The sequence below is a fragment of the Prionailurus bengalensis genome, chromosome A2 (genome assembly GCF_016509475.1).
Source record: "Prionailurus bengalensis isolate Pbe53 chromosome A2, Fcat_Pben_1.1_paternal_pri, whole genome shotgun sequence".
NCBI classification, from domain to species: domain Eukaryota; kingdom Metazoa; phylum Chordata; class Mammalia; order Carnivora; family Felidae; genus Prionailurus; species Prionailurus bengalensis.
The window spans coordinates 150,858,672-151,002,850 of record NC_057348.1 but is presented as its reverse complement, the minus strand read 5'-3'; the positions used below and the strand labels follow the sequence as shown (position 1 = coordinate 151,002,850).

General features: G+C 41.1%; 1 protein-coding gene across 1 annotated transcript; it reads left to right on the top strand.

Annotated features, from left to right (window-relative positions):
- The first annotated feature begins 51,804 nt into the window (after positions 1 to 51,804).
- On the top strand, positions 51,805 to 111,565 carry MTPN (myotrophin). The gene is made up of 4 exons (XM_043589640.1): positions 51,805 to 52,242; positions 87,325 to 87,438; positions 88,289 to 88,372; positions 108,320 to 111,565. Exons 1-4 carry the CDS (start codon positions 52,171 to 52,173, stop codon positions 108,404 to 108,406), a joined length of 357 nt encoding a protein of 118 aa, XP_043445575.1. The 5' UTR covers positions 51,805 to 52,170; the 3' UTR covers positions 108,407 to 111,565.
- Positions 111,566 to 144,179: the final 32,614 nt, after the last annotated feature.

Genomic DNA, 144,179 nt, shown 5'->3' with positions numbered 1-144,179 from the left:
CCATGGGCAAATATTCCTAAACAGATGCAGGTAGTCCATAGAATGTCTCAAAGTCAAGTCTGCAGACCACATTTGCAACTATTAATCAAACCCAAAAAATCGCATGGAAGCCAACCAACTTCTTGTCAGACTGCCTGGGGAGAACAAACCCGGCTCCAACAGCAGACTCTCTAAAACTCCAAGCTCTTCGAGAGCGGGATACCCATGCGCGGAGCCTGAGAGTAGCTTCTCCTGACCTGGGCAGAGCTGAACCACGCCACAAGCTTCCAGGCTTCCAGAAATGGTGCGCTGACAACATAATTGGGCTCAAATAATTTGGGTCCCATCCATCTCAAAACGCCTCGCCAACTCAACCCTCCTCCTCATCGTACATCGTGGGACACGTCTCGTCTCGAGCCATAGGAGCTCAGTCTCCTGGTTTGCAGCACCCAGGCGAAGTAGTGAGGACAGAAATCAGAGAGGGCCAAGGCCACATACTGGAAAGAGCACAAGCAGGGCACAGGGTGCCATACCCGGTGGTGCTTTTCAAAGTTAGGTCTGTGGACGGCGTTCCTCAGCATCTCTGAAGGATGCCAGTTCAGAGTGAGAATTCTAGCCCATATTACAGATCTACCGCATCAGAATCTCTAAGGGCCAGCAGCCCAGGAGTCTGCTCTTTGAACAAGCACCCCCCCCCAACAAAATCCACATCAGAGGAGAAGCAGTGAGCCCTGGAGAGCCGGAGGGGAGGCTGCCCCCTTGATAGAGTGCAGTTAAGTGTCCCTGCAGCCAAACGCACCGAACAGACCCTCAAGGTCTCAGCGGCAGCCTGAGGACCTCCTTCCAGATGCAGAGCCCGCTCCGAAGGTCGTGCTGCCACGCATGTCCAGCCTCGTGCTCAGTTCTACTCTTCTGCTCAAGTCCTGGATCTCTCGCCCCGTTTGAACCACAGCGTTAGTGTTAGTGTTTCCCAGTCGAACTAACTCTGACAGGGTGTGATAATCTGGAGTCACCGATCCAGGGGGTCCCTGCGAAGTCAACTCGTCGTGCCTCGACTTGAAGGGGAGCCACGACTGCAAACACGGTACACGATTTCGTGCCAGGGACTCAAGCACGAAAGGCCACACGACCGACCACCTCTTGCACGCACCTCACCCAAGTGTCAATTTCTTCCCACGAGGAAGAGGGAAGACAGATATCGGACGTGGAGCGGGTGGTACAATCTTCTTCCACCAGGCTTTGGGTTTCCATGGAAGGTAAGGGTCACACTCGTGACCCTTCCTTACACACTCACTTATTTTGTCTCATGGTGGGTGGAATGATTTACATGGCCAGTTGAGTACCTCAGCCTCATTTTCCCGTTCCTCTGCCCGCCCACCTGCCTGCCTGCAAAGAACTCTGGTCTGAGAACCCATCTTGTCAGGGTTTCAGGGAAGTCCGTGCTTTTCTAGTCCTGCCTAAAACCAGGCGGGTGAGCCTCCCTGATTCTGGCGTAAGGAGCCAGAAAGTTCAGTATTGCCATCTGCCTAAGTCACGTTCTCCAAAGTAGCCTTTATTACTTAAAAAAAAAAAAAAAAAAAAAAAAAAGGATATTGGGAATTCTATTTGCCGTATTCTTTCTCTGTCAATTGGTTCAAAACTCCGTAAGGAAAGGAAAGTGGAATAGTATATTGGCTACCCTCCAACATTTGGCTTCCACTTTCAGTTCAGGAAAGAGTTTGCATAAATCTCTGCGGTCGGAGAAATACAGAGCTCCCCTCAGCCCGACCCCATCGATCCAGAGTGAGGGGGAGAACAGCTTCCCGGCATGGCTATGTGACATGTTTTCCGGAGTGTGTTGGGAAAACAAAAATAATCCAAAAAAATGCACCAGTGGCACGAGACTTAGGTAGGAGGGTGGGTGAGGACTGCTACTAGACTGTGGACACCATTGCTCTCTGTGATGATCCATTTCTGGCTCTGAGTGGACTAAATACAGGTGCCCTGTTTGCTACGTCTACCAAATTTGATATTTTCTCCACACCTTTACACACACCGTGTACACATCCCTTTGTAATGGACTTTCTCCTGCCCACCCCACCCCCTGAGAGTTCACTTGGAAAACTCTTGCTTATGCATAAAGACTTAGCTCAAATTTCGTTTCATCCTGATCTTTTTCAGACAGTTACGTACTTCTTTGTGTTACTCTAACATGTTGTTTGTGCCTCTATTAATCGTTATGGTTACTATTTCTATGCCCCTTCCCTCCGCTCACCCCCTACCCTGGTAGATGGACAACTCTGGAAAGCATAATCTGTCTTGTTTATAATCTTTATAATCCACACCCCCTAACCCAGTGAGTGCCTGGCATGTGGGAACATGTAATAAATATGTGGAGAGAGAGGAAGATGAATAATAAAAAAAAAAAAAAAGACAGGAGACAGAAGGACACAGACACAGAGAGTCAGGTAGAAGAGAAAAGGAGAAACATAGGAACAAAGCCCCACAAAGAGAGATGAGAAAGGGGAGTGAAACCATGACGTGGAGAAAAGGAAGAAAAGAAAGATTAAGTCATGGGGCACCTAGGTAGCTCAGTTGGTTAAGACTTTGGCTCTTGATTTTAGCTCAGATCATGATCTCACGGTTCATGAGTTCGAGCCCCATGCCGGGCTCTGTGCTAAGAGCACAAAGCCTGCTTGGGATTCTCTCTCTTCCTCTTTCTCTGCCCCTCTCTCTCTTTCAAAAATAAATAAATAAATAAATAAATAAATAAATAAATAAATAAATAAACATTTTTTTTTTAAAGAAAGATTAAGTCATACACATAATGGCATAGCCTTCCCCCTATAAAAATATTTGCTAACTTGGGGCGTCTGGGTGGCTCAGTCGGTTAAGCATACGACTTCGGCTCAGGTCATGATCTCACGGTTCGTGGGTTTGAGCCCCACGTTGGGCTCTGTGCTGACGGCTCAGAGCCTGGAGCCTGCTTCGGATTCTGTGTCTCTCCATCTCTCAGCCCCTCTCCTGCTCATGCTCTGTGTCTCTCTGTCTCTCAATAATAAATAAATGTTTAAAAAAATTTAAAAAAATATTTGCTAAGTTCTTTCTGATAGCTGGAGATAGCGCTCAATAGGGGAAACCACCCAGCACAACCAGAAACCATAGAAGTGGCGCTAAGCAGCCAAGTGGTCACTCTGAAGAACTATCTAGAACCCAGGCAGCCCTGCAAAACTGGGTGCCCATTGCTAGTCAAAGTGTAGGGAACAGAGTTTACTTGCTGAAAGTATTCATGAAGCCCCCCACACATGGAAGCTTTCCATTTCAACCGTGTCACGAATAAATGACTTTTCTGCTTGCTAATCGCAATTTCCAATCCTTCTTAACTTCTCTCGATATGTAAATAAAGAAGAAAGGAGTCCAGATGGATTTGTTTTTAATTTTGACCTCCAAACCACGTGGCCCAATTGTGGGACTTTTAGAAGATCATTTAAACCTTCACATTTGCATTATAAGGCTTTTTTTTTTTTCGTCAGGCATGCTATAAATCTGCAAGAGGAACTGTGTTTCATTCCTGTAGGTGTTAGGGATTATGCAAGCATTGCCAATAATGAAAATAAATTACTAGAAATTATGGCAAAGAACAAATAAAAGCAGCTCTTTCTATAAAAGTGCTATATCTCCATACTATAATAAAAGACGGTCTGTGTATAGAGAAGTAGCTTGTAACAGCTAGTAAGCAAATCAACATTTTTTAGATGACTATCAGCCAAAGCATCCTGTATCAAATACGAAAACTTACAAAATAAAACATAGCCATATAAATAGAAATAACTGATTAGAGATTCTCTTTTTTACTGTTTCCTCCGCTGAGCTGGATGATTCCTTCGGCCCACGATATGTACGAACCATTTCGTGTGTCTGCCTCCATGTGTCCACGTTAGGCAGTCAAGTCCCAGTGGTTGGGGACCAAAGTAATTCCTCGATTAGCAACACACATAAATAGGCTCGTATGTCTCTCTTGTGGTGGCCATGGTGGTTTTGAGGGACGCTGGTTCCAGTTTGCATGCTTTCTTTCTAACTCCATGCAACCATCCTTGACCGAGAACCTCCTCTTTGGCAAATGATGTGTTATGCCCTGAAGAAATGCTTTAAGAGGCAAATAAGGTTCAGGCATTATATTCAAGACTCTTACAGGGCAGTGGATTTGGGCAGTGCTACAAGTCTGTAGATACGGATGTTCTGTCTTCTACTCGCCTAGGTTCCCATAAAGCCCCCCAGGGGACGTAACAGGGAGGGAGCACAGAGGCCTAGTCTCCCACCTTCCATCTCCCACTTCCCCAAGAAGCCTGTCTCACCGGGTCCACATGACTCCTCCAACACGTGTTTGTCTTTGTATTAATGCCGTAAGTCTACTTGCAATGTCCTTTAAAGCAGATCGTAGGTGCCTTGAGTGCAAAAAATGGGTCTGACTTGTTTTGATGTCATCCAGAGCAGGGAGCTGGGGCCTAGATCAGCAGACTACTTTGTCTTGTCCTTCCAAAAGGCACCATGAGTTCTTTGAAGACACGAACTACGTCTGATATGTCTTGGTGATAACCTAATATCCCAGCATCGTGCAAATTCAATCATTGTACACTTTTAGGAGACGTTTGTTGAATGAACTAAGAGGAACGTGAACTGCCCAGACCAGAAGCATTTCTGTCTGCCTGCCTAATTCCTTTCTCTTCTGCCTATGGCAGGTAGTTCTGCTACTTTTTTTTAATTCTTCTATCAATAAGAATGGTTTTAACTATTTCAAAGTGCATTATAGAAAATGAAATACTTTGAAATACTCAGCACAGTTCTTGGCACCCAAGAGCGTGCTCGAGCAATGGTAGGTGTTCTCTACTATAACTCTCAAGCCTGGAGGATTGATCTAAGGGTGAAAGAAGTCCCTTAACTCTTACTTTCAAGGGTGAGAGGAATTGAACCCATGTGCTCTGATCGGAAAAGTGTCTTCTCCATCAAAAATGCTTGATGTGTCAAATTTATGGGTTGAAACTAAAGGGATTTCCCGGGTTCTATCTGAAAGCACTGGAAAGCACTGGTTTTTAGCTTGGGGTTCATGAATGGGCTTTACTCAGTCCATTAACTCATAAACGCATTCCAAAAAATGTACGCGTGTAGATTCATTTTTCCACCCAATGATTACATACCTTTGATCAGATGTCCAAAGGAATTGGTAGCTCAGAATAAAACTCAGAACTCCTGCTATTGAACAATCTTAGGATAAGTTCTGTTTTTCCCTAAAAAAATCACCAGAGAGAACTTTCTTCGATGAATTGAAGTATCCAGGAAGATTTTTTTTTTAACCTATGGTGTATCTCATATTTTATAAAACCAAAGAATTAATGATTTTTAAAACCTAGAGAACTGAAAACAAAGAGGAATCTTTTATACCCAGAGGCACAAAATATCAAATGCCCTATGAAACAAACAAATGCCAATGATTAAAACCTGACACATGCTCACTTGAACACCTGGGCTTGAAATATATTAGAAAGAAATGTCAGGGCAATTAATAAGCTTCTGTCTCCTGTCCATATTTATTGAGAGAAAAATAAACAGAGGCTTGGCAACTGCAAAAATCAGCGAGCAGAGTTTTGTTAGTTCTGCAAGAAATTCCAGGAAAACACATCTCTTTTTAAATGAAATATGCCACCAGCAGCCAAAAGATAATATGGTAAAAATTCTGTGGCAGTTCAAGAATATTGTTTCATGAGGCCAGTTCCGTAACTCTGATTTCCACCATCTCAGGTTTCAGAGCCTCCAAAACACCATCTTCTATCTGTTAGCTTTACAATTTATAAACTACTCAACTATTTCCTTAACTAAAATTTTACCACTGCTTTCCATGCCATTCCGATGGTCAGAGAATGTGTTATCTACAGAAAGGAAAAGATTGCTGATCTATTGCCTTTATACAAACTAATTTCTCCAAATGTCTTACTCACGCATAAAGCACATTGAGCCAGACACTGTGATAGGTTCTAGAGGTAGAAAAGTAAGTAAGGTAGACATTGACCTTGACATCAGGGAGCTTGCAAGAGAGAAAAAGATAAGAGGGAAAAGTCAAATAAATAAAATAGTTTAACAGTTGTATGTTATGTTTAATGCTATTATGGAAACAATCAAGACTTGCTTATTTTTTTTTATAAATTTTTTTGTTTATGTATTTATTTTTGAAGGAAGGGGTGCAGAGAGAGAGAAAGGGAGACAGAGAATCCCAAGCAGGATCCACATTGTTAACCCAGAGACAGAGCCTGACACAGGGTTTGATCTCATGAACCACGAGATCAAGACCCAAGCTGAGATCAAAAGTTAGATTCTTAACCAACTGAGCCACCCAGGCCCCCCAAAATTTTTAAGTAGGCTTCACGCACAATATGGGGCTTGAACTCATGACTCTGAGATCAAAACCTGAGCTGAGATCATGAGTCTGACGCTCAACTGACTGAGACACCCAGGTGCCCCCGAGGCCTAAGTTTAGAATAACAAAGAGGACCTTATTTTAGTCAGGGAAGATCTTTCTATAGAAATGTCACCTAAGCTGAGACCAGAAGATAAAAGAGCTGTGTCCATACACAGAGTGAGCAAAAGAGAATCTAAGGCTAAGGAAACAGCGTGTGCAAAGACTAAGTACCAGGAAAGACCATGGTGTTTTTAACAAAGGAAAAAGGATGGTGAATTCCATCCATTGAGGGAGAGAAAGCCAAGACATATGGTTAGAGAGGAAGGAACAGGAGCATGCAAATCTTGGAGGCCATGGTTAGTTCAGACTTTGTTCTAGCCACAATGGCAATGTGACACTTGCCACAGTGACAATGGCAAGTCACTGAAGGGTTGTAAGCAGGGGGTAACCTGATACAATTTCTATTTTAAGAATATCATCTTTAATGATATGTGAATAGTGAATCGGCGTGGGAACACTAGAAGGTGTTAACGTGGAATAGATGGTGAAGTTAGAGAGAAGTAAATAGACTGAGACATATTTAAAAAATAGAATTAACCGGGGCACCGGCGTGGCTCAGTTGGTTAAACATCCAACTTCAGCTCAGGTCTTGATCTCGCAGTCTGTGAGTTCGAGCCCCACATGGGGCTCTGTGCTGATGGCTCAGAGCCTGGAGCCTGCTTCGGATTCTGTGTCTCCCTCTCTCTCTGCCCTCCCCCAACTCACGTTCTCCCTCCCTCTCTCTCTTTCTCTCTCTCACTCTCAAAAATAAACATTTAAAAATTACAAAAAAAAAAAATAAATGAAATTGACAGAGTTTTCTGGTAGACCACACGTGGGGGAGAAGAAAAAGGAAGGAATCAGTATTACTTGTAGGATTCTTGTTGAAGTAACTGAGAGGGTGGCAAGGCCATTTACTGAGATGAAGAAGATTTGCTGGAGGTACCAAGCATCCATTTTCAACCTGTAAATTTTGCCATATATCTGTGTTACATTCAGGTGGAAATGTCAAGGAAGCTGCTAGATCTATAGTTCAGTCTGTAGTTCAGATGAGCAACCAGGGCCAGAGACATCAATTTGGTTTCCAACCCTGAATTAGTGTTTGAATCCCTAAAAATGGGTGAGGTCCATCTAGAAAGACAATTTGGAAAGGAAAGGCGGTCCTTAAGACACTCCCCACCCCCAAAAAACAAAAACCCAACCATTTAGAGGACTAGTTGAGGAGGGAAGCCAGCAAGGAAGTCCACGAAAAGGTAACGAGTAGAGTAGGAGGAGTAGAGTAGGGTTCAAGAAAGGGTAATGAGTAGAATAGGATGAGAGCTGGGAAGTGAGAAGCACTAAGAGAAGGAAATGCCCTTCCTTCCAGCTCTAAATATCATGCTCTTAGAAGCCTTGGAGTCCATTGGCCTGTGAAGTCCATTGGCCTCAGGCACATCTATTTGTCATTGCCCCCAGTGTTGATTTGACTTAAAGCATATCTTAAGGTAATGCTTTCCAACCTTTAACATGAAGACCTGTGGGAAATGATAACGTGTCTCATTCCATAGGGGGCAAAATGGAGGGTCTCTGGAGCCCTGCGGAGGCTGCTCATGGCCTGGGGTGACCAGCTACGGAATCCCAAACCACAGCAACGTGATGCTGTTGGCTTAGTCTGTGATTAGACCCATGGATCGGTTAGAACTCTCTCGGTTAAAGATGTAGAAAACAACCTGAGCTAACTTAAGCAAAAATGTGGAGAATTTAATGACTCAGGGGTAACTCAAGGGACCCAGGATGGGAATTTGCCAGGCCTGGGGAAGGGCTGGAATGGAGAAACGGAAAGCATCTGTCATTGCTGTTTCTCTCAGTAGCCTGCTTTGTTAACTTTTTTGGCAGAGTATCCCTCTCTGCTACTCTGTGTTTGTGGCATGCAGTCATCCCTCCCAAGTTCAGAGATTCCTTCTCTACGTCTTAATTTCAGATTCCTGGGGAAGGGACTCTGGCCCAGCATGAACCGGGGGTGCATGCCAGTTCTGATCAGCTGAAGCTGGAGGAGGGTGTTACGGTGTGTAATATGGCTGCAGGGGAGCACTGTGAGCTGAGCACACAATTCCAAAAAGCTATCGCTTTGTCTAACATGCAACTTTCACTTGTCTTGATTGTCATATTATAGTCCCTTGATTCTAAGACACCATCCATTGTAAAAAGCATCAATTTACTGACAACTTCTCCAGAAAAAGCAAAGACCATATTAAACACACATACATTGAAGAGCCTACGGAAGCTTGTGTTTGTTCATTCCAACACATCCCACTTTCTCCTATCGTTACGACCATCAAAACTTGACTCTAAGTTTCTTTTACAAAGTATAAAAAGAAGTCTGAGCCACTTTCAGACCATAAAGTTATTCTAATTTTCATTACCCACGTCCATTGTCTTGACAGATAGCAATTTTTGGATTAGTAATATAACTGAAAAGCATATCAAAGAATCTGGAATTTTGTCTCCATTTCTGCTTTGATTATGCTTACAGGATTTTTAATTGAATTACATATCTCTGGAATTCAACATGCTTTTCTTGAAAGTCAGCTAGAGGCTTTTATCTGATGTTCTGAGCTTGAGTGATAGACCTTCACAAAATTAGTTAGACGCACCTTTCTCCTAGCTTTGAAAATTCGATAACGTATTCTGAAAAACTTGGCCTTCTCTGATGTCTTTAATTGCATCACATAGCGTGTGATAGGCGGTCTTTGCTGCATACACAGTAACTTTTTGTTTGGTGCTGTACAATGATGTAGGCTTGTTTTAAGATATTTTTGTCGATTTTTACAATTCCACTCCTAAATTTAATTTAAACGCTATACACATGTAGTGCCACCCACAGAACTAACTCATCTGAGGTGAACGCCTACCTTCTTGGCCCACCAAAGCGGGCACATGAACACGGGGAAGCAATGGTAACTTGGGGGTCTCTGGCTACCGCCTAGAGAGTCTCTTTGGAAAGATTTTAAGACACATCCTGATTTGAGAAATGCCAAAATATGGAAAATGTGTATCTTGCAATCAAGCAAATATATAGTTTTCTTTCACTGAGACTGGATACGTGACAGGCCTTTTTAAACTAAGTGATTCAGGCACCTGGGTGGCTTAGCCGTTTAAGCGTCAGACTCTTGATTTCAGCTCAGGTCACGATCTCGCCATTCGCGAGCTCGAGCCCCTCGTCGGGCTCTGCGCTGATAGTGTGGAGCTTGCTTGGGATCCTCTGTCTTCCTCTCTGCCCCTCCCCCCCCCAAAATAAGTAAACATTTAAAAAGAAATAAATAAAGTAATTCACATGGTTTAACTCACTTAATCCACATGACAATCTAGCAAGCTGTAGCTCTTAGGCCCATTTTATAAATGAGGAAACTGAGGTTGTCAGAATAGGTAATTTCCCCAAGACCACCCAGCCAGTAAATAACTGAGCCAGGATTGGAGGCCAGCCTGACTCCAAATCCCATGTTTAGTGAGTGTATCAAAAGGCTTCCTCATTAATTGTGTGGTAGTCAGCAAGAGTTATTAAGATAAGATTAATTGACAAGATTAATTATAAGATTAATTAATAGCATGAATTTATCCATCTTGCTATTATTCAATTAACTGAGCTGTTTTTCCAAGAAATGTGGACAAGACTACTAAGTAGCTGTTATATGTTTCAATATCATTTCTGGTATAAGTTGGATGAATCACTATTCACATATCCTTGATTTGCTCATCATTAAATTCATCGAACTATTTTAAGTAATAATAATCATAGTGAGTGGGAAACAACCTCCAGCTAGGGTTCTCTGAGATGCTCAGCTCCTTCCCCCACCTGCCCTAGGCCAGGTGTCCACAGCTGAGAATTGTTGAGCAGCTAGCTGCCTGAGCCTTGCCATAACTCGCAGAGGCAAGGAGACAGGGCAAATGAACATAGAAAGTGCCCTGTTCTGGCAGGTTCCTGATCCTCTCACATTAGAATTCTGCCTCTGGGAATGGTACCAAGGGGTGGTGTGCGGGACAGCAAGGTGTCACCTCAAAAGTCTTAAAGGACATCCAGTCGGCCAACAGACACATGAAAGGCTGCTCACTATCACTCATCATCAAGAAAATGCAAATCAAAACCACAGTGAGATATCACCTCACACCTCTGAGGATGGCTAAAATCAAGGACAAAAAAATAACAGGTGTTGGTGAGGATGTGGAGAAAAAGGAACCCTCCTGTGCTGTTGGTGGGAATGTAAGTTGGTGCAGCCATCGTGGAAAACAGTATGGAGTTTCCTCAAAAAATGAAAAATAGAAGTATCATCTTAACCCATAATTCCTCTACTGGGGGTTTATCCAGGAGAAATAAAAACACTAACTTGAAAAGATATATGCACTCCTATGTTCACTGCAGCACTGTTTACAACAGTCAAGACATAGAAGCAACCCAAGAGTCCATCAAGAGACAAATGGATGAGGAAAAAAAAAATACATATATATATATATATATATATATATATATATATATATGTTACATATTTAATGGAATATTACATGCCATAAAAAGGGATGAGATCATGCCATTGGAGACAACATGAATGGACTTAGAGGATATTATGCTAAGTGAAATATGCAGACTAAGAAAGACAAATACCACATAATTCCATTTATAAATGGAATCTGAAAAAAATGAGTAAACAAACAGAAGAATCAGAACTATAAATACAGAGAACAAACCGATGGTTGCCAGAGGGAAGGAGGTGAGGGGTGGGCAAAATGGGAGAAGGGAGGAGGGAGATACAAGCTTCCAGATATGGAATGAATGAGAGCCATGGGAATAAAAGGCACAGCATAAGGAATACAGTCAATGATACTGTGCTAGGGATGTAATGGGACAGATGGTAGCTATACTCGAGGTGAACACAGCATGATGTTTACACTTGTCAAATCACTAAGTTGTATACCTGAAACCGAAGTAACATTGTGTGGCAACTATACCCACACTATGTATATAAAATAAAATGGACATGGGGCGGTGGGGGGGAAACGTATTAAAGAATAATCCCAGGCAGTGTAGAGTTTCTTAGGAACCCTGGTACCATCTGAGAGCATATTTCCTTTGCTTGTTAGGAAACAGTGATGCTGTTTCAACCTAACCTGCCAGGTTTTGGTGAAGAGGGTTTTCTTCTAGCCACAGCCAGTAGCAAACTTCTTGCCTATCGAGTACAAGTAAATAAGTAAAGCTCACAGCGAATATTATAATAAATCACATATTATAATTACAATGCATATTAGAGATTATAATATTATACTATAATTACGGCATAAGGAACATTGAATCTGAGCATAGTAACTCATTCATGGCACTGGTGCCTCATGGGACTTCCTTCCCTAATGCTGGGAAACCCACCCTGAAAAGCTTCATCAACTTTCCAAGGACTGTGGTTGGGGTTTACTTGATAGATTGTTCAATGAACTGCAGACAACACCCATTTCTATTGTTAGAGAACTAAACAGAGGACACAAAAATCTTTATGTGCGGGTTTCAAACGTGTTTTTGCCTTGTTTCTCATTTCCTTCTATTATTTTCAGGCTCACAGGTTGCTCGAATTTGCCATCTTTATGATTTCCTCCCCCTGCACCTTATTACCAGTTGTCTATTAGTCATGCTCATCTAAGTGGCTTTTCAGTTAAAACCAAACCTTCCAGTTTATTTATCCTTTCTTTCATTCATTCACTTTCATTCATTTGTGCTGCAAATAATGAGTCCCTACTATGTTTGAAGTCCTATATGTATACCCATATGACTAACTCACTGGGAACATTGAAATCAGTTCAAACAGACACGAGCTATATTTAATAACCGATAGAAAATTCAGTTTTACTCTTCCCTAGAATCTTGTTGGTTTCTGAGTTCCCTGTGGGGCATCTTTAGATTAAAAGCTAGATCTGCCCCTTCCTATATCATCATCTCTGCTATTGAAGGGGAAGCTCAACAGGCAGAGGCTTGTGGATTTGGGCATTTGGCAAATCTGGTCCAAATTCTGTATCACTTACCAGGTATGAAACCAGAAACAAGTTTGATAAGTTCCCTCAAGTCTTGATTTCCTCATTTACTAAATGGGACAGTCACATCTAACTTCAGGGTAGTTCAAAATCTCAAACACATTATTGTAAGTAAAGTAATGCAGGGCGCCTGGGTGTCTCAGTCGGTTGAGCACCCAACTTCAGCTCAGGTCATGATCTCACAGTTCGTGGGTTCGGGCTCCGTGTTGAGCTCTATGCTGACAGCTCAGAGCTTGGAGCCTGCTTCGGATTCTGTGCCTCCTTTTCTCTCTCTCTCTCTCTCTCTCTCTCTCTCTCTCTCTCTCTCTCAAAAAGAAATATCAAAAAACAAAAAATTTTAAAAAAATAATTAAAGTGATGCAAAGAAGTAGTCAATAAATGTTACTTCTCCAATGCCACACCCCTTTCTTACTTATGTCTTCTTTACATTCTGTTACAGATTCAGTCTTTATCCAGTTAGCAACTCTTATGTGCCCTGCACGATGCTATTTTTCTTCTAAACTGAGCTCGAGAAGTTCTAAACAGGAAGAGCTTACAGTCGATCTGGATGGAATGGAGACTTGCCGCAGGCTATATTTGCAGAGCAAGCTAGCTTTGTACTAAGAATTTATGTGCAGGGGCAGGGAGCGGGGTTAGTGGGAGTGCTGATGGAAGTTATGCCTCTGCCTACCTGTACCGGCCAACTGCCCCAGAGAGAAGACTGCTTCCCTTGAGGCCTCAGTGATCTGGGCTACCGCAAACCTTCTCCATGCACTGCTGTGTCCTAGGTGCCCTCACTTACAAAGCAGGTGCAAAGAAAGTGCCCCTGCTTCCCGTGTCCTTGATCAGGGCCCCCAACTCTCTTTCCAAACTGGCTCTCAGGCAGGCAACTAATTTCTCTGCTGAGTAAGCTTTTCTGCCCTGACTCTGGATGAGAGACCTCTTCAGCCAGCTTCCTTCTAGCTTAGTCACTGGATTATTTTCCTTCTGCTCATGCTTCCATTGCTTATTTATTATTTATTTCCAGTTCTTCATTCAGTATTGGTGACCAAACCTCTTTCTTCCTTATTTCTTTTGTGTTGAATTTTCTAATTTGGAAGGAAAATATTTTTAGGGGCATATAATGCCTGTTTAGTATTTTTTTAGGCTACATTGCACACACGTCATCTCATTTACCTCTTACAACAACCCTGAGATGTAGGCATTATGACTCCTATTTTGAAGATTAAGAAATCCAGTCTTAGAAAGACTGATATGTGGGAAGGGTCTTCAACTCTATATGCTCTTCCCATTACCCCAATTCGAAGTATTACAAATACTTTGCAAACAAATTCACAAATAGACTATAAAAACAGCGTCTGCAATTGTCGACCGACGTGCATATGAAATTGCCTTTGTTTTTCATTAGCTAGGTCTTCAGTCCTAAACACCTGGGTGTCTTCTGGTCTAAGTTTTGAAAGACAATATTTCAACTAATTCATCCATTTCAACGGACTATTTAATAGTATATTTTCTAAGGCATCAGTAAGCAAGAGGACTACTGATAATAGAGTACAATTATTACCATATACATCAATTCTTTGTGTCTGCATTGTATTTATTTACTGACAAAGCCTTTTTCCCCCAGTGTCAGCACTATGTCATTAATATAGCTTTAAAAGAGAATTGTATTCTCTTCTGACCCATAGATCACTAACAAAATTATTAGCAAAGATCCAATTCTCAATGACAAGCACAAAATAGTCCTAGATTTTAGCATATATCAAGCTGGCATAGTTCAACAACTATTCTCTGACATTGATGTATTTCATCAGGACAGTCCGTGTCATTAGAAGACTTTGCAAGTTTCCCCAGTATCATATTATCAGGTTGTATTTTTCTTTTGGCTCTTCCAATTTTGCCTTCACATCATAAAATCAATAATGACCAGTTTTAAAATGTTTTTTATTAATGTCTTTTATTTATTTTTTTTTAGAGAGAGAGCGTGCAAGCAGGGGAGGAGACACAGGATCTGAAGCAGGCTCCAGGCACTGAGCTGTCAGCACAGAGCCCGACACGGGGCTCGAACTCAAGAACCATGAGATCATGACCTGAGCTGAAGTCAGACACTTAAACAGCTGAGCCACCGAAGCACCCCAGTAGTGACCAGTGTTAAAGCACACTTATAAAGGCATGTGTAACTTTGAAATTGACACCTCACTATCAAGGTGGGAAAGTCTTAGCAAACTTGGCCAAGAAAAATCCCCTAATTTTATCAGTCAGGTTTTCTGGGGCAACCAGCCTACTTCTTTACTCTCTTCCACACTAATGTATATCCAACAATATAGCTTATCCTAAACATCACAACATAAAGGTTTGTGTCAGTTGGCTTGGGCTGCTGTAACAAAACACCGTAGATTGGACGGCTGAAACAACACACATGGGGAAGTCCATGATCAAGTGCCAGCGTGGTCAGGTTCTGCTGAGGGCTCTCTTGCTGGTTTACAGACGGCCACCTTCTTGTTGTATCCTGATGTGGCAGAGAGAGAGGGCGCAAGACCTCTGGTCTCAGGGCGCCTGGATGGCTCATTTTGTTGAGCATCCGACTTCGGCTCAGGTCATGATCTCACAGTTCGTGAGTTCAAGCCCCATGTTGAGCTCACTGCTGTCAGCACAGAGCCTGCTTCTGATCCTCTGTCCCCCTCTCTCTCTGCCCTTCCCTGCTTGCACTCTCTCTAAAAAAAAAAAAAAAAAAAAAAATCTCTGGTCTCTTTATATGGGCACTAATTTTGTCATGAGGACCCCACCTTCATGAACTCATCTAAGCCTAATTATTTCCCAAAGGCCCACCTCCAAATACCATGCATGAAGTTGGGGATTAGGGCTTCAGTATACGAATTTTGGGAGGGGTACATAAACATACAGTTTATAACAGTGCCCTCATCATTTATGATATAATCTGTCTAAAAAGTTTTAAATTGCTGGTATTATCACTGGCTCGTGTACAACCCTAACCAGGCCTGAGTAGAGGAAGGGAATAAGGATAATAAAAGAGAATACACAAGTATGAGTCCAGGGACCTGGGATCCCATACAAACTCTGCCACTAATTCTTTGATCTTAAACCACGTCTTGTCCTGGGGCTGTACCTTGCTTAGCAGAAAAATGAGTGAGGCACAATGGTCTCCCAAGTATCACCAGCTTTAATAAATAAGTAAAGATTCTGTGACTGTATGAATAACATATGCCCTGGGATCCGTGAGAAAACCCAACATAAGCGTCGTTGAGAAAAACTTCACAAAGAATGAATGTGAACAAAGCAGATGACTGAAATCGTCACTTTACTACCTCACGTCTTCATTTCTAGAGGGAATGAACCTACGCGAGATCAACAAAGCTTTCCTATTTAGAACAGATAAAGGCTTTATAAAATCTGAATGGTAATCTGCAATATAAACTGCTTGCCATTTGCTAGGCGATTCTACATGCCAACCATTTTAGATACTTAACTCATACAATCCTTAAACCGCCCTGCAAAGCAGACAGCATCCTTTCCATCTTCCATGCACTCCAATACACCAGACCTCTAACAGCCCTTCAGAATCCCCATGCTCACTCCTACATCACCTGGCTCAACACTCATCTGACTTCTCATCATTTGGGTCTCATCTCAAATGTTGCATATTTTTTAAAAGTTTTTCCCTCGTTGCTCTGGATAACATACCAACTCTGTTCTTACCCCAGTCACTTTCCATCCCATTGTCCTGTATTCTCCATGCTACTTATCACTGTGTGATATACCTTATGTGTATTTTCTCCCTCTCCATTCCCCACCTTAACTACAAGGTGAGCTTTATGAAGGCAGGTAATTAGCTTACTCAAAGCTAGATGCCGAGCAATTGGAACAGTGCCAGCTTAGTTAATATCTGGTGAAGAAGAGACTGTCACCCCCACCTCACAAATATATACGGTTGAGGCTCAAACAAGGTTGATGGCTTTCCCAAGGCCACATGCTGAACTGATAGAGCTAAGATTCAAACCCAAGTTAGTCTAGCTCCAACATCCATGTTCTTTCCAGTATCTCAAAAATTCACAGGCATCAAATACTCTCCATAAGAGTTGTTTTCATTTTGTGTTTTTGTTTGTACAACAATCTAAGACAGAAAAGTGAACATAGTCAACATGATATGGAATGTCACCTTATCACCTCATAAATGAACACTGCTCCACAATTTTAAGTCCTGCCTTTGCATTTGGATTCGCCACTAAGTTAACACTGTCTAAGCAAGTACTAACCAAAGCCTAAGTGATATCATGATATAATATAGGAAATAAAAGATTAATAGTACTTCAAATAGATCAGGAAATAAGAGCTTTACGATATTTCAACAGAACAAAATAGTGGGAGAATATACTCATCATCTTCCTTACAGCGATTGAAACATATCAAATTCAAATGAACATGTATCAGCGTCTAGAATAATGACACAAGTAGCATTGTCTGAAGATGGTCCTAAGATCTCACTCTGGATCACCTGTATTATAAAGCAGTTGGCCCTACACCAGACCCAGTTTGGTGGCTACCCTCCCCTAACAAGAAAGTCTGCACCAAAACACGACTCCACATGGGTCCCCAATGTCCCCAAGTAACTGCATTTCCCAGATGACTCTTCTTTTTTTATTAATTTAAAAAAAATCTAATGTTTATTTATTTTTGAGACAGAGAAAGAGCACAAGCAGCAAGGGGCAGAGAGAAAGAGACACACAGAATTGGAAGCAGGTTCCAGGTTCTGAGCTGTCAGCACAGAGTCTGACATGGGGCTCCAACTCATGAATGGTGAGATCATGACCTGAGCCCAAGTTGGACGCTTACCCAACTGAGCCACCCAGGCGCCCCTCCCAGACAACCCTTTTAAACAATGGATTCCAAATCCAGATATCCCAAGAGTTTGAGCAGTCTATTTGTCTCACTTTTAACATGGCAACTTTGTTGGGTTTATATTATAAAAAGGTAAATAAATAGGGGGCAAAGAATCTTCACTCAAACACCTATAGCATGTCTGGCAAAGTTCACTAACTCTAACCCATTTCCTTCCAGAGGCAACCAAATGTCTTTCTTCTTAGTGACACTTACCCTGTAAAAGTAAAGCCTATTTTCTATTCATTCTGGCTGGCATTGTGAAATTATTTTTGAGCCCTACTACAAGACAGATAGTGATCATGAAAGGAGCCATCTTGAATAGCGCAAAGAGATTCACCCTGCACAAGTACCATATTCACACAATGAAAGTACCATATTCACACAATTAACATTGTTTTTAACAAACCAGTATTAAATAAATGTTGTAGATTGGATTCTACTGGTTTTATGGGTTGCATGTAATTAGTTTGTAAATTTGATTTGGATGGTAGCTATATGAGAGCTATAAGCACAAAGCGTTTGTATCTGGTTCCGTATTTATTCATACTTAACCAATATTTTAACAAAGTAATTTAAATCAATACTTCTGCTTGGAAGACACTGTTATGTTTGTGAATTCTGGGCTCTGCTCAAGCCCAGGTGAGTAACTCCAAGACTTTAGTAAGCACATTTTTGTTTTCCCACAGGAAGAACTACCTAAGAGGGGACATCTGGTTAAAAATAACTTTCCACTGTACCACTGTGGCTATTACCTACGTAGCATTCTGAACATTTGGGTACAAGGAAGCCTGAGTGAGAAGGATGTTACTCACCCCTAAGTATTAGAAAATATACTTTGGGCTGACTTCCCCTCCAGTCACAAGTTATACTGAGTCGAACATGCTCATTTTGTTCTCCTAGAGACTGATGGGAGAATCCCTTGATAGAGAACTTTTTTTTGCCCTATACTACTCAGGCAATTTCTGACCTTACAAAAATTAAAGACTCAGCTGGAGTTTGAGAAGGGAACAGATATATTAAGATACTCTAGCCTTACTGGAAGACTGAAAATATTCCCTTGAGTTTCCATGTGTAATCAAGCAGTACCAGTCTTTTTTTTTTTTAGTTCAAAATTCTTTATTTTTTAAATTCAGATTCAAGTTCGTTAACATATAGTATAGTATTGGTTTCAGGAGTAGAATTTAGTGATTCATCACTTACACATAACACCCAGTGCTCATCCCAACAAGTGCCCCCCTTAATGTCCATTACCCACGTAGCCCATCCCCTACCCATCTCCCCTCCAGAAACCCTCAGTTTGTTATCTATATTTAAGTGTCTCTCATGGTTTGGCTCCCTCTCTGTTTTCATCTTGTTTTATTTTTCCTTCCCTTTCCCTATGTTTATCTGCATTTCTTAAATTCCACATATGAGTAAAATCATATGGTATTTGTCTTTCTCTGACTGACTTATTTTGCTTAGCATAATACACTCTAGTTCCATCCGTATCATTGCGAATGGCAGGATTCCATTCTATTTGATATCCCATTGTATATATATGCACCACATCTGTTTTATACATTCATCAGTCAATGGACATTTGGGCTCTTTCCATAATTTGACTATCGTTGATAGTGCTGCTATAAATTTTGGAGTGCGTTTGCCCCTTCAAACCAGTATTTTTGTACCTTTGGGGGAATACCTTGTAATGCAATTGTTGGGTCTTAGGGTAGTTTTATTTTTAATTTCTTGAGGAACCTCCGTACTGTGTTCCAGAGTGGTTGCACCAGTTTGCATTCCCACCAGCAGTGCAAAAGGGTTCCCCTTTTCCACATCCTTGCCAACATCTATGGTTTCCTGAGTTGTTAGTTTTAATCATTCTGACAGATGTGAGGTGGTATCTCATTGGGGTTTTGATATGTATTTCCCCGATGATGAGTGATCTTTTCATGTGTCCATTAGCCATCTGTATGTCTTCTTTGGAAAAGTGTCTATTCATGTCCTCCAAGCAGTCCCGATCTTACTCTGTGATACTAACATTGAGGTTGCCTTAAGAAACTTACAATAGTGAGAGTTATATCAGACACCAGAACAAAACCAAGTAGTATGAAGGTGAAGAATAAAGTCTCTGGACACCCTAGAGTTTGTTTAGCAAATCTACAACCCCGGGGCGCCTAGGTGGCTCAGTCGGTTGAGTGCCAAACTTCACTCAGGTCGTGATCTCACGGTTCATGGATTCAAGCCCCGCATTGGGCTCTGTGCTGACAGCTCAGAGCCTGAAGCCTGCTTTGGATTCTGTGTCTCCCTGTCTCTGCCCCTCCCCAGCTCATGCTTTCTCTCTCTCTCTCTCTCTCTCAAAAATAAATAAACTTAAAAAAATTAAAAAGTAAAAAAAAAAAAAATCTACAACCCTAAGTCCCATTTTCACCTCTCCCCCTGCCTTTAAAGAGCTCTTGACAAAGATATGGAAATTGAATCATACTGGAAATTAAGCTATAATGACTGCATCTCTAGTCAAGTTAAAGTGGATTCTTCTCTCGTTTGTTTTTCCATAAACCGTTTGAGCTTTTGAGTTTTCCAACAAGCATAATTTACAAATTCATTTGCTATTGGGGTTCTCATTATAACCTTGATTGTAATCTTTAATGAACTGGCTTATAGCAATATTCTGAACATATCAAATCTCACTATTGATTCTATCCTAGCATACTGTGGTCACTCTGTCACCTACCTCTATATTCATTCTCCAGAGAATTAACTTATGAACTGAAAGTTTTAGGAGAGGACATTTAACCCCACTACTGGTTGTAAGTTGAAACAAATGCATTAATTGGTTTTACATAGAGATGTAGCATCCAGCTGTAACATTAACGTGTAACATTATCAAAATGTGTAAGATGTCAAATGCTATTTTAATATCCTGATTATAACTACTTAATTAAATGATCCAGATAGCATCAAATACATTAATATTGACACATATTTTAAATCAAGCATGTGTTTTGCACTCTTTTAGGAAAGGGTTTGCATAAGTGATTTCCTGTTTTGTATCGAATCGAATAACTGGATGGGTAGAAAGCTCGTAGGAACTGTTGAGACACATGAGGTAAGAGCTAAAAAATAGAACTATACTTTTTAGTGGTGATTTAAAAAAATATTCCCGGGGCGCCTGGGTGGCGCAGTCGGATAAGCGTCCGACTTCAGCCAGGTCACGATCTCGCGGTCCATGAGTTCGAGCCCCGCGTCAGGCTCTGGGCTGATGGCTCAGAGCCTGGAGCCTGTTTCCGATTCTGTGTCTCCCTCTCTCTCTGCCCCTCCCCCGTTCATGCTCTGTCTCTCTCTGTCCCAAAAATAAATAAACGTTGAAAAAAAAATTAAAAAAAAATATTCCCACAAGGTATTTGAAGGGAATCATTTGAAGCAGCACAGCAGTTTAGTTGTTCCAGAAATGATGCTGCATTAAAGAGAAAAAAACAAGATGATACCAAAGAAATGGAACTTAAAAGGAAACTTGGAATTAAATTTGAAAACGTGATATCATGTCACGGTTCATGGGAAGTCTTAAGACTTCTGCTCAAGTCCTAGTCATGACTGAAACTGAGGTACCAGCCTTCTGATGACCACACTCTTCTCCCCCACAGCAACCCATCACAAGCGTCCCTCCTTGCCCACACTCTTCATTTGTGGGGCCCATGGGAGAAAACTCTGCCTTCACCCCTTCTCTAAGAGAGCGACAGGTCCAGGAACACCCAGGTGCGTTTGTGAAGATTTTATTTCTAAGTGCCCAATGAGCTGCATGAAAGAAATTACGATGTAACATGTTACAGTTAGGGAAGAGAAAAAGACAAAGGCTTTTTGTGCCAGACAGAAAAAAAACAACTCACCCAGAGATTCATTTTAAATATTGCCTAGAGGGGATAAACACACACACACACACACACACACACACACACACGGATATGAATGTATATGGATATATATAATTGGTGTATCGATATAGATGAATATACCATACATCCATGTGTGTGTACATGAAGAAAGAGAATGCATGCTTTCTTCCAAAAGATTCTGTTCAATTCTAGTTCGATCTTTCCATGCATAGCTATTTATATATTTATTGCATATTTTATTTATTTATTCATTTATTTGAGATAGAGAGAGATAGAGCACGCAGGTGGGGGGAGAGGGGCAGGGGGAGAGAGAGAGAATCCCAAGCAGACTACATGCTCAGCACAAAGCCCCACATGGGGCTCAATCCCATGACCCTGGGATCATGACCTGAGCCAAAATCAAGAGGCAGATGCTCAACTGACTGAGCCACCCAGGGGCCCCTGTTACATATTTTAAAAGAACATCTATATAGATAGGGATAGAGCTATAAATGTGTTATAGCAACTGAAATATTCAGCAACTGAAATATTCATTAGCAACTGAAATATTTTTTAAACATCAAGGAATAAATTTAACTAGAAATGAGCAGAACCTTCCTGAAGAATATGTTGTATCTCTACTAAGGTCCAGAAAAGAGAACTAATAAATCACATACCCTCTTCTTGGATCAAAACCATAAACTTGCAAAGATGCCAATTCCATTTATTTTAACCTATAAATTTAGTAAGATCCAAATACAAATACTGGAAAGGTTTTTAACCTTGTGAAATTAGAGGTTTTTTTTCCTTTTGTACAATTTTATTGGCTAATTATTTCAAATTATTTCATTGTCTCATTTTTTATTTTTTTCATTTTATTTCATTGTCTTGTTTTTTATTTTTACTTGAAATACTTGTCACCATTAGGAGTTAGGCCAGCACTGGATGATATAACACACACACACACACCGGAATGTTTTAGTTACCTGACATAAACTCAACACTTCTCTATTTTCATTGTACTGAACTTCTTAAAAGGAGCCAATAGAGCTTCTCTCTCTTTCCACTCTTTTCTTGTGGCTTCTAATGCTGCCATCCGCTCCTGCCTTTCCTTCACTACTGTCCTTTTCTGTCTATGCCACTTTACTCTGACATCGAAATATTGCAGATGCCTCAGAGCCTCTCTATCTAAACACCTGCCCATGTGATCTCATTGGGCCCATCTATAGAATCCTAAACTAAAAGAGCCAACCTCAGCGTTCTCCCAAGCTCCTTCTTCATGTCCAACTACCTCATTGACACCTCCATTTGCATGTGAAACAGGCATCATACAATTTACCATGCCCAAATAGAACTCTTACTCTCTCTGCCCCCAAAAGTATTACTCAGCTCACATTCCCTGTCTTGGTAAATACCACAACCAAACAGTTGCCTAAGTCAAAAGCTGAATTATTCTTGGTCCTTTCTTCTTAATTTTTTTTAATGTTTATTTATTTTTTGAGAGAGAAAGTGACAGAGCATGAGTGGGTGAGGGCAGGGAGAAAAGGAGAAGCAGGCCCCAGGCTCTGAGCTGTCAGCAGAGAGCCCGACGCAGGGCTCAAACTCACGAACCGCGAGATCATGACCTGAGCCGAAGTCGGGTGCTTAACCGACTTAGCCATCCAGGTGCCCCAATTCTTAGTCCTTTCTTTTCCCTCATCCCCCATATCCATTGTATTGTCCAGCCCAAAATATCTGAAATCCATTCCTTTCTCTCTCTACTATCACCATCCCGATGATACAAGCCACCATCATTTCCAACCTGGACCATCATGCTGGCCTCCTAGCAGGTCTCCCTGTTTCCACCCTGGGGGTAACCCCCACAGCCCATTCTTCATGCACCAGCCACAATGATTATTTTATAGCACAGGTCACATCTGGTCACTCCTCCGCTTAGAGTCCTTTAAAGCCTTCCCTTTGAAAATGGCAAAAGTCTAAATTCTTCTGCTCACCACAGCCAACAAATCTCTCCTGGTAGGACTCCTACTTACTTCTCCAATCTCAACACACCACATTCTCCTTTCCACTACAGGCTCCAACACTCTGCCCTGAGATCTTTACACTTGTTACACTCTTTGTCTTGCTTACCCTCCTTTTCCCGCTCTGTTTCCCATTCTCACACAGAAAATAATTGCCATAAAGAGCCAAACGACAAAAATTTAAAAACAGAGGTCTCATTACCATAGTTGAAGACTATCAAAAGGTCTTTTAACATATTTTCCTGCAATGCTTTTTTAATATATAAGATCCTTATCTTGCTGCGAAAGACTGAAAATAATAAATAATTATGCACTTTTAATTTCTACAGAAATCCCAAAGGACTAAGTGTGCGTTGTTTGGGGGGTGGGGGTGGGGATAACGAGTTAGAGTAACCAAGATAATTTTAAAACTAGAGCAGGTGAAAGACATCAGCTTTATCAGATGCTAAGACGTATTTTGGACCTCCAATAATTTAAAACATTAAATAAGGGGTATAACTTTAGAAAAGTAAGGGACAAACATTTGCAAATGATAGGACCGTATACCGAGAGAGCCCCCAAAGAATAAGCCAGACACGTTTTTTAAAATGAGAATTTGGTTGGAACACTGACACTACTCAACCCCAAGCCTTACTACAAAGCTACAATAATCAGGACAGTGCGGTATGGATGAAAGAACAGATAAATAGATCAACACGATAGAACAGAAAGCCCAGAAATAGACCCATATGTATACAGTGAACTGATCTTTGACACAGGAGCAAAGGTAATACAATGGAGAAAAGATTGTCTTCTCCACAAATAGTGCTGTAAAACTGGACATCCACATGCAAAAACAGGATCTAAACACAGACTTACACTCTTCACCAACATTCATGTAAAGCAGATCATAGACCTTAAGGAAAAGACACGGAAGAACCTTAAATGCATCCTTAGGTGAAAGACGCCAATCTGAAAGGAATATATACTGGATGATGCCAATTATGTGACATCCTGGAAAAGGCAGAACTATGGAGAGAACAAAAATTCACTGGTTGAGGGTGTTGGGGAGATGGGGAAATGAACAGGTGAAGCACAGAGGAATTTCAAGGTGGTGAAACTACGATGGTCCCTTGACTTAAAATTTCTCAATTTTATGATGGTGCTAAAGCAATATGCATTCAGTAGAAACCAAACTCGAAATTTGGAATTTGGATCTCATCTCAGGCGAGCAGCATCTCAGGATGCTGGTCAGCAGCAGGGAGTGGCCGCCATGTGAACACGAGGGTCAACGACGATACACTCACAACCATTCTGTTTTTCACTTTCAGTTCAGTGCTCAACAAATTACATGAGATATTCAACATTTTACTATCAAGTAGGCTTTATGTTAGATGATTTTGCCCAACTGGAGGCTAATGTAAGTGTTCTGAGCACATTTAAAGTAGGCCAGGATGAACTATGATGTTCGGTAGGTTAGGTCTATTAAGTGCATTTTCGACTTACAATATTTTCAACTTTCAATGGGTTATTAGGGCATCACCCTATCATTAATCAAGGAAGACCTGTGTTTACATTTGTCAAAACTCATAAAATGTACAACACCAAGAGGGAGCTCTAAAGTAAACCATGGACTTCGGGTGCCAATGATGTGTCAATGTACATTTATCAGTTTTAACAAATGTGCCACTCTAGTGGGAATGTTGACAATGGGGAAGACCATGCATGTATAGGAGCAGAATGGGTATGTGGGTTTATGGGAAATCTGTACTTGCTTCAATTTTCTTATGAACCTAACACTGCTCTAAAAAAATAAAGTCTATTGGGGCACCTGGGTTGCTCAATTGGTTGAGCTTTCAACACCTGATTTCAGCTCAGGCCATGATTCTACGGTCATGGGATTAAGCCCCATGTCAGGCTCTGGGCTGGGTGTGCAGCCTATTTAAGAGTCTCTCTCTCTCTCTCTCTCTCTTGCTCTGCCCCTCTCCCCTGCTTGGGTGCTTTCTCATTCTAAAAGTAAAAAAAAAAATTTTTTTTTAATTTAAATAGAGTCTATTTTTTTAAAAACGAGAGTTTAGTAAAATTACAAAAAATACAGAAACCAATGAAACATAGAGGAAACTATATTTTTAAAACTAATTCTAAGTAGTAACATATAAGAATTACATGTGTAACATATAGAAATATAACATTAAATGAATAAAGAGACCTGCTTTGACTGGTGGTAGGAAGACAACACTACAGAAATATAAATTCTTCCTAATTATCCTCTAAATTCTAAGTAATCTCATTCAAAATTATTTTAAGGCTAATCTGGAAGAATAAACATGTGAAGAAAACCCAGGAAAATTCTTAAAAAGGAATGTAAGGAAAAAGGCCCTAAATTACCACATGGTAAAATGCATCACAAAACGACAGGTCAATTGAGGGAAAACAAAGTTTAAAACATACAAAGGCCTTCATTGTGTGATAAAGGCATTTCAAATCCCTTGGTAAAAGAAGAATCAGAGTGTTGAGTCAACTGACTAGTCATTCAAAAATAAATAGAAACATACAGTCAAATATAAATAAAGCTGGGGAAATGTGATTAAGATTGATGGGTTGTATTAATGTCAATATCCTAGCTGTGATATTATACTGTTGGCTTTTGCAATGTTACCTTTGGGGGAAACTGGGTAAAGTATGCCAGGAATCTTATTACAACTGTATGTGAATCTACAATTATTTCAATAAAAACTTCAATGAGAGAGATCAAAGATTCTGTAACTACAGCAAAATATTTTCAGATGGCTGTTGTATCTAAATATACATATTTTTTATTAAATGTAATTTCCGTATCAATAATTTTTTCTCAATTCTACTGTTTATATTGTTTTTTTCAATGTAAAGAAATAATGTTTTGTAGTTTTTTTTTAATTTGAGAGAGAGATAGCAGGGAGAGGGGCAGAGGAAGAGAGGGAGAAAATCTTAAGTAGGCTTCTTGCTCAGCACGGAGTCCCACAAGGGGCTCCATCCCAAGGCCCTGGGATCATGACCTTAGCCGAAATCAAGAGTCCGATGCTCAATCGACTGAGCCACCTAGGCAGCCCAAAGAAATTAAATTCTAAAGGAGTTCTTTATTTTATCTGTTACCATGTATTATTCTTAGCTAATACTATATTTAAACAATTCTTGCCCTTTGCACCAAATCTAAACTCCCTTCCAGCACATATATTCCACACTTCCCCACCCCATGAAGTGTACAAAATAAGTTTGTTGAAATGAGCTTTCATTTAGTGAAACAAGCAGATAAAAGAAAAACGAAATGTTGAATAAAAGAGTAATTCTGCTCTACAAACCAATATTTCTGCTAAATTCTGCGCATGTGCAGTTGTGCTTAGAGGATTCCTTTCAAGGACTGTCATCCAACAGAAGAGAGTTAACCATGGAGCAGTGGGAGTCTTGCCTCCCTTGTCTTACTCCTTTCTTTACTCCCTGCCCTTCATGTTTCCTCTCCTTCTGCCTTTTTTTTTTTGTTGTTAAGACTTCATTTTTAAGTAATTTCCATACCCAAGATGGGCCTCAAAATTACAACCCCTAGCTCAAGAGTTGCACAGTCCACGGATGAGCCATCCAGGGGTGCCTCCTGTTCTTGAGGACAGGAAGCATCAGGACTTATTTTTTAATGCTCCTTGGGTGATTCCCATATGCAGCCCACTTTGAAAACCCCTGGCGTAGACACTTGGTGGTTGCAAAGGCCTCCTCCTGTGGGCTTTTGATGAGAGAGGTGTTCCTAATGAGTGAAGGAACCAGGAGCCCTCCTGGTTGGTGGCCCTACTTCCAGATACTTTTCAACCCTGTGACTATTTCCTCCGTTCCCTGCCGAAGAACACCCGCCACCCACGCTCCAAATGCTTCCGTCTCCTCACTCAGATGGCAGTCTCCAAGCTGCCGGGGCCCAGTACCCCATCTCACCGTGTTCTCACCTCCTGATGGAAGCTGCTGCCTGAGTCTCTTCCACCCCGTCTCCCTCCCAGAGTGTGGTGGCAGTGTTTTGCCTTCTGAGAAAGTCATTCCCGCTTGCGAGGCCCAGGGAACCCAGAGCCGAGCAGCAGAAGAAACACTCAGATGTCGATTACAGACCCCTGGGTGGAAGCGAGCACGTGGAATGAAACACAGGCAGAAGACAGGTGTACGAGCGACTCTAAGAACTGAGAGGTTAGTTCCAGACGGAGTGTGGGTGCAAGCACGTGTGTGTGTTAAACTGTGTAAAAAGTGTTAGCGTAACAAGTGTTAGCGGCTTTCATTTTGAATAACTAATGAAAAGAAAACCTGTAACATTTTTGTCTTGATTTTGTAGAAAGGAATACCTAGTAATTGTCACGAATTGTTTATCATTTATGTAATTATCAGGCAGCATGCAGATTGGATGTGTACATATCATTTTGTGCTACATGAATATACGTATGTATATATTAGACAAACGTGTGAATTTCACCTTACAATGATGCTTACTGCTGCTTGTACTACTCATATCACAGGTTATAGGTTTGTAAGATCATCTCAGAAATTTTGGCACATGAGGTTGTTTTGAAGTCCATTGTTTGATCTGTAACATATCCAATCACTGCAAACAGAGTCCTATTCTACCCAGTGCTTCTTCACAGAGGTTTTTACAATATTCTGCCCAACAAGGTGCCATCATTTTTCTATGACCTGTTCTAAAAACAGTCACGATTAATTTTCAGTACACAGTGCATAACTACAGAGCGTATACAATATTCATTCTTCCAGCAGGGGGCTCTCTCACCATTAGAAGCATAGATGGGAAAAGAAAAAATGATCCACCCCGTTGTTCATTCAATTCATTTACTCACTCAGCAGAATATCACTGAGTTCCTGCGATCTGCCAAATTCTGTTACTTTCCAAGGACACAGTAGGGAGTACTTCATTCTCATGGAACTTAGAATCTAGTGTCTAATTTTTAGCTACCTCTAGTGGACACAATCATTGCTTCCCAAGTAAAAGCTGTTATTACTGGGACATTTATTTGGGGAGGAGGTGATCCTGCTGCTGAGAAAGTAAGTACTTTGGAAAAGAGTGTGAGTACACATTATTACTCAAACTGAGTCTCTTCCACCCCGTCCTCCTCCCAGAGTGTGTTGGCAGTGTTTTGCTTTCTGAGAAAGTCACTCCCACGTCCGAGGCCCTTTGATTGGCTCTCCTCCGTGCTCTGAGATGTATTCCCTCCTTCAACTAGGAGAGAAATGACCTCTGTTCCTACCATACCCTCTCCTGAGATCCAGCCACTGCTGTATTCTGAGAAAAAAAAAAAAAAAAAGACTAATCTAGTGGGAGAAACTTTCTATGCCAACAACGTCAAATTTCTGATCTTAGTATCCATTATTCTAAGAGCAATGAGGGAATTAGAAACGATATTCAGGGTGCAGACATCATAAACACCATCTAGAGCAATGGTAGTCAAATCATTTTGTACAAAGACCGATTCAGAAAAACTTAAGATTTTTCAGATTACATTTTTGTCTTCCTTCCAAATGAAAATTATATCATTGCATCATTCTTACAACTTGAATTACCCACTTGAATGAATCTTTTCAATGTGAAAGAGAAGATTGGAACAGCTTTATGGACCACTAAGATGGTAACCTCTGAACATCTCCAAGAAGTAGAACATGGTGGCAGCTTCTAATCTTTCTTCTTAACAATTTAGGCTGGATGCATCCCAAGGACCAAGGAGTGTACATTTTTGATCTAGTGCCCAACCATCTTCTTTTGCTGATTAGGGATCTAGAGCCCAGAGAGGAGGCAGGACTTATACATGCCACACAGTGAGTTCTCAGGGCACCTTTTTTCCGAATTCATTTTTACAGATTGTGAAATCATAGCATCTTAAAGTTAAACATTAAAAAAAAAGATTCGTTTTATTTATTTTTGAAAGAAAGTGAGCACAAGCAGGGGAGGGGGGGGGGGGGGGGGCGGGGGAGACAGAGGATCCAAGCAGGCTCCACACTGTCAGCAGAGCCCCAGGTGGGGCTCGAACTCAGAAACTGTGAGATCATGACCTGCGCCGAAGTCAGACGCCTCACCGATTCAGCCACCCAGGCGCCCCAAAGTTAAAATGAATCTTAGGAAGTCAATCAATCCAACCTTCTGCCCCAAGAGAAAGCCACTTTGATAGCACCCCTAAAACAACATCATCTAAGCAGTGACAGATTGCTAATAGTGTTCTACCTCTCCAAGGGGCTCATTCCATTCTGAATTTTCTCATCATATAAAAATCATACATGGGGCCCAAAGATAACTTCTTGTCATCATTTCTAGCTTTGTTGTCTGCTTCTGTGCAAAGAATTGTACCACAGTTGCTCAAGGACAATGATCATAACTCTAGTTCCCTTCTCTGAGCAAAACATACTCTATGCTTCAGCCATTTTCCATATGCTGTAGTTTCTCCTGACCCTCACTCAAATCCCAACTAGCCCCTAAAATGTGATGCCAGACGTGAAACTTTTTCAGATGAATCTGACAAGCCATGAGAACAGTGGGATGAACAAAGATACAAAGTGTGTCCGTTTCCCAGAAAACATATTTTATCTATGCAGAGAATAAAGAGTACTACTTATGACTATTCCTTTTCTTTTTTTTTTTTTAATTTTTTTTAACATTTATTTATTTTTGAGACAGAGAGAGACAGAGCATGAACGGGGGAGGGTCAGAGAGAGAGGGAGACACAGAATCTGAAACAGGCTCCAGGCTCTGAGCTGTCAGCACAGAGCCCGACGCGGGGCTCGAACTCATGGACCGCGAGATCATGACCTGAGCCGAAGTCGGCTGCTTAACCGACTGAGCCACCCAGGTGCCCCTATTCCTTTTCTAGAAGAAAAACTGCCTTGTGTGCCATTTCAACCCATGGAAGGCTTTTCCAGTTTAGCCAGTTCTCCAGGGTAAGAAAAATGAGTTTATTTAGAGGGAAAAAAAATCAAAACGTTTCATGCAGATGATACAAATAAAAGTTCAATGAGGAAATTCCAAATACCACTCCCTCCATCCAAAAGTCCCAGGGCCTGAGCTCCAAGTTAACTGGGTGTAAATGGATAGTGAATGCCTAAAGGTTCAGTCCTCTCTTAAAGGTACCACATTTTCATGAAGCACATACTCTCCAGGATCTAGAGGTATAACTATAAGAGGTTTTGGGGTTCAAACAATAAGCATATCAAAAACCCACCAGGTAATCAACAATGCAAATCTCTTCTATTAGTAAATAATATATGGATGTGTTGATGCAAATCAGTGAGTACAAAATACTGCTTGCAACAATTTCCAGACTCATTTTCCAACATTTCCTAAAACCAGTTTCCACTATTTAACCATGGTGGAAACCAATCTACTGCCCTCAATCTTTCTGAAACTCTTTATGGTATTTTCAGCAACTCAGCAGTCACTCAAAAACGGTCCCAGACGATGCCAAAGAGTCAATATTGGCAAATGCCCAGAATTTCATACTAGCCTCCAACAACTTACATGAATTGTCTTCTGTATCTTTTCATCCCCAAACCAACCACCTGCTCACCTTGTGGTCAGTGTCGCAGGGGAAAATTTCAGAGGCTTACAGTGACCATATTCATTGGGTTAAAAATAAGATGACTTATGGGAACAATGGAACAAAATATTTTAATTAGTATCTTCAGAAAATTTAGAAGTCACGGTACTAATACCTCTCCCCATGTGGACTTGGGCCATGTTCAGTTTTACCGAGATCATGTCCTCATGTGTAAGCCATGAGAATATTTTACATACGCTCCATTCACTCTCGTTGGAGAAATTTTAGTCCCCAAATGCACGACATGAAGATAATAGCTAATGACGTACTTACTCCAATTTGTTGGTTATCTAACAGAAATTATTTTACCTTCATAAAAAAACTTTTCATGCACGTATCTGCTTCTTCCACGTTCTGCAGATAGGGAAGCTGGGCTTTAGAAGAGTGAACTCACTCGTCTAAGGTGGCGTAGGTGGGGAGGTGAGAAAACTGAGCCTGGATCCCAGTCTGCCTCCAGAGTTTACGCAAAGTAGCACCATTCAAGAGAAGGCTTCTCACTGAGGAAGGGAGGATCTGGATCACGGCTGAGGATCTTCGACCTGGAAACAGTAAGAAGTACCTGGGCTGGGAAGGACTCATTTCACTTCTGACAATTATCTTAAACATCAAACCAAATAGCTATACCTACTTCCTAAACACTTATTTTTGAAAACCCTAAAACCACCTTCAACCCCATTTTGAGCCCCAAGTCTATCAGTTCTTTCTTTCCCCCCATTAGGAGGACAGCTTCGTGTAATGAAAAATCGCAGAGCTGGAAGTCAGGAAACTGGGTTCTAATTCCAACCTCACCATCCTCAATCGTGGGTAAGCCATTCCCTGGAATCTATTCTCTCAACCCTAAAATGAAAATAGCAATGTTCCCAACTTCCTAGAACTGCTTCTGAGTATTAAATAAGAATATTGTACGTAAAAAAAAAAATGTTTCTCAAAATCCTGTACAAGCATTATAATTACTATTATGCTTTGCACTTGTTGATAACGATTTCTACTCTCTTCGTAGATGTAGCCATCTGGGATATTTTCCTATTTCCCCTTTGATTATAGTTAAATGAGAGCGAGCTGTCAACAGAGTGAAGGAATTTTCAAACGTTAATTTTCATAGGCCGTCAAACATACAATGATAATGCTTAAACTCGAATTTCCTTAACACTTCATCTTACTTGTTCTAACAAGTACACAGAACAATGAATGTAGCTAACAGCGATTCCCCATTACCTCCCTACCATAAAGCACTCAACTTTTATAATTTATGTGGAGCAAGTAATAAGCACAGAGATGGGCAATTGCTTTTTAAGAAGTATTTGTTTTCAGCTTACATTTCAGAGTAAAGTGGAGGACTAAATTATTTTCTTTTGAATGGCCTTTTGTCAGGTAGAACTCTCAGTATCACTAATAGATTATGAACCGGCAGCATAGTCATGGGAAAGGGAAAATGAATTTTTAAAAGCATTAGACCCTAAACGCTTATCAGGATTCATAAACCATAGTGAAGACCACAACAGTCTATTATGGAAGTAATATTATCAATCATGTTTTATAATATTTCTGTAGATAGTTAGACACTGTTATCATAACAATTTTCAGTGTAGATTTTTTTCATCCAAGACACTCTTTCTCATAATCAAGGAATAAAATGCGTGCGTGTCCATCTTGATGCTAACTTATAATTGAATTTCTTTCATCCTGTATCTGCTTATCTTTATGTCTGAAAAAAAATGTTTAGGAAATGCTGTTCAATTTGTACCTTCAGGGGCCTCCCCAGACCTATTGTCTGACCCACGGGTTAGTATGTGACACAAGCATTTCCTCTGCCTTTACCCTCGTCCTGAACTATATTCTGAGAATTTCCTGGCTCGAAGCCTATGATCCTCCTGCCAGATTTTATCTTCTTCTGGCTGCATCCAGCTGTTTGCTTTGGACATCCAGTCATCTGCAGGCCAAACTGCTCCCTTCGTGGGAGCGATGAAAGGTCAGCAGACAGGATATCGGCAATCCTCATCCTCAAAAGAAAAATCTGGCTTTGGAAACAATCCTGGAATACTCCCTGACCCAAAGCAGAGATGCCAGGTGGTCCTCTGAACAATTATCTGTGCTCAAGTGCATTCGTTTAGAGATCATATAACAAAGCGGAAAAAGGATCGTCGCTAGAACAACGTTGCTTCCCCAGCTCTACCACTTATTAGCTGTGTGACCTTGGATGAGTTCCTTAACCCTTCCGTGTCTCAGCGTCTCCATCTAGAAAATGTGGAAAATAATTGTACCTACCTCAGAGTTACTGCAAGAAGTGATTGAGTTAATAAGTGTACGATACTTAAACGTGCCTGGTGCGGGGCACATGCCTGATGTGTTTCCTATTAGCGTTACCACCGCCTTCTGGTTTTATTCATTCATTAAATACTTATTGGTCTCTGCAGGTGCTGTGACATCAGGCATCGTAATACAAGCCTGAGCAAAGCAAACAACAAACAGCCCGCGTGGCATCTATAGCAACAGACATAAATCAAATAATCTCGTACGTATGTAATAGTAAACATGATATAAATACACGAGACATGACTGCACCCCTGGAAATCATGGGCCCCTCTACCAGGTTTCTTAACGTCTGCAGGTCCTCTACTTTTTCCAGGTGACAGGTAGGCGCCTGCTTGCTGTGAGCCAGTACTGACCTGCTTGTCTGGTTCCTTCGAGCCCTGCTTCTGGGAGGAGGCCCGGTTCCCACCCTTGCACTTCTTGGTTTTTTTTGCATGGCTCTGTTCGACAGTACCGTCCACATCTCAGTAGCTCAGGGCTGCCCCCTTGAAACTCAGCCCAGGCCCGGATTCTATTTAAATCAGCAGCCTCCCGGAGTCTGCCACTTGGATGGCAGGTGAGTCATATTGTTTGGCGTATTTGTGCCAGCTTCCCCTGATTGTTCGCATTCCTGCTACCTTCGACGCACGCTTTACAGCACCCGGATCCGGGGCGCCTGCGTGGCTCAGCGCGTTAAGCCTCTGACTTTGGCTCAGGTCATGATCTCAACGGCTGGTGAGCTCGAGCCCAGCATGGGGTGAGCCCTGAGCCCTGCTTCAGATGAACATAAGTCCTACTTCAAGTGAGCCCCTTTTGTGTCTCTCTCTCTCTGCCCCTCGAGGGAATCTCTGGCTTGTGCCCTTTCTCTCTCTCTCTCTCAAAAAAAAAGACAAAAAATACGATACTTGAATCTGGTATCAAATGCTGCCTTTATACTTGTTACTCTGTGAATTCTACTAAATTTGTCAACCTTTCTTGGCCTTTGTAGTCTCAGTGGGAAACTAAGAGTAGAAGTATCCACACCGTAGACTTGAGTGGCTTAAATAAGATAAGACGTCTTACACAACCTTTAGGTTTAACACTCAGCAAATAAATTCATCCATACAACAGACACTTATGCCCAGACGCTGAGGATATTTATTCAACAAGGACTCATCCCCAAGCACTGAGGATACACGAGGGAAAAAAAGACCTAAGTGAGTTTCTTCATTTGTGAAGTTTATATTCTACCGGGAGAGGCAGCTAAAAAGTGAAATAATGTAAATTTTAAGTTCTGTCCAACCTGCCCTTGAGGAGACAGGATAATTCAAGTGGGTGAATACCAGGAGGCGGAGATCATGGGGGGCCATTTTGGCCAAATGTTATTATTACTACTACCAAATTTTGTGTTGAAAACAGATTTTCTGCTGTTATTGCTATTAATGTGGTTCTTACAAGTTAATAGGGTTCTTACAAGTTAGTGACTGGATGGCTGATGGTTCTTAGTTGCAGGCAGCGAAAACCACCTCCAGCTGACTTAAGCAGGAAGCGGGGATTATGAAACATTCAGGAGTGGCTCCCAGAATCATTGGAAGAACTAAAGAATTGGCATGGGACTGAGCAGCCGGCAACACTAGCCAGAATCGTGAGGCAAAACCTATCTGGTAAGACCCCTGCCCCCTCTGTCTCCACTACTCTGAACCTCAGATGTGATGGCCTGCATCACCAACACTCCCGGTCCCAGATGCTGCATAGGCCCAGCTGTCCTAAGAAACCGAGTCTCCCTCAGTTCCTACCCCCATAGCACTCGGGTCTCAGAGCCCCCACATCACCTGTTCTGGGCTCTCAGCGGGCACCACGTGACTGATGGAGGCTAAGTCTGAGACATAGGTCAAATGAGTAAGGATTTGGCATTTGCTTCCTCTATGGTTGCAAATAGGCCTGCTTCTTTCCAAGATTCATTAGAAGGAGAGTTCCCCAAACAGAAGATGAGCATTCCATTGCTGGACAGCCAAAATAACTTCTAAAAGCAAGGTCCACTAAAGTGGTCATTAATGATTTCTCTACGGTGAGCATGATTTTTTAATCCATGCATTAAAAATTCAGTGAGTTCCTGCAGGGAAGTTCTCTCAAGAATTTCTATCCCTCATTATATTCCTTTCTAAGTTGAAATGATATTCTTGGAGCTAAAATATTGGTCAAAACACTACATCTTTGACTGATTTACTTGTATTATTATTTTTTCACCAATGGATTTTTCCAGAAAATCATTAATTGTACATTATAGTCTCCACCAAGACTTGTGGAAGCACTCGGAAGCCGTGATATCACAAGCCTCTTGCCCTAGAAAAAGTAAGATGTCTCTATTCATGACCACCTTGGAAGAAGTTCAACTTCTCATTGTTTGTTGTATTTTAACTGCATTTTTCTAGAAGACAGTCATGAGAGTTTCTCTCATCAGAAATGTCAGATTAGGTGATTCTGAGCCCTTGCGATTCAGCACCAGTGAACTTGATATGTGGTAGAGGCTCCCCCACATGCCAGAGAGGGAGCCTCTGACACCAAGGTCAAGGCCAGATGGTCCTCCAAAAAAGATTGTACCATGTCACATGCCTAGAAACAGCTTAAAGCTGCTGCAAAAGAAAGAGACTCAGGAAATTTCTGCTTTGGGTAATGTTCTACTTCCATTATCTCAAGAATCTAGAATTTTTCTCTAGTCTTTTACCTTAAGGCCATAATTTCCCCCTTTTTTATTTTTCCCTGATAGTACACATCTGCAGAAGTTTGCCCAGGAAGCATACATCTGGCAAGTTGGTAATATTGCTTTAAAAATACTTCACAATAGTGTGAGGGGAAAAAAAAAAATGGAGATGCAATCCACGTGCAGGTTGGTTAATTTGAAGTTTAAATCTTGGTTCCCTAATTCAGCTTGATTCATTTTAAATAATGTGTCTCAACCAGGGGTGACTTGGCCCCCTAGGGAACGTTTGGAAATGTCTAGAGACATTTTGGTAGTCACAGCTGGGGATGGGGAGGGGTGATACGACTGACGTCCATTGGGTAGCAACCAAGGATGTTGCTAAATACCCTACAATGCACAAGGCAGCTTCCTACAACAAAAAATTCTCCCACCCAAGATGTCAATCATGCTGAGGTTGAGAAATCCTTATGCGAACACAGTGACTTTCATAGGTGTTTCCAGTTTTCCTTCCTTACACCATAGTTCTGACCCTTCCTGGCATAGAGATACCTCTTCCAGTTCTCAGGTCTTTAAAGAGGCAAGATCCTTCCTGAGTGGTCGCTCCAGATCTCATCCTCAAGCCTGAACTGTGGAAGCTCTACCTTGATTGATCTCCCATTCTGAAAATTCTTTGAGCAAATTTACCTTGGTGAAAACTCCTTGGTTTTCTGAAACACTTCTACTCAATTACGTGTATTTGAACCTGGGACTTGAACAAACTCAACTCCTGCTCTTATCACATTGTGCACGTCCAACCTTAGTTTTTCTAAACATTATCGGTCTAAAGCCCTGACGGGCATCCACCCTCTCCTCCTACAGTCTATGTGGCCTTGGAAAGTCACGTAAGCTCTCGCCACTGTATTTTCACGTCTGCAAAATAATATAATACAACTAACTTCACAGGATATTTTGGTCAGATGACATAATATAAAAGCCTTTAATAATCAATAAGACAGGAGAAAGTTTGCTTTTACCATTATTATTCTTTTTCTCTCCACCTCCTTTCCATACCATGCTCGCCTACGGTTAATAATGTATAGAGCTCTCTGAGAAGGATGTCACATAGTGTACCAGTCAGGCATTTACTTTTAGCAACAAAACCAGTATACCTATAACATGCACTTTTATTACATTTGCTCCTACCCATAAAGACAGTAAACTACATAGTCACATGCTCTGGAGAATAGAGAACGCATTGTACTGCCATTAGACCCTTCCCCAATTTAGCAGAAAAAAACTATTCCAGACAGGTCACGATTTTTACTGCATGGTGCCTGGGAATAGAAAATAAAATGAAATATCATAAAATATCATATTTTTTCATAAGAACAATCATGATTTGTGGTTGGAAAAAATGGCATCAAAAAATCAAAGAAAGAACAAACAATAAGTAAACTTCTATAATCTCTGAAAAAGAAATACTCCACGCCATAGAAAACAAACAAATGTGTTGCACACATTGACACGCAATATTTTTGTTAGTTTTAACATTTATAGGACTTTTTATTGATGACTTGGGTAGTTTGTTTTATAAAAACACAACTCATGGAAGTTTGAATTGTTGTCTTCTCTATCTCTTAGTAAATTTCTCTGAACTTAGCAGAAAAAAATCAGCCCTTTTCCATCTACCTTGGAGAGTTTTGACCCATTGAGATCATTATTCAGAGTCACTGCAAGATCTGAGCGTTTGAATCTTCCCCAAAGAACTTTAGTTCCCAATTACCTCTATCCTCCAGCATCGGAAGGGAACACAAACCACATAAGGAAACCTGTAACGAACTAAGTGACGAAAAGGATGAGTATAGTGCATTGGCTGTGAGCACTGGAAGATATTAATGAGGTGCCTATTGATGAAACACAGAGCTTTTTGAGGGTTGGACCATGGAGACATAGTCATCTCTCCTCCTCTTGCCACTCCCCTGGTTTTCTGCCCAGAGCCAGTAGCATGAATTACAACTTCAGAGATTGTGCAATGAGTGAGTCTATTCACAACAAAGTGAATTACAGGTGTTAATTACCCGGTTATACACACTAGTATCTATTTGTCTATATCCCCTAGTAACCTTTCAGTTCTATAAAACACGATTCCTTCAACCCACATGTATTCTTTAGTAAGTATATACAAAGGAAAACATTTCAGAATTATGATACTCAGGAATGTTATAAATGCAGACATTTTGATGTGTGTGTCTTGAATCAAAAGTCAATTTCCCTCCAGCTACAAGCATGTTTCTGGGAGTTATTTCTGATGCATATGATCAGACTTTATACAGTCTCCACAACGTTATCTTAATCAGCACTGGCAATTTACCGATGCCTGCTCTTGTAGGCAGATTGTTGTTTAAGGATCCAGTGAGATGTCAATTCTTCCTTCAAGAAGTCTTCAGTTGCATCACAGACTCAAGTCAATGTGGCAGACTTTGCAAGCTCTATCTCTGCCTCCTAATCCATCCAGTCTAGTGAAGTTCCCTAAGGGTCCATTTCAGCAATTGCTGTCACTTGTGGCAGTGTGACATTTGCCTTTCCTATTAGGTTCAGGATCGCAAAGTTAAGACTTCAGAGACTATTCCTGTCAACCCAGGGATGGACCAAGAATCCATGTATTGCCAAAGGTGAGTAGTGGTGCCCGGCCCAGGAATCCGCATAGGTATGGAGTAACAAAATGAAAAACAGCATACTTTTCAATCGATTGTGTTTTGTCCCAACAATACATGTATTTCCATAACCAAGAAAATAACAAAAGTTGTCCTGTAATCATTGAATATAAAAAATGACACATAATTCAGAACCCAGAAATGCAAAAGTCTTAGAAGAGTAAGTGTTTACAAATAACAGTCTACACAGTAAGTCTAAGCTCCCTTATCTCAACTAAATGTCTCTTTTTGGTCAAGTTGACTCACCGTCTTCCTAAAATGGCACATCTCCTCTCAGCTAAGCCAGTCAGAGTCTGAGTCTGCTGTTGCCACCATGATCCTGTCCTTGGAAGGGACTTTCTGAACGATCAGAGCTATAATTTCTGGGCCCCTGATGTTCATCACCATCCACATTGAGGCCACTTAAGCCTCAGCTCTAAAAATGGGTCTAGATCCTTTGAAGCAGAAGGACCTAGGCAGCTCTAGCATCACACTCAATCACTCTGGTTGTGTGTCCATCCCAAATACAGCGGCCTCCCAGATTCATGGCCACACACACAACATGGCCGGGATGCTGGTCCTCTGACCCAGCTCTGGTCTTGGACTATTGCTCACTGACTCATCTGCACTTGCTGCCTGGAACTCAGTGCTGATACCATCCAGCTTAATCAGGACACGTTGAAGCACAGGGTTCCTTGAATCTTCATCTTGAAAGTGTTTAACCTGTAAGGGTCCTAGCTGTTCATGACACTGAATTTGCATGAGGCACATGACCTAAAGGAGAGCTTGAGAGAAGCAAGAGAAGCGGGAAACTGAATTTTATGCTCAGGTGGACACTCTGTGTGAGGCTAAAGTCATTTTAGTACTGTGTTGTTCTTCAGTACTGCATTTTCACATTTGAAAAGTATCGGGAAGAAAGCAAGAAATCAACCATACTCCCACAACTCGGAGAATGACACGATTAATATTTGATTCCTTCTAGTATATTTTTCGAAGTGTGGGTATATACATAGACATATACATATAAATGTATGCACATACACACATAATTAAGGCTTCTGCACCCAATTCCACCATTTGTGTGTCACATGGAGTTTGGGGTGGAGGGGTGCTCTCTGTACCAACGAGAAATGTTTGGACACCAGCTAGATGTCCTACAATTCAACTCAATTCGGACACTGTCTACCCAGAAATGGCATCAGATTCCACACGTTAAGGGTTTAGTCCTACAAAACTGTCCCCCCAACACACACGTACAACTTCAGACTCCAGTGCAAGCCCAGGGGGTCACTTGTGCATCTGACTGGCTATAAATTGGAGGGTCCCACGACCCCCTCCTTTGGTTCAATTAATTTGCTAGAATGGCTCAGAGAACTCAGAGAAACGTTCTACTCTAGATTACTAGTTTGTTATAAAATAATAAGACTCCGGAACAGCCAGATGGTAGAGCTGCAGGAAACAGAATGGGGAAAAGACATAGAGCTTCCATGCCCTCTCCAGGTGTACAACCCTCCCAGCACCTCTGGGAGGTTCTCGTCCTCATACTCACCAGCCCAGAAGTTCACCAATCAAGTTCTTTTGGGCTTTTCTGGAGGCTCATTACACAAGCATGGTTGACTAAATCATTAACCATTGGCCATTGATTCAACCTTCAACCCCTCTTGTCTCCCCAGAGGTCAGAGGGTGGTTGGTTCTCTCAGCCACAAGTCCCATCCCTCAGTGGGGTCCCCAAATCACCTCGTTAATGTAACAAAGGACACCTTTATAGCTCTCATCCCTTGGGAAATTCCAAGGGTTTTAGGAACTCTGTGCCAGAAACAGACAAAAACCAAATACATACTTCTTATAAGTCACAATATCCCAATAATACTCTCACAGATCCATTTTTACTGTCTCAAATTAAAGGTGCATACTATAGGGGCACCTGGGTGGCTCAAAGTCAGTTAAGTGTCCCACTTTGGCTTAGGTCATGATTTACAGTACGTGGGTTTGAACCTTGCATCGGGCTCTGTGCTGACAGCTCAGAGCCTGGAGCCTGCTTCCGATTCTGTGTCTCCCTCTCTTTCTGCCCCTCCCCCCCTCCACTCATTCCCTCTCTGTCTCTCTCTGTCTCTCTCTCTCTCTCTCTCTCAAAAATAAATGAACATTTAAAACAATTGCATACTATAGTTCACTATTTCTGCAGAATACTATTGGTGGTAATCTACAGGAAGTTAAGAGGTGTGGTTTAAGAGAGAGATCATGGACTGCAAGAAAGGGTATTTTCACATTTTACTCCACATACCATGATGCTTTCTTAAAAATTTAAAAATAAACACGCATTCGTGTATTGCTTTTGTAATATGAAATAAAAGGACATGGTCCCAGTTAAAATTGTCATGGCCCTCTTCAAGATTATGATTTTGTGTGTGTATGTTGAAGCGGGTCTCAAATTCTTTTAAAAAACTATTCAGACCCTGTTTGCATGCGTTGTCTTGGCTCACCACCAAGAAAAAGTGAGATGGGTATCTATTCAGGCATGAATCTTGGTTATTAGTTAAGGTTCTGAATTATACTAAGACAATTAACCCATTCGATAATTCAACAAATATTTTGAGCACCTGCTAAGAGCCAGTGTAGTGATAAATATTCAGTATATAACTTAGAGAGAGATAGACAAGGTTCTTGTCCTCATTAAGCCTATCTTCTAATGCAACAGGCAAACAATAAATTGATGTTCTATTCAGAATATGCTAGATTATTCTGTAATGATATACAATCCCGCAAATCTTAGTGGCTCAAAACAAAAGGTTTATTTCTCATATGCCACATGTCTATCACAGCTTGGCAGGGGAATTTGCTTCTAACAGACACTAAAAACTCAAAACCCAGGTGGAGGGTTGCCTGTTGGAAAAAAAATACATGGGAGGAGATCAAAATGACATTTAAATGCTTAAAAGTTCTGACCTAGAAGTGATTTCATATCATTCATGTTCATAACTCATTTGCTAGAACTAGTCACATGGGCCCATCTAACTGCTAGGGGGACAGAAAGTGCTCCAGTGTGGGAAGCATGCGCAGATGAGACTAGTGACAGCGGCCTGCCCTTCTGATCATTCTTCCCATGTGCAAAATATATGCATACCCTGTGCAGGGAAATAACCCCAAAAGGTTTATCACAGTGTCAAGCTCAAAGTCCAAGATCTCACAGTACTTGGGCCTAGACGTATCTTCTCTTGATCTGGAGACATATCCACTAAATAAAATGTCTGCACCATTATTCCCACCTCCCCACGCCTCCCACCCCACCCCATCCTATTCGGAATAGGATAACCATCATAAATACTCCATCTGAAAGCAAGAAGATGATTATAGCCATCGTTAGTCCATGGCAGTTGTGGAATTCTGCCAGGCAGACATTGAGGTCCTAGACACTAGGGTGAGGAATGTTCCTTGGTGAAGCACCAATTCTGATCCATGGTAGTCTTTCGTCTCCCATTGCCTTGTCTCCTGTGGTCGTTAGTTCCACCTTCCACCTTCCAGAAGCCTTCTTTTCCATTACCCTCCATGTCCTTAGATTAAGTAGGCATTGGATGGGGCGCCTGGGTGGCTCAGTCAATTAAGCGTCTGTCTTTGGCTCAGGTCATGATCTCACAGTTCGCGAATTCGAGCCCCGCATTGGGCTCTCTGCTGACGGGTCAGAGCCTGGAGCCTGCTTCCGATTCTGTGTCTCCCTCTTTCTCTACCCCGACCCATTTGTGCTCTCTTTCTCAAAAATAAAGTTAAAAAAATTTTTTAAAAGATTAAGTGAGCATTGGAGAATATGTCCTTCTTGGTTTTTTTTAAATTTTTTTTTTCCAACGTTTATTTATTTTTGGGACAGAGAGAGACAGAGCATGAACGGGGGAGGGGCAGAGAGAGAGGGAGACACAGAATCGGAAACTGGCTCCAGGCTCTCAGCCATCAGCCCACAGCCCGACGCGGGGCTCGAACTCCCGGACCGCGAGATCGTGACCTGGCTGAAGTCGGACGCTTAACCGACTGCGCCACCCAGGCGCCCCTGTCCTTCTTGGTTTTTGAACAGCTTTCTCAGACTACTTCCAGGCCACAGAAAGTTGAGGTCCAAAGGTCATTTAAGTCTCATTTACAGTTTCCTTTAGCACTCGCTGCTCGATATTTCAGCACCACCCTAAAAATTGTGGTCAATTCCTCCTACATTTGATTCAAGTCCCTTCCGTGTGCTATCATCACAGCCACTGTGCTTTCTGAGACACAAATTTTTCTCTTGTTTAATTTTTCTATTTATTTGGGTAGCTTGAGCCCATCAGGCTTTGTCAGTGAGAAGCCCTGTGCCGTTTTATTCAAATGAAAGGCTTTACTGGGTACCACTTTAATCTACTCAGAGGCTTTCGTCATGAGTGTGACTGTCATGTCCTTGATTTGATCCTTGCCACAAGGCTGAGGTCTAATCGGCCTTTTTGCTCATCTCAGTTTTAGATGAGAACCATTTGTATCTTCCAAATGCAAGCTTCCAGATCTCTGGACGCTATGATCTCTTTCAGTTGTAATTGAAAGCTGGACAATTACTTCCGTTTCATGTCTTCCTGTAGTATCTTATGTATTCAGGAGTACCAACACCCAAATGGACCTATCAGACACATGCAGAATATCCCATCTGGCAGCTGTAGGATATGCATTCTCATAAAGTGCACATGAAACATTTTTTAGGATAGATCTTACATTAGGCAACGAAACAAGTTTCAACAAATTCAAGAAGATATGAATTATATGAGATATCTTTTCCAACCATAGAATGCTTTTTTTATTCATTTCTGAGAGACAGAGAGAGACCGAGCGTGAGTGGGGGAGGAGCAGAGAGAGGGAGGGAGACACAGAATCTGAAGCAGGCTCCAGGCTCTGAGCTGTCAGCACAGCGCCCGATGCAGAGCTCGAACCCACGGACCGTGAGATCATGGCCTGCACCGAAGCTGGACGCTTAACTGAATGAGCCACCCAGGCCCCTAAACAACACATTCTTGAACAACTGATGGATGAAAGGAGAAATCAAAAGGGAAATTAAAAATAATCTGAGACAGGGGCGCCTGGGTGTCTCAGTTGGTTAAAACTCCTACTTCAGCTCGGGTCATGATCTCACAGTCCGTGAGTTTGAGCCCTGCATCGGGCTCTGTGCTGACAGCTCAGAGCCTGGAGCCTGCTTCAAATTCTGTGTCTTCTTCTATCTCTGCCCCTCCCCTGCTTACTCTCTCTCTCTCAAAAATAATGAATAAACATTAAAAAAAATCTGAGACAGATGAAAAGGGGAACACAACATACCAAAACTTATGAGATGCCACAAAATCAGTTCTAACAGGAACGTTTATAGCTATAAATACATAAATTAAGAAAAAAGAAAGATATGGGGCACCTGGGTGGCTCAGTCAGTTAAGCGTCCCTCTTCAGCTCAGGTCATGATCTCGTGGTTCTTGAGTTCAAGCTCCACATCCGGCTCTGTGCTGACAGCTCAGAGCCTGGAGCCTGCTTCTGATTCTGTGTCTCCCTCTCTCTCTGCCCCTCCCCACTTGTGCTCTGTCTCTCTTTCTCTCTCAAAAATAAATAAACATTAAAAAATTAAAAAAGAAAAAAGAAAGATCTCAAATAAGCCGGACATTATACCTCAAGGAACTAGAAAAGAAGAACAAACTAAGCCCAACATTAGAAGGAAGGAAATAAAGACTAGAGCATAAATAAATTGAAAACAATAGAAAAGATTAACAAAATAAGAGCTAACTCTTTGAAAAGATAAACAATTTGTGGGTCATAAATACATACAAAGGGTCATAAGAGACTATTATGCACAATTACATGCATAGGTTGTTCTAGGACAACTTACAAGAGTGGATAAATTCCTAGAAATATACAACCTACCAATACTGAATCATGAAGAAATAGAATATCTAAACAGACCAATAATAGGTAGGAAAGTAAGAGATTGAAGTAAGAGATTTGATAACTTATCAAAAACCTCCCAACAAAGTTTAGGACCAGACGATTTCAGTGGTAAATTCTACCAAACACTCAAAAGATTAATTACAATCCTTCCCAAGCTCTTAAAAAACAAAGAAATGAAGAGGAGGGAATATTCGCAAACTCATTTTACAAGGCCAGAATTACCTGGATACGAAAGCCAAATGAGCACACTAGTAGAAAAGGCAGCTACAGGCCAATATCCCTGATAAATATAGATGCAAAATTTCTCAACAAAGGACTAGCAAACTGATTCAGCAGAACGTCAAAAGGCTCATACACCATGATCAAGTGGTATTTATCTCTGGGTTACAAGGATGGTTCAACATACACAAATCAGTAAATGGGAAACATCACATTAGGAGAATGAAAGATAAAGATGCTGATCATCTCAATCGATGCAGGTGAAACACAAAATTCAACATCTTTTCATAATAAAACTCTCAACAATTGGGTATTACAAGAATGTGCCTCAGCATAATAAAAGTATATATGACAAGCCCACAGCTAACATCACAGTCAAAGGTGAAAGATTGAAAACTTTTCCTTTAAGATCAGGAACCAAAACAAGGATGCCCACTTTCACCAGCCAGAAAACTCAGGCAAGAAAAAGAAATAAATACAAGACATCCAAATTGGAAAGGAAGAATTGCAAGTGTCTCTGGGTGCATATGGCATGATCTTACATATAGAAAACCCTAAAGACTCTACCAAAAATGGTTAAAGCTAATGAATTCAGTAAAGTTGCAGGGTGCAAAAATCAACATATAAAAATCAGTTGCATTTCTACACATTTAACAATGAACTGTCTGAATAAGAAATAAAACAATCCTCCCAATAACATCAAAAATTATATAATACTTAGGAATAAATTTAACCAAGGAGGTGAAAGATCTGTATACTGAAAACTAGATGACATTGGTAAAAGAAATTGAAGAAGATACAAACAAATGCAATGATGCCCATGTTCATGGATTGGAAGAATACTGTCAAAATGTCTATACTACTCAAAGCAACCTTTACATTTAATGCAACTTCTATAAAAATTCCAATGGCATTTTTTACAGAAATAGAAAAAAAATCCTAAGATTAGTATGGAATCACAAAAGACCTCAAATAGCCAAAGCAATCCTGAGAAAGAAGAACAAAGCTGAAGGCATCACACTTCATGATTTCAACAATATTACACAGCTATAGTAATCAAGACTGTATCATACTGGCATAAAAACAGACACATAGAACAGAATAGAGAGCCCAGAAATCAACCCACACATGTACAGTCACCTAACATTTTAAAAGGGATCCAAGAAGACGAACTGGGGAAAAGATAGTCTCTTCAATTAGTGGTGTTGGGAAAACTGGACAACCACATGCAAAAGGGTGAAATTAGACCACTATCTTACACCACTTAAAAATTAACTTGGAATGGGGTGCCTGGGTGGCTCAGTCGGTCGAGCATCTGACTTCAGCTCAGGTCAGGATCTCATAGTTTGTGAGTTCAAGCCCCGCATCAGGCTCTGTGCTGACAGCTCAGAGCCTGGAGCCTCTTCCAGATTCTGTGTCTCCCTCTCTCTGCCCCTTCCCCGCTCATGCTCTGTCTCTCTCTGTCTCTCAAAAATGAATGAACGTTACAAAAAAAAATTAACTTGGAATGGATAAAAGACTTAAATGTAAGACTTGAAACCATAAAACTCCTAAAAGAAAACATAGAAAAAATGCTTCTTGACATTTGTCTTGGCAATGATTTTTTGGATATGATACCCAAAACACGGGGAGCAAAAGTAAAAATAAACAAGTGGGATTACATCAAACTAAAAAGCTTCTGCACAGAGAAAGAAACAATCAACAAAATTAAAAGACAATCTACAGAATTAGAGAAAATATTTGCACATAATAGGGGTTGATATCCAAAACATATATGGAACTCATACAACTTATAGCAAAATAACAAATACCCAACTTAAAAATGGGCAAAAGACTTGAATAGGCATTTTTCTAAAAAAATATATACAAATGGTCAACAGTTACGTGAAAAGGTGCTCAACATCATTAACCATCAGAGAAACGCAAGTCAAAACCACAGTGAGCTCACACCTCACACCTGTTAGAATGGCCATTTTGAAAAAGACAAGAGAGATAATAAATGATGGCAAGGATGTGGAGAAAAGGGAGTCCTTGTATACTGTTGCTGGGAATGTAAATTGGTGCAGCCACTTGGAAAACAGCATGGGGGTTCTTCCAAAAATTACAGATAGAAGTACCATATGATTCAGCAATTCCACTTCTGGGTGTATAGCCAAAGGAGACAAAATCACTATCCTAAACTGACATCTGCAGCCCCATCTTACTGCAGCATTAACTAGAATAGTCAAGAGATGGAAACAACCTAAGCGTCCATTGACAGATGAACGGATAAAGAAAATGTGGTATATGCACCCAACAGAATATTATTCAGCCATGAAAAAGGAAATCCTGCCATTTGAGACAACATGGATGAATTTGAAACATATTATGCTAACTGAAATAAGTCAGACAGAGGAAGACAAAAACTGTGAGGTCTTCATCTTACTTATATGTGGATCTAAAACACCCAACAGGAAACAAACAAGCAAACGAACACACAGAAGATTGGTGGTTGCCAGAGGCTAGGGGTGGGGCAAATGGGTGAAAGTGGCCAAAGGGTACAAAAATTCTAGGTATAAGGTCAATAAGTTGTGAGGATCTGATGTACAGAATGCTGACTGCAGCTAACAATACTGCATTGCATCTCTGAAGGATACTAAGGGAGTAAAGCTTAAAAGTTCTCATGGGGCGCCTGGGTGGCGCAGTCGGTTAAGCGTCCGACTTCAGCCACGTCACGATCTCGCGGCCCGTGAGTTCGAGCCCCGCGTCAGGCTCTGGGCTGATGGCTCCGAGCCTGGAGCCTGTTTCCGATTCTGTGTCTCCCTCTCTCTCTGCCCCTCCCCCGTTCATGCTCTGTCTCTCTCTGTCCCAAAAATAAATAAATGTTGAAAAAAAAAATTAAAAAAAAAGTTCTCACCACACACACACACACAGTAACTTTGAGGTGATGAACGTATTTACCATCCTTACTGAGGTAATCATTTTGCAATATGTGCATATATCAAGTCATCACACTGTATACCTTAAATTTACACAAAGTTATATGTCAGTTATATCTCAGTGAAGCGGAGAAAAAAATTAAAACATGCCCCCTCCCCCGCCATACGCACACAAAAAATAGTTACCAACACATGCCACCAGCTTTCCATTTTCCAGTCTCTTCCACTAGAGCTCCAAATGTACAGGGTACATTAGCTGCCTTTCAGGCTTTACTTTGCTACCGCGGGAGATTGTTTTGCCAAAGGTTTCACTCCTGTAGGTATGATTCATCATCCTTATGGCTTCTAATATCACTTCCTTTGTTGTGTACTACCTAGCCCTTAAGTCAATGCCATCTTATTGAGGTGTTTTGTTCTAGTAACAGCTCTCTTCTGACAATAATTTCTGTATCAGTCAAGATTGGCCCAGTGTTGGCTGCAGTCATAAACACCCAAATCTCAGCAGCTGAAACGTTTAATTATTATTTTACTACGTATCCATCGTGGGATGGTAGGGGAACTCTCCTCAATATAGTCACTCAGGGACGCGGGCTGACTATAGCCACTGCCTTCAATGTTCCTGGCAAGCATGGAAATGGCTATTACTTCTGCTCATAAATAATAGGCCAAAATTAGTTACATGGCATTACTCAACCACAAGGAAGCCAGGGAGATCAATTCTCTCTTGTGCTCAGAATGGTAGACAGAAGGAAATATTTGTTGAGTCCCATGAATACCTACCAAAATAGGTAAATAACAACAACGAAATAATGCAAAATCCGTGAAAAGCGGGGCAAAGGGGGGGAAAAAACTGGACTATCTGGCTATATTTGCATTGAGACTTCAAAGTTCAGAAGGAGTAAGCAAGAAGGAAAGAATATTCCAGACAGGAAACAAGGACAACGGCCCTCGAGTGGAATGAGCTTGGTTTTTCCTACAACTGATTAGAAGACAAGATTTTTGAGGAACTGAAGAAGCAATACGGGAGGGAGGGGAGTGTCATAAGACGCGAGAGACATCAGAGTCGGATCACAGAGGACCCACCATAGCAAATCAGTAGAATTTTATCCTAAATGCAATAGGAAGCCATTGAAGGGCCTTAGGGCAAAACGTGTCTGTTGGATTTCTGTTTGAAAAAGGTAGCTCTGGCTAGGTGAGGGATTCCTGGGAGAAGGGTAGGAGTAAAAATGGGGAGACCAGCTAGGAGGCTACTGTGGCAGTGCAGACAGAGATGACGGGGCTGGGAAGGGTTGTGGCGGGTCATCAGTAGTGAAGATGGGAAGTGGTGAACAATTTAAGATACATTGGGAAGGACTTACCAATGGATTGAATAAGAGAGAAAGATTGGGAATGATAGGGGTTATTTATGACTTCCAGTGTCAAAGATGATCAAAGCTGCACAGTTAACATGATAAGTGGTAAGGACAGATTTTTTTTTTATCAGTAATAACTTGTTAAAATCAAAGACAGAGACCAGCCTTGAAAATTCCCTGAGCAGACAGTACCAGTTTAGTGATATGAACAAAGATTAATTTAACGTATTTTGTAAGCCTAACTTGACCTCTGAAAATCACAAGCAAAGCTTAAACTGTCTCCCAAGGTTGATATGAGGTAACCCACTAACTGGTATCTTATCATTTAAGCAAATTCTAATACTATAACCAGTCACTGTGAGGAATAAACAATATGCTTTGCCACCATATAAGCTGCTTTATACAATATACCCCTGAGCCTCGTTTCATGTTTTAGTTTGAGGGCTCCTGGCTTGCAAACTATCTTTTTAGCATGTGCACAATAAACTTTTACTAATTACTACTCCTAGTGATTCATTGGTTTTACTCCTTTTATATCTGAACTTTTGGCAAACTAGTGCCGTAGGGAAAAGAATCCAACTTGAAATGAACTCAACTTTGACCTGTACAGAGATGATTGGGTGTTTTAAAGGAAGAATGGGGGAGTAAAGGGGAGCCAAGTAGGGGCTCAATAGAGTTAATACAAGTAGGCCAGCTATGTATGCCAGTTGGCAATCACTGAGGTTAGGATTCTACCTTCCAACAGAGATGGGGAGACAGAAGCCCTAACCCCAGGTGTTGGCTGGAATGAACAGTAAAAAAAAAAAAAAAAAAGTGGCAGCCTTGAGTTTTCTCAGGCAGGCATTTTAAGGGGGACTGGGGTCATCTTAGGATGTGGCCTTGAGCTGTTAGGAATTACGTTAGTGTTTGTTCAACTTTTTAGAGATCAAGGTTGAGGCATGGTTGAGAATAGGGCTCAGAGTAGCCTGGCTACAGTTGGGCCAAGGAGAGAATCTTTGTCACCATGCGTTCTAGTGACATATGGTTGCTGGTGTCTTTCACAGAGAAGGGGGAGTCTATGGGGACAACTAGGTTTAGATTCCAGAGGAGATCAAATCCTATGTTGGACATGTTAAGTTTGACACATTTGAATGGCTAAGAAGTTAAATATAAGAATGGATCATAGTAGAAATCTGAGCTAGAGATATAAATCAAGAGCTGTCAGCAAGATGTAACTCAAAGATCACACAGGTGGGAGTGGGAGATCAAGAAGACATAGGGACTCCAAGATTTGCCTTACAAATCACTCCTTGAGAGTTATTTGATACAGAAATTTATCACCATTAGGTAGATGGATCTGTGTTTCTAATTGTCAGAAAGTGAAATTAACAGAACATCAATCAGGGTAGCTGTTAAATATTTGGAGATTTTTATTTTGATTTGAAACCTCTATTTGCTATTTTTTTTTAATGCTTGTTTATTTTTGAGAGAGAGAGAGCACAAGCAAGGGAGGGGTAGAGAGAGGGGGAACCAGAGAATCCCAAGCAGGCTCCACACTGTCAGCAGAAAGCCCGATGCAGGGCTCGATCCCACAGACTGTGAGATCATGACTGGAGCTGAAATCAAGAGTCGGGCACTCAACTGCCTGAGCCACCCAGGTGCCTCTCTATTTGCTATTTCTAAATCCTAGCCAAAAAATTACATTTATTGAACACTATTGTTCACATTTAACAAATGTGGAAAACCGAACAGAGAAGGGTCAAATAATTTTTGTCTTACAAAATTAGTAAGGGTTGGATCCTGTATTCAAAACTAAGCAATCTATTTCCAGAGGCTATAATCTGAGTATTACTATATGGTAAACATAGTAAAGTAGTTTGCCTTCTTTATATAGTGGGTTGTAAATAATAGACTTGATATATATATACATTTATAACTATTTATATATATACATTTATATATAACTATACATATATATAGTTACACATATATATGTATAGTTATATATATAAATGTATATATAAATGTGTATACATATATATGTATACACACATATATGTATGTATATATGTATACACATATATAGTTATATATAAATGTGTATATATATATATGTGTATACATATATATGTATATACATATGTATTATATACCTTATATATTTATGTGTATACATATGTATATATATTTATATATATAAATATATAAGGTATATAATATATATATACGTATACACATATATATAAATATATATATTTATATATATATAAATAGTTCCAGTAAGTTTTTATTGAATCTTTGTTCTTGTGTGCATGTTTGGGTCATCAGTGTTGGGGCACAATTCACTTGGATTCTGTGCCCCAAGGTATTACACCCAAACTCTAGGAAGAGTAGAACCGGCTTCACTAGAATAGTCCTGAAGCTTCAATCCACTGAAAACAAACAGAAAATTTAAAAACACAAATTATACGGGACAGTTGGGTGTGCTCTGGCCCATGGCACCAAACTGAATTCTTAGTCCTGGAAATAAACTTACTGCATCTTTTTTTTATTATATCCTCCGTGCCTAGCAGAACCTGGCATGGAGGAGGAGCCCAAGGGATGCTTGATAGTGGAGAAAGAAAGGGAAGGAACAAGAAAGGGAGGAAAGGAAAAAGAGAGGAAGGGTGGCAGGAAGGCAGGGGGAAGGAGGGGGGGTGAAAAGGGAAGGAATTCAAATCAAACATTCCTACTACACACTTTTAGAAGGTGAGCAAGATGCCCTCCAAGGTTGTGTTTTAAAGAAAAAGCTCTTCCCACGTGTAGTGTGCAGAAACGTCCTGGTTCCACCTGAAATACCCCAACCGCCCCTCCACTCGCTGCCCTCCCCACCTGCGGCCTCGCTACGCTGGCCTTTCAGTCCCGCCCACTCCCGACCCCGTCAACCAGCCTGCCTAGCCACTGCGCCTGCGCCCATGGAGCGCTCCGCTGCGCGCCGTCGGGGCGGGGTCGAGAGCGGGGCGTTCCGCCGAGGGGAAGAGGAAGAGGAAGTTGGGGGAGGATCCTAGCTGGGAGTGAACCGGAAGTGTAAGCGCTCTTGCTTCTCTTCGGCCAGGCGGAACCTGCTCTGCTGGGCCCGGTGGCCGCAAAAGAACTTTCTATCTCCCGCCCCAACGGTCGCCGCGGCCAACTGCCTCGCCCGCCTGGCAGCCTTTCCCGCCTTCTCTTCCCTTCGGCTCCGCGCGGCCCTGTCTCCCTCTCGCCCCGCGGTATCCGCTTGCTGCTACCACCGCCTCCTCGTCTTCTGCCCGGCCGAGCGGCCCGCCCCGCTGCAGTGATGTGCGACAAGGAGTTCATGTGGGCCCTGAAAAACGGAGACTTGGATGAGGTGAAAGACTATGTGGCCAAGGTAAGCGGCGACGAGTGGAGTACGCGAGAGCACGGAGGTGGGATGCCGATGGATGGGGCTGAGGAAGCTGACGCGAGCTGGGTTGGCGGGGGTGGGGGCGGCGGGGGGTGGGGGGGAGGAGAACCAGCCGGGATGGAGGTGGCACCGAGGAGAGAAGGGAGTCCGGGAGCGTCTATATTGAGGGAAGGGGTCCTGATGACGCGGTCGCGTTCCGTGCCAGGTAACTGCTCGGTGGTTCAGTCAGGCTCTTGTCTGCCTGCCTCCCTGGGGGGAGGGGAGGAGTGGTCACCCTCTGTTAGGGTCCCTTCTGAGCCCTGGTCACTTGAGTCTGGCCCTCTTCTATGCCTGAGTTACTTAAACCTTGCTTTGAATGGGGTAATTCTCCATCTTGGACCTGCCGGTTGCTGAATGAATCAGAGGAACGTCTTCTTGAACTTTGAGCCGGTTAAGAATTTAAAGTAGTCATTGACCGTGAAAAAAGAGTGCCGAAAATAGCAATGGTTACAATTCTGAAACTTGGTATCACTTCACTGTGAAGCCTTCGCTTTGGGTGTGGCCTTTTTCGTCTCCCACACTACAACACATACATCCTGGCTTCAAGTGGTAACGTTGTCCATTAGCGCCGGGGGGTTTTTAAGATACAGAATAGTTTTCCAGCATGCACGTTGACTTCAGTTACTCCATGTTGATCCTTGATCCCATCTGAAGTGAAATGCCTAAACGTGTAATAAATAGTGTGCCGTTCATTCACAGTTATATTTGGGGGTAGGATCATGATGAGGAAAGCTCATCTCAAACCTACACTCAGAATGCAAAATTGAATCTGCATGGTGGTGGAGTGGTAACATTCCAGGCCGACCTGCCTCTGGACCCCAGAACTGTGCCTTTTGTAATTAGGAGAGTACTTACGTGTTTTTTGTTTTGTTTAATTCGGTGGTAATGTTAAAAAAAAAAAAAATCCCCAAAGTGTAACCTTAAGACATAACCTTGGAGGACATCTTCTAAAAAGTGTAACTTTAGGACATAGCCGTGGGGGGCATCTGACTCACCTTCTAAGAGTGTGAGAACTGGTTCTGGATTTTAGTTCTTCAAAGGATATGCCCACCGATGTGCTGCTTTGCCTCCAGAGATCTGTTAGGAAGCAACTAAGCAGAAGCAGAGTTTCTTAAAACTTGCAGGATTGTGCAAGGCAAGCTGCTGCTGGTCTTTACTCTGTTTAATAAATACCATTACAATTTAGACTTTCTGCTTGCAGATCATGTGTTTAGCTATTTGCAGTGGATTTGTAGGACACCTTCTCACCGCCCTCTCAGCTAGTGGTAGTCTGAAACCTAACTTACGGGACGTTTCAATACAAAGTTTAAAGGAAGAAATTACTGGGGCGCCTGGGTGGCTCAGTCGGTTAAGCGGCCGACTTCGGCTCAGGTCCTGATCTCGCGGTCCGTGGGTTCGAGCCCCGTGTCAGGCTCTGTGTTGACAGCTCAGAGCCTGGAGCCTGTTGCAGATTCTGTGTCTCCCTCTCTCTCTGACCCTCCCCCGTCCATGCTCTGTCTCAAAAATAAATAAACAAAAAAAAAATTTAAAGGAAGAAATTACTGAGACACTTCATTGCCTGGTACATTTTTCAGTGATGGGACGCCACAGTACTCGGGAAGTTGAGTGGGCTCTTGTTTTTCTGTTATGGAAGAAGCTAGGTTATTTGGTTAACTTGAAATATACAAAGTTGGTAAGTAGTAAGGGAGCTTACACCTACAGAACCAACACCATTTATGTGGTGTTTTCCTGATACATTATTTTATATCATTCTTGTGAAATACTTTTATTAGTCCTGTTTTACAGAAACGCAGAGTACTTAAGACAAAAGTCCAAAGTTGCAGAGATAACAAATGAAGCCAGAACTGGACTGCTGGCTCCAAAACTTAGGCTCTTTAACTGCTGCATGCAGCCTCCCTGTATAAAATGTAATTGTGAAAACATATAATGCCAAGATTTCTAGTGGGGCATTCCCAAGGTCGGCCTCAGGCAGATGAGTTACACCCACAGTTCTCAGTTACGCAAAAACACTCACGTTAAAATAATGATGGATTGATTTTTGTTGGTTTGTTTTGGAATCAGGTCATTGTGTTGAGTTTACTTTTGTTTTTTCCCTGTTACTACCAGGCTGTCTATTCTCATCAAAAGAGATGTGCATGAGGGGCGCCTGGGTGGCTCAGTTGGTTAAGCATCGACTCTTGGTATCTGCTCAGGTCCTGATCTCACAGGTTGTGGGATCGAGCCCTGCAGCAGGCTCTGCACTGAAGCATGGAGCCTACTTGGGATCCTCTCTCTCTCTCTCTCTCTCTCTCTCTCTCTCTGCCTTTGCCTTGCTTGTGTGCTCTCTAAATAAATAAATAAATAAACAAACATTAAAAAAAAAAGATGTGCACGAGAGGAAAACTAGACATTCAAAGAAAAGGAAGTATTAACTGGTTTATCCGAAAAGGTTTGACCGTCGTGTAGTCCTACGAACAGTGAGCTTTTTCCTTAGTTTTATTGAGTAATCTGAGTCTCTTAGAATACCGTTTGTTTTGTTAATGAAAAATAACAAAAACCGAAACCGCCCAAAACCGGCACTCCAGTTTTTACTGACTGAGTTCCCTTCAGGTGTCTCTTCACACTCTCAGGTGCTTATAACATAGTTTCTTCTGTTCTGCAGCCGTCTTCCCTGCTTACTCATTGACTCATCTTTTTCATCCGCCAGTTTATGGTACTCTACTCATTATGACACTCTGAACTTACGTAATGTGCATTTATCTAAGTAACTGCAAAGAAAGTACATAAAGCACTGTTTGGAGTCCTCTAGTTTTCCTTGTAAGCAGTAAGAACCTTTAAAATATTCTTCTCTACTCCTGTGAAGATGTCTTGCATAGTTAGTATACACGAATGGACCTGTAGGTGAAGCATTTTAGTATTCTCCCTCTTTAAAACTAGTATTTAAAAAAATCAGTAATTTTACTTTTCTACCTGCTTCTGACTTATATACAGAAATCTAAATATGGAGAGCCATAAATTACTGGTTTGGGGTGACTTCATGAACTCTGAAAACTAAGTTCAGAGTCCCCAGACCATTGAAAATTCTCTCTCTCTAAATGGAAAAAGCAGCATATAGAGAAGATTTTAGGTTAATCCGTATTAAATGTTCATCTGTAACATTAAAACAATGTCTGAGACTGTTTGGCTTCTTGACTGACCTAAAGACCATACTTGGTTCATTCGTTTTTCATGGGCACCTTTCAGGTCCCACGCACTTTGCTAGGCCAGGACTGATAGTGAAGAAATTGGACACAGTGCTCAGGAAACTTAAGCATCTGTATTCAGCAGACTTGTGTGGGAAAACTGTCCTACTTTTAAAGAAGTTTGAAAACTGTAAGTAACATCTCACATAAACTTTGGTTTGTCCATTTGGAAAACGAGAAAGCCGGAAAGTAAGATAATCATGAGCAGCAGTAGTAGATACTCGTAGCCCCATTTTCAATCTGTGTACATCTTCTGGGTGACATTACCCTTGCCTTGTCTGCCATTTTTCCCTGTGTGTTAATTTCTTCCATTGGACTTCATTCTGCTCTCACCTGAGCTCCAGACTTTCTAATGGATAGTTCTGTTCAGATATATTCGATTGACCCCACATTGCCCTCTCCAAAACTGTTTTCATTTTTGTTGTCTCCATTTCGACTAATGACATCACGACCCAGCCGTTTCCCCAAATGAGAAATTGGGGGATCTTCCCAAATTTCTGCGTGTTATCAAGACTACCTTCTTAGTCTCTCGTCCATTCTTTACTCTCCATTCTTATCACGACCTTAGATTAATTGCTGTGTCTTTCCCATCTGGACTGTATTTTCCTTGACTATAGTGTTCCTCTCTTTCCTCGTCAACTTGCACAACTTAGGGGAGGGGATCTCTCTGTCACGTGAATTCTGGGCATGTTGTCTTTTTCGGCCAACCTCCTTCACTGCTCTTAAAATACTTTTATGATTCCCCATTATTAGTTTTTTAAAAAGCCATCTCTTCCGTAAGTACACTCTGATCTGGCCGGGGCCTGCCTTTCTGCAAGCACTGTCTACAGGTCCTCTGCCCCAGACCCTGCCAGCTGTTTCTTACTTGTACATCTTTCTATGCACTCTTTTCTTCCTCCCTGAGCAGGTCTGCTCACCTCAATCCCTAACGCCCAACCTCGTGAGCTCCTCTTAGTGCACATATCACTTCTTCCAGAAAAACATTTGATTTCAAATGGTACACTGCTTCTTTTACTGTTTCACTTACCACATTGCTGTGACTTTGTTTACATGTCTGTCTTTAATTAGGCTCTGAGCCTCCGGAGCTTAGATATTATATTCTTTTTCATCTTTGTATCTCCAGTACAGTGCCAGGGAATTTCACACATTAAAAACATATGTTCTGAGAAATTCTTTGTCTTAGCTACAGTTTCAACATACTTCATTAGCAATATAATTGCTATTGATTACCATTGACAGAGTGATTTATATTGCCAGGTACGAGACGATACTCTGCAAGATCTTTACCAAAATTTTCATTTGCTTTTTACCAAAGCATTTCAATATAGCTAATAGTATCCCCATTTTAAGGATGAGGAAATTGAAACCTCAGAGAAGTTAAGCAACTTTAACAAGGCCACAAAGTAGCACAACTGGGATTTAAACCTAGAGCTGTCTGACTCTACAGCCCATATTTTTTTCTCACTGTATCAGTCTTCCCTGACATGGTTATCTGGTGTCTTAGCTAAGAGTAGCTTAGCATCAGCACCTTAAGAGAGAGAAAGGGGCTTATAAGAAGTAGGCACAAGTTATCTCTGATTATGAATAATGACATAGAAAAATGGCTACACTTAGCAGTTTGGAAATAGCATAGAAACAGTATCTCTTATAAACTTTAAATCTCACTGGGGGCTATCTTTGCTCAGTGTACATCTATAAAGAGATGGATAGTTTGATAACTTATGGAAACTTGTATTTATAGTCACACAGTTTTGGGGGCTTTTTTTAAGATTTTTTTTTTTAAAGTTTCTTCTACACCCAGTGTGTTACTTGAACCCACCACTTTGATACCAAGAGGTGGATGCTCCACCGACTGAGCCAACCGGGTGCCCCACATAGTCACACAGTCTTAACAATTTATATGTGTAATTATGATCCTGCGCGGTACAGAAAAACTTAAATTGTGTCTGTTTGCTTTAAGAAACAAAAGTTAAGTATTGAGATTTCTTTTCAGTGGTTTAAATTAAACAGACTGCAGGGGCGTCTGGGTGGTTCAGTTGATTAAATGTCCGACTCTTGATTCCTGCTCAGGTCATGATCTCATAGTTCATGAGTTCAAGACCCGCATCGAGGTCTGTGCTGACAGTGAAATGCTTGCTTGGGATTCTGTCTCTCCCTCTGTCTGTGCCCCTCCCCTGCTCGCTTTCTCTCTCTCTCTCTCTCTCTCTCTCTCTCTCTCTCTCTCCCTCCTTCGCTCTTTCAAAATAAATAAACTTTAAAATATATATAAATTAAACACATTGTAATTTTTTCAAAAAGTATGTTCTTAAAATTTTGTATGTTTGAGCACTGTGATGCCAAGTGTAAGTATAATTTCACTTACACATCATATAATTTCATTTACTTATCACATCAACCCATGAGCATAGTTAATGTTGCTAACCCCCATTTTAGAGACTAAGAGACTGAAGCAAAGATTAAATAGCTTGCCCAAGGTCATAAAGCTCTTGATTAGTGAAGCTGAGATTTGAACTCTGACTTCATAGTTCCTTGCTATGATACTTCAGCATGCCATTGGCCTCCATTTCTCAGTAATGCTAGGTAACTCAGGAGATGCTGTATTATTGAATATACAAGTGTTAAAAATAATCACAGCAGGATGGTAATTATCCATTGAGACTACTTAGGGGTGACTTTTTTGGTAGATTTTGAGGATCCAGCTGTCCTAGATAGAGGTGAATGCTTATGAGATGTATTGATAAATTGTCCCTTATAATCTCCAGCAGGTCCCATACATGTAGTCTCTTGTTTACATGTGCTTCTTTTTCACTTGCTGTGAAATACTATACATCAGGTCTGTAACTTCCCTTTCTCTGTGGTTTCCCTTCTTTCTCCAGCCCCCATTCTAATTACATCTACCTTTGACACCCTGGTAGGTTTTAAAAGCAACAATTGTGCACTCTTTGAAAGGGTAGGATCTCTTGAACCTGAGAAAAGTATCAACTCTAATCTTGAGAAATTGCCAAGACTTATTGGGATCACTTTTCACTTTCCTAATAAAATTGGCAATTTAAAAACAGTCCTAATTCAGTCTGTCTTGCATTTATTCATTTTAGGTGGTTTCCCTTTTCTCCATTCCTTTTTTAAATTGCCAGTTTCTTATATCGAAAAGATTTGTTGCTGTGTTATGTATGCCCTTTCTGCATCAGGGCTGGTGACTCCGTCAGAAAGCAAATGTATCAGCTTGTATAAATATAGGTGCCCCCAGAAGGTATAGAACGTTTAGTGTAGATACTTTTTTTTTCTATTAGTCTGGTGTTTGTTTTGTTTTGTTTTAATGCAAAGGAAGACCTTTCTTATATTGGGAGGCTCGTGTTCACTCAGATGTCCATAGGCTATATATAGTGTTTTGCTCTAAAATTTTAGACAGGATCCTTACACTAGTGCAGACAATTAAAAGCGCAATAAGCTAAAGCCAATTTAATTATAAAAACAACATAAGCTTATTATTTAAAAGACAACTCTGTGTTGAATAAAATAAATTGAGACGAAGTCTCTCATTGCTCACTCCTCCTCCCCAGGTGGTTTCTTTAAAGTATGGCTTGTCAGGTGCCTGGGTGGCTCAGTCCATTAACTGTCTGACTCTTGATTTCAGCTCAGGTCATGATCTCATGGCTTGAGAGTTGGAGCTTCATATGGAGCTCAGCATTGACAGGTTGGAGCCTGCTTGGGATTCTCTCTCTCTGCCCCTCCCCTACTCGCTCTCTCTCTCTCTCTCTCTCAAAAAATAGACTTGAAAAAGAAAATAAAATATAGGTTGTAGTAGGTATTTTCAAGACAGAAAAGCATAAAAAAGACAAAAATTGACCTATAATTCTACTATCTAGATAATTGCTGTTAACTTTAAAAAGTGAAATTAATTCAGGAACAGATTAAAAAATGCATCAGCTATGGCTCCCTTTCCAGGTCTCTTTGAACAAAGTGAACCATTCTTAACAGTTTCACCTAATTGCCGAAAAGCACTGGAAATTTACTTATCTATTTCCCCACTTAAAAAACGATTCTGTATATACATACCTTCTGCACTTTGCTTTTTTTAATTCCTTTATAATTCATCTTAGGTTCCACATTGAAATCTATTCATCCTCTCTTTTTTTTCTTTTTTCCGGTGGGACACAGCGTTCTGTTTTCTGTTTCATCGGATGTACCATAGTTTATTTGACTAGTGTTCAATGCAGACATTTTTTCCGGCCTATTTTTGTGATTAAACAGTGCTGTCATGATTACCTATGTATAAACCTTGGCAGCTTTTGAGGCTATATCTGTATTACCCTCCTGAGAAAGTCTTATCAACCTAGCCACAAATCAGTAAGCACATAAGACTAATTATTCTCTCACAACATCAGCAGCACTGGCCATCATGACACTTTGTAGTTTTTGCTGTTTGAATAGGTGAGAAATGATACGTTGCTTCAAATTGCATTTCTTTAATAAGAAAATCCAACATCAGATCTTTAGCATTTGTGTTCTTTTCCCCCAATTTCTTGTTTATTTCTTTTGTTCAGTTTTCTGTTAGGTAGTTGGTCTTTTTTTTATTGATTTGTATGAGCCCTTTATAAATTAAGGAATTTAGTTTTTTATCATATGTTTTGCAGATATTTTTTCCAGTATGTCTTTTGACTTCATCCATTTTGTTTTTCTATAACAGTCTTTACTTTTCATGTGGTAAATCTCACTTTTTCCCCTTGTGTGACTTGGATATTTTCTATTACAGAGATCTCTTTCTTTATAAGATTATAAATTTAGTCTTCTAGAACGTTTTTCTTTTTTCTTTTTTTTTTTTTTTTTGGCATTTTAGGCAGTTGATACTTCTGTTATTTATTTTCAAGTAAGCCACAAAACAGGAATGTAGTTTGTGTGTTTTTCTGACAGTTTGTTTCCGTACCATTTATTATGTAATTTTTTAATTTGTTCCTGAATTAATAATCTGAACTACTGTCTTCATCATAAACAGAATTTCAGTATGTGTTTGGATTTCTTGCTCTATTTCGCTCCATACTAAATTGTTTTAGTTACTGTAGCTTCATTATTTAGTATGGAGTAGAGCCATTTTCCTCTTATATCCTTTTTAGAATTTTTGTAGAAAGGTTCCTTTAAGATTTTTTTCCCTTTTCTTTTGTCTCAGGGAAAATGGGAGCATTTTTTGAATGACTTCAAACTTAACCCTTATGTCTCCATAAGCATTAGACATTTTTTTTCCTAGAATGCTGGTATCATGTAATCTAAAGACCATAATGCTTTAGATTTTAATTCATTATGAACTGTCTTAAGATCAGAGGATATAGTGCAGCATGGGAGTATTCTATATCAAAGTATTTGTAACAGTGAAATTGTGTTTAGGCAATCAAATCACAGCTGAATTGATAATTAAGAGTTAATAGGTACTATAACAAAGACTACCTTACGGTAAGAAATACGACTGAAATTAATTTTTTTGCAACTGTATCTTTATTAATAGTTCCGATAAGCTTGGGCGGTTGGTTTTTCTTATTCTTTTTTCTTCTCTTTTCTTTCTTTTCTCTTTTCTTTTTTCTTTTTTTAGTCCACAAAACATTACAAAGATGGAGAGGGGCTGTGATTACTGAAAGCAATGAGAGAAGAAACAAAACCATGAGCTGACCCGAGAAAATGAAGGGCCAAGAGTCATATTACCTTAAAGTTCTAGGGGCCCATACAATAATGAATATGTATGAATGTAACTGTGAGCTTCATGAATAGTTTAAATTCGGTCCACTTTTCTCTTATTTAAAAAATCGGACACATGTATATTTTGGAAAGGTTTCTATTTGACTATATAAAATAAAGAACGTTTTGATACTTAGGTCTAAATTCTTGACCTTCTGAAAAATTTAGGCATCCAAATAAGGGGGTTTTAGAAGCTAAAACACTCTCCTTAGGGAATTTGGAATTTCATTGTTGATTTAGCTATCATGTTAATGGCTTTGGAATTAAACCCTCTAGCTGTGGTTCTCTTAACTAACTGGATCACTTTGAGTGAATGAGTTAACTGCTCAGAACCAGAGTTTCCTCACTTGGGAAAAAATGAGGATGTTTATAAGACCCTCTTGATATATTTAAACTGTGTACCTTTTTCCCTGGCATGTGGTGAAGTGTTAGCCAATAAACGTTAAGCCGTTGTTACTCATGATAGTGACCATAAATATGGTTAGAAGCAAAGCTACTTAAATATCCGTCTAGTCCACCTCCCTTATTTTGTAGAGGAGGAAAAATCAGATGTTAAAGGGCTTGACCCAGATCATACTGCTAACAGGTATTAGGATTTTAATGCAGTTTTCTGGAACCAGAACAGATTTTTTTCACTTATATTATGGTATTTTATAATAAAGTACTTTATACTTTATTACATCTGATGGAATATTTTTTGCCTACCCTATCTGCTTAGTAAATTTCTGCTTATTTTTAAGTTCTTGTTCCGCATAGCATTCACTGTGCAGTTAATTCCTCATTTATGCCAATGTGGTATCAAATATAGATATAGAATCTAATATAGAATATAGATATCTAATATAGAACTTTTTCGCTGTGTTTATTGTAGTGCAGTGTTTCTTACACCGGAGAGCTATGGGTTCCTGATTTGACTGACAAGTCCCTAGACTTGAATTTGAAAAACAGTGGTTGAGAAACTCAGATCTTGTTCTGTAGAACTGTTGCTCGTGTCTTTAAGTTTTGAATGTTCAAAAAGAGTTTTTGTCTTACTGGTTTAAAAAAAAAAAAGGTGCATGTGTAGGAGTGAATCGCTTGTTACCATTTAGATATTGAATAGTGCCTCTCAAACTTGAGAACTCAGAGATTACCTCCCTGCAAAATATGGTGTAGATCTTTTTTTATAATTTTTTTTAACGTTTATTCATTTTTTGAGAGACAGAGAGAGAGACAGCATGAGCGGGGAAGGGGCAGACAGAGAGGGAGACACAGAATCCAAAGCAGGCTCCAGGCTCCAAGCTGTCAGCACAGACCCCAACGTGGGGCTCGAACTCACGAACTGTGAGATCATGACCTGAGCCGAAGTCGGACACTCAACCGACTGAGCCACCCAGGCGCCCCAGTGTATTGTGTAGATCTTGGTTTAAGGTGCAGTGTTTGTAGTGGGGCTTTTGTCTTTTTAGGGGTGGAGGTTCCCAGAATTTGAAGGCCCTTCCTTCTTACATAGTAGGAGTCTTGGTGAAATGCAAGGCTTGGCTCCTGCCACAGTAAAAGCCAAAAAGGACAAATAACTTGCTTCTTCCTGCCTGCACTTAAGAAATGGGCCCATAATCCATAACCCTAATTGGATGCTTTTACCTGGAGCTGATACAAAGACTCGGGCACTGTAATGGATGCAGTGGCAGCAGTAAAACCTGCAGTTTCAAAAAGAGAAGTAGTGTTGTGTCCATTGTGGCCTCTCTTCTGTGCCCAGATGATTCTCTGAACATTTTGGTTTTATTTCTTGTTTCTAAGCCTCTTTCATTGCTGTACGTTTACTCAGCTTGGTTCTTCAACCTTCACAATAATTCTGAGAGATACTTTTATTATTTGTTTAATGCATTCCATTTCTGTTCATCATTATGAATTGCTTTCCACTGCTTGTAATTAAGAGCCCCGTAGGAATTTTTACCTGCCTGTTCTCCATTATTATGCCGTGAACTTTTTGAAGATAAAAAATCATCTTGTGTTTCCAGTATTTATCTCATTGTCTCTTTTCTGCCGTATAGTTAAGTTTGGGTTGAATTGGTATTCTAGGAACTAACCCTTACTTTGTTGTTTCCAAAGTTGTTTTACCATGTTCTTCTTTGTGACAGTTGTTTTTTCGTATAAATGATGTTCCTTCATTTCCTCTCTTGAAAATGGCTGTTTTCAAAGTCTTTGTTTTAAACTCAATAAGTTCCGCCCAACTTTTTCACACTATTACAATAGTTGTGGAATACAATGATAGTGACGATAGTTGCCTAGATAGAACACCACCTTCTGCTTGTAACCTCTCATGGCCATCACTTTAGAATTTCAGTGATGAATTTTTAAAACCATACAGTCTGAGTAAAAGTGAAGGTAGTTTTATGCTTGTTTTCTTGTGAAGAATAAGCAGCATCATTGCTTTTTCACTGGTAATAATGAACAAATATTAAAATCTATACTTAATGCCACATTGCTTAAAACAGTATGAAAGCACGTGGACCATCAAACCAATAAAATTGAAAGCCTTCCAGCTGCAGACCAATTCCTTGGAAAACACCTTTATTATTTACTTTAAAGCTCTCTTCAGGAGAGTAATTATACTTTCACTTTGCATTCCAGCACACCTGGGTTTGAGTGCCAACCCTACCACGTACTAACTTTGACCAAGTTGATTAATTCCATGAGCCTCAGCTTTCTCATCTGCAGGTAGGGATTGTAGTAATAGCCAATTCAGATGTTTTATCTCATTTTTAAAAGAGATACTGAATGTAAGATTCAGCATAGCATTACCTAACAGATTATAACTGCATAGCGTATGCCTGCTATTTGAGTTGCTTTTATGTAGATCCATTCCTAAAAGGAGTCTTAGGCCAAGGCTGTCTTAGGTTTTGTGAGCTCTACAGTCTCTATCATCAGTATTTATCTCTGCAGTTATGCAAAAGCAGCCATGGATGATATATAAGCAGATAAGCATGTCCCTGTTCCAGTTACACTTTATTTACAAAACCAGGCAGCAGGCCGGATTTGACCCATGGGTCAGAGTTTGCTCATCCCTGTATAACACTGAAGTTACAAAAACTGGCTTGTCTAATAAACTAAATTTTATTTCTTTCTCCTCAAGATTTTGAGATCTAAAGTAATTAACATGTGTGATCAAACATAACACTTATTTTGGGGCTCAACATTTCCGAAAATATGATTCAGAAATCTTTCTGCTGTAAAGATATTGAAGGAAGAACAAGACTTGGAAAAGCCACATGTAGATAAGGGGATGAGAAAGAAAGTTCAATGAAATTCTTTAAAAGAAAAAGCAGAGTCTTAATAGTAAATTTGAAGCTTAGGCAAGAGGCCTAGAATTATTCTGAAAAATAAGAATCATTGCTTGTATACATGCAGATAAGAACTGATTTAAATCATTAAACTGAAAGGGAATTCTACAATCTATAATCTTTTCGGTTATCAAAGGTCATTCTTCACCAGAGTGTTCCAGAATTATTCTCTCTCCAGTCCTAATGCCAGTCCCACAACCTCACTTGATTTTCAAACTCTGGAAGAGAAAGAGAAGGCTAGTTAGTACAGTTTTCACTGGTTCATACATAATTCATTCAGCAGATACCATTAAGCACTTATAGTGCTTAGTAAGCATAGAACTTAACAACAGTGAATATTTCTGAGGATCCATTTTCTTCAGTAGGTTCATTTAAAAGGCTGTACAGGATAAACAACAAATAAGGTACTTGTATAGAATCTGAATAAATTATTTTCCTATTTAAAACATGGCATACAAATAAAACTTAGAAAGCAACTATACAAATGTGTTTAAATTCTACAACTATATAAAAATAGTAGACTGCTTTAAGAGCCAAGAAGTAGCCATATTTGATTGCAGTAGAGAGGAGAATCAGTGCTATAGAACATCAAATTCAAAACGGACGATAATGGGGCACCCGGGTGGTTCAGTCGGTTAAGCATCCAACTTCAGCTCAGGTCATGATCTTGTTGTTTGTGAATTTAAGCCCCACGTCAGGCTCTGTGCTGACAGTTCAGAGCCTGGAGCCTGCTTCGGATTCTGTGTCTCCCTCTTTCTGCCTCTTCCCCGCTCACACTCTCTCTCTCTCTCTCTCTCTCTCTCTCTCTCTCTCTCTCTCTCTCTGTCTGTTTCTCTCTCTCAAAAATAAACATTAAAAAATTTTTTTTTGAAATGGAAGAATGGGAACAGAATGCCTTCTCTTTGAGTACTTACCCTGTGCAAGGTATGGTCCTGTATAATAAATTAATATAGATACGCATATAATTTAATCTCACATCTACCCAGGTAGGCTTAATCTCCATTTTATAGTTAGAGAAATGAAAATTAAGCAACTTGCCTGAAATCCTACAGCTCGTAAGTAGAAGGACAGGATTTGATCTGACCCATCCAGGAGAGTACTCTTTTCCCATCATTTGCATTGAAATTTTTCAGAGCTACAAATGAAATAGATAGGGGGAAAATTGAAGATTATTACAGTATGTAAAGCATTGAGATGGAACCAGCAAAAGATAGGGAAGAACATACAAGTTTGAACCGATAAATAGAAATACAAGTTTTCACAACTGAAAACACCCAAAATTGGACATACAGGGTCCCCATCTTTTATTCAAAATCAGTAAACACAAATGAGGAGCAAGACACATCTTAGATAAAATGATTATGAAGTTTTTTTTGTTTTTGTTTTTTTAGGTCTGTATGCTCATGGGAAAAATTACAACATTAATTTTAAGGGGTTACGTCATCTTTCCTTTATTTTTTTTTAAGTTTGTTTTTTTTTTTTGTTTTTTTTTTTTAACGTTCATTCATCTTTTGAGAGACAGAGACACAGAGCATGAGGAGGGGAGCGACGGAGAGGGAGACAGAATCCAAAGAAGGCTCCGGGCCCTGAACTGTCAGCACAGAGCCCAACGCAGGGCTCGAACTCACAAACCATGAGATCATGACCTGAGCCGAAGTCAAATGCTTAACCCACTGACCCACCCAGGTGCCCCCCTTTATGTTATTTTTGATGGTACTGGAAAACAGTGAAACAAGCGTTTGTGTCAGGAATAAAACCTATAACATGAATTCAAGTTGTCACTCCTGTACGATGGTGACAGAAAAACAAATCTTAAGAAAATATGTACACCCTCCCCTTCCCACTCAATAGATTTCTGTAGAGATTGCGTTTAAAATTGTAGGAATTGAATTACTCTTCCCCTTCTTTCTCCCTTGCTCCCTCCTTTCCTTCCCTTCTCCCACTCCTTTCCTATCATGGGTTTATTTACAGATACAGACTTTAGGAATGTAAATCATTGGATCCTGACAGAAGATATTTCCCTGGCTACCTAAGATTTTAGGAATAAATTCCAGCTGTGGAGCCATGAATTAGTTTCTTTGAAAATGAGGCTAATTTTTGATCATATTAATTTTTCCAAATTGAGATACTATAATAATGTTTTGAGTGGATTTTTAAAATTTTGGTAGTCTTTCTAAATATAAATACATGCATTTTGTAAAAATTTCAATTTTATACCACCAGTAAAAATTTTAATACTTCACTGTTTCCATAGGAAAATTTCTAAGTGTGACTAATGGCTTTAAAACCTGCCAAAGAAGAGGGGTAATTGGGTGGCTCAGTCGGTTAAGTGTCCGACTTCGGCTCAGGTCATGATCTCATGGTTCGTGAGTTCGAGCTCCACTTCGGGCTCTGTGCTGACACCTCTGCCTGGAGCCTACTTCAGAGTCTCTGTCTCCCACTTTCTCTGCCCCTCTCCCGCTCACTCACTCTCAAAAATAAATAAATGTTAAAAACAAAAAATAAAAGAAAAAAACCTCCAAAGAAGAAAAATAAAGTGAGCTTTTATTAAGTAAATCAACTATATAAAACTAAGTGACTGAAATAGTCATCTTGGAAAAAAAAAAAACCAAACTTACATTAAAAGTTCTATGTAGGGGCACCTGGGTGGCTCAGTTGGTTGAGCATCCAACTCAGACTCAGATCATGATCCCAGGGTTGTGGGATCAAGGCCTACATCAGGCTCCACAATGAGCATAGATTGTGCTTAAGCCTGCTGAAGATTCTCTCTGCTTCCCCCCACCCCCCAACCCCTGTCCCCTGTTCACGCTCTTTCTCGCTCTTTAAAAAAAATAACAAAGTTCTTGTAATATATAGATAAGGGAACATACCATAAAATTTGGGGCCTTACCTTTCATGGACCTTCATTTAAAAACATTTTTTGTTAGTAAAGAGGGTAAATGCTTAACACGTTTATTAGTTAAAAATACAAAAATAAAAAGTTATGCATTACATTCGCATTTAAATTTTTCTCTGGTTCATATTTTATTTGATTTTCATTAGTTCTGTGTGATACTGGCAAGTAACTTAATGAACGTGAATGTATAATTTGAACATATAATTCCAGAACCTTGAATAGTCCTAAATTAAGAATCCCAGAGACAGAAAAACATAGCTATTTACATGAACTATGTTAAAAACACAGGACTTTGGGTCACCTGGGTAGCTCAGTCAGTTAAGCGTCCGACTCCTGATTTTGGCTCAGGTCATGATCTCACCATTCATGGGATCAAGCCCCGCATGACAGTGAGAATCCTGCTTGGGATTCTCTCTTCCCGTCTCTCTGCCCCTCCCCCAAATGCACTCTCTCTCAGAATAAATAAACTTACTTAAACAAAAAAAACCAAAAACAAAATAAAAACGCAGGGCTTTGTTTTATTTTGTAGTTCTCATCCTTAAACAAATTATATGTGTTTTGTTTGTTTTTTTACCATGAGCAGGTTCTTTGTTAAAAAAAATTTGTGCCAAATTATCAGGCATTATGACCATTGAAGTTTCTTAACATTACCACTATTTGTAGTGATTTTGTCAGTGAAAATAACCCTCAGTAGGTAACATGTCTGGGGTGACTGATCCTGGTAGCTTTTAGGTGACCACTTTGGTCAGGATCATCTGAGTAATGGTTTTAACTAACTAGTAATAAGAAGCTATTCAAAACAAATTTAAAATGTTTTCAGTGGATGCATTATTACATATTTACTAAATAGGTAGGTGCCCATTAAATAAATGATTATTATGGGTATTATTACTGTTCATTACTTTGAAATGAGTTCGTATTTATAATATTGAAAGTTTGATGCCTTTGGTGTGGCAGATCTCTTCTGTTAACTTTAAAGAAAATATGTAGAAGTAAGAGCAAGTTGATTATATATTTCTCAGACCTACTTTTCTGTTGTGCCATCTACTTATATAATCACCTTTTTTTATTTGCTTTGCCTCTCAGTGGTAAATTATACATGTGAAGCCATTGCTATGTTGTAATTTATAACTCTGGTTCTTTTTATCCATTAATGTCACCAGTGCAGTAATACATGATTTTTATGTTATGTTGTTATGTTATGTTATGTTATGTTATGTTATGTTATTGGCAAAGTTATATCCTAAGGCAAGGACTTTTAACCTCAAAGAGCAGGGGAGAGAGGACAGAGGGATAATTGTGGGAGGAGGGGCCATAGCATTCATCCAATTTCTTAAAGGCTCTGTCATTACAAAAATACTAAATACCATAGTCTTAAGGAAACTCTGAACTCCAAGTGAGGAAACATAATAAATACTTAGCTGTAACTGGATTACTGGGAACATTGACTCAACATTATGGAATTTGTTAAATTTAGTAGTTTTATGCATTCTTCTATCAGTTAGGTGTCCAGTATTAACTTACATGCTGTGCTACAAAACGGTCACACATATGCTAATTTAGTCTAGTCTCTGGTAAGTAGTTTTTGAGGACACTGGTTTCTTGTGACAGAACAGTATGTGCTTATGCCTTAGAACTCAGTTGCAGCAACATGTAGGTATCTTGGAGATCAAAGGAAGCAAATTACTTGCTTCTTTTCCCCTGAAAAAAGTCCTAAAAAAAGTTCTCTGCAGGAGTCAGATGACCGTTCCATTTGGAAATATTATGAAGAATGTTATCTCAATCTGAATATTTATTATTCAAATGAACCTAACGTGTAGTAGAGGCCTGAAAGAAGGTCTGGATCTAGTAAATATCTCCACCAAACCATACTTCTGAAAAGCATATAAAAGGTTTGCTATTACAGACAAGACATCTGAAACTTTTCAACAGTATATACATATTTGTAAATGTGTTTTTATTGCATATTAAAACCACTTAGGAGACTAGATAAGGCAAACTTTTAAAAAATCTGGAAGAATCTAGTGAGAGCAAGATTGAGACATGCACAAAAATAGAAATACTAAGTAAACTACACCAAGTAAATTGTAGTCCTCTGTTTGGACCGTGGATGTTAGAGTTGAGCACTTCCTATCACAAAGCCCGTTGAAATTTTTTTATTCACCATTGTACCTAACCTGTTATCCCTTATTTGTCTTAAACTTCCAAAAGCTATACTTAAAGTGAAGTAGTATTAGCAGTCCACCAGAAGAAATTTACTCTCTGGACCACGTAAGTGATTAGAATAACAATATCCCTAGAATATAGATAAAGCACTAATACTTGCCCTGTGTTACAAGTAAACATAATGAGCGGTGCCTGGGTGGCTCAGTTGGTTAAGCGTCCGACTCTTGATTTTGGCTCAGGTCATGATCTCATGGTTCGTGAATTCAAGCCCTGCATCGGGCTCTGCGCTGACAGTGTGTAGCCTGTTTGAGATTCTCTCTCCCACTCTCTTCCCCTCCCCCATGCGCGTATCCACGTGCTCTCTTCTCTCTCTCAATAAATATTTTTTTTTTTAATTTTTTTTTCAACGTTTATTTATTTTTGGGACAGAGAGAGACAGAGCATGAACGGGGGAGGGGCAGAGAGAGAGGGAGACACAGAATCGGAAACAGGCTCCAGGCTCTGAGCCATCAGCCCAGAGCCCGATGCGGGGCTCGAACTCCCGGACCGCGAGATCGTGACCTGGCTGAAGTCGGACGCTTAACCGACTGCGCCACCCAGGCGCCCCTCTCAATAAATATTTTAAAAAAACAACAAATAAACATAATGATACTCTAATGGCCACCATGTAATATTAGGTTATTTGCTGAGTACTTTGTCTACATTTTCTTTTAATTCTCATAAACGTTTGATTTTAAAAAGATACCATGAAACATGGTTTTTATGGGTAATACCGGTAAATGAAGATTGAAGAAATTTAAGTAATGTGCCCAGGGTAACCAGGCTAGTAAATGTCAGACCAAGATTTGTCTCTAGATCTGTTGGATTCCATAAACCACTCATTCCATTATATGATGAGTATTTTTGAAAGACTGAGGGAATAGAGAAATGGAGTTTCGGTTTTTGTGTGACTTAGTACAAACCTGTCGTCAAGAGAAAGTTTTAGAACCACGGTGACCGCACAGCTCATGCTATGTGAATGACAGCCATTACTTGACCTCATGAACTTGTCTTTTTTGTTCACTTTTGTACGTTTCTACCATGTAGAATGATGTCTAGCTCTTAGTGGGAACTCATAAATATTTGTTGAATAAATGACCAAATAAATGGCTAGTGAATGAAAAATATCTTTAATGCTTGAAGGTTTTAGAAAAGATCTAGAGCTGTGCATATGATGCTAAGAGTTTATATAGAAAGAGCTTGTGGCTATTCTCTATCCAGAAGATGAAATCAAGGATCAGATTAAGGAGTGTCAGCTTGAGCTGAAAGTCACTGGCAAGATTTGGAATCTAAATGGCAGGAAAAGAAGTGTCCACATTCTGAACAGGAAGGAAAGTGTTAACAGAGACAGTGAACCAGTTGACCTTCATCTTGGCATTAGCAAACTGGCAGAAAAGGGGTCTGGATCGGGTGGAGGTGGGGGAAGCTGGGACACTGTCTTGGGATTTAACTCTTGTCACCCAGTACATTAGGGATGTTCTGTGTTCATAAATGCTTTTAACTGCTTCTCAGGTGTAATACAAAAAATCAAGAGATCAAATAAAAGAGATGCCAGTCCACTTTGATTTAATCATGTAAATAATCATTTCAAGCTTCATAATTAAAAAATAGTTTGTCATTATAAGACCTCTTTACCTTTGACATAGAACATTGCTCACTGTTTCTTTTATAATTTGTTATTCAGGAGGAACCCGTCAAATTATTAGAGTACCTCCAAAACCAGGTATTAGTTGGCCAGTTTGCTTAAAATGAAAGATGAATTCAGCACCTGCTTGGACTCCTAGACTTTGACTCAAAATATTAAGACTTATTTTTTAAAATAAGCTTGGAGATTTCTGCAGTTAGTCCTGAAAGTGTTGTACATTGTTCTTAATTTTTGTTCATTCCACATGCTTTTTATAAGGATATATTTTGAGTAGGTTTGTGAATAATTATTCTAAAGGAAATAATGGAGTGTGTGTGTATGTACATATAAATACTGGATTTTTTCCTTAAAATTGTGAAATGAACTCTTATTATTGATTTTTACAAAACTAGAAAAATAGACCTTTGAATTTGAATTCAGATGTTGTGCGATTAATTTTCTTTGGAAACAAGATGGATTGGATGAGGTTTCTGTACATTTTTTTAAATGGATTTTTAAATTTGTAAAAATTGTCATTACCTTGTAGCCAATATGGAAAGTTATCAGAATTAGTACTTAGAATTTTTGTTGTTGCAAGATCGTGGTAAAATTATAAATGTTTTCAAAGTCCAGTGTGAAGCAAAATACTGACTTTTTAAAAATTTATTTGAGAGAGAGAGAGAGAGAGAACCAGTGGGGGAGGGACAGAGAGCGAGGGAGACAGAGAATCCCAAGCAGGCTCTGTGCTGTCAGCATGCAACCGGACGCGCAGGGCGTCATCTCAGGAACCCATGAGATCATGACCTGAGCCAAAATCAAGAGTTGGGTATTTTTTTTTAATTTTTTTTTTAATGTTTATTGATTTTTGAGACAGAGAGAGACAGAGCATGAACGGGGGAGGGTTAGAGAGAGCGGGAGACACAGAATCCGAAGCAGGCTCCAGGCTCTGAGCTGTCAGCACAGAGCCCAATGCGGGGCTCAAACTCACGGACCGTGAGATCATGACCTGAGCCGAAGTCGGACGCTTAACCGACTGAGCCACCCAGGCGCTAGAGTTGGGTATTTAACTGACAGAGCCACCCAGGCACCTCAATAACTGACATATTTTTAAAAGCCATGTACAGTATACATGTAATGTATAGTTACATTAATTTAACTAGCATTTCACAAAAGCTGTGGTTTTCCACGGTTTTGGGTCTATCCATAAGTAATATTCTTACCTTTAATATAATAATTTAATATTTTTACCTTTATTTTCAAGATAGTAATTCCAGTATTAAGCTCTTCTTTGCTTCATTGGTAATTTAGAACATTTACTGTTGGTTTGGTTGTATGTTATTTTTGTTTGTTCCTTTGGTTTTTTTGGTCCTGGTTTGTGTTTGTACTAAAGCTTTTAGTATTAATTTTTAGTTTTTATTGCATTGGGATTAGAGAACCATAGGTTCTCTATGGTTTAAACTTTGGAATGTATTGAGGTTTTCTTTGGTCTGTTATAATCAAGTTTTGTTAATCAGTGGAAGTTAACGGTGTAGTTTCCATAGAGCACAAAGTTCAATATATATTAATTCCATCATAGTGATTATTAATCACGCCTGCCATATCCTCACCCACCAAAGACTGAGCTTATTGTGATAGTCCCTCGCTACCATGCTAGTTTTGTCACTTGTTTTCTTGGTATTCTTCAGGTAGATTCACGACTAACAAACATTTTTAAAATGTTGAATGGACATCTTTTTTGCATATACTTTCCTTTGTCTTGAATTTAACTTTGTTGTATATTAATTTTTTTTACATTTTAAAATTTATTTTTGAGAGAGAGAGAGACAGAGCACAAGTGGGGGAGAGGCAGAGAGAGAGAGAGGGAGACACAGAATCGGAAACAGGCTCCAGGCTCCGAGCTGCCAGCACAGAGCCAGACGCGGGGCTCAAACCCACAAACCGTGAGATCATGACCCGAGCTGAAGTCGGACGCTTAACTGACTGAGCCACCACAGGCGCCCGTATTAATATTAATTTTTTAGAGTATGTGCCTGATATATTTTTGCCCATTCGTTTATGTTTTTCACACTTTCTCATATTTTGTTTGTAGGTGTGCTCAGGTAGCAGCTTCTATTTGGATTTTTGTTTGCCTTTCTTTTTGTTAATGTTACTTAACAAAATCCAAGATTCATTCTTTACCATTAAAGATAACCTGACCTAGTTGCCTTTTTTGTGGAGCAAAACCCTGCAAGTTATTAATTTGGTTATTCAGACCTTGGGTATTTGGCAGATATTTTCTTTTTTTTTAATTTTTTTTCGATGTTTTATTTATTTTTGAGTCTGAAGGAGACAGAGCGTGAGCAGGGGAGGGGCAGAGAGAGCGAGACACAGAATCCGAAGCAGGCTCCGGGCTCTGAGCTGTCAGCACAGAGCCTGACACAAGACTCGAACTCACGAACCGCGAGACCATGACCTGAGCCGAAGTCAGATGCTTAACCAACTGAGCCACCCAGGTGTCCGGGCAAATATTTTCTTGAAAATGAAGTTAGTGAGCCTGTCAATTCAAGGAAAACAGCTAGTAGTTTTTATAGCCAGTGGTAAAATTCAAGCTTTAAAAGAAAATTCAAATTTTGGAACATTTATATCTGCCAGCTAGAGCCTGACAGCTTTCCAGTACTTAGTTTACTGATGAGATTGGAAGCGTCATCAATGAATATGATTGTTTTGATATTGAAGAAAGAAATGTGTCAACATTTGGAAGATCTACATCACTCAGTAAACCAATATTTTCTAAATGACCAATGCATGACATTACAAAATCATGCATATATAAAAGATCCATTCAAATTGTAAATTGATGGTTTTAATGTAAGAGTATGAAATTCATTGATACAGTGTCAGATTTCCACAATGTAAATAATTAACAAACTACCACTTGTTGAGTTTTGGTGTAGTGTTAGAGAAAAGCCATAATTAACTGAAAAGGTTGTTAAAAGCATGTTAAATTTTTTACTTGTTCAACTACATATCTGTGAGAGGCCAAATTTTCATCATATATTTTGGCCAAAACAATATGTCAAAACAAATTGAATGTGGAAGCAGATATGAGAAGGCAGCTGCCCTCTATTAAAACAAACATTAAAAAGATTCCCCGCCCCCGCCCCAAAAAAGTAATACAGTAATACACCCTTCACTTTTTGGGGGGAGAAGGAGAGGAGGAATATAGTTATTTTTTATTTTTAAAAATCTCATTTACGTTAACGTGCAATGTGCTGCTTTTTGTTATTTCTAAATGAATGAGTAAATATTTTAAGTTTTTTACTTTAATTTCTAACTTGATAAATAACCATAGATATAACCATTATAAACAAAAACCCTTTGGGATGCTGAGAGTGAAGTGCCCGAGACTTCACTGCACTAGACATCTTAAGGTGCCGCTTACCTCCTCCTTCTCCCCTCCTGGGAACCGCAGTGGTGTGTTTTCTGATTTGCTGGTACCCAAGGCTGCCTTTGCCTTCACATGAGTGTTGATTTGCTTGGTGTGGAATGCATGAGTCATAATTTATTCTCTCTCAACTGCAGATCAGAGATTCTCAACCTTCTGCCTACCTTCAACATGTCTAAAGGACACCTCATACATCCCCCATTAGTGTTGCTGTCAGTAACTCTCCTCAGAGGGTTATACCTGATCCCCAAGTCCTCTCTGGATATCATTACTATACATAGCTTCTTTCTCTTGTCCTCTGGAATCCAGTGTTGTAGAGAGAGACCAGACTAATTTAATTTTCTTTAGAGTTAATGTATTTTTTATTTTATTTTTTTTGTTTGTTTCTGTCCTTGTAAAACAGAAATTGCAAAACTGTATTACTGGGCAGGGGGAGTGGAGTGGCGGGGGTGTTCTATTGAATTTTGTCCATAATACAGTGAGCTTTTACGATCTGCAGATCTGCGGGCTCAGGTTTTTTGTTTGTTTGTTTGAGCCCAAAAAAGTTTACTTTTATAACTGTTTCCCTTCGTTCTGACTTTGTATCATTTATAGATTTTTACTTTACTGTCTTTATATCATTTTAAGCATTTTCATTTATCACCTCAGTATTCTGGGAGAATTTCTTAAGCTTATTGTCAATTCTTTAATTACGTTTTCTTAATTTAGAGTTGGTAGGGCTGCCCAGCTCTCCTGATGTAAGTGCAGATTTTAATCTTTCAATTGCAGTTTTAATTCTCCTGCCAGATTTCACTTTCTCAGCCAGCTTCCTGTTTCCATCATCCTGGATCTCATTTTGTTCACTTTGCATGTTTGCTTGTTTTCTTCTTAAGATACTTTTTTCATAGAAACAATGTCTTTTGGATTCCATCTTGATCACTCTGAGTGCTTTCTAAAATTAAGTTTCTTGAGTCTTCAGTATGATTTTTCCTTTGCTGTAGTTTTCTTGTAGTTTTCATACACACACGCCCCATAATGTTTTTCTTCTGTTACTTATCCTTGAAAGGGGAAGAAAGCTGTCCAGACTGAGGGTGTGCAGACACACAGGACGTGAGGATTGCTCCTGACCACACATATCACCTGTCTTACACTAGAAGAATTCTAGTTTCTGGTGGCTCTCTTGGCCTGATGTGATATCTTTTATATTCTCTGTTGCCTCGTTCTAAAACACTACTTAAAAAATTCTAACTTGAGGCAGGAATGTGCCTTCGGTCTCTCTGTGACTCTGTCTCCACATAAAGTGGTTGATCCTTCGTGGGTAGAGAAATAGTGGATCACTTTTGTTTTCCTCCAACGGAAGTGGATTCTGCCACTAAGAGGAGACAGTGGGGGAGAAGAAACTTTTAATAAACCTTTTCCCAGAGGGAATAAATGATTGAACAAGAGAGTGACTTTTTTTTCTCTCTTGTAAAAGAAATCGAGAAGCAGGCAGTCCACGCCTGGTGCATTGGCTTCATGGTCATGAGGCACTCAGGCTCCTTTTCGCGTGAGGTACTTGAGCTCCTCCGTTCTTAGTCACTTCTGTCTTCAGGATCACCTCATGGTCAGAATCACTGCTGGAATTTCAGCCACCATTCTCTCATTCAAACAGGAATAAGAGAAGTAGATCTTCCAGTAAGTCTTTGAGGCACCATTCAACTTGTGTTCTCACCTATCGGCTCCTCCTAGGTACTGAGTTGCTGGGAAATGTGTGGTAGCTGAGCACATTGCCAACTTAATAAAGTCAGGATTTCTTGATAAAGAGGAAGGATAGAATGGTGATGGAAGAGGTAATCTCTGCCGCAGTGGCACTATAGTAGGGCAACATGTAAGTCAATCACAAGGGCATGCTTCAGTAACACTGTGTAGTTCATGTAGTTGGCCAATACAGTTGGTTTTCTGAGCTTTTTTGAGTTGTCTGTCTCTGTTTTCACAAAAGTTGAGGCAGGCACATCAGGAGTGTGTCCCTGAGAATCTATTACTTGTACTGGAGGTCAGTCTGCTTTCCTTTTCAAGTTTGTGGACACAACTTGGATGAAGTGAGAACTTCCAGACATTTAGGATTAGCATTGGGGTTTAATGTGTTCCTGTTGGTTTTAATTTTTTACTATTTTCATTACATTGTGGTAACCATGAGTTACCAGAGTGGGGTAACCATGCCAAGGAAAGAAAATATGAAATATTCTGGTTTAATTTAATGTGAGCAGGTCTGATTTTCTTGGAATTTCACCATTTTATGTTCTCCAACTTCAGCATAGTATAATTCTGTACTACAACACATTCTGGTATTTTGACCCAGTCATATTTTAGTTTCTGTCGTAAAGCCAGCCATAGGCAGTGACTGTTCTTGTTTTTCTAAAGCACATAATCAACCTGTAAGTTACCCTTCCCCCTTTTCACCAAGGCACAGTGGTAAGGCTTTCCTCCACCACCACCCCCACCCTGCATTTTGTGACCCAATTTCAGAGATGTTAAAATACAGGAAAATGTGTGCTTTTGAATTGATGGAATGTGATATTGTTATGTTCTATAAAATAAGAACTTCAGTGGTATAGGGTATTTGGTATTAATCTACATGTCCAGAATTAGGAAAATATTTAGGTAAACTGGGGCACATCTGCTTGACAGAATATTATGTAGCTTTCAAGAAAGATAGCAAGGTATCTCATATGATGTATAATAAGTAGTGTGATTATAACTTTTTTAAGTAACTACTTTCACAGGAAAAAATGTAAACCAAAGTACAGCAAGGTAGTAATAATGGTTGTATTTTAGATGGCAAGACTCACTAGGAGAAAGATCTTTTATTTTTCCAAATTTTATTTAATGACCGTATTACTTTTTAAGTGTATTTGTGGTGGTCATGGGGTTGTTTGTAACACTTACGAAGGGATCAATTAGAAATAAATCCTGCTATGCTAACTTCCCTTTTTTTTTTTTTTTTTGGTAGTTCCTAGACCATTAGATAAAGGAAATCTCAAACATTTCATTGAAATTTTTATGTTTTAATGTTATGCTTGGATGAATGATGGTAAAGGATGGTTGGATAAGAGTGTAGTGAATGAGATTCAAGACTGAATGGCGGTGGTATCTAAATGAGCTCTTTCTTTATGTAGCGAACTGAAGGAAGTTTCCTGAATACTGGTGGGGCTCATTCCTCAGTCTTTTCTCTTTTTCTAATAAATGTCTTAGGTCACATGATGAAGATATGTGAGGTACAGCTAGATGGAGGGTGGGGATCAGAACTAACAAATTCCTTTTAATAAGAATCTAGAAAGAACTTGGCAGCCTAGAAAAATAAGATGACCATTATAAGATGAAATTTAAGAGCAATTAATATAATGTCCCTACTTGTATACTCAGAAATACCAGTAACTGAAGGTCAGGATAACAACAAATCATATAAAAGATTTCACTTTAGTTATAATGTGATACGGCTGCTAAACATAATTGGTATATTATACCTGTTCCATGTGTCCCCAAGGAATAGAATTAGAACTGGTAAACAGTGGATTTTCCAGCATTTTAAAGGAATGAGCTGATCAGTAAGATCTTGAATTGCCTTTCATTAGAGAGGTTTAGTTTTAGGTTGGGCATACACAGGCAAGGATTCAAACACAGAGTGAGTGGTTGGGTTGGATGACCTTCAGAGTCCTTTCCAACACTGAGACTCTGACTTTCAGACACACTAATAATGTTTTTAAAATACCTCTATGGGGAGTGATAGTTGTTATGGTAAGCAACAGGTTCCATAGTGTGACAAAGATGGTGTAAATGACTGCCCCAATTCATTAAAATGGGCTGTAAGGCACAAGTTGCCCATAGACATTACATAGGCAGTATATATAAATAAGGCATGGCCCTTTTTTTAATGGAGTTTTCATTGAAGTATGTAAGTAATAAATACATGATTGAAGAAAGGTAAATGTAGTGTAGTAAGAGACATCAACAAGAACTTTGAGGATTAAAAGGAGGGAATTATATATCAAGAGTATCAAGGAGAGAAAAAAGAGTATCAGGTAAAAGTGTGACAAGAGAAAAATAGGTCTTGGAGAGTAAGTGGAATTTTAGCAGATCAAGACACGAACGGAAGTGGGGTAACCATGCCAAAGAAAGACAACAACATGAAGTTTCCCGGAAGTGGGAAAGCACTGATGTGTTGGGAGCATTGTATATATGAGATGAAACAACCAGAATGGCAAGTTGGTGTTGAATGGAAGATGACTTGAGTGTCACGCTGAGGATTTTCTGTTCAACAAAAGGGAGTAGTTGAAATTTTTTGAGTAAAGGAGTAGCACGATCAGTCTTACTTTTTAGGAACATTGATTAACTTGATTCACGTTTGTTGAATTGTTGAATGTGGAGAAATTGGGTAGAAAGCTATTCAAATGAGAACTGTTGAGGCCTCTATTAATATTAATAAAAGCATTTGGCATTATTGAGTGCTCACTATGTGCCAGGAACTTTACATTATTTCAGCAAAGACTCACAAATGTCATGGGATCCATACTTTTCCAAAGTATCACCTCCTAGCTTTCTGGGAGGAAATTCCTATGGGAAATCCATACACCATAATAATTAATCTCTCCAGGCATATTCTCTTGTATACACATGTGCTGCATTTACCCACACTCTCCAAGTTATGTCTTAATATGGCATTTTATAACCTGCTATCATAATAATTTAGTAATCACAACAAATAATTATTGAGGTTGAGAAGTACCACATTTGGCATTGTGGTAAAAATACGTGTAAGATGTAGTCTCTGACTCCTAAGGTAGGCATAGACCCACAGTTCCACTTTTTTGTACCATTAGCATGCCCAGCTAGGACCATGGCTTCTTAGTAAATACTAGCTGATTTATTGATATTAAAGATAGAACTAGACCGTTACACCAATCATTTTCTAGACAGATAAGAACATATCAGAATAACAGAGGCTCTTAGTTATTGAGAACAGTGATACTTGAGAAATGAAGTATGGTTATCTTTCACAAATGCCAGTAATGTCATTTAATTTTTAAGAAGTTGGAAAACCTGTCCAGTGTCCAGCCCTAAAGTGTCATGCTTTAGTGTTGAAATAAGTGATATTAATAGTAATTAAGTTCTTCCCTTAATATAGACTCACCAGTGTATTGACATAAATGAGTCATGCATTATCACTTTTTTTTTTTAATTCTAAGAATAATTTTGATTAAGGAGCAAGATAGAGTCAGAGAAGGTAGTCTGCAGTTTGTTAGAATATAGGGTAATCTTAAAACTATTCTTGGGTTCCATTTGATTTAGAATTTCACAGAGACTTTTTCCTCCACCATAATCTAACCCCCCCCCCCCCCCCCATATTTGAGAGGCACCAGGAATCAACCTATCCTAAAGCATTTCATAGTCACTAACGTGGTTCTGGATAGAATGTATTAATTTAAACTCTCACCAGAAAATATTGTGAAGTAGAGGGCGCCTGAGTGGCCCAGTTGGATAAGTGTCCAACTTCGGCTCAGGTCATGATCTCACGGTTCATGAGTTCAAGTTCCACGTCGGGCTCTGTGCTGACAGCTCAGAGACTGGAGCCTGCTTTGGATTCTGTGTCTCCTCCTCCCTGGCCCTCCCCCATTCATGGTCTGTCTTTCTGTCTGTCTCTGTCTCTGTTTCTCAAAAATTAACATTTAAAACATTTTTTAAAAAAATATTGTGAAATAGTATTATATCTGTAGTATATATTACTTACATATATCACATATGTATATGTGATTCCACATATGTGGAATATGCCATATATAGAGAAAATAAGAATAGCTTCATAACAACTTAAGAGAAAAATAATGGCAAAATATAATTTTAATAAAAATCTTTGTTGTGTATTTAACGGTTAACAGGCTTCGCTGTTGCAGTAAAGAAAAGAGTAAAACAAAACTGGATAAATTACTCTTGCTAAAAGGGAAAGGTGAAGCTAGGCAAGCCTTGATGTGATGATAAATTAGGTTTGTCAGTCTGCGTTACCTCAACTGTGTATGGTAAACAAAAGCTTTGTGCAGAGTTATTTGTGACCTGCATGGTTCTTTACACACATACCATGATGAGAATTTTATTTCTGCCAGACTCTGTGACACAATATTATTGCATGGTAATGTCTTTAAAAACATAGGTACGCTTTGTTGCCAAGGAAGTGTTTTGTTATTCCAAAAAACTTTATAGTCAGGGTATTCTGATGTAGATACTGTTACAAGACTGTATAAGGATGACTGAACTTCTCAGCTATTTAAATTATATATGATGAAAATCTGAACTCCTAATCAAGATTCCCCAAATTTGTTTTAAACACCTGGTAGACATGGGTGAGTCAGGAAACAGAAGCAGTAGTCAGGTAGGAAGAAAACTACCAAGAGTGTGGTGTCACTGAAGCCAAAAGAGAGTCTGTTTAAAAAAGGAAGGAAGAAGTGATCGACTTAGTCACTTTTGGGAGGTCAATTAAGGTGAGTACTGAGGTAACCTCTGCATTTTGCAACAAGGAAGTCATTGACCTCAGCAAAAGTGGTTATGGTGTAGTGTTGAGGGTGGAAGTCAGATTAGAACGGAAAGTGAGAAATCGGAGGTAACAAATACAGACGATGCTTTTGGAAAATTTAGCCACGAAAGGGGGAGGAACAACAATAACTAAAAGGTCTAGGCATGGGTCTAAGGAGAGGTTGATGTGTTGCACTTTGCTTTTTTAGTCAGAGAGTGTGTGTGGCAGGTACTGATGAAAAAGAGCCAGTACAGGAGTAGAGGTTGAAAACACAAAAGGTAGCAAACAAAGGAGTAAGTTTTCTCAAAAACCAAGAAAGGATGATACCCAAAACATAGGTGAGAGATTGGCTTTAGATAGGAGGAGAGGATTTGTCAGCTGTAGGAAGGTGAGGTGGAGAAAAGTTCCTGAGAGAGTGCCTGTCTGAAGGCAGTCTTCCGTGTAAAAAGTATATGATGAGCTTATCTGCTGAGAATGAAAGGGAAGGAGGAGATAGAGAAGTCTAAGGTCTTTAAAAAGTGAAAGAAACTTAAAATAGTCTCTGTGGAAAGTGTAAAAGCAAGGGAAAAAGGAAAACATGGTAAGATTGCCTTGTAATGCTAAGGGACCCCTTGAGATTGTACATCTTTCTCTAACCCCAGAATCTGGGAGACAAAATTAGTGCTAGATTTTTCTCCTTAGCTGGTAATGTTTCATTAAGTTGGACTCAAGATTACAGAATAGGTGTCCAACTTCCCTCTGGTGATGTCACTAATGTCTACTGTGTGGGCAGAGGGTAGGGAGAAAGGAGCTAGATACAGCACTGTCATCCTTCCCTATTTTACAGCGACTGCTGCGGTTACCACGTATCAAGACTGCTGAAAACCTAGTGAAATTGTCATTCAGATCCCCTACATCAGTAAACACGCCATTCATCTCAAGTTACTGCTGCTGCTACCGGATAACTAATGTATTGTCCGTGTCTGCTCGAAACGGAAGGTGTTGTATATGGCTTACTTCCAAATCTAGTACTTGAGCAACCTCACCATTTCTCCAAACAAAAGCTTTATTATATCAATGTTCACTATATGTTAGAAACTATACTAGGCATTGGAGATAAAAGTAAATAAGGGAGACGTGGTATCTGACCTGTGTTCATAGAGGATACAGATACAGACAGTTTGAGTAGAATGTGGTAAGTGTTACAACACGGGGAGATGCAAGGTGGCTTGGGCACACCTGTGAGCTCACATTACTCCAAGTTGAGAAGGTTAGAGATACTTTCCACAAGGTTTATTAAAAACCGGCTTCTGAAGGACTAGTAAGAGTTAACAAAGGACAGGGGTGGGGCGGTGAAGTCAATTCTTCACTGTGAGAATTGAAGTTGAAAAGGTAGTCACCAGATAGATCACTCTAGATCTTCTGAACTGTGTTGTTCAGAGCAGTGAATAGTCATCAGAGGACTTTTTAAAAGGTAATGCTGTGATCACATTTTGTGTTTAGCAGGTTCCCTGTCGTTGCCTGTAGTAGCAGTTTCCCTGTAGTTGTAGTAAAGTATCGAGTAGGCAAAATAATGCTAGAAGTACTGATAAGGAGATTTTTCCCAGAAGTTCAGACAATTGTTTTGTTCTCTGAAGCTAGTAGGAACCACGTTGATCTTCTCTCATACCACTTTAAAACTTCTTGTTCCATATAGTTAGTTGAGGTATAGGACATAGAAGGCAAGAGCTTTCCTTTCATCACTACCAGGGAAGGAACTTGACCTCAAATAGCTTTTGCTCTTTAAGTCTCCCATGAAGATTGTTAGTCTCCCTGCCCCCATTCTACCTCAGCTGTTGCTTTGTTAGCATCCCATTTTGTAACAATGAGCCACAGAAATTTGATTTCAGGAAAATCTGTCATTGAGGTATAATTAAACAACAGACAGATGTTAAAGTGTACAATTTGATCAGTTTTGACGTGTGTATATTTCTCTGAAATCATCACCTCAATCAAGATAATGAACACATCCATCACTCTTACTGTCTGCCCCTTCGTAGTCCCTCCCTCCTGTTGTCCTTCCCTCCCCTTCCCCCAGGCAACCACTGATCCACTTTCTTTCACTATACATTAGTGATAAAAGTTTGCATGTTTTATAATTTTATGCCAATACTGTATTTTCTTGATTAGTTTTTAATAATTCTTGGAATCAGGCAATACTACTAGCCCTCCAACTTTTTCTTTTTCAAAGTGATTTTGGCTAGTCTAGATTCTTTGCATTTCCAGAGGAAATTTAGGGTCATTTTGTCAGTTTCTTTTTTTTTTTTTTAATTTTTTTTTCAGCGTTTATTTTTTATTTTTGGGACAGAGAGAGACAGAGCATGAACGGGCGAGGGGCAGAGAGAGAGGGAGACACAGAAACGGAAACAGGCTCCAGGCTCTGAGCCATCAGCCCAGAGCCCGACGCGGGGCTCGAACTCCCGGACCGCGAGATCGTGACCTGGCTGAAGTCGGACGCTTAACCGACTGCGCCACCCAGGCGCCCCTTGTCAGTTTCTTTAAAAAGCCTGCTACGGTTTTGACTGGTATTGCATTGAATCTACACATCAATTTGGGGAGAATCAACATCTTTACAGTATTAGGTCTTCTAACCCACAGACATGGTATCTCTCTCCATTTCTTTAGGTCCTCTCTAATTTCAACAAATTTGGTAGTTTTCCTTGTATAAGTGTTCCACATTTTTGTTAATTTATCACTGAGTGTTTCATCTTTGGATGTTATTGTAAATAATATTGATTTTAGGTTTGATTTGCAATTATTCATCAATAGTATATAAAAATGCAGTTGATTTGGTATGTTGGTTGTTTTGTCCTGCAGCATTCCTAAAGTTACTTATTTAGTAGCCTTTTGGTAGATTCCATAGAATTTTCTACATAGATGATTGTGTCACCTGCAAATAAAGATAGTTTTACTTCTTTTTTCTAAAATGGATGCTTCTTATTTTTTGGAAGAATTGATATTACTCTCTTTTCTTAAATGTTTGGTAGAATTTACCAGTGTAGCCCTCTAGGGCCTGGGAGTTTCTTTGTGGGAAGATAATCAGTAAAGTCTGATAGTAGCACTTTGTGTCTTCACTGTTTATTTTTCCGATCACTCTGGCTAGAGATTTATCAATTGTACTGATCTCAGAGAATTAGCTTCTGATTTTTATTCTTTTTCTGTTTTCCATCTCATTGGTTCCTGCTCTTTTTTCTTGCCTCTGGCTTACTTTGAATTTAATCTGCTTTTCTAAAAATAAACTTTACTTTTTGGAGCATTTTTAGGTTCACAGCAAAATTGAGTAAAAGGTACAGAGATTTCCATATACCTTTTGTTTTCGCCTTAGTTTTTTTTTTTTTCCTTTTTCAAGTTTTTATTTAAATTCCAGTTAACATCCGTGTAATTAGTTTCAGGTGTAGAATTTAGTGATTCATCGCTTCCATACAACACCTGGTGCTCATCCCAGTGCCCCCTCCTTAATCCCCACCAGCTGTTTCCCCATCCCCCACCCCGTCCTCTCTGGTAAACATCAGTTTGTTCTCTGGTTATTAAGTAAAGGGTCTGTTTCTTGGTTTGCCCCTCTCTCTGTCTCTCTCTCTCTCTCTCTCCCTCCCTCCCCCCCCCCCTCCCCCTCCCTCCCTCCCTCTCTCTCTCTTCTACCTATGTTCATTTGTTTTGTTTTTGAAGTTCCGCGTATGAGTGAAATCATCTGGTATTTGTCTTTCTTTGACTTATTTCACTTAGCATAATACTCTCTAGTTTCTTAAAGTGAAAGTCCAAAACTCATTATTTTGAGGCCTTTCTCCTTTTCCAATACAGGTCTTCCAGTACCATAAATTCCTCTATAAGTACAGCTTTTGCTAAGGCCCCACAGAAACGGACCCTTTCTTTCCTGTCAGTCATGCAGAGCCTTTCTGGTGTCGTCATTTTTTGTCTGTCAAAATAAGAACTGTAAAGGCAGTGTCTGCAGCCATAAAGGAGAAAGTTTAAACTCACAAGTCCATTTCATACGCATTTTCCAGGCTCATACCAAGTGGGGAAGGAAGAGGTCACTTATTTGGATTTGGGAAAATATCTTTGACAAAGCCCTCTTATCGATGGCTTACTACAAGTAATACTTTGCTTTTCTCACTGAAAAGACCTATCCAGTTAATGCTCTGTAGTTAATAATGGAGGGGACCTATTACCAACGTAAGGGGAACTAGTTTCATCGAGAATTGTTTAAGCAGTGTCTCTTTTTGCCTCAAAGGCTCCCATTTGTGCAGCTGTGAATAAAGGCTAAGGTGGTACGCCAGATTGCCCAGACTATTTAAATTTGTTTCTGAAGAAAAAGTATATTACATTCAATCATACCTTTAAATTTCAGCTGTTCTGCAGAAACCTGCCTTAACTCAATTTTGGAATAGTCTTTTAGGGCCAGTATAAACCAACATCAGGGATCCACAGAAATAATAGTTAACCGTCATTAGACATTTTGCCATGTGTCAGGACCTACGTTAAATATGCGTGGGTTGTCTTAATGATGGTGTAAAACCTTATGAGGTCTAAGCATTTTTATTCCCATTTTACAGATGAGGAAACAGATTTGGAAAGTAACCTGTCTAAGTCCCACAGCTCAGTAGTAGAGTCGGAGCTGCAGCCCAGCCTCTACTGGCATTAGGCAAGTTGTACACCTGTCTCCTATATCTGTGTTTGAAAAGGCAGCTTGTAGTGGCCATGAAATGATAGGGTTCTGAACTGCTTGAGTCAGAATATGACTTGATGAGTTAACCAAACCAAGGTAAGTGAATAATATAGCAGTTGAGGATATAAATTCCTTCAGACATTTTGCTTCTCTAAAATCTGAACTTTCCTTAAGAAAGAAGGGGAAAATATGGGGCGCCTGGGTGGCTCAGTCGGTTAAGCATCCAACTTGGGCTCAGGTCATGATCTCACGGTTTGTGGGTTCAAGCCCCGCGTCGGGCTCTGTGCCGACAGCTCGGAGCCTGGAGCCTGCTTCGGATTCTGTGTCTCCCTCTCTGCCCCTCCCCCACTCTCACTTTGTCTCACTCTCTCAAAAATAAATAAATGTAAAAATTTTTTTAAAAAGGAAAGAAGGGGAAAATGCTGCATTGGGGGCAACATGGTGGTATAGAAAGAGAATGAGTTTAGATCTCACTTGTTACTAAGCCCCATTAAAAAGTTAGTTAACCTCTTTTCGCTTCAGACTTTTCATTTATCAAGTGGAGATTTTCTCCTTTTAGGATAAAGATTAGAGATTATGTGTATAGCACAGTGCCAAACCTGTATCAGCTGATCAGTAAAGAGCCTGGTTGCCTTTGTTATTGTTAGAATCTGTTAATTCTCAGTGAATGAAAACTTTTCTTTTTTTGAGGCCTTAGTAAGTTCATTTTCTGACACAAGCCGCTCCCCATCCATCACCAAGATTCAATCCTGTTCTTCTGATAAGTGTTTGTATCAAACACTGAGTTCCTTTCCTTTATAGCAATTCTGTTTTGACATTCTGTTTAGTCCTGTGATGAGCCAGTTAAGGTCTGCCTCGCCACACTAGATAGTGAGCTCTGTGCAATCAGAAGCTCTGATCTTGTTCACCTTTGTCTTCTGTGCACAGTGCTTGCCGTGTAGCAGGCCTTTAGTCAATGTTAAACGAGGGAAATGATTCTTGGTAGCAGTACTGACTACCTTGTGATGATGATGTCTGCTTCCATCAAAGGAGTGATGCTTTCCTTAAAGTAGAAGACAGGTCCTGTGATCTGGGTAAAATCTCAGTATTTGAACTTACCAGTCTTTTCTGGCCACATCTTAACATTATGCTGATTGAACCCCTTGGAAGTAGAGCGCGGTAACATATTTCATTACATTTAGCATCATTGTCTGTTTCCAGTTTGACTGATCACGATTGAATTACTGCCGTACTGCGTATGTGCTGTTGCACAGAATTTAATTTCAACTTCTTGGTTACTTATTTCACTTTGCAGGAAATGTGATTGTTTCATGGAACTCTTAGGCTTTTAAGAAAGTGAAAATACTGGGGGTATCATGTCCCATCTTCCATCTACCATCCATCTAAATACCATTTTCATTTGGCTTCTCTTATAAGGGAGAAGATGTCAACCGGACACTAGAAGGTGGAAGGAAGCCTCTTCATTATGCAGCAGATTGTGGGCAGCTTGAAATCCTGGAATTTCTGCTGCTGAAAGGAGCAGATATTAATGTATGTAAAGAACGTGGTCATTCTAGAAAAAAAATCCTGTTGTATGCCTTGGGTAATTGTTTTCTAGTCTCGTAAAATAGAAATATAGTCTGAAATTATACCAAATTTCCTGTAACCTAGAAATAGATAGTTGGCATTTTTTTTTAAATAAGCAGAACAAACAGACTTTCTTAAATGGATAAAACCATGAGTTAGGATGCTTCATTTTTAAGTTCTACAGCAACTTGAGAGTTAACACTGTCACTGTCTATAGGTGGCAAATGGCTGTCATGCAATGGAGGATAGGACTATGTAGTCCTAGAATAAATCCAGACTGGAGTTTTGGACAAAGGTCAGTAGGCAAATGGTCAGACAGGAGCGGTCACCTCCTGGCTCTTGCCTTTTACAGCTTTTCAGGGTTTTGGAAAAATGTTTAGCCATGACAGCAAGTGAGATGAACTTTACACATTTCAGGGGACACTATGTCACCCGGCCCCATTGTGGCAGCCTTGTCCCTCTCATTGGGTATTTTCTACCCCCTCTCTTCCCTTCCTGGGCCTCATTCGCATTCCTACAACGTCGTGAGGACTTGGGGCTCAGAGAGGCCAAACAATTGGCACAGTGTAAGTGGCAGAGCCAAGGTTTGAGCTGAAGTCAAAGCCCTGTGCCCTCTACTTCACTATGCTGATACTCAAGGAGACGCTGCTTATGGGCTTGGGCCCCGGCAGCTCTCTAAGAGGCTGAAAACTTGTAGCCTTGAAGGGATTTTGTGTAACAAGGCAAAGAGGTAAACGTTGATAGTTCTCTGATCAAATCTAGAAGGAAGGAAGAAATGAAAACTAAAGTCATTTTTTAATCTCTTATTTCATAGGCTCCGGATAAACATCATATTACCCCTCTTCTGTCTGCTGTCTATGAAGGTCATGTTTCCTGTGTGAAATTGCTTCTGTCAAAGGTGAGATCAATTGCTAATTGTCTTACAAGTTTTTATTTAAAATTCCAGTGAACATCCAGTGAACATCAGTTTCAACACTACTTCATATATCACCTAGTGCTCATCACAACAAGCGCACTCCTTAATCCCCATCACTTATTTCACCTTTCACCCTTCCCACCTCCCTTCTGGTAACCATCAGTTTATTCTCTGCAGTTAAGAGTCTGTGTCTTAGTTTGTATTTTTCTTTCCTCTCTTGGTCATTTCTTCTTTAAATTCTACATATGAGTGAAATCATATGGTATTTGTCTTTCTCTGACTCATTTTGCTCAGCATAATACTCTAACTCCATCCATGTTGTTGCAAATGGCAAGATTTCATTCTTTTTTATCGCTGAGTAATATTCCATTGTATGCACCCCGTCTTTATCAATCAGTAGCCACTTAAGCTGTTTCCATAATTTGGCTGTTGTAGATAATGCTACTGTAAACATCGGGGTGCATGTATCCCTTTGAATTAGTGCATTTGTATTCTTTGGGTAAAAACCTACAGTTGCTGGATCATAGGGTAGTTTCATTTTTAACTTTTTGAGGAACTTCCATACTGTTTTCCAGAGTGGCTGCCCCAGTTTGCATTCCCACCAACGGTGCAAAGGGGCTCCCCTTTCTCCACATCTTCACCAACACCTGTTTGTTTCTTGTGTTGTTGATTTTAGCCATTCTGACAGGTGTGAGGTGATATATCATTGTAGTTTTGATTTGCATTTCCCTGATGATCAGTGATGTTGGCCATCTGGATATCATCTTTGGAAGAATGTTCTTGTCTTCTGCCCATTTTTAATCAGATGATTCGTTTTTTGGTTTTTAAGCTTTGGAAGTTCTTTATATATTTTGGATACTAACCCTTTATCAGATAAGTCATTTGCAAACATCCTCCCATTCTGTAGGTTGCTTTTTAGTTTTGTCGATGGTTTCCTTCACTGTGAAGAAGGTTTTTATTTTGACGAAGTCCCAGTAGTTTATTTTTACTTTTGCCTAAGGAGACATCTGGGGAAAGAAGTTGCTATAGCCGATATCAGAGAAATTACTTACCATGTTCTCTCTTAGGATTTTTATAGTTTCAGGTCTCAAATTTAGGTCTTTCATCCATTTTGAATTTATTTTTGTGTTATGGTATAAGAAAGTGGTCAGTTCCATTCTTTTGCACTTTGCTGTCCAGTTTTCCCACCGTCATTTGTTGAAGACATATTTCTTTTTCCCGTTGGATATTCTTTCCAGCTTTGTCAAAGCTTAATTGACCATATAGTTGTAGGTTCATTTTTGGGTTTTCTGTTCTATTCCACTGATCTATGTGTCTGTTTTTGTGCCAGTACCATACTATTTTAGTTACTACAGCTTTGTACTATAATTTGAAACCCAGAATTGTGATGCCTGCAGCTTTGTTTTTTCTTTTCAAGGGTGCTTTGGCTATTCGGGGTCTTTTGTGGCTCACAAACTGTTACCAGTTCATGATGGATAAGAAGGTTGGGCTAGAATAAATCAATCCAGCCTCCTTCATCAAGAGTATCTTGCGATGAAAAAACAAGTTAGCCGAACTAAGCACTGTACTTAGTGATGTAGAAAATATTCTGGACTCCTAACCATTTGCAGACTGGTACCAGGTTTAGAGACCACACTTTAAGTAGCCCTTGTATGAAATTTGTAAGCTCCGTTTTCTGTCGTACATACTGAGTGAGGTTGTTATTAGAGGCGGTTTGCTGTAAATAGGAGCCCTCCAAGTCGTCTGGTGTCTTGATGTGCTTGAGGTCCTGGTAAATTTGGAGTTTTCTGGTGTTCACTCTTAGAGGGCGTTCAAAATCCAGCTTCAACAAACCAGTCAGTTGCAGCATTTCTAGCCATGTTACATGGAACCTGCAGGTGTTGGAAGACAAGAAATCTTTGTAAAATAAGGCACCAGGATTAATCCTAAGCTTATCGTTTCATTGGCATAGACTGGAAAATGCTCTTTATAGCATTCCACTTGGGATTTTAAAATAAGTCCTGTTGAAGGAAGAAAGATAGAAAAATGAGTAAATGTATATAAAGCATTTTGCCACAGTGCCTAACACATAAGTGTTCAGTAAATAGTAGCTTTTATTTTAACTAAGACTGAGGAGGATTTTTAGCTTCATAGAGATAGCTTCAGTAAGATTTAGAAAAAATTGGGAAAGAAGGTTAGCATGTTTGTCTCTTAACACTTTATTGATAATTTTTTTAATTTACCCATAGCTGCATGTTATACACAATTACTAAATTTCTTTAGGTGTGTGGTTGTTACTGGTTTGGTGTTGGGTTTTTATTTTGGGAGAAGAGATATATATTAATAGTAATTTTTAGATACTACACATTCTATTGATAGGAATAATGTGGTTCTCCCAAAGCCAAAACAAATGGAAATATTCTTGGTTACTGTAGAGGATCTAGAATCTGTTGTAGGATGTGCTCCCCAAAATTTCCAGTCACTATGTCTCCTCACTGTCCATCCCTCCCCCACACCCATGACAAGATTTTTTTTAAGTACCTTTGAAAACTACTGGATAATTTCATCCCTCGGAGAATATTTTTGCTTACCGTATTCAAAACTGGTTTCACAGGCTGCAACTATTGATTTACAGTTTGTTAAAGATTTGTGTAATTCCAATATTTTATTAGTTAGAACTCTTTATATTGCAAGTAACTAAACCCAGCTCAGATCGGCTGAAACAGTAGAGATCTTGTTGACTCACATCACTCTACCGTTGAGGCGCATAGCCTCACCCTGGGCTTGACCCACGTTCCCAGGATCTGATTTCTCTTTGCCTCTCAGCTCTGTTCCTCAGCATAGACTTAATTTAACGCCCTTGGCCTCGATATATCTGCTAAGCGTATAGTAAGAGAAACCGTAATATTACTATCTTGTGTATTTGAAAATTGCTAAGAGTAAATCTTACAAGTTCTCATCACAAGAAAAGACTAACTCATGTGATATTAACGAAACTTATTGTGATAATCAGTTTGTAATCTATGCATGTATCAAATCATTGTTATAACATTTGTATTAGTTTAAGGGATACATATGTCACTTGTGCCCAAAAACTTAATTCGTAAGTCACAGTAAAAGATAAAACACACTTTCTTCCTCCCCCTTTCACTCTCCCTGATATTTTTCTACCCAGCTAAGGTTTTGTTCTCTGAAAATAAAAACCTCCATGGGATCCTTTTTAGCTTAGGCTGTATCTAATGTTTATTAAATGAGAGGCTCCTAATAAGCATGCTCTTTCTTCTTAGCCGTGTCTCAAACTCTGTATTTCTTTCTGGTAAGTTTCTCTTTCCTCACAGGACAAACAAAAAAACCCAGTTATGGTCATGCCAGAGAAGTCCTGAAACCCTTGTTCTGTATTCCTTATTCCCAAAGCATGGTGCTCCAGGTCCCTGAGACATGACTGTAAGATTCCATTGTTAAAGAATCTTCTGGCTTGATGTGTATATACATTAGGCCCTAACATGGTTTCTTAGAAGGGTCTCTGTAATTATGTACTCTTCTGCTAAATTATTGGTTGTAAGTTGAGTTGTTTGACTTTTAACTAGCTTATTTATTTTTACTTGTAACTGTAATACTGTTATTTTATTTGTGTGTGAGTCTTGATTTTTGGAGCTAAGTGACATTCAGAGGTGGCTCTGTTGATGGCAGATCGATTGTACCCATGCAGAGCTATTATTTTAGATGAAAGGGTTTTTTTTACCTTTATGAAAGCAGCATAGGAAAATTTAGTTCTGCTTTTTCAAAATTACTTTTTTTATTATTGCATAACCTTCTTTAATGGATACCCTATAGTTTTGTTAGCCCGATTTTTTTTTTTGGAAATTGATTGTGCTTTCAGAAATCCTTAGTTGCTAAAATAAGGCTATTTCAGTGCATTTTTTTTTGTTACGATCATTGCTTGTATTATGAAATCTGGTTCTGCCTTTTATCAAAAGTTAGAATCCTTATGGATTATTACGAATTTGTGTTAAAAGTACTTAGTTTGAGAAGTTTATCAAATTGACGTTTTTAATGTATTATCCAGCTGGTATATCATTAGTATAGGAAAAAAAAACAAAATAAAGTTAAAAACTCAGTGTGATCACAACTAATAGGGAAAAAAGAGAAAACCACTAAAACAAAAGAAAGGAGGGTTGCTAGAATGATATCAAATCAGTAAGTGATAGTATATCACATAGTTGGGACAAGTTTTCGTGTTTGGTTCTCCTTTAGTGCAGTGGAAGATGAAGTCTATGACACAAGTGGGAATTTAAAACATTTAATCCTTGATTGTCCATATAGTAAAAGAAAAAACTTTTACAGGGATAGTTATGAAAACTGTAACACGTATATTTCTGTACGTAAAAGTTATTTGGCCTGATTTTTGAGCTAGAAATTTAAAAAAAAAGAAGAAGATCAATACATGTGGGACTTCCACTTCGAGATGGAGGCCTGAGCACATGCCATGGTATGAGGTTCATTAGAGAAGACATCGTAATGAATCCTTCAGACACAGAAAGCAGAGGGGATGGCACTGAGGAAAATAACATGCCCCGACACGAGCAAGAGAGTGTCATTGCAAAAGTAGGAACTGATCCAGGGTGGCTCCAAGCCTTGAAGTGGTTAGTACCCTGAGCAAGAAACAAGTGAAGACTGGATACACCATAAACCCAAAGAGAAAAACCGAGAGGCAAGAAGGATCGTAAGAAATTAGTATATGAAAAAATCTAAGTGAATATTAAAATAAAAAACAAACGCTAAAGTTAAAAAAAATAAGCTAGGAAAACAAAATGAGGTAGGGGCGCCTGGGTGGCTCAGTCAGTCAAGCATCCCACTTCGGCTCAGGTCATGATCTCATGGTTCATAGGTTTGAGCTCCGCGTCGGCCTCTGTGCTGACAGCTCAGCCTGGAGCCTGCTTTGGATTCTGTGTCTCCGTCTCTCTTTGCCCTTCCCCTACTCTCTTTCTCTCTCTCTCTCTCTCAAAAATAAATAAATATTTTTAAAATTTTTTTTAAAAAGCTAAAACTACATAATTGCTGAATGGTAAGATGGTGATCAAAGTTCCTGGTACTTCCACAACATCCAGAGCACATGAAAAATACTATGCAAAACTGGTGAGGAGAGACAAGGGAAAAGAGACAGAACAGGTCAAAATGCAGGCTCGAGAAGCCTCCTGAGTAGCAGTAGCAGAGGAGGAAGAAGCCCAAGCAAGAGTGTGAAACACACATCCAGGATTGAGAAGTGGCAACCAACGAGCACAGCAGCAGTGAAAAGGCCAGACCTGATAAGACTTCTACCTGTTTTTATCAAAGCAAAACAGACTGTTTAAGTATATATCATTTTGAATTGTAATGATCTCAGTTGAATAAAGGTTTTTGGGTTTTGCCTTTAAAATCTTAAAAAGTGATACAAAAATATCCTGTGGTCCAGAGGTTGGCAGACTTTTTCTTAAAAAGTCATGTATGACTTTGAAGACCATGTGTTTTCTGGCCTAACTCTGCCACTCTAAAACTGCCATAGACAAACTAGAACAAATACTGAAATTTGTGTGGAATCACAGGAGACCCTGAATAGCCAAAGCTGGAGGCATCACAGTCTCTAATTTCAAGATACCTGCTACAAAGCTTTAATAAAACAGTATGGTGTTGGCACAAAAATACACACATTCTGTCCAGTGGACTAGAATAGAGCCCAGAAACAAACCCATGCTTAATATGGTTAACCTTTGACATTGGCCTTAGCAACATTTTCTAAGGCAAGGAAAAGAAAAGAAAAATAGACTACTGGGACTATACCAAAATAAGAAGCCTTTGCACAGTGAAAGACACTATTAACAAAATGAAAAGGCAACCTACTAAATGAGAGATTTACAAATGATACATTCAATAAGGGGTTAATATCCCAAATATATAAACCTACAGCTCAACACCAAAAAAACAAACAACAAAAAAAAAACCACTACACAAATAGTTTTCCAAAGAGCACATGTAAATGGCCAATAGACACATGAAAAGATGCTCAACATCATGAATCATTAGAGAAATATAAATCAAACCCACAGTGAAATAATACCTTAACACCAGCCAGAATGGCTAGTGTCAAAAAGACAAGGAATAACAAACGTCAAGGATGGGGGGAAAAGGTAGCCATCGTGCATTGTTGGTGGGAATGTAGATTGGTATAGCCATTGTGGAAAACAGTATAGAAGTTTCTTTAAAATTTTTTAAGTAGAACTACCATACAATACAGTAATTCCACTACTGGGTATTTATCCAAAGAAAACCAAAATACTAATACAAAAAGGTTTATGCACTCCTGTGTTTATTGCAGCAATTTGGAGTCCCTAGATTAATGGATAGAGGAGATACACACACACACACACACACACACACACACACAGTGGAATATTACTCAGCCATGAAAAAGTATGCAGTCTTGCCATTTGTTACAGCATGGATGGCTCTAGAAGGTATTATGCTAAGTGAAGTCAGTCAGAGAAAGACAAATACCATACGATTTCACTTATAAGTGAACTTTTTTGCTAAAAAGCAAAACAAAAAAGCAGAAACAGAGTCATAATCACAGAGAACAAACTGGTAGTTGCCAGAGAGGAGAGAAAGAGGAGGATGGGCAAGGTGGGCAAAAGGGAGTGGGAGGTATAGGCTTCCAGTTGTGTAATGTGTAAGTCACAGGGATGAAAGGTGCTGCACAGGAATATAGTCAGCAGCGTTGTCATAGGGTTTTATGGTGACAGATGGTAGCTGCACTTGTGCTGAGATTCCATAATGTATAGAGTTGTCCAATCACTGTTGTATACGTGAAACTAATATAACATTGTATGTCGACTGTAATTCTAAAAAGCTGTCCTAGACAGTACAGAAATGAACAAGCATGGCTGCATTCCAGTAAAACTTTACTTACAAAAACCAGCATCTGGGTCACAGTTTGCTGACCGCTGTTCTAGCTCATGAATAGTTTGGAATTTATAGTGCACGTCATGTTAAGGTTCTAGCCCTCAGTGGGAACATGACCCTTCCTAAGTGATGCAAGTTAAGAATGTAGCTGTCATTCTGGATGCTTTTTTCCAACTCTGCTAGTGCTCATTTGTTGAAAAGTTTTATCATCAACTAGTGTAACCAAACAAGAGCTTACAGGACAATGATCTGGAATTTTCACTGTTTATTCCTGATTAAAATCTCATATGCCTGAGAAATAGCATCATTTCATGAACACATTAGTTAAAAGGTTAAGCATGAAATGATACTCGTGAATTAAAATATTAGCCAGTAGACTTTCGTAAGTCCAAAGTTAATTTCTTTTTCACAGCTGTATTTTGATATACATAAAATTGGTATCTTCTAGTTTGGTTAAAGATACAATTCTCTGAGAGAAATGTTTGCCTGCAGCAAACTCTCCGTTAGACATTTCCCATAATATTGTTATGGTACATAGTATCTGACATCTATCAACATTTCTACATTAATACTTACTAAAATTCCTTATAATTTATGTAATGCCTTATAATTTATATGTTCATAATTGGATTTTAAGAAGTATCCTTGTTTCCTAATCCTAGAGAAAACCATTTCGAAATAAACCAATGTGGGAGAAAGGGAAATATTTAAATGTTTGCTTGTATACCTCATTTAAAGGTGTTAAGTTTGGGGCGCCTGGATGGCTCAGTTGGTTAAGCATCCAACTTTGGCTCGGGTCATGATCTCACGGTTCATGAGTTCAAGCCCCGCATCAGGCTCTGTGCAGACAGCTCAGAGCCTGGAGCCTGCTTCGGATTCTGTGTGTGTGTGTGTCTCTCTCTCTGCTCTCGCTCTCTCTCTCTCTCTTTCTCCCTCTCTCAAAAATAAACATTCAAGAAAGAAAAACATGTTAAGTTTGCTACAATGTAGAATGTAGACAGATAAGCTATGTCATTTACTCTGGTGTGTTCATATAGTCCTCATGTAAGTATATGCTATTACTAAAAATGACCAACTTCCTGTAAGAACAAGAATTCTTTTAAAGAGAAAAAGTTGTACCCTAGCAATGTGAGAATGAAAATCTTGTGAATTGAAAACTTAGCGAAAGTTTTATTTATTTAAAAAAAAATTTTTTTTAAGGTTTATTTATTTTTGAGACAGAGAGAGACAGAGCATGAACGGGGGAGGGTCAGAGAGAGAGGGAGACACAGAATCCGAAACAGGCTCCAGGCTCCGAGCCATCAGCCCAGAGCCCAACGCGGGGCTCGAACTCACGGACCGCAAGATCGTGACCTGAGCCGAAGTCGGCCGCTTAACCGACTGAGCCACCCAGGCGCCCCTAGCGAAAGTTTTAAAACAGTAATTACTGTTTTATTCCTAGATTACAAACCTACAGCATACTTAAATTATTATTATAAACTGTCATTTGTTATTAGTGATATTTAGCACATTAAGCTATAACTGAGAGGAGGAAATCCAAAGAAAATTTGGTTTTGTTTTCCATTATTTCTCTGCTTCACATTGTGTCAAAGAAGTTACCTCCTTAGCAAGTCTACTGTAACCATACAACAAAATAGGTAACCACTAATTGTGTGACACCAATTTTAGTGACTCATAGCTGTGTAAAGACCACTCTCGAAGTTACTTGCTTCTGTTTGAGTAGGATAAATGAGTGAGGTACAGACACAAAGGTTTGCTCAGCTACCTTTCCTTTTATTAAAAGGAAGTCAAACTACTAATGTTTTACATAAAGTATGTCTTAGAGTAAAAAATACGAAAATTTAGAACATTGATGTCTTTACTGAACATATTTGTGTTCTATTTACCAAGCAGCCAGTTAATGATAAAAACTGAATACCCCCCTCAAATGCCAGCATTGTCAAATCCTCCAAGTGTCTGTGGTACTGATTTTTGCCGCTTGAACTGAGAATTAAATGTGTAAGATACAAAGATTGGGAAGTCACCCTTCTCAGCATAAACAAATACGTACTTGCAGTTAGAACCCTTTTTTGCTCTGATTACTCACTGCCCCATCCCCAGAAAAACCTAGACAGCTTTACATATGCTCAAGCTAGGATTTTATGATTGCTCGGAACCCCCAAGTTCTGTTCCATCTAACTTAGGCAGGTTTGGTTTTGAAAGCATTTCAGGACCAGTGACCCTCACTGAACTCAGCGATGCCTTTCTGAATTACTTTAAAAAGAAACTGCATTGTCAGAATTGATCCAGCTCTGAATTTCACCACTTAAATCACGGAGAGACCAGTTGTTACACTGTTGCCCAAATCCCCTACACAAATGTACCCGTTGTAAGCTTGTTATTTTAAACCATTTAGATCTTTCAGCCTGGCGTCATTAGGAGGTAGTTCTGGTCAGTGACCTACTTACCGGGTGCCTTGGTGCCACACACACCACCCCCAAGTTGAGTTCTCAGTTCTGCCTCATAATCACTTTGTGGTTTTGAGCAAGTTCCTTCACATGTAATCCTAAGCTTGCTCTTCTGCAGCACAGAGCCAGTAGAGTAGTCCCCCGCCCGCCTCATCCAGAGTTTTGCTTTTCATGGTTTTAGTCACCCTCGTCCAGCCACAGTCCGGATTCAGGTGATCCTCCTTCTGACTGTCCTCAGAAGGTCGTTCGTAGCCGAACGCCGTGCGGCCGTGCCCGCGTCGTTCACCCCGTTCATTACATCTCCCGAGGCATCTGATCATCTCCCGTCACCACACTTAAAGGGACCACCTGCACCTCTTCCTTTCCCTTGAACACTTAGAGGCCAGTATAGGCTGACTGATTGGCCCACTTCAATACTGTTGTGTTTCAGGGGGCAGGGAGGCCGGAGGATCGGGAGAGAGGGTAACAGCCAGTCGGTGAACAGTCAGAATACACGTAAGGTCATCTGTCCATAAGTTTGCCATCTCACAGGGTCATAGTGCATGGTGTGCCAAAACAGTTACAGTGGGAACGAAGATCACTGATGCCAGATCCCCAAAACAGAAGAAATGAAAAAGTTTCACATACTGTAAGAATTACCAAAATGTGACACAGAGACAGGAAATGAGCAAACGCTGTTAGAAGAGTGGCACTCATAGACTTGCTTGACCCATGGTTCCCACGAGCCTTTACTTTGTTAAAAAACAAGAACCCTGTATCTGCAAAGCACACTGAAGCAGAACACATTAAATTGAGGTGTGCCTGTGTTTACCATGCGGACTTATGTTTGCATACACGATCCTTTCCTTTGTCCTCTCCAGATTATGAACATATGCAGAGAACCAGCCTCTTGTTCTCTTTAACGCCCCAGGATAGGAGTTGACAGTTTCTGCAAAGGACCAAAAATAAATACTTGAGGCTTTGCAGACCATACGGTGTCTGTTACAGCTACCCAGCTCTGCGGTTGTAGCACAAAAGCAGCCATAAGCAACATGTTAAAAAATAATAATAATAAGCATGACTGCGTTCTAGTAAAACTGCATCAAAATGATGTCCGGTAATTCACGGAAACTTTATGAATGTTTGTTGAATAGACTTAGGAATTGGTTATCTCTGCAAATGTTCTTTAGCTTGAAAGGGTTCAACAGATGACACACTGTATCTATAGTGGTACAGGGTTCTTCATTTCCCTGTAGCAGGAGACACAGAAATGTTGAGAATACCTCAAGTTAATAAATTGCAGAATCTGGGTCTCATCCTAACCTTTTTAGGAGAAAAGCCATAGGTCATTTTTTTTTTTTTTTAGTTTATTTTGAGAGAGAGAGTGAGGGAATGGCAGAGAGGGAGAGAGAGTCCCAAACAGGGCTCAAACCCACAAACCGTGAGATCATGACCTGAGCCGAAATCAAGAGCCAAACACTCAACCAGGTGAGCCACGCAGGCACCCCAGCCCTCGGTCATTTTTAACTAAAGCTGGCACGGAACACGAGATGTGGAGTCAGAAAGCTCTAGTTACCATAACTTGCTGACTGACTGTGGGGAAGTTTCTTAACCTCTCTGATCTTAAATTAAATCTCTATTAAAAAGATAACAGTGCCTACTTTACAGGGCTGCTGTGAGGATAAAATGAGATGATATATATGTAGTATTAGGTTAAAAACTCAAAACTGCTACAAAATTTAAGAAACCTAACATTCACTGTGTTGAGTATTGTATTAGGTTTTTGGGGTGCCCAGAAATATTCTTTACTGTGGTACCTGTATCAATATGTAAATTAAATGCACGGTTAAATCCTGTACCAGTAAATAACATTATACGACATGTGTAAATGTAAGGCATTTGAATAATTTTTTAAATGTTACTGTTTTTAGTAGATTCCAGAATTGAATTGTGTAAGTTCTCTAGTAATGGTAATATTTAAATATGTATTCAAACAGTTGAAAGTTCCCAGGTTCTGAGCATCTTATCATACTACAATGTAACTATGAACAGACGCCCCAAATCATGAGATAATTCTTGAGAAGCAGTATCTCAAGACAGTTCTAAAATGTGTATGAATTGACCGATTCAAAATAAGGAATTTACAGTATTCTAACACAGTGACTAGCTTTGGTGCATATATACACAAGATGGTAGAAAAGGTAGTTTTTCCTTTGAATGTGGTGAATATATGTGATCACTGAGGGTGACTGATGTTACTAATACTCGTTTGCACTGTGACCCACATGTAAATTTTTGTTAAGCATCTGCTGTATCCCAGGCGTCATCCTACGTGGTAAGGGTACAGAGATGAATATGACAAGACCCCCGCCCTCATAGAGCCCCACCTAATTTGGGGGGGGGGGGGACAGGTCTGTTAACCTAATTAACAGACTGTGGTAAGAGCCTTAAAAGAAATGGAGTCCAGCTATAACCAAAACTACCACGGTGATTTCAACAAGAAAATGACTCATAACAAGATGTCTGAAGGGATGCAGTCCGAGGCTGGGCATCAACGTCCCACACTCCCTTCTCCTCCATCTTCCCTGTCTTAGGGTCACAAGAGGACTGCTGAACCTCTAGGCATTGCGTCTGTGTTTTGGATGGGAGCAGGAGAAGAGAGCTAAGGACTCTGCTTTTCAGGAAAGCCCTCCATAGGGGAGACCGAATTGGTGTCAGATGGCCCTGTGTAGCTCTGAGGGAGTCTGGGGATTCAGGATTCAGTTTCTCTCCCACCTCTGTAGCAGAGGAAAGCCAGGAAGAAGGGGGTGCACTGGACACCAGCTGAGCCGAGCCCCAGTATCTACTTTGAAGTAGAATCAGCAAGTGTCAGAGGTATACAGGGGAGGGGAGAGCCAACTGCCTGGGAAATTCGGGTCTTCACAGAGAATGGAACAGTTGAGTAAGTTCAACTCGGGTGGTGAAAGGGGGAGGACAAAGCCCTTTTTTGTTCCTTTTTGAATTTTGAGAGTCCTTATGAGACCTGTAATATCAGGTAAAAGGAAACATGCTATATTCATTCAGGCATTCATTTTGTGTTTGCTTCTAATGAACTTTCTGTCCAGAAGTGAGTTGACTGTCCATACCACGGTTGCTGAATTTTTATGTTTTTAGCTAGCTACCTTGTAGACTATTCTATTCAAGGACAGAGATAGCAGAACTTTTTTTTTTTTTTTTTTTAACAATCCCTGTATTCTACAATTTACTATCAAGTAATACTTGATTATCTAAGCCTGTGACTTTTCAAGATCCAGAAGTTATTTGTAATGTCTTAAAGCTTTTACTCCCTAGAATGGTAAACGGCCTGCCTGTGTACTTGGGCCACTTGGCCATAACAACCATTTCCTTCTTCAGGAAACATTAGTCACCTGAATCCTGCTCTAAATATAGGCAGATGAGCCTAGTCCTGATTCTCTAATCAGATGTCAGAACTGAAGGGTCTCCGATGTTGAAATTACCTGAAGATAATTAAACATTTTATATATTATGCCTAATGAGCAACCTGTTCCCAGTGGCAGTACTTTGTTGATCTGCTTATAGTAATTTGTAACGAATAATTTTGTTTCTTCCAGTCCCTTAGTGTGTATGTATATTCCCTATCTTTATCAATTAATTTAATAAACGTTTATTGACTGCCTGTTAACTGATCCTCTGTAAGGCCTTGGGAATCCCAAGACTTACAAGCTTGGTTCCTGCTTCAACGTATTTAGTCTAGTAGGGGGAGAGAAAGACCTAAAACAAGCGCATTGAAGTGTTGTGATCGCTGTGGCAGGAATTTATATGTGACATAGTAGGGATCTGAAGGCAGAAGAGGTCAAGTGTGGTCCTAGGGGTCAAGGGGATAGTGTGTTTTGAGTAAGAATGCCATTACAACTTCAAGCACCATGATTCATAAAGCACCTGTCATGTAATTTATAAAAAGCATTTGACACTTGAGCTGAATCTTAGACACTTTTGTCCGGGAATCTAATAGAGAAGTGGGGTACCATTCTAAAGAGAAGCAACAATGTGAGAAAAGTCACAGGGACACAGAGAGACCCTGCAACGTTAGGGTAAGGTAAAAAAAAAAAAAAAAAGCAAGCTCACAGCTACAGCATTCACTATAAAGGATTTAACAAGAAATAGGACTAGAGAGGTCAGTAGTGAGCAGATTATGCCTTGTGTCATACTATTTATTTTCATTCTCTTCTTTGAGGATGCCATTAAGACTTTTTTGGTAGGTGAGTAGTCATGTGATCAGACTTGGATTTTAACGAACATCACCCAAACAGATGTATGGAGTCTGAATTAAAATGGTGTAAGAAGTGAAAAAAGATAGGAAATTATTGAATGTCGTGGCTGCAAGGACATATGAGAAATGTTAAGAATAGTCTCCTCTAAAGACTTGGTCAATTTATGGAAAGAGCCTAAATGTCCATCAACTGATGAATGGATAAAGAAATTGTGGTTTATATACACAATGGAGTACTACGTGGCAATGAGAAAGAATGAAATATGGCCCTTTGTAGCAATGTGGGTGGAACTGGAGAGTGTGATGCTAAGTGAAATAAGCCATACAGAGCAAGACAGATACCATATGTTTTCACTCTTATGTGGATCCTGAGAAACTTAACAGAAACCCATGGGGGAGGGGAAGGGAAAAAAAAAAAAAAAAAAAGAGGTTAGAGTGGGAGAGAGCCAAAGCATAAGAGACTCTTAAAAACTGAGAACAGGGGCGCCTGCGTGGTTCAGTCGGTTGGGCGGCCGACTTCGGCTCAGGTCATGATCTCGTGGTCCGTGAGTTCGAGCCCCACGTCGGGCTCTCTGCTGACAGCTCAGAGCCTGGAGCCTGTTTCAGATTCTGTGTCTCCCTCTCTCTGACCCTCCCCCGTTCATGCTCTGTCTCTCTGTCTCAAAAATAAATAAGCGTTAAAAAAAAAAAATGTAAAAACTGAGAACAAACTGAGGGTTGATGGGGGGTGAGGGAGGGGAGGGTGGGTGATGGGTATTGAGGAGGGCACCTTTTGGGATGAGCACTGGGTGTTGTATGGAAACCAATTTGACGATAAGTTTCATATATTGAAAAAAAAAAAAAAAAGATTTGGTGATTGATGACATGCGAAGCAGCAAGAACTACATGGAGTCCGCACATTTTCCAGAAGATGATGGTGGTCTTTATCATTATAAAAAATACTGAAAAAGGGACAAGTCTGTAGGAAAAGATTAATTATGGTGGAGACAAATGTAGAGGTGAGCTTCAAGCAGATGATGAGGACAATAACATGGGAAAAGGGACCTACGTCCTTAAATGATCTTACAGAATAGAATGATCCTACCAACTTTGATACTCTTAGCACTAGACTGTCTGAGAGAATAAAATTAATTTACATTGTTAAAACTTACATAAAACCCAAAGTGATCTACTCAGCGCAACCCCAAAATCCAGTGGTACTTTCACAGATACAGAACAGACAATCCCAGACTTTATATGTGGAACGACAGAAGACTCCCAATAGCCAAAGCACTCCTGAGAAAGAAGAATAAAGCTGGAGGCCTCACACTTCGTGATCAAAACATTATAAAGCTTATAGAATTTAAAACAGTAATGTGTTAGCATAAAAATAGATTCACAGATCAGTGCAACAGAATGGAGCGCCCAGAAATAAACCCGTATCTATATGGTCAATAATTTACAACACAGGAGCCGAGAATATACAGTGTGGAAATGGCAGTCTCTTCAATAAATGGTGCTAGGAAAACCAAACAGCCACATGAAGAAGAATGAAACTGGACAACCATCTTACACCTTGCACAAAAACCAACTAAAAATGGATTGAGACCTGAAATCATAAAACATCTAGAAGAGAACACAGGGGTCAATAATCTCCTTGACATTTGCATTGGCAGTGATTTTTTGAATTTGACACCACAAGCAGAGACGACAAAGCAAAAATAAATGCATGGGATTGCAGCAAACAAAAAGGCATCCATACAGCAAAGGAAATGAAGATGGAAAGAGAAAATATTTGCTGATCATGTATATAAGGGGTTAATATCCAAAACATTATACAGAATTCCCATAACTCAATAGAAGAAAAAAAATCTGAATAAAATACAGATAGAGGACCTGAACATTTTCCCAAAGATGCCACACATGCCAGCAGGTACATGTAAAGTTGCTTCACTAGTCATCAGGGGAACGCAAATCAAAGCCGCAATGAGATACCACCTCTCACCTGTTAGAATGGCTGTCATCAAAAAGATAAAACAGCAAGCGTTAGCAAGGATATGAAGAAAAGGGAGCCCTTGCATACTGTTTGTAAGAACGTAAATCGGTGTAACCACTATGGAAAAGAGTATGGGAGTTCCTCAAAAAAATTGAAAATAGGACTACCGCATGATCCAGCAATTCTGCTGCTGGGTATGTATCTGAAGGCAGTGAAATCACCATCTTGAAAAGATGCCCACAACCCCTGTGTTCAGTGCAGCATTGTTGACAGTAGCCAAGACATGGAAACAACCTGAGTGTCCATCGAGAAATAAATGGATAAAGAAAATGTGATCTGTAATGCACGCACACAGGAATATTATTATTCAGCCATTAAAGGAAAGTCTGCCATTTGCAGCAACATAAATGGACCTTCAGGGCATTATGCTAAGTGAAATAAGTCAGACCATAGTGTAGAGAGAGAACCAATACTATATAATGTCACGTGTATGTGGAATCTTTAAAGAAACAAAATACTGTGCTCATAGGTGCATAGAACAGACCGGTGGTTGCCAGAAGTGGGAGGTTTGGGGCAGTGGGCGAAATGGGTGAAGGTTGTCATAAGATACAAACTGAACGGTTGAAAGATAAAGAGTCCTGGGGATGTAATATACATCACGGTGACTATAAAGGCTAAAAAAGAAACTTTTTACAGAACAGAATATAAAAGCTCGTCTTGACAAAATAAAAAAGCTGGCAAGTTAAGAGATAGAAGGAGTGATAGGAAGGCAGAGAATCTTACAGAGGGATGAGATACTGTCAGAACTGATGGAACAAGAAACTGATGGAACAAGAAATAAAGGCTTAAATAAGTGTCATTGGTCACACCTGGGTGACTCAACTAGTTAGACTCTTGACTTTGGCTCAGGTCATGATCTCAGTTTTGAGATCAAGCCCCGTGTGGGGCTCCATGCTGAGCGTGGAGCCTGCTTGAAAGTCTCTCCCTCTGCCCCTCCTCCCCCAACCCCCACACGCACACATGTGCACACTCTCAAAAAAATGAGTTATAAAAAGTTAAAAATGTCATTTAAATTTATGAAGAAAGAGAAATTGGTGTTTTAAATACAAGAAATTGGGAGAGTCTGGAGAAGAAGGTGGTGGTGAGCTAAAGCCTCACCCATGTAGCAGGAAGTAAGAAGGTAGTATCTAAAGTTAATAATGCAAATAGTACCCTGAGTATATTGAGAGCTACGAAAATCATCACTAGAATTAAAAACAAATGATTAAAAACAGTTTCTTCAAATCAAATACACCAATTTATGTCAGTTTTTTAGTAACTGCATTAAGTACTAAAAAAAAAATTTTAGGGGCGCCTGGGTGGCTCAGTCGGTTAAGCTTCCGACTTCGGCTCAGGTCATGATCTCGCGGTCCGCGAGTTTGAGCCCCGCGTCGGGCTCTGGGCTGATGGCTCAGAGCCTGGAGCCTGCTTCCGATTCTGTGTTTCCCTCTCTCTCTGCCCCTCCCCCGTTCATGCTGTGTCTCTGTCTCAAAAATAAATAAACGTTAAAAAAAAAAAATTTAGTTTTCGTATCCACGTTGACAAAACTGGTTCATCTTTTTCAGAACTGGTTTGGCTTCGTTAAATTTATTCCTAAGTATTTTTTTTCTTTTTGATGCTATTATAAATGGAACTGTTTTCTCGATTTCATTTTTGAAATTTGAATAGTCAACCTTTTGTCTTATGAAATGCCCATCTTTGTAATAATACTGGTTAATTTTAAAGTTTTTGTTGTCTGACATGTAGTCACTCTAGTTCTTCTAGGGTTCCTCATTTATGTTTAAAAGACATACGTTTTCAGCATATGCTTATTTTTAGAACAAAATGTAGACAAACAGTAAAATGTTAACAAAAGTGTCTTACAGACTTACGAGTTTTTTGGGTTTTTGTATATTCTGAGTTCTGTGATGAGTCAAAATTAGGGGGGAAAGTGACTTCGGTGAATCAGCTAGATTTTTTTGTTGTTGCAAATGGCAGAAATTAACAGGTAGATATCAGGCATTTTTTAAGACTAGTCCAGAACCAACAGGAAAGCTGGAGGACCAGGCTCACCGGGGCGGGAAGATGGCAGCTGCAGGACTCCAGATGGCAGGAAGTCCTCAGTGGTCTCTTTCGGGTTATGCCACCCAAGAAGTGAGCTCTTTTTATTCTCTCTTTTGATCTCCAGTCAAGATTCAGAATTCAGAAGTGAGAGTCCTGCGTGTGTCAGGTAAATCTTTGACACTCCACGGTGAGGAAAGTACATGGCACCTTGAGTTACATAGTCCCAGGACTCCACACAGTGGGGACAAAGGATTCCCCAAAATGAAACCCGGATGCTGTTTTCAGAAGAAGGGAAATGAACTCTGGCCGCTAAAACGCAACAGATGTTCACTATAATATTTAACTTTTTGTTAGTGCCCGATTATAGTTTATAATGCTAATCATGAAAGCAGCTGGGAAGGGAGACGGTTTGAACAGAGCGGTCCCAATTACTGCCGCACAACCTGTGGAGGACTTACCCCATCGAAGTTCTCACCCACACGTTTCTCTCCCAGTTGACTAGGAGTTCGGCTGTGTTCCACCAAGCGGTAAAGTTCAATTACAAAATGAGGAAACAAACTGTTACAATCGTATTGGGGAGGATTTTACAACAATTTAACTAACACTTCCTAGAATGCTGTCTCCTTCTTGGCTTACCTAATCAACTTGTGCTGATTCATCGAGACTCAGCTCAAGCATTACCTCCTCCAAGAAACCTTTTTCCCTTACATCCTCCTAGCACATCCCATTGTGGTTAACAGATCAGTCTTATTCTTGTCCCCTCTGTCACAGTGGTTCATGTGTCTGTCTCCCACTAGTCAGACTGCCAGACTATCTTGGTTTTCTTTGATTCTCCTGCTCCTTACAAAGTGTCTACACATTCCCTAAATATTTGTTGAATGAGTGAGTGGCTGTCCGAGCAAAGGGGGAAGGCATCTTGTATAGAACCCAAGATGTATAACGACATGATGAGGGGGCCCTACGACTAGAGCAGTGAGACATAAATGGGAGAAGAGACCCCTGGGCTTGACTAGAGTTGGTCTCTAAGTGACCTTTTCTACCAAGTTTAGAGAATTCTGTAGGTCTTACAGAGGAACAGTGGACATTTGGCAGGAGGAGAATGGTGAGACGCTAGAGGCTGGTTGATGACTAAACACTGGTTGGGGCTGTAACTAGCGAGGAGAACCCCTGGATGGTGGAATATTGGGGTCTCGGGGAGTTTAAAAAGTTCCGACTGGGCTTGGGAGCAAATTCACCCCCCAGGTGATTGGCACTTTTGTAGGTATTGGGAACCCATCGGTAACGAATACAGATGGATTCACCCTCCCACAGAGCTTCATTCTAGTAAAGCAGCTAAAACAACAGACACAAAGGTGTGTGTGTGTGTGTGTGTGTGTGTGTGTGTGTGTGTAGTCTCAAAACTGAAATGCCATGTTGCAAGTGAAATATTCCAGAGCCACACTCTCCAGGTAAAGCTTTGGAGCAGGCTGGAGAGGATTTCCCTAGGGTACAGAAGGGAACCTCCTTCCGTAGCCCACATAGCAGTCATTTACTGCTCAGTTTTTGTAAACATAATGACCAATATTACACAGTGTTCTTTAGGATTGTGTCTAAAATAAATGGTTTGTAAGCTCTGAATTTTAGAAATGTGCCATATTCATGCACTCTCCACAAGTGTTACAAAGAAAAACAATTTTGTCACAGTAATACTTTCTTCTTTAGTGAAAGTGATTCCCCCATTTTTGTTTTTGTTTGAGAGAGAGAGAGAGAGAGAATAAGCAAGGGGGTACGGGGAGGGGGCAGGGCAGAGGATCCAAAGCAAGGTCTGCACTACCTTCAGAGAGCCCAACTTGGGGCTCGAACTCAGAAACCATGAGATCATGACTTAAGCCGAAGTCAGCTGCTTCACCGACTGGGCCACCCAGCTCCCCTCCCCACTGTTGTATATTATAGACAGAGATGATCTTTTAAAGCTTAACGGGTGCATGGTAGTATAAAATGAAAGGCAGTCATTGCCTGTTCTTGGCAAGGTGTGTTTGTAACTTACAGTTCGTAGTGCCCAAAAAATAATTTGGTATTTTTATCACTTAATCTTACAACCTAGCCAAGTACTTGTGGCGGGGGGGGGGGGGGGGGGGGGGGGGGGGGTTCTTCAGTAGAAGGCACTCCATTAGTTTGGGGATTATTAATTCTGGACATAAACATTAGCATGTGCAGGTAACGGAGTTCTCTTCTGTCATGGTGGACTCATTTAGTATTAACGCTCTTCCCTCTCTTTTCAGGGTGCTGATAAGTCTGTGAAAGGTCCAGATGGACTAACTGCCTTTGAAGCCACTGACAACCAGGCAATCAAAGCTCTTCTTCAGTGATGGACGGATGGGCTGACAGCTCTGGAAGAAGGGCTCTCCTGTGGCCTCACACTGCTGCCTGTCTGTCTGTCACTCTCTATCTGCCAGCTTCTTCAGCTAAATACTTTACGAGGGGTGAGGGGAGAGAGAAATTCATAACAAATCAGACTACCAGAAAAAAACATGTTTTGGAAGAGAGGAGAAAACCGTGATCAGGCTTTTACTCGGATTCCTGATCAAGTCCGTCTCTTTTCCATTTCCAACAAAATATACCGCTCATTCCCAAGGGAGAGCCAAGACAAAATACGCCAGTAACATTTGACCTTTTCAGCTCCCTAGCTAGTTTATTCATTAGGTTGTGTCGAGGGTCTGACTATCCCAAGGCCAGCTCTCCGTGTGTGCAGCCCTAACTGTGCGAGCAGCGGCGGCTGCTGTGACGTAACTCTGGGTGCTGAGATCAGCAATCGGCTCTAGCCTTCTGCCTTAAGACGCACTCTCCTGGGGGCCTCCTGGCGGAGTTCAGAGCGCTGCCCGTGGTCGGCGACCAAATCTTCCCTCGGCGACTTTCAGCTTTACGTGGGAGCTCAGTTAAGGTGAGGGGGCACACTCCTAAATTGCTGGATGACTCAACTTTGGATTTCCTCTCCCCTTTCACATGGGTGTCATGTGTCTTTAGATAAAACTGACTAGTTTTATTTATAAAATCTTAAATTTTGGAAGCCTAAAGGAGAAATCATTCCAGTGTGCATATTTTTTTTTTCTCCTCTAGATTCAGACGTTTTTAGAGCATTCAAACACTTTCAAACTCCTGCTGGTAGTAAAAGGGGATTTAAACATAGAGTCATAGCCATAGCCTGTGAGTGTCATGCAGAGAACAGTTGTCTTAGTACCTACGGATTTTCTTCATTTGCTCTTTGAATGGATTGGCCTCGGTTATGTTTGGAGAATCAAGGAACATTCTTTGGAAATCCTCTCTCAGACCCACCTTGGATGCTGATTGCTCCCTGCACCAAAGCTGTCACTGGGGTGAGATTTACAATCTGGACAAGTTGAGCCCCGTCCCTTCAAAAATACGCTTGTTACCAGGTTTCCCCAAGTTGTCGATAGGCTTCTGCTGAACATCTGCCAACCCACCTACATGATCTATTTTTGTTTTCTAAACCATTCATCACATTAAGTGTGACATCTGCAAAATGTATTCCATGTTCTTAAAATGCAGTGCCCTAAAATGGGTGTTAAGACCTGCAGGAAGTATTCAGACACATGTTCCAAGGTTTATTCCATGAGCAGTTCAAGTAATTAAAACATATACCCTTAAATTTGCTATCCTGCATTTAAAGTATTGATTCCTTTGACTTGCCATCCATAAAAGCTTGCTAAAAATGTTAGGGTTTTTTCCTTAGCCAAATCATGCAATAATTGAATGTACCTCAAATTTTTAAAGGGGGGGTTGGGTTAGGGACTTCTATTCAGATTGTGGATAACAAAGAATTCATGATGATTTTTTAAGGTAATGTAGCATTCTAAAACAGGGTTAAACTACTATCAAGAATAGCCAGCTAATAACAAATCTTACTGATCGATTGCTGATTGGTTTGTTAGGGTGTGGATTTATGGGTGTGTGTGTGGGGGGGGTGTGTGGGTGTGTGTGCGTGCACTCTCATGCATGCACGTGCATGCGTGCGTGTGTATTTTTCCCCCGTGGGCTTTTTTTTAATCCTGTGGCTTTTACGCTTACAACTAACCTAACCCTGTAATTTTCCTGCATCCAAGAAAACAGTCACAAACAAAATGGTGGTTTAAATACTTTGATATATTTGGCTAATTCTCCACTCTTAACGCAGCCTATTCGCGTTGGAGTCAAAGTCAGTAAACAGTACTTTATAACATCACTGAGCAGAAACAGACCTATCCTCATTGAAGATGGAGGGCACTTTATCAGTTGGTAGCAACAAGGTGTTTTGGTATCTTTGTTTTCACCTCTTGGCAGAATGCTATGGAAAGGCTTGGATTTTACCCTCTAGAATTTTCACCTTTCCTTTCAAACCTGTGGTAGTTGGCTGTTGCAGAGAGTGCACTGTCCTATCGTTCCTAAACCTGGTCTGCTCTCTCCCTTCATCAGGTGTGGAGGCCATGTGCTTCTTTGTACAGTTGAGCCTGCGTTTCTTGTAGTGCAGTAGAGGCTACCCCGCCTTCCCTCTTTCTCAGCCATTTCAGAAGCCCCATGGTTTTGGAGCAATTGCTTGAGAAATAACATAAACATAGAATAGACTGGCCAAGATGGTTGACCATTTTTTTTAACTAGTTTATTTATAATGTATTTCTGAACCACTTGGCAGAGAAATTCACAACACTTAATGTTCATTTTTTGAGTAAAGGAAGCTAAAATCATGTCTGCTTTTTGGTACTACATGCATTAGTAGAAGGTTAAGTTTTGTTCTCCACTGAATATTTAACATCTCAAGAAAAACCTTGCATGTTCTGTAGTTTTGTATGGAGTCATTTTGTATGCACTAGATCAAGTAAAAACAGGTGGTGTGCCTGTTCACGGTAGTGTACTAACAAATTCGCCCTCGCAGCTTCGGACCTGCATCCGCAGACCCAGAGTTGGTGCACAGCACCCGAGAATCCCCAAGTAGCTCTTCTATGCGTCGCTCACCTTCCACAGCCAGTGGGGCACAGAGGAGAGGTAGTTGGGTACAGTGGGTGCGAGCTGCAGGCAAGTAAGGCCCTTTCCTCGTTGATTTCTTTCCCCTCAATAATGGATCCTCAAATCTCTATGTACTGACTTTTTTTTTTTTTTCCTAACACTTCAACTGAGCTGCTCTTTACTTCATGCAATATTGTGTACTCGATTGTGTATAGAAGAAGCTGGGGAGAGTGCCCTCCTACATAAGCAATTGCAGTGTTTTGCATGCAAAATTTTAAGAATTTAAATCGTCCTGATTCTATTTTGTAAATGGAGAAACAATCATATCTTTCTAAGCAGTAATGGAGGAAGACTAGTGCTTTGTGCATTTTGATATATTTGAGTTCGTTTTTTCCCCCCACAATGTAATACTTTTGACACAGTTGGGTTTCTCATATTATCCTAGTCCATGTACATCCGAATGCTAAATAATACTGTGTTTAAGTTTTGTGTTGCAAGAACAAATGGAATAAACTTGAATTGTGCTACAAGGAACGCGTCAGCAGCATTTTTACCCCCCCCCCCCCCCCCCCCCCTCAGTTACCAGGGCCTTTCTTTGCCAGGCTCTGTACAGGTCCTGTGACTGACTCTAACTCTTGAGTCATCTCAATTTCCCCCTGCCTCCCACCTCTAGAAAAAACTAAGTGGAAAGAAACTAAGACATAGGAAAGATTTAATTGAAGTAGAGTTACTACTCATGTGGACGTTTTGTTTTTCTGTCTTCTGATACAGACCGTCTCACTTACAAATGTTCGGTAATCCTCCCGGCTTTCTAAAAGCAAGGTACAGCCAGTATCCTCTAGAGCACCAGGATCTGACCAGGTGCGAAGGAAAACCGGGTCATGGGAAATCACGCCCATCTTTTGTATGCTCCTTAAGTCACTGCATATCCTGGTGGCTCACATTTGCCAAACTTCCTTGACCGTGAGCACTTCCTTAGAGTACTTCTCAGAACAATGTTCTGATTTAGTGTTAAATCACTTTGAACCTCAAAAAACCCATCAAGATTATCTCTAGTTGGGTTCTGTAGTAATCTTGTCAACAACCTAAGACTACTGCGTATTTTACTTTTGAAATGGTCTGAGTAGGAATACACGAGGTTGCTAAGTGAAGCAAAAGCTATCTTTCGGAAGGTTTAGGTTGCTGACTGAGGTTTCCGTGGGGGGTAGCAGGTAGCTGTAGGTGGGAGCGTTCACAGATTTTTTTTTTTTAACGTTCATTTATTTTTGAGGCAGAGAGAGAGCATGAACGGGGTGGGGGGGGGGGTCAGAGAGAGAGGGAGACACAGAATCTGAAACAGGCTCCAGGCTCCAAGCTGTCAGCACAAAGCCCGACGCAGGGCTCAAACTCACGGACCGCGAGATCGTGACCTGAGCCGAAGTCGGCCGCTTAACCGACTGAGCCACCCAGGCACCCCCACAGATATTTTTAATCCATGAAACTTCCGTTTTAAGAATTGGGGTTCATCTAAGTGTTTGAATCTAGTATAGATTTTTAGTCAATGGGAGACACTTAGAGTTACTATGAAAATCTTTTGTGATTAGAGATCAGCTATCGCAGGACTCCAGCACGGAGTCAGATGGGTTACAAGGGTTTTTGTTGTTTTTACTTCTACAAGACCAGTGATTCTCAAAATGTCCCTGGCCTGGCAACATCACCTCAACCTGATTCAAATGCCCAGCCCAGGCCTACCAAATGCCAGTCTGGGCCAAGCCCATCCGTCCATGTTGTAACAAATCCTCCAGGTGATTCTGATGCACACTGGAGTGTGAGGACCACGGTGAAAGACCACAGACAAATTGTCTAAAAGCCTATAAATGGGAGGTCATCAGAGTGGCTTCCTAGGGACGAAGCAAATGGAAACCTTCAACACGTGAGACATAGGAAATTCGTGGGTGGCCACAGTTCTGCTAAGATGAGCTTCAAAGCTACACTCTGGGCAGAAGTAGTGAGGGTAGGTTGTAACAAGGGCTGCTACAATGACAACACTGAGGAGAATGACCATTAGGGATTTTTTTCCCCACCGGATGTCCTGTCAGTTGCTGTGGATAGGATTTCCCCAGGGTTGGAGTCCCATGACGGACTTGCTTGAATTCTGCCCACGTTCCTCCCTCAACTGCACAGAGGGTTGAGGAGGCATGCAAGGCATTTGGGAACATGGGTCTGGAGTCTCCCTATCTTGGGCTTGCCACACTGCCGCTACCTGGGGATGCCCCACTTAGGGGTGTCCCTGCTGGTTTCCGCCCGTCAGCCCTACAGCAGGAGAGCGCCACACCGGGAGGCCAAGTCCCGCTTTCTCAACCCCTGTGCCCTGTGCCGGCATCGGCGCTGTGAACACGGACTCTCCTCTGCCGTGGGTGCTCGCTGGCTCCGGAACAGCCCCCCCTAACCATCGTCTGTTCACCGTTAACAATCTTTCCCAGACGCTAGCCAGATCATCACGCATCGGCCAGAGGGTATTTTCCTTCAAGGCTCTTATTTCATTGAAACAGAATTACCGATTGAGAATAAAAGCGATCAGCAGCTTTCACAGCACCTGCCACCTGGTAGACATCGAGTGTTATTTGTTCTGGAACTACTAACGTCAAGCCATTACACAAATATGAAATAAGCTCTGTTTCAGTCACTCCTGACTGAAGGATGGCTGTTAGGACCCTGGGGCTACACTTAAGCGTCCTTGTACCTAACTACTGGCCAAGTAGCCTTATAAGTGCTACTGGTAACCTCAAACCCAAATCAATGAAATTAAGACAAATCTTACAGTGACCATGATTCATCGAGGAAATGCTGACCGTGGGATCAAATGCAGGTCACTGAGCCATTGTGGCCTATACTAAAGCACAGCTATAAATAGAGAAGCGAAACAAAGGATGGTCTGGCCACCCTAGCAACTTCTGTGCTTTCAGTAGCTGCAGCAGAAGATAGTCTTATCTACACGGTTTGGATAGAATGATGGGTCACACGTCTGGCAACATTCACGGCCACAGCATCTTATTACACAAAGGAAAATCATGCATAGACAACTCCTGATCGCTGGGTGGTTTTGACGATACTACTAGATAAACATTAAAACAACAAGAACAAGAAGATTTTAGTTATTTTTGAGAGAGAGCGAGCACGCAAGCAGGGGCAGGCAGAGAGAGCAAGGGAGACAATCCAAAGCAGGTTCCAGGCTCAGCTGTCAGCACAGAGCCCGATGTGGGACTCGAACCCACCAACCATGAGATCATGCCCTGAGCCAAAGTCAGATGCTCCACTAAAGGAGCCACCCAGGGGCCCCTAAAACCTTTGTAAGAACCATCATTTTTCTGAGGTTTTACTACTAAGTCAGAAAATGTATTAGGATCTGTGTGTCGCTGCCTGAACTCTAACTTGTTCCAAGCGTTCACGCACATCTGCTGCAGCTGCCCAGTCTGGCCATGTTGCCAATGCTTAGGATTTACTCATCTGGTCTGCTTTTCAATAGGCTGGAATGGGGGGGGGGGGGGGGGCGCCTGGGTGGCCGACTTGGGCTCAGATCATGACCTCACGGTTCGTGGGTACAAGACCTGCATTGGGCTCTGTGCTAACAACTCAGAGCCTGGAGCCTGTTTTGGATTCTAGGCCTCCCTCTCTCTTTGTCCCTCCACTGTTCTCTCTCTCTCTCTCCCCGAGTAAATAAACATGAAAAAAAATTTTAATATAACATTCAAAATAAATAGGCTTGAAAGTACTCAGATCTATGCTGATTTCACAACTAAATTCTTTAACATTTATTGTATGCAAGTTAGGAGCTAGGCATTGTGCCAAGGGCTTTTTTTTTTTTTTCTTTTACACCCCATTACCTTACTCAGTACTCACAGTAATTTTAAAATGGAAGACTAAGAAACCAACACTCCATTGTCCCTTACCCCAGCCACTGGCAACTGCCATTCTGGTCTCTGCTTCTAAGTCTTTTTTTTTTTTTTTTTTTAAAGTTTGTTTATTGGAGAGAGAGACAGAACTGGAGAGGGAGGGACGACGGAGAGGGAGAGAGAATGAGGGAGGGAGGGAGAGAGAAAGAGAAAGAGAGAGAGAGAGAGAGAGAGAGAGAGAGAGAGAATCCCTAGTAAGCTCCATGCTGTCAGCGTAGAGTCTCATGAGGGGCTCAAACTCAAACCACGAGATCATGAGCTGAGGTCAAGAGTCACCCTCTTAACCAAGTCACCCAGGCACCCCCTACGAGTCCATGGTAAGTTAGACCATGCAGTATTTGTCCTTCTTTGTCTGGCTTAGTTCACTTAGAATGCTCTCAAGGTCTGTTTGGACACCCTGTTTGAAGGCTGAGTAATGGGACGTTGTCCATCTTTACCATGTTTTCCGTATCCATTTGCCTGTTGACATTTAGGATGTTGGCCAAGCTTGGCTACTGTGAATAATACTGCAGTGAACACGGGAATGCAGATGAGAGCTCTTTAAGAGCTAGATTTCAACCCCTTTAGATATACACCCAGAAATAAGATTGCTGGCATCCCCTGTACACTATGAAGGCACTTACACAAATTGTGTCTTTCCACCAAGGCAGCTTTATTCAGTCATGAAGTAAGGTTAACACAATTATAAAGCCGACTCAAGATTCCCGACTCAGTGACCTACAACTTGGCTTCGTACACATCGCACCAACTACAACGTGAAGTCACACAACAAAGAAGATACGGTGAGGCATAAGAAGTTAACAAAGCAAACTCAAGGTCAGTCTATGAGTGTTCCCTGAGGTAAGGACCCTGTCTGCTTCCCGGTCAGCTCTCGGCACTCACTGCTTATTCAGTTCAAGCAGTGGAGACTCTTTATGTTCACAGACCAGTTGGGCAGAGCCTTAAGCAGCGGCTGCCTCTTTAGGGCCATCAGATGTGGAAGTACACATCAAGAGTCTGACAGTCCGACAACAGGTGATGCTGAAACCATCCCTTCTTAAAGGGGATTAATCAGCCTTGGGCCTTTGCAAACTTCTTCTGGTCCTCATGATTACCAGCCCTCAGTTCTTCCAGGCTCTCCTGGCTTTGATGGTTACCAGTTCTGGGTGCCTTTAGCCTGTGCAGGTTTTGGTGATAACAGATTTTAGCTGCTATGCCCTTGGCTGCTTAGGTCCCTGCTTGACATGAGTGACTCCATCTTGCTCTCCACAGCTGAATTAAGTGTTAATTCTAGTTTTAGTATTTTGAGAAACCTCCACATTGTTTTCCATAGTGGCTGTACTAATTTACTTTCCCACCACCAAGAACATCGTTTTCCCCACTTTCCCCAAGACTTGTCCATTGTTATTTTTTTCTATAGATATAATAACCAACCGTAAAGGAGGCAATAACTTACTGTTGTTCTGATTTGCCTTCTCCTGAGGATTAGTGACATGAAGCACCTTTTCACATACCTGTTGGCCATTTGTAGGTCTTCTTTAGAAGGAATTGTCTTTTGGCCAGAAAAGGTCTTATTTTTTAAATTCAATTGCTTGGTTTTATTGCTGTTGAGATATAGGAGTTCTTTATATATGTTGGCTACTAACTCCTTATCAGATAAATGATCTGCAAATATTTTCACCCACTCCATAGGTTGCCTTTTTGCTTTGACGAAGACTCCCTTTGCTGTGCAGCAGCTTTTTAGTTTGATGTGATCCCATTTTATTTTTGCTTTATGTTGCCTGTGCTTTTGGTGCCAAAAGAAATAATTGTCTGGCCCAGTGTCAGAACCTTTATCCTGCTTCCTTCTAAGAGTCTTTTGTTTCAGGCTTTACATTTAAGTCTTCAATCCACTGTGAGCTGGTTTTTGTTCACAAGGGTCTAATTTCATTATCTTTCATGTGGATATCCAATTTTCCCCAGCATCCTTTAACAAAGAGACTTTTCCCCCATTGACTGTTTTTGGCTCCCCTGGTCAAATATTAGTTGACTCTATACGCGAGGGTTTATTGCTGGCTCTGTATTCTGTTCCATTGATCTCTACGTTGTTATGCCAATACCACATTGCCGATTGCTATAGCTTTGCAATATTTCTTAAAATCAGGGAGTGGAATAGCGCTTGCTTTGTTCTTCTTACTCAGAATTGTTTTGGCTGTCCAGGGTCTTTGGTTGCTCCAAATCAATTTTAGGAGTCTTTTTACATTTCTGTAAAAAGATCATTGTGATTTTGTTAAGGATTGCTTTGAATCCATGTGTTGCTTTGGGAAGATTGGTCCCCGTTTTAACACTATTAATTCCTCCAGTCAATCAACAGGAGGTGTCCTGCGTTTGTTATTTCTTCTACCAATTTTTTATAGTTTTTAGCACACAAGTCTGTCACCTCCATGGTTAAGTATTTTATCCCCTTTGATACTATTGTAAATGGATTTAATTTTCTTTTTGGATAGTTGTTCTATACAGAAATAGAACTGATTTTTATATCCAGGGACTTACTGAGTTTTGGTTCTAAGAGCTTAAAGGTAAAATTACAAGTCCTTGTTATACCACAACACTATGAGCCTGGAAACTTTCATATACCTATGCTTATCAAAAAACTACCACTTAAAGGAGTTAGTTTCAGGATATTTCGTTGTTTGTTTCACCATTTTAACTGAAAATTTACTATGATCTGAGCACCATTCTAAGTATTTATGTGAACAGACATGTTTAATGTTCATAATAACCCTATGAAGTAGGACTATCATCATCCCTATTTTCAGAGGAAAAAACCAAAGCTCAGAGAAGTTAAGTAACTTGCCTGTGGTCACACAGCCAGTGAATGGTAGAGCCCGGGCTTGAACTCAGGCAGTCTGCCTAAACTTTGTACTCCCTATACCTTATTATTTTGCCTCTCCAACTTTCACGGAACCAACTCATGACATTTCAATTCTGTGAACAGTTTTTACCAAGTTCTCAAAAAGATACTTAAAAACACAACGGGTTTTGAATTTTAAACAGTCACGTGGGAAATATTAGGTAACATGCATTGAACAATCATTTCTCATGATGAAATCAAGTTCTACAAGGATGACAATTTTCAAGTCTGAGAGGCAGCAATACTTGAGTGTAATGTACATTTTCTTGGCAATCTACAAGATTAGGATATGAATAATCAGCCATCTACAGTCCACAGGCCAAACCTAGCACACCTCCTGTTTTTATAAATAAAGTTTTGTTGGAACACAGCCGTACCCTATTCAAGTACACATATATACAGCTGCTTCCACACTTCAACAGCAGAGGGACTAGTTGCACACAGCCTATGGCTTACAAAGCCTCAAGTATTTTCTGTCCGGTCCTGCCCTGAAAAGGTTTGCCAACTCCAGGTGATAGAAGTTTAGGTGAAATAGGTTGAGAAATACCCTCCGGGTTTGGACAGGACCTAGTTATAGAGTGATCAGCAAAGTCATGAGAGAATGTAATAGGTCAGTAGGAGCCACTGAAAAGTCAAGCCCATGAAGAACGCATCTCTTTATAGCTGTGATACATGGTTCCAGTAACCATCCCCAGTGAATCATGCCTCTCAGGACGTATGCCCTCTTGTAACCCCTCACGCTGATGCTTGAGCTTGGCCATGCTACTTGCTCAGGCCAAATGGGGTGAATGTGAAACCTGAAGATGCTTCAACAGGTACTTCCTAGTTGGGGGTTGCCCCCTTGGATCTCAGCATGAGGAAGAAGTCCCGAGTTACCCTTTAGGAGAGGCCACACAGAGAACTGAGCTGTCCCAGCCTACAGCCCCAGCTAATCACCATTCATGTGACTGAGGCCATCTTGGGCCGTTCACTTCCAGGCATGTGAGTGACCTCAGGTGAGACCAGCCCAAAGACCTCCAGCTAAACGCAGTCCGAGCTGCACAAGTGCCAACAAATTGTGGTGGTTTTAAGCCACCAGGTTCCGGGGTGTTTTGTTTATGCAGAATAGATACCTGATGCAACACCCTAGCTGAAGCGCATAGGGTCTGTGGCATCACCTAGGGACGAGACAAAGTGTCTGAATAGCAAGTGGAAAATTATGCACATGCGCGCACACACAGCAAACACTAAATACCATTAGGGACCCAGGATCTCCTTTTCTTTCCAACTCTTGAAAGGAAGAACAGATTAAGAGAAAAAAATCTTTGCCTTTCTGTTTAGCAAAGTTGAGGCATTCTTAATAATAAACTCCTGCGCCTACAGAATCCTTATCCCTCTCTTTCCAGACAGAACAGGGGTCTCTGAAGTCCCTGCCGGTTTTTCTTTTTGCCTCCTGGACAAAGAGGCTAGTGGGGATTTACTGGCATGAGTCAGATACCTGTGCCAAGTTAGTAGCTTTAAGGCAAAAAAAGAAAGCAGCGGTTTAAGTAGTGTGGGCGGGAGGGCACGGGGTGGGCAGGTTGGAAAGGCGGGGGACAGCAGAGAAAAAAGGGGAGCCACCAGGGCTCAGCGCCTTCCCCCGAGATTCCCACCCAAGTGCTGGCTTCCCTCACAAGGAAGGCAAGGATGCCTCCGTGCTGGCCAGCAGGGGTGGGGGGCCTCACAGCTGGAGAGCAGGATCCTTCACTGTATCCAAGCATACTGGCTCAACCCAGACCTGGGAAATCATTTTGTTTCTTTTCTACTTTATTTATTTCAAGAGAGAGAGAGAGCGAGCATGAGCAGGGGAGGAGCAGAGAGAGAGGGGGACAGAGGATCTGAAGCAGACTCTGCACAGACAGCATAGAGCCTGATGTGGGGCTCGAACTCACACACCCTGAGATCATGACCTGAGCTGCAGTCCATGCTTCACTGACTGAGCCACCCAGGTGTCCCTGTGGCATCATTGCAAAGCAGCTTTCTTGGGACCCATGCCAACCACAAGCCAAAATAGATAGATATAGATATAGATATAGATATAGATATAGATATATAGATGCATGCCTCTGATAGCTCTAAATGCCTCTGGTGCAGAGGCAAGAAGGGAGCAAACAGCCACTGGTCAGAAGGAGGAGAGACGTCATCATGGGGGATGTAACCAACAAAGAGACCAAACCTCCAACTACACAACAAACTGGGCCCATTTCAGCTCAGCATGAATTTTATCAAGGGAGGCAGTGAGGATCATCCGTTCTCTAAATTGTGAGCTCCTTCAGCCGGTCAACACACATGCGTAGCCTAAAGGTGTGTGGCACCACTGTGGGCACCGCAGATAGGGCATCAATACTCCAGACAGGACTCCTGCCCAGGCACGGCTTACCTCCTACGAGGAGAGGAAAACACAACAACCATAACCAAACCATGGAATCTACTCATGAAATCCCTACACATCCTGAGGGGTGCTGGAAGGAAATAAGCTGGCTGGGAGCACATTCGCGGGGTGGTGGAGAGGGCCACCCTGCTCCTGGCGGGGGGGGGGGGGGGGGGCGGCGCCTGGGGCTTGCTCAGGTCCACGCCTCTCATGGTGTTCGTGCCCCCGAATGAAGCGTTTTGGCCTCAGGTGAGCCAAGCTCCAGGGGTCAGACTCTCCACGTTTCCGTTTGTGGTCTCGTGGAACACTGATGCAGGCCTAGACACAGGGGATGGAGGCGGATCACAGCAGCACTGTGAACCAGAGTAGATGCCGAGCGGGCCCTCCAGGGACACTGCCTGGCACCCCTCTAAGGGTCCGCCCGCAGGACGGGGCGGGGAGCCGTGCTTGATGCTGGAAGAAGGCCGTCTCTGCACAAGGAGCATTCAAGGACCAAGAGCCAGCAGCAGCCCCCTGGGCTGCTGCTCCAGAGCTCTCTAGATCATCCTCATGGGACCACACAGGAGACTCCAGCCCAACCTCCTCCAGAGGGAACTAATAACGCTCCCACTCCAGGGGAGGACAAGGAGGAAGGTGGTCCTTGATCGCCCTGTGGAGGATGGGTTTCTAGCATCTACTCCTCACACTAAGCAGAGAAGCACTCAAGACTCATTTTTCATCTTCTCCTTGCCCCCCACCCCCCATAACCAATTTTTTTTTTCCACATGCCATGACCTAATCCTGTATTTCAGCTCATTCCCAGAGCTAGGAGTTTACATCTTGTTTTGTGTCATTATAGTAGCAACTCTTTTCACAATGATAAGGACTAAAAACCCCAAATGAAACCTGGACGTCAGGTACCCAGTTGCTACACGAAACACAACTGTTCACTCAGAAGATATCACTGTGTTTTGATGGTACAGAGGAGGGGGGTGGGGAACAATTCTTCTCTGAGGACAGTCAGACCAACCGCCTCTGTTTTGGTTGTGTGACCCAGCGGATTATCTTTTAAAAGGGTTCAACACACTCATTACAGAATATGCAGGAAGCAGGACTTCGAAGGAGATCTTCTAGAGTCAACTTAATACCTCTGGCCCAGGAACTTTCATTTGATTAAATTTCACTTTTTGAGAGATTACCTACTGAGTGTCAAATTCACGATTTAATACGCCTGCTAAATGACAGAGTGTTGCACACAGGGGGATAAAATCTTTCTTCTCTTGCCACAGTTATTTGGGTTCAAGATTGCCTTGTGCTTCCTGACATAGGTTAAGAAAGAATTCTGTTAGTTTTGTCATGTCGTGAATCAACTGGACCATCTTGGCCTCTATGGACCTGGCATCACACTCTTTGAAGCTCTTGCCTCTTTGTCAAGAAGAAATATATGCTTTCATGAGCCCTTGGGCTAATTATGTCAAAGGGGAAGGCAGGGAAGCAGATTCCAAATATAGATTGATGGGCTGTGTTGAGGTTGAAGTCAAGCTGACCACAGTGGTGTAGCACTTCCTTTCTTCGCCTTGTGTTACGGTCTTGCCTGCACTCACTGAGAGAGGGCAGTTCTGAGCATTCAGATGAACTTGTGCTCTAGATGAACTTGCCCACATTGCCTGTGCTCATATTTGGCTGAGCTGAAACTCTTTACCAAGATGCAGAAACGCTTCTGACACCGACAACCAAGTCTCTTCTCTCCCTAAATCCATCCAATGAAAACTGAATTAAAAAGGTCATCATTGCTCAGTCAGCTTTATCCCCTGATGCTTGATGTGTCCAAGAAGATTCACTGAAGGCCACCCTGCCGTCCACGGACTAAATGGACTAAAGGAACAGTACAGGCAAGCTAGATTTAAACCACGGTGACTAATGAAGTCAAAAACACTATGGATCATCAAGCAAGAAGAGAGCATGGAGAGCCTGGGTACAACACCAATTTTCTGGTACCAAATGGTTATTAAAGGATTCAAGAGGTTTAAAGACAGTGTTCTGAGAAAGCAGTTAGTGGTGGGAGATCTGAAAACCTCCGGTTTCTACTCCCAAGAGGTGAGGCTTCCAGAAGTATGGAAGGATGAAGAATACCCTAGAAATAACAGTTTTAGACCAACTTGATACTGTCCTTCTGCATCCTGACTCCTCAAGTACATTCATCTCCTCTTTGAGAATTATCCAAATAAGCCCACCACACCGTCAACGAAATGCACCTGGTATTCATTTGTTATGACAGGAGTCTGGACGCTATTGGAGAGAGAAGTTGCAAACAACCAGAAGAGTTTCTAACACAGATGCTCAACATCAAAACAAGAAAAAAAAGCCAGGTCAAGGGGTACAGGCCAGGAGTCAAGGGCTTCAGGAGCCCTCTGGAGGAATGACTCCCAAATCCACATCTTTCCTGAAACCTCCTCCAAGCTCTGGGTCCTTCTCTCCAGCTACTTCTTCTGCATCCAAGAATTCACTATCTTAATGAGAAAGAATGAAGTCTTGCCATTTGCAACAACATGGATGGGACTAGAGGGTATTATGCCAGGGGACTTAAGTCAGTTAGAGAAAGATACAGAGATCACATGTTTTCACTCCTATGTGGAATTTGAGAAACTTAACAGAAGACCATGCAGGAAAGGAAGGGGAAAAAAATAGTTTCAAACAGAGAGGGAGGCAAACCATAAGAGACTCTTAAATACAGAGAACAAACCGAGGGTTGATGGTGGTGGGGGGGAGGGGGCGGGGCAAGGGAGAGGGGAAAATGGGTGATGGGCATTTAGGAGGGCATTTGTTGGGATGAGCACTGGGTGTTGTATGTAAGTGATGAATCATGGGAAGCCAAGAGCACACTGAATACACTGTATGTTAGCTAACTTGACAATAAATTATATTTTTAAAAAACTCACCATCTTCCCTGCCCGCCACCTCCACAAAGAAGGCATTTTCTTTCCTTCCAAATATAATGCACACTTAAATCAATTAATTCAATCGATGCCACAACATTTTTTTAATCATGTAGATTTGAAACCGACTCAAACTCACTGGATTACACACTCTGTTTCATCCTCTCCCGCAGTCATTTCTTCTATTAAAACTCTCCACTGCCCTGCTGAACCCTCCATTCACACTACCGCCCCCTGTTGCGGGTTGAATCATGTCCCCAAAAAGCAATCTTGAAGCCTTAACCCACAGAACCTCAGGATGTGACTTTCTTTGGAAATAGGATTGCAGATGCGGTTAGTTAAGATGAGGTCATACTGGAGTAAAAATGGGCCCTCGATGTAATGCAGCTGGTGTCCTTAGAATGTGAGGACAGAGGCAGAGATCAGAGGGACGCGAAAAGTCACGGAGTGCCAAGGACCGACAGCCAACCACCTGAAGTTCTGAAAAGTCCAGGACAGGTCCAGCCAGAGTCCCAGAGAAAGCAGGGCCCCACAGACACCTGGATTGCTGGCCTCTATCTCCAGAACCTGAGACAATACATTTCTGTTAAGAGATCCAGGCTGTGGAACTCTATCAGCCCTGGAAAACGAATACAACCCCCTTCCTTTCTAAAAACCTTCAGTGGCTTCCTGTTCCCATTTCAAGTTCCACCCTTTGGCCAGACTCCTGAGGCCTGTACTTGCCCAGCTCATCGTCCCTTTACAAATACACCTCCCACCATTTCTTCATGACTTCTCTGGGCTACAACCTACACGGATCTCTGCCATCTTCTGAGTCCTGCTACCCATGTTTCCAGTAAAATACCCTTTTACTCCACCAAGTGTGTTTATTTCTGCCTTCCCTATCAGTCCACAGCCCCTCGAGGGGTGGGCTGGGACTTACTTTCTTTTGAATCTCCCCTGAGCACACCAATATTTTTTTTTTAATTTTTTCTAACATTTATTTTTGAGAGACAGAGGGAGGGGCAGAGAGAGAGGGAAACACAGAATTGGAAGTAGGCTCCAGGCTCTGAGCTGTCAGCACAGAGGGCAACACGGGGTTCCAACCCTACGATGGTGACCTGAGCCGAAGTTGGACGCTCAACCGACTGAGCCACCCAGGTGCCCCCACAAATACTCCTGAGGTACTGGTAGATGAACTGATACAGTCACCTTGGCACATGTGTTGCCCTTGACCTCGAATACTGGGTAGGCTGTGAGCTACAAGCTGGGTACCACTATTTCAATTTTTGTGTCTCCAGTGACTAGCACAGTGTCTGGCATTTCATAGACTTTCAATAATTATTCTTAGTTCATTCATTTTAAAGCTCGAACCTCGGGTAGGTCTATTCTGGGTTGATCCCAGGTAGAACAGTATCCACCTTCTTTAAAAGGACTTGCTAATGAAATACCTTGAAGTTCTTCAGACAAAAGTGGCTGAAGAGGGAGAAAATGCCATTCTCTTTCTTCCGCAACCTCACTAATAGGTCATTAAAAGGGCCCCAGCCCGAAGCCCCAGGAAGCCTTATTAGTCCTCAGGACCCATCTGAGAGGGGAGACTTCCTCCCAATTATCAGGCTTCCTGTTTATTAATACATGACAGGGCTTGTTCCAACACCTCATTGTTACCTGTGTTTCCAGAGCCCTTTGAAAGCATAAATAAATGATAGCTGGCTGGTCTCCTTTCCCCAGGATTTTGTCAATGCTGAGCATGCTGACAGTTTTCCAAGACGTGATTTGCCACTACAAATGCCAAGCGCTCCTGTCCTCTCCTATTTATAGAGATGCTTGATAATTCAAGGTGCCAACTCCTTCCAACAGAGACAGACTAATGCTGTCACAAGTCTGCAGGTCAGAGCTATGCTGTGGGCTTTTCAAAGAGCCCAAGCCTTGGCAGTGTAGAAGCCTCCTGCTCAGCAGGTAAGCCATTCAGATCCCCAAGATGCCAGGTACCCAGAGAGCTTGCAGAGGCCACAGGGTGACTCCGGTGGGGGGCAGAGCCCAGAGAAAGATTATTCTATTCCAACCCTGCCTGCCATTTCCCCTTTATACCCCCACCTCACTTTTTCTGCACATATTTTCCAAAACATTTGAATTAACTGCTCTGATAGTCATTCCCTATCCCTGAACAGACCAAAAAACCAACAACTCTTCTTCGGTCGGTTAGAGAAGTGAGGACATGGGGCAAACCACTGCCCCCGAGATTCGAAAGAAAGATAAGCAAACACAGAGAGGTAAGACTTACCAGAGGAGAGACGCCCTGGGAACCAGTGCTGGGCAGGAAAACTGGAACCATAATTGACAAATTGCTGGAGGCTCCGCGTGGACAAGTCCAGGAGCTAAAAACTCCAGGGTGATCCAATCATGGGAAACCCCCAGAACAATGAGATTTACCTTCGGGAGTTTGACCAGATTCCCCCTAGTAAATACCTGAGAACTACTCCCTCAAGCTTCCAGCAGGGGTAGAGGGAAAGGAGCCATTTTTAAATACACCAGAGCATGCTTTCTCAACAAGGCCTGCCCTCAGGTGAAACTAGTTAACCAGAGGTTAACCTGCTGGGGTATTTCAGAGCCTAATTGATCTGAGTTAGGGAAATACCCAACTCCAGCTGGCTCTAGCCATCTCATCCCACCTAAAAGAGAAAAAAACATAAGAAATACCTGTAAAGCTCACAATGGTGAGGCACACGTTCCTTAAAAGACTGAGAATTATAGGGCTGTAGAACACCGCCCACCCTTCCCCACATCTCACCAACACATTACTAAAGACCTATTTACAGCAGTCCCTTTTACCTGATACATCATGCCCAGCTATCAAGAAAAAATTACAAGGACACCAAAAGTAAAAAACAAAACACAAAACAAAACAAAAACAAAAAACACCACAATTTAAATAGAGCAAGCATCAGAACCAGATGTGGGAGGGATGTCTGAATTATCAGATCAGGAATTTAGAACAACTACGATTAATGTGCTAAGGGCTCTAATTGATAAAGTAGACAGCATGCAGGAATAAATGGGCAATGTAAACAGAGAGATGAATATCCTAAAGAAAGAACAAAAAATGCTAGAGATTAAAAAGCACTGTAACAGAAATGAAAAATGGCTTTGATGGGCTCATTAGCAGATTGGACGTGGCCGAGGAAAGAAGGAATCTCTGAGCTAAAGGATATATCAATATAATCCTCAGAAACCAAAAACAACAGAGAACAAAGACTGGGAGGGTGGGTGGGGCCGGAAAGCAGAATATCCAAGGTCTATGGAACAACTACAAAAGGCATAATATATGCAAAATATGGATATCAGAAGAAGAAAAAGAGAAGGGAACAGAAGAAATATTTGAAAGGACAATGATTTCCTAAATTAATATTAGACATCAAGCCACAGATCCAGGAACCTCTAATCCAGGAACCTCAGAGATCACCATAAATGCCCCCCAAAAGTACACCTGGGCATATAATTTTTAAATTACAGAAAATCAAGGGCACCTGGGTGGCTCAGTTGAGCCTCTGACCCTTGATTTCAACCGAGGCCATGATTTTACAGTCCTGAGATCAAGTCCCATGTCAGACTCTGTACTGAGTGTGGAGCCTGCTGGGGATTTTCTCTCTCCCTCTCCCTCTTCCCCCACCCCCAACTAACTCTCTCTCAAAAAAAAAAAATGTTTTAATAAAAATAAATAAATTACTAATAAATAAATAAAGGGCAGAAAATCAAACATAAAGAAAAATTTTTGGGAAGAATCCAGAGGAAAAAATAATTACATCTGATTTCTTCTCAGAAACCATGCAAGCGAGTGAAGTGAAATATTTAAAGTGTTGACAGAGAGAAAAAAAAAAAACCCACCATCCTAGAATTCTGTACTCTGAGAAATTATCCTTCAAAATTGAAGGAGGAATCATGACTCTCCAAACAAGCAAAAATTGAGGGAATTTTTTGCCAGTAGATCTGCCTTGAAAGAAATGTTGAAAGAAATTCTTTAGAAAGAAGGAAAATGATATAGGTCAGAAATGTGGATCTACATAAAGAGCCCTGAAGAAGGAATAAGTAAAGGCAAAATAACAACTTCCATTTTTTTTTAATTCTTAATTGATGCAGCAGTTAATAGCAACAATACATTCAATTAGGTATACTTATGTATATAACTTATGTATATTTTATATGCTTGTGTATATCTATATATGCTTATGTATATACCTTGTGTATATTTATGTATGCTTATATGTAAGTAGACTGTATGACATCAGTGATACAAGGGGCAGAAGGAAGCAATTAAGGTTATTTTGTTACTATAAGGTGCTCACAGTACCCATGGAACGGCATGGTGTTATTTGAAAATGGACTTGGATTAGTTGTAAATGTATATTACAAACACTAAGGCAACCACTAAAAAGGAAAGAAAGAAGGAATGAAAGAAAGAAGGAAAGAAAGAATGAGAAAGACAGAAAGAAAAAAAGAAATAAAAGAGAGAAAGAGAAAGAAAGAAAGAAAGAAAGAAAGAAAAGAAAGAAAGAAAGAAAGAAAGAAAGAAAGAAAGAAAGAAAGAAAGAGAAAGAGCGGCGCCTGGGTGGCTCAGTTGGTTGAGCGTCTGACTTCAGCTCAGGTCATGATCTCACGGTTTGTGAGTTTAAGCCCCGCGTCTGGGCTCTGTGCTGACAGCTCAGAGCCTGGAGCCTGCTTCAGATTCTGTGTCTCCCTCTCTCTCTGCCCCTTCCCCGCTCATGCTCTCTCTGTCTCTCAAAAATAAATAAATGTTGGGGCGCCTGGGTGGCTCAGTCGGTTAAGCATCTGACTTCGGCTCAGGTCATGATCTCGGGTTTGTGCTGATGGCTCGGAGCCTGGAGCCTGTTTCGGATTCTGTGTCTCCCTCTCTCTCTGACCCTCCCCCGTTCATGCTCTGTCTCTCTCTGTCTCAAAAATAAATAAACGTTAAAAAAAATTTTAAAAAAAATGAATAAATGTTAACAAAATTTAAAGAAAAAGAAGGAAGAAAGAAGAAAAACTATAACTGATATGCTAAGAAAGGAGAGAAAGTGGGGTCATATGAAATGCTCATTTAATATTACATAAGGCAGAAAAGAACAGAAGACAAAAATAATAATGAAGAGCAAGGTCAACAAACAGAAAATAATAATGAATATGTTAGATATTAATCCAGATATATCAGTAATCACTTTGATTGTTAATAGTCGAAATGCATTGATTAAAGGGCAGAGATTGTCAGAGTGGATCAAAAAACAAGATCCGAGGTGCATGATGGGTGGCTCAGTTAGTTACACATCCAGCTCTTGATTTTGGCTCAGGTCATGATCTCACGGTTCGTGGGATGGAGCCCTGCACTGGGCTCTGTGCTGAAAGCAAAGAGCCTGCTTGTAATTCTCTCTCTCTCTCTCTCTCTCTCTCTCTCTCTACCCCTCCCCCACTCACAAACACACACACACACACACACACACTCTCTCTCTCTCTCTCAAAAATAAACTTTAAAAAAAAATCCTGCTACATATTGTCTACAAGACACATATAGATTAAAAGTAAATGGATGGTGGGGGTGTCTGCGTGGCTCAGTCAGTTAAGCGTCAGACTTCGGCTCAGGTCATGATCACGGTTCGTGGGTTTGAGCCCTATGTCGGGCTCTGTGCTGACACCACAGAGCCTGGAGCCTGCTTCCAATTCTGTGTTTCCCTTTCTCTCTGCCCCTCCCCACCTCGTGCCCTCTGTCAAAAATAAATAAGCATTAAAAAAAATTTTTTTAATAATAAAAAAAAAGTAAATGGAGAAAAATATGCCATGCTAACACTAAGAAAAAAGGAAGTGTAGATTATCAGAAGAGTTTCTAGCTGATCAAATGCATTTGAGAGAGAAGAAAGGAGCTGAGGTCAATTAAAGAATCAGAAATATATGGTAGGGCAAATAAGGGACAGAACTTTGCAAGGGAACATTTAGAAAGTGGATATCTAGGCCTATGATAGCTTGAAATAAGTTACTGAGGTTGTTCCCTAGATATTTTTGCCAGTTCTCAGCAACTTTCTGACCCAAAATACTCAAAATACCGTGTACATTCCCGGAGTGAATGAGTCCTACTCTCTGTTTAGGGAACGTAAAAATGTGAGATGCCAAATAGATCTGGCCTTGGGGATGTGTGTGAGTGAACTTTAGCAATCATAGGTGAACACCCACTTTCTCTTCAGTGTCCCCCCTGTCACCACTTGTCATGGCTGTCTTCAGCCAGGAAGCTGCTCCCGGGCCTCCTTCACAAGGAACCTGCTTTTATCTAGTGTTATATCCTCACATCATCTTACAATCCCGAAATGTCCACATTTTAACTGGGCACTGAACAACCTTCCAGACCCAACTGTCTCTAAGGTAGCTGAAGCATAGCAGGATGACTTATTTTCAATCGTGCGGTTTTCTGGAAGTCTCAAAATTCCAGGCACTATGGCAAATGAGAGTAAAGAAAACTATGTTTGGAAGGGAAAATGTCCCTTTATTGTTGGCACCCCAGTAGCCACAAGCACACCTACCACCCAGATCTTGGTTTCTAAATACCATTCTCCAACAAAGGGAACAAGAGCTCTTTGAAGAAGTAGTTGATTCTAGGTCTGGGCAAAAATAACACAAGATGATCCTGGACCATCTTGTGATGCCAGAAAGTAAGGAAGTACTCAAAAAGGATGAGGACATCTTGAAGGAGCCTAGCAACCAATCTAAAGGTGTTCCCAATGGCCAAGGCTGAGCAATAAAATAAATAACAATACTTAATTGCAATCCATAGAATAAAGTAAACAAGCATGAGTCTATTACGACATTTAAAAATAATTGAACAAATAAGTACATTGCCAATAAGGCATAGCTCTTCCTCACAAAAAAAATTTTTAATTATTAAGTGTAGAAGGAAAGAAGGAAATATAAAATCACCATTAGAATTCCACATTCCAGGTAATGGGGTACCTGGGTGGCTTCGGTGGTTAAGCGTCTGCCCCTTGATTTGGGCTCAGGTCATGATCTCATGGTTCGTGGGATTGAGCCCCACGTTGGGTTCTGCACCGATAGTATGGGGCCTGCTTGGGATTCTATCTCTCCCTCTCTCCCCCTGCCACTCCCCTGCTCATGCTCTCTCTCTCCCTCTCTCTCTGGCCCTCCCCGCCTTGTGCATGCTCTCTCCATCTCCCTCTTTCTCTCTCTCAAATTAAAGAAACGTGAAAAAAGAAAAATTCCACAGCAATAATTACCGTGGGCATAATAATCCACCAAAAGCTATTAAGATTAGTGGTCAAGAGTTTGAGGAAATGCAGAATATTTGTATAATCTAAAAGTATCTCCCCCAAGATATGTATTAATTGTAAGAAGAAACACAGTAACTTTACAGTTAATCCTTTCATACCTACCTTAACTCAATGACAGAGGAAAAAGCACCAGTAATAAGAACTACTGATATCATGTACCCCCTGGTATCAGATTAGGACCCCATACTTATGACCTCATTTAACCCTAACTACCTCTTTAAAGGCCCTCTCTCCAAATTCAGACACATTGGAGGTTAAGGGTTCAACATATGAATTTGCAAGGGGGAACAATTCATCTATAGCACTTGAGAACCACAATGTAATCATGAAAAAATATTAGACAAACCCAAGGCATCCAAAACAACTTATAAATACCTTTCAAAAGTGTCAAGGTCTTGAAAAACAAAGAAAGACGAAGGAACCACCATAGACTGAAGGATACTGGAGACATGACAGTTAAATGCGACGTGGGTCTGGGATTGAATCCTCTAATAGAAAAAGGACATGAATGGGGAAATGGATTAAATCCGAAGAGAGTCTCGAGTTGAGTTACTATTATTGTATCCATGTGAATTTCTCGGCTTTAATTATTGCACTACGGGTTATATAAAATGTTAACATTAGGGCAGCTGGGTGAAGGGTGTACTGAAATGCTCTGTGCTATTTTACAACTTTCCTCTAAAACTATTTCAAAATAAAGCGTTTTTTAAAAATATCCCGGGGCTCCTGGGTGGCTCAGTCGGTTGAGCGGCCAACTTCGGCTCAGGTCATGATCTCGCAGTCCGTGAGTTCGAGCCCTGCGTCGGGCTCTGTGCTGACAGCTCAGAGCCTGGAGCCTGTTTCAGATTCTGTGTCTCCCTCTCTCTCTCTGACCCTCCCCCGTTCATGCTCTGTCTCTCTCTGTCTCAAAAATAAATAAACGTTAAAAAAATTTGTTTTAAATAGCCCTTCTCATCACCCTCCTTGTAATGTGGTGGGAGTAGAGAAATAGATCCTTGAACGTGTTCTCTTTTTTGCGGGCACAGGGTGGGGAGACTTTGCAGAAGGGAATACCTGCACAATCTCCCCCCGCCCACCCTCCAGGAAGTGAGAGAGAGCAGGAGGTGGGAAGATGGAAAGTGAAAGATTTTTACAAGCTGGTTTCGTGGAGACAGATGCGGAGCACAGATGCAAGGGGAGAGACAGGAGTTGGCCTCCTTCCAGGTGTCCAGCTCAGAGACCGATCACGCACCTTTATTTTAAGACCGTCAGCTGTTTGTGTCCACAAAAGAGAAAGGGAGGACCCTGCGTCCACACCAACAGCCCAATGGACATCCACCGCTGGCTGCTCTCCCCCCCAGCTAGTTGATTCTGTGGCTCTGAGAGCTTCGAGGCTGATTATTGTAGGGATTAGCACTTGGCAGTCTGCACAGCCCAGATAATTCCTTTTATTTTGGACGGTCCACAATAAAGTGGATGGCCAGCCCCTCACCCGCCTCCCACTCTCTCAGCCATCTTTTAGCTTCGTGATTCTAAGCATTTTTGTTCTTGTTCATTTTACAATGGCTTTTTTTTTCCTGAGTGCCCACCTTGTTTAAGGCATAAACAAGTGCCAGAAGATAGAAAATAACTTCTTAGATAAGAATAGAGTGCTAACACATACTAGGCTTTCAATAAAGAATAGACTGGAATGCCCTCTGTGGATTCCACCCAGAGTTTTTCTATACTTAGATTGTGGTATTTCTGTCCATAATCTCTCCTATGCACAGTGCCCAGAATATAATATAAATTCCTGGGCAGAGGTGTAGCTGCAAAAGTTTCTAAAGATCCTTTTTTTTTTTTTTTAGAGAGAGAGAGAAAATGGGGGAAGGGCAGAGGGAGGGAGAGAGAGAATCCCACGCAGGCTCCATACTCAGCACACAGCCCAATTCGGCCTCGATCCCACAACTCTGGGATCATGACCTGAACAGAAATCAAGAGTCCGACGCCGAACTGACTGAGCCACCCAAACATCCCCATGGTGCATCTTGGATAGAAGAGTCACTCCGTTAAAGAGCACATCTTTAGGAGCTTTAACCCAGTATGCTCCTCTTCCCTTCCTATTCCTCAATTCTGTTCCAGGCTTACTGTGGGACTTTGGGCAAGTCTTTTCAATTCTCTGGACTCCTGATTACCTGCCTGTGATATGGGGATAATAATCCCATCTTCCCCACTTCGAAGGGTCAATTACACAAGGGTCAACACAATCAAAGATGAATATATAATACATCACAATCAGCAAAGGGGATCCAGAGAACTCTTACCATGATGAGCACTGAGTCATATATAGAATTATTGAATCGTTATATTGTACACCTGAAATTAATATAATACTGTATGTTAATTATACTCCAATTAAAAAAAGTTCTCTAAAATTTCTAGGGTTCTATAGAGAGACCCCACCTTTGACCATAATGCATAATGCAATTATGAAATCAGCTACAGAAGTGATAGTTGAAATTTGTTTTAAACTAACATGCTCATAAATAAGTCATGGGTTAGAGAAAGTTTCATTAAAATAATGAATTTAAAAAAAGATATAAATCCACAAAATCTAATTCCTAAGCTGCAGTGAGGAAAACTGAGAAGCAGCCTTTTTTTTTTAACCCCCTTCAGGACTCCCAAAGATTTGGACATTATAGGAACCAGGAAGCTCTGGAAGCAAAGATGGAGAAAAGTCTGGAAATAGGAAGACTGCTGGAAATCAGTGTAGGAGGCACTTAGACCTCAAGGTGCCTTCCCCTCAGCACAGCCCGACAACAGCCCCATTCCCATTCCTCTCCCTAGGCAGCTTGGATGTACCTTTTCTGGAAAGAGCAGGGCGGGACTGGGGGGGGGGGTCTCTGGTCAAGGTCACACCAGGCCATGGCTCAAGTTTCTAACCATACTTTAAAAAGCAGGTGCAGCGGGAACTTATCGTGAGTATTCACACCCTCTCCTCCCAGTCTTCTTCCCAAACTTTCTCTTGGAACCAGCAGCCAGGTGTGTATGCTTCGGGCAAGACCTTCGAAGAAGCTTCGCGACAGAATCTCAGGATTCTAAAATCCAGGGTTCCCCACGACCTGGCTTAGCCAGAACTCCTTACAGTCAGTCAACCTTACCAACGGGCTCAGGGCTTCCAGCCACCGTTTTTTCCCCTTTGTGGTAAAACTATATATTACGTGACATATACCATTTTAGTCATGTTTAATTTTACAGCTCAGCAGCATTAAGTACCTTCCCGATGTTGTGCAGCCGTCACCACCCCATCTATTTCCACAACTTTTCATCACCCCAAACAAACTCTTTACTCTTTAAGCACTAACTCCCATTCCACCTCCCTCTAGCCTCCGGTAAACTCTATTCTACGTTCTCTCTAAGAATTTGCCTATTCTAGATATTTCATATAAGGGGAATCATGTAACCGCTGTTCTTTTGTGTTTGGCTCATTTCACTCAGTATAACATTCTCAAGATTCATCCACGTTGTGACATGTATCAGAATTGCGTTCCTTTTATAGCTGACTAATATCCCCTTGTATGGATATACCATATTTTACCCATTTCTCTGTGGACAGGCTCTGAGGTTGTTTCCACCTTTCATTTTTAATCTCTTGTCATCATAAAGTGACAAGCCAAGGATCCCCGGACATTTGAGAAAAGCATGTATGATGAAAGACAGAAAACACGAACAGGAAAAAAAAAAACAACAACTGTTTTTTCAACTTAGAGGAGACAAAGACTATGCAGAGAGAAGACAACAATGCATAACAAAAAATAACGTATATCCTAAGAAAGATGAAAAGAAGATATAGCATCTATAAAATAATAAAATAAGAATAGTGTGCTCTACACATAAAACCTTCGGAGAACAAAGAACTTCTCAGTAAATAAATGCCTGAGAGCAGAAACAAAAGCTCAATAAATACATGTGTAAAAAGCTAAGGAAATCACTCAGAAAATGAAAATGAGGACAAAGATAATAAAGGAACGTGAAGAGGAGAGCTAGCGCCTGAACAAACGGAGGCTCTCTGGATGAGAGAGAAAACAGAAAGTAATAAAATAGAAAGCAATAATAAAATACTAAATAATAACATGATAGAAAATGAACTATTACTATCACACTCAAAATTTCCCAGAACCCCTGCACACTGTTGTTGGTGACGCGGTTTGGAGGGTTGGGACTCAGAGCCAATGGCCAAGAAAGAATTCTTGAGACGCCTTTGGTGCAAAAAAGTGGTTTTATTAAAGCACGGGGACAGGACCTGTGGGCAGGAAGAGCTGCCCCGGGTTTGTGAGGAGTGACTGATTATACGCTTGGGAGTTGGGGGAGGTAAAGTCCAGCAGAAGTTTCCAAAGGGCCATTCATATGCTAAGAAGACTCATAGGACCCTGGAGGCCTATTTATTGCCAAGCTAAGGTTGTTTTTCCCTGTAGCAAAGCATGAACATTAAGACTGTTGGGAGTTCTTGAGAGACTCTGCCCATCTAAAGTCTCTGTCCATGGGCTGGGTGTTAGAAGGGAATTTAATTTTATCTACATTTGCTTCTGCCTTTGTTTCCCACATCAGTGGCATTGAAAACTGGTTCAGCCGCTACGGAGGAAGGTATGGAACCTCCTCAAGAAGTGAAAAACAGAACTACCCTGCTGTCCAGCAATCCTGCTTCTGGGTATATCTCCAAAGGAGATGAAGACAGGTCACACGAGAGACATAGGGGCTCCCATGTCCATTGCCCCACTGTTCATAATAGCCAAGATATATAAACAACCGAAGCGTCTGTCAATGGCAGAATGGGTAAAGAAGATGTGGTGTATATATACAGTGGAATACTTTTCAGCCTTGAGAAAAAGGGAAATGGTGCCATTTGCAACAACATGAATGAAACCTGAGGATGCTATGCCGAGTGAGATAAGTTAGAGAAAGATAAATACTGCATGGTATCACTTATATGTGGAATCTTTAAAAAAAAAATTTGTAGGGGCCCTTGGGTAGCTCAGGCAGTTAAGCGTCCGACTTCAACTCGGTCGTGATCTCATAGTCTGTGAGTTCGAGCTCCACGTCCGGCTCCGTGCCGACGGCTCGGAGCCTGGAACCCGCTTCGGATTCTGTGTCTCCTTCTCTCTCTGCCCCTCCGCTGCTCACGCTCTGTCTCTGTCTCTCTCTCTCTCAAAAATAAACAAACAGTAAAAAAAAAAAAAAAATTGTTTTCAACTGTAAAACCAGAGAGTAAAATGGTGGTTACCCGGGGCTGAGGGGTGGGCGGCTGGGAACGAAGTTTAAGGGTACAAGTCTGCAACTAATAGATGAATGAAGTCCTGTAGACCTAATACACGGTACAGCGATTATAGACAACAAAACTGTATTATAATCGTTAAATTTGCTAAGAGATCAGATGTTAATTGTTCCCCCCAGAAATGATAATTATGTGATGTCACGAGATGTTCGCTACCACTTACAATGGCAATCATATTGCAATATAGATGCGTCAAATCATGCTGTATGCCTTACACTTACACCCAGTGTTATAGGTCAAATATATCTCCATTTAGAAACAAGAAGAGAAACTTTCCCAGAGCTAATACACACAAGAAAAGGCCCGCCGTGTTTCCAGCACACGGGATGAAAATTGGCCCACACCAACACACGTCATCATGGAACTTCGGAGCTCTGAGGACTAACTGTAGACCCTGCCAGCCGATGTGGGGAACAAAGGCAGAAGGCAATGTAGATAAAATCACTGTTTCCTTGTAACCTTCAGCCCATTGACAAATACTTGAGGCAGGCCCAGTATAACAATCTTCCAGAAACTCCCAACTGTTTTAATGTCAGAGGGAAAAACAACATTAGCTTGGCAATAGGTGGGCCTTGAGGATCCTAGGAGCCTTTTTGCGCCTATGAAAATCCTTTTGGAAACTTCCCCTTGTCTTTACCTCCCCCAACTCCCAAGCGTATAATCAACTGCTCTTCACAATCCCAGTGCAGCTCTTCCTGCCCGGGTCCTGTCCCCGTGCTTTAGTAAAACCACCTCTTTGCACCAAAAACGTCTCAAGAATTCTTTCTTGGCCGTTGGCTCCGAACCCCAACATTTCCATATCACAAGCTTCCAGAGAGGAAAACAAAATCATTTATGAAGTGTCTAAAATCAGGGTGACTTCTGACTTGTCCCAAGCACTCGGCAAGCTAGAAGACAATGGAGTAATAGCTTCAAAATGCTTAGGGACAAAGATTTCTGACCTAGAAGTCTTTCTTATTAAAAGCAGTTGTAGCCCATGCAACCAGATATGAGATTTCATCGTGGCAGCGTTTCCCCAAAACTTCATAAATTCATGCACTGCCTTCATGACTTTGACCTTAACCACAAACGACCTATATTATTTTTTATTAATTTTTTTCTTACATTGAGTCTTTTTTTTTAACTTAAAAATTTATGGAAAACCAGTTTTCACTTATGATAAATACAGAGTAACTATGGAAATAAATACAACCAAAGCAATGATTTAAAATTCCGACTGGCTCCCCAGTTGGCTTCCCCGTGGCTCAGCCTGGTGCCCTCTCTGCCTGAGAAAGGAAAATTAGCAACAGTGCGAGAGGTGCTAAAGACCTACATGCCTGATAAGTCTTCGGATGTAACCAAAAGGATCGAAAGAGATATGAAAGGACTGATTGTCTGAGTGACTGTGTTCTATAATGCCACCCCGGGGCTCCTCCTACACCCCCACGCCCCCAACCATTCCACCAGCATCTCGTCTTGGAAATGTTGCACTGTAAGTACCCCCAGGCCACCTCCCACTCGCTGGCGAGTCTCAGACCTGACAAGGTGGCCTGTGTCTCTGTATAGAAAAGCGTTAAGGGCCTGGAGCCTCCATCAGGCTCAACAGCTAAGGTCAGACAAGAACACTAAACCCTGTTTTGGTCTTTAACACCTGTCTCTGCTCTTCAAAGCTCAGAAACCGAGGGGGGCCTTCCTGCAAAAGGGCAGATTTCATTTGTGAGCCCAAAGCAGGGCTTTCACCAACCCCCCACTCGTATCTCCAAGTTTATTTAAATCATCTCAATTTGCCATTTCACAGTGTGGCCTCTACAGGCCACTTTCCCAGCAGAGTTGGGCTATGTGTGAATGGCGGCTTCCTGGACTTCTACAAGCCTTGGCAACACTGTGCTCCTCTGCGTTAACACAACCTCAGAGGCTAGTCTCTGGCGACATCTAGACTTGCTGGTCCCTGAGATGGGCTGCTTCGTAACCACAGGTGGCACATGGGCTCAGCACACTCTCTGGCAAGCCTAAGCCGGGTCTCAGACTCCAAGACTCTCCGTGGTCTGCACCGTGTGCTGTCCATGACCCGCTCCGGCCGGGAGACAAGTAGAAGCCAGATCCAGTAGTCAGGAGACCAAGCACAAGTCCCAGCAGTTGTGGTTACGTTAAGTCAACAAGAAACCGAAAAACTTCTTCCGGGTCTGACTTAACAATAACCACCCCAGCTAAAGACTATAACTTGGAAACCCATGTGGAGTGACCCCTACAGCTCCCTTGCAATCTGGATTTTTTTTTTTCTGAAAATGTTAGAGCACCGTGGAGTTCCTCCTTAGCCATCTCTCACTTTTTCCATTTACCCTCTCGCCCTTGTCATATAGTCCAGCTTCACGGTTCAAATAAGATCTACATGCGGATGCCTCCCAAACGTGTATCTGCAAACCGGAACCACTCACCTGACATCCAGGTGTGCATATTCACATGCCTTCTCAGCACTCCATTTAGAACATTTATGGGCATCTCAAACGCAACATATCCCAAACTGAGCTCCTGGTGTTCTCCCAAAGAACTGTGCCTCCTCTGGTCTTCCCATCTCGATAAATGGCCACCGCATGGTGTCATTTGCTCTGGCCAAATACCTTTCAGTTAGCTTTGACTTTGTTTCCCTCTCACACTCCCTCCACCACCTGACCCAGCAGCAAACCTTACTAGATCTACCCCCAAAATATATCCAGAGTGTGACCGTTTCTTACCACCTGCACTGCTCCCACCCTGGTCCCCGTGGTTATGGCAGCAGCCTCTGCTGCTGCCCTAACCCCAGTCTATTTCAATGCAGGGTCTGTAAGTCAGACCACACCACTCCTGTGACTTCCATCTCCCCCCAGAAGGAGAAGACAAAGTCTTCACTATGACCTGCAAGGCCGTAGAATCTGCCCTGTTACCTCTATCACTTCTCCTTTCCCTGTCCTCCTGTCCACTTGGTTCCAGCCACACCGGCTTCCTTACTGTTTGTGAAATAAACCAGGTATATTTTCACCTCAGGGCCTTTGCACCTGTTGTTCCCTTGGCCTAGAACCCTTTTTTCCCAGATAGTCACATGTTGCCTCCCTCACCTCCTTCAAGTCTTTATTCAAAAGTGACACATCAGTAAGGCTTTCCCTTGCCACCTGGTATGAGCTGGATTGTGCATCCTCCCCCGCACCCCGAAAATTCATACACTGAAGTCCTAACCCCCCAGGAGCACGGAATGTGACTGCACTCAGAGACAGGATCTTTAAAGAGGTAATTAAGTTTAAATGAGGTCATTTAATCCAATAGGACTAGCAAGCCTGGAAGAGGAAGAGTTTAGCACAGAGAAGACACAGGGAGAAGGGCCCCAGCTGTAAGTGGGGAGAGAGGCCTCAAAAGAAACCACCCTGACACCTTGACCTCAGACTGCTAACCTCCAGCATTGTGAGGAAATAAATTTCTGCTATTTAAGCCACCCAGTTAATGATACTTTATTATAGTAACCAAAGCAGACTAATACATCAGCCCATCTACAAGAGTCCAACACTTCATATTCCCCTTCCCTGTTTTTCTCCCTAGCATTTGCCACTATTAAACATGCTATAGGGGCACTTGGGCGGCTCAGTCGGTTAAGTGTCTGACTCTTGGTTTTGGCTCAGGTCGTGATCTCCTGGTCCGTGAGACCGAGCCCCACGTCGAGTTCTGCACTGACGGCGTGGAGCCTGATTGAGATTCTCTCTCTCTCTCTCTCTCTCTCTCTGCTCCTCCCCGGCTAGTGCATGCTTTCTCTCCCTCTCTCTCAAAATCAATAAATAAACATTTTTTTAAAAACATGCTATAGAGTTTTCTTATTCCATTTATTATCTGTTTGTGCAGTACAATGGGGTATCTCCAGGAAGGTGGAGATTTTTATCTGTTTCCACCACTGTATCCCCAGAACTAGAATGGAGTCTGGCACATAGTGGGCACTCTGTAATCGTTAGCTGAATGAGTGAATTTTTACTGCTCCCTGCACCCTGTGAATGTGAGCTTGTGTTTGCATGCAGATGCATATGTGGGTGGGGAAGGCTGGGCCATCTTGAGGGGGTGCCATGGCTATGCATGCTGCGAGGTTTGATGAGCACCCACTTTCTAGAAGATAGGCACTTTAAATTAGACATGTTTTAATATTTTCTTAATGTTTATTTATTATTTTGAGAAAGAGAGACAGAGACAGAGCATGAGTGGGGCAGGGTCAGAAAGAGAGAGAAAGACACAGAATATGAAGTAGCCTCTAGGCTCCAGGCTCTGAGCCCAGCACGGGTCTCAAACTCATGGACCCCGATATCGTGACCTGAGCCAAAGTCAGATGCTTAACCAACTGAGCCACCCAGCACCCCTTCAATTAAACACTGAAGTAGAAGGTGGCTCCAGTTTGGTGAGGAAGATGAGACAGTATATCAAATAATTATTGACATAGTCACAAATAGCCTGGTCTCTGGTTCTGATGGGAACAGAAAACCTTGCTTCAGAGGTTGCTATAGTGTGCCATACAATGGGCTGCGTACTGGACTTTTTCTCACCACCCCCCCAGTTACTTAGTGAAATAAATATTATTATTATTATTCCCTTTCCCTTTACACAGGAGGATCCAGGCTCAGAGAGGAGGGTTAAGTAGCTTGATCAAGGTCACATTATCTACCAAATGGCCAAGTACTAAACTGGAGTCCATTTGGTGTCAAAGTCTGTGCCCTTAACCACTATTCCAGAAGGATGTAACTGACTCTTTGGGGTCTTACATCAATCTGGGGTAGTCAACTCATTGGGCTGCCCTTGGGTATTCTGCTCTGATGTACACTTTTGCCCTTTCCCACCCAACAAGGAGAAGATCCAGCTGAACTTCAACTCCAGGAACACAGCCTCTCCTACTCACCAGCCTTCACGCTATGGGCTCCTGAGCTGGTTGAGCAGCATTGTTGCTGCCAGTCCTCATCCACCAGCAGGCAAAGGCCAGTGAGCTCTGGCACCAAAGTCTAGAATAACCATCACATCCCAAGGGTATGCTAGTGCTCAAAGCCAACACCCGGCCCCAGTGGAGACTGACCAAGGTCAGGAGCAGATGCATTCATAGGATTTCACAGTGGTTTTGGAGGAGGAGGCCCCCAAGTTATCTTGAAACAATCTTTGGTGGTACCTGTGGCTAAATCCAAGTGTCACAGTGGAGCGTGCCAGTCATTAAAATGTGTCTGGCTTTTCAGAGCTAGTGAGGTCTGTTGTTTGATACCTTCTTTGTGTTGGTCAGCAGTGAAATGAGTCATGATTGGGTACAGGAAGCGATGCAGGAGCCCCAGATATATATGTAATCTCTGTTGACTCCTAAAATTTTAAGTGAAACTAATGTCTAATGGGGGTCTATTTATGCCAGGCACTTTATCAGTATACTTCATCTCCATAATTGGAGACGGGTATTGATATCCTCACTTTGTAAATGAGAAAACAAGGCTCAGAGAACTTGCAAGTGGTGAGGACCAGCTTCAAATAGAGTCTGTCCATATCCTAAGCTCAGTGTGAACTTCCTGCTACATAAATGTGCCTTACAGGAAGAGAAGAGCCCTTTAACTTCAGGACTTTATATGTCAGGAAAGTAAGATCTTTCTAACCACATATGTCCACAGTGGTACCCAAGTTCCAAAACAACAAGAAAATCACTTACCTAACTGGGAAAAAAAAAGGAGTTTCCATTGGAGAACTCTGAACTTGGAGCAGAAGAATGGCCCGGGGAGGGGTGAAGAGCCCACGGTGGCAAGAAAACCCTTTTCCACTCTAGAATGCTGCTCCTGTTATCTCTCTCCACACCCATAACATATTCCTGTAGGTTGTTTAAGATGTTTATGACTGCAAGAGGCTTGCAACATTCTCCTGCTGGACTGACCCCTGGGCAGAAATTAATTAATCTGGTTCCTAACTGCTGTAACTGCTGAGAGGACCTAGGTCCACAATAGGAAGGGGGAGGAGAATACATCTCGAGAAGACTGGAAGTACTCATCAAAATTGGTTTTGTCCTACCAAGTTGGCCTGCCCACAGCTCTGCCAACAGTTCGCTGAGTCACATTTGCATCTCTGTGAGTGCTGTGTCTCAGGACCACCATCTATAGAAGCCTCCCTCCAAAGGGGCCACCACTGTTCTCCACATAGTAGAAGAGGGAGCCATTCTTGAAGGTGGTTTCTCAGCTCTGCTATAAGTACCTTCCAGGGGCTAATCTTCCCATAAAGAAATTCTTCCTTCTGCCTGATTTCAATTTCTCTAGGGAATTTCCAGCTTCTTTTGTTCTCTGTGAAGATGGAAAACCCTTTTCACAAAAGATTTAAATATATTCAAACAACATTCCAAAATCAGGAAAATCTGTAAAATATTTATTCATAATCCCACCAGCCTACCTTCCTTTTCATTTCTCTGTATCCCCTTCCAAAGTTTATCCTTACATACAAATATTGACAATAATTATAATCCTAACATAGGCACCATTTTGTAGACTCCCCTTCTCACTAAAACACTTCTTCACACACTATCTAATCTTCATCTCCATCCTTCAGGCAAATCCTCATTCATGTGCTGTCTTTCCTGCTCAGATTATTCCTGAGTCCTCATCCATACTCCAGAAAAGAACGGATGATTGTTTCTGTTTGAGGGATGTGTATGTTTGCCCATTAACAGATGGGATTCATTAAGCCAGTTTACCTAGTCTTGCCATATCTCCCTTGAGCCCAATAACATATATGACATGGATGGTTGAGGTTATGCCAAGGTTTTCTTACATTTGGGTAAGTGTTCCTGTTTCTTGACTCCTTGATTTGGACCTATAATTCACCTGCTTAGTTTCCAGTGACCATGAACCTTAATGGCTATTCCATGCTATTCTGCAAAGGAGTCAGAGAACTACAGGCAATATATTATACCAGACTTCCTGCCTAGTCTTCCCCAAAATAGTGCTTAGCATCTAAAGCAGCTCTATCTTGACATTACAGGTCTGCTAAATTCTGAGTCTATGGATGCTTCAACCTCACTGAGGACTGGGCCCCACCTAACACTGATGTACTGCTGAGGGGACAAAATATGCACGAAACATACTTTCCACTCCAAGTTTTTACAGTTTTTTTTAAAATGTTTATTTATTTTTGAGAGAGAAGAGAGAGAGAGCAGTGGGGGAAGGGCAGAGAGAGAGGGGGACAAAGGATCTGAAGTGGGCTTTGTGCTGACAGCAGAAAGCCCTATGCGGGGCTCAAACTCATGGCCCCGTGAGATCATGACCTGAGCCAAAGTCGGACACTTAACCAACTGAGTCACCCAGGAGCTCCATCAAGTTCTTACAGTTAGACATCACATAGTCTATAGCCAGGGGACAAGATTGTTTTCAGTAGAACTCACTGGCTGCTGCAGAATTGAATGTATCGCCTTCCATTGTGCCTTCAGTTACAGTTAACTATGAGTAAAACAGTAGTCCCTCTCTGAGCATATCTCAGGAACAAATTTTTTTAACAAAGGTAGAAAAATTAGAGTACTAGCCTGCCATCAGAAATAGCAACAAGAGATGAATACATATCTGTAGGAAAGAGATGGCAGCCCAGAATTAAAAGTTGATTTCAGTTAAAGAGCATAAGACCAAACAAGAGAGACTCCACTGATTAGCATATGGAACCCCACCTCACTCCCAAACTTCCTTCCACCTGGCACATAGGAAAAGACTCCATTTCTCAACTTGGAACAATTCTTATTGGCAATCCAATTTCTGAGTGTCATTGTGTGCCCTCTGCAAGCATAAAAGAATGATGACTTTCTGGCAGAAGGCCCTGGGAGAGTTGTCAGACATCCTGATAAACAGGAAGCATCCCTAGTCTCAAGTGTTTGACCACACATTTCAGTGCCAATCTTCTACAACTGTCTGATGTCCACATTGACTTTTCCCAATAGCCAGGCATGGAGCCAGGAAAATGCGTGAGCATCTCTAGCCCTGACAGCATAAATCCTGCTTCTCTCAGAATAGTGGACAAGGAGGCATGTTCACAATGGTGTGCTAGAGCCAGATCATAGTGGCTCATGAGAGCTGGATGTTAAATTTTCAGGAATTTGGTGAGCAGGTTGATACCAACTTGAAGGCTAGAAATCAGCCACAGTGAGATTATTTACACCACAGAAATTGGCAAACACTACAAATCCGTGTCCATTGTTTAACATTTACCGGCACACCATTGCTTATTATTGAATCCCTGGAATTTTATAGACATTCAGAAAGGGTCAGAACTTGAGCTACCTCATTTTTTTATTCTCCCCAGAAAAGACCAGCAAAGATAGAAACAGAGAGTCCTAAAATGTTGGGATTAGAAGGGATGCGAGAGGTCACCTGGTGAAAATACTGTGACCAAGAGAAGTGACAAGAATGTCACACTGCTGGGTTCCAGAAAAAGGATAAGACCCAGCTCCCTGTGTCCTCCTCACCTTTG

What these genes read in the sequence shown, in the direction of transcription:
- MTPN (XM_043589640.1), top strand. Translation starts at nt 52,171, where the DNA reads ATGTGCGACAAGGAGTTCATGTGGGCCCTGAAAAACGGAGACTTGGAT. An exon ending in TGAAAGACTATGTGGCCAAG is followed by an intron (nt 52,243 to 87,324) that starts GTAAGCGGCGAC and finishes TTCTCTTATAAG; the next exon opens with GGAGAAGATGTCAACCGGAC. An exon ending in TGAAATTGCTTCTGTCAAAG is followed by an intron (nt 88,373 to 108,319) that starts GTGAGATCAATT and finishes CTCTCTTTTCAG; the next exon opens with GGTGCTGATAAGTCTGTGAA.